Source organism: Ceratotherium simum, chromosome 30 (genome assembly GCF_057802395.1).
Source record: "Ceratotherium simum simum isolate JZ-2026a chromosome 30, ASM5780239v1, whole genome shotgun sequence".
Taxonomy (NCBI): domain Eukaryota; kingdom Metazoa; phylum Chordata; class Mammalia; order Perissodactyla; family Rhinocerotidae; genus Ceratotherium; species Ceratotherium simum.
Window position 1 is genome coordinate 27910775 of NC_141929.1, and position 107631 is coordinate 28018405.

Below are 107631 nucleotides of genomic sequence, written 5' to 3' on the forward strand. Positions count from 1 at the left end.
CCTGGTGGGGAAGCTGTGAAGATGCTGGCAGTACCAACTGCAGGACCCCGGGGGCCCTTGGGAATGGGACCGCAGTCTCTTGACCTCCTCGGGGTTTAACCACAGCCCCTGCAAAGCGAGCTGGGCCGTGAGGGACAGCAGCTCATGGATGGTCAGAAGGCAGGGACTGGGTCTGGTAAGCATGAGAGCTTGCTCAGCCCCAGTGGAAAACGAGGGCCTGCCTGGGGCAGCAGTGGACCCAGCCAGACAGGCCCTGCCCCAGAGGATCACCTGCTCTGCCCCCACTTCCACGCAGCCCATGCACATGCTCCATCTGCCTGCCCACCCCAGCCACCTCCCATCTCAGCCTTCCTACACTTTTTCTTCTGTACCCCCGTCTCTGTCCCCTAGCAGGGCGACTGCAACTCAGGCTGCTTCCATTTCTCAAAGGCAAGGGTGGAGGTGCGGAGAGAGGAGAAGCAACCTCGCCAGTGCTGGGCATTGAGAGCCAGTGGAGGGTGGTCAGCAGGGACACCCTGCCCTGGGGGGGGGGACACCCTGCCCTGGGGGGGGTGAGGGTAAAAAGTCAAGGGGACAAGTTGCTACTCATGCTGCAGGGGGCTCAAAAGGGGGTGTAGAAGCCCTCGTGGAATGGCCTGGGGGACCCCAGATGTGACCTGGACCCCACACTCCTCTCACTCCCTCTGTGTGGCCAGGGGAGGACCCTGTCCTTGAGAAGCCATGTGGTTCCTCTCTGCAGGTGTCAGCAGGAGGGTGCCCGGGGCCCTCTGTGTCTGTGCCAGGCTCGAGTCCCGCTTCCTCTCTGGCCGAGTGACCTTAGGCAAAACTCACCCACCTCGCAGAGACTCCTAGAAAGCACTGGCTGTGTTTGGTGATTTATAGTTTCAGGTTGCCCTTCCTGAATGGACGATGGTCTGTGCGTGCCAGGGGCAGCAGGAGCTGAGCTCACACGGAGCCTGAAATAACTTGTTCTTCCTTTGTCCCCATCTCCACCTCCTCTCACGAAGCAGTGGGGCTCCTTCAGCTCCCACCCGGCCCTCAGCCTCTGGGCTCCAGCCTGGGCCAAAGCCAGGGCAGGGAATGGAGCCCCGGCCCTGGACGTTCAGGTCCAAGTCCTAGCCCTCTGATAACAAGCGACCCCAGGCAGGTCTCTGCGCCTCTCGGAGCCTCAATTCCCCATCCGAAGCCGAGGTCTTTTTTTTTTTTTTTTTTAAAGATTTTATTTATTCATTTTTTTCCCCCCAAAGCCCCAGTAGATAGTTGTATGTCATAGGTTCACATCCTTCTAGTTGCTGTACGTGGGACTCGGCCTCGCGTTGGACGGAGAAGTGGTGCCTTGGGGCGTGCCCGGGATCTGAACCCGGGCCGCCAGCATCAGAGCGCGCACACTTAACCGCTAAGCCACGGAGCCGGCCCCAGAAGCCGAGGTCTTGACCCCTGATCTCTGAAGGTCCTTAGACACCTGACGCTCTATTCTGGGAAGGAACAGGATCAATCTGTGTCTCCTTTTCCCTCCCTGCCTCTCCTGGCTTGCAGCCTGCTCCCCTCCTGTCTCAGTCTGGACTCTCTGGGTTGTAAGTGACAGAAACAGCACAAACTGGCTTAAGCAGCTGCCCACTGCACCTGGCCACACACACAGGTACCTCTGCCACCTGCCTGCCCAGGACCCCCACAGCGTCCTGTGTCCCATATCTGATGCGAGTCTCCCTCTCTTAGAGCATAGCAGTTTCATAGGGAACTTCAGACATTGTGACGAAGGGTACAAACTAGTGCTCTCTTCAGTGGCAGGGGAAAGAGGCACTGCACAGGGCAGGGGGCGGTGGGGAGTGGGGCATTCTCCTGGGTGCTAGGAGTTGTTGCCAGGGGAGGCTGGGCCTAGACTTTTCTAGGGAGCCCATCATCCTGACAGCTTGTCAAACTCCCACTCGGTGGCTAGCTCTGTGCTCAGCCCTGCAGGGGGACAGCGTGAGAGGACCCTGCTCTCCAGGAGTGGAGCCTGTGCTCATGAACCATGGTGGCAGGGGAGTGGTGTCATCGTTTAAGAGCATCACAGTCAGACCTGGCTAGAGTCCTGCCTCTGCCCCTCATCAGCAGCAAATCTTTGCGCAGGTTGGTGGTCTTCTCTGAGCCTCATCCTCCTCATCTGTGAAATGGAGCCAGTAATGCTCTCTTCTGGGCTGAGGGTGAGAGCACAGTGAAATGACCCATGTGGCATGTTTGCCACATCGTGGCCACTCAGGAAAGCAGAGCACTGGGAGGTCAGAGGCAGGAGGGAGCCAGCCTAGCTCTGCCATCTGAATGTCAGGGCTCTCCCACCCCCACCCCTGACATCCCGTATACAAGTTCTTCCCATCCACCGGCTGGTCTGAGCCTCACACCATCTCTATGAGATGCGCAGGGCAGACCTGAGTATCCCCTGTGGGCTGACCCTTGAGAAGTCCAGAGGCTGCCCAAGCCAGACAGTTAGTGATGACAGTGGCCTGGGGGCTGGCCAGGTGTGCCAGGTGGGGGACGGACAGTGGGGCCGGGACAGCCCTGGGCTGAACCTTGCAGGCCTCCAACTCCAGCCACTGAAGCCTGGGGCTCTGGCTCCAACCCACTCTTTGCTGGCCAGGAAGCCGGGAACAATGGCCGGGACTGGTGCTGCCACGGGGTCTGGCCAGGGCAGCAGGACAGCTCTTCACCAGCAGGCAGAGGGGCGGCCAGCCCTCCGGCCTGCTCTCAACTCCTTGAGGGATTGAAGCCGTCGTGCTCCGTCTTCCCGTCTGTGCAGAGGTAGCTCCATCTAGAGCCTAGGCCTCCCCAGGGGCCATTGTGGAGTGCCTTGTCTCTGTCCTACATCCCGACCTCCCCCCCAGGCCCCTACCTCATTCCCTTCTCCAGAGGTGGCCTCAGACAGGACCAGGGGCTGCTCAGGCCTTGGACATTTGCCCAGGTCCTCACAGCCTGGGCCAGGCTAGCCTGTGATAAGCTGCACATCCCATCCTCAAGTGATGGTTTCTTTGTTCCTTGAAGGTCATGCCTCCAGGAAAGGCCTTGGCCGCTATTGATTTTTGCAAGGCCGGAGTTCCCAGTCCTCCTCAGGGCCCTGAGGGAGGTCAAGGGGAGGGGCGGGGGCCTATGGGGTCTCCCTCTTCACTGAGCGTGTGTCCATCGCCACCCAGGTCTGCAGGCCTGCCTTTGTCCATCCACAAGCATGACTGAGCACCTACTGTCTGCCAGACACTGAGCCGGTGCTGCAGGGCGTGAAGCAAGAACTTTAGATGAGAGTTTTGAGGTTTTCATGGATCAAAAGGTAAGGTCAAAAAATGTCAAAGCTGCTGATATTTAGTCCAAAACATTACATGCAAGAGTCCTCCCTGGGCCGCCTCGGGGGCTTGGCAGTTAACTGCGCGTGCTCTGCTGCTGGTGGCCCGGGTTCGGATCCCGGGCGCGCACCAACGCACCACTTCTCCGGCCATGGTGAGGCCGCGTCCCACATACAGCAACTAGAAGGATGTGCAACTATGACGCTATCTGCTGGGGCTTTGGGGAGAAAAGGGAAAAAAAGGAGGAGGATTGGCAATAGATGTTAGCTCAGGGCTGATCTTCCTCACAAAAAAAAAAAAGAAGAGTCCTCTCTGACCCTCACTCCACCCCTCCCTCAGCTAGGAACCTTACCCCATCCCTGATCCTCCCCCATTGCCAGCCCCTGAGTGAGGATGTATGTTTTGTGTGTTTCTTTGTAATAAACACAACTACTATTGTAGTAGTTGTTTCATTTAGTCCAGATCTGTGTGTTGGTTCTGGGAGGCCCCAGGCCCCATTCCTGAGCCCCACGTCCACTTAGAGAGATAAGAGAAGCTGGCAAGTGCAGTATTTCCTGAGAGCCTCCTGTGGGCCAGAGGCTATGGGTTAGTCCCCAGAAACAGCTATAGTCCCTGTCCTATACATAATCTTGGGGAAGAATAGGGGGAAAAGGGAGGCCTTGAGAGAGGGCTGCCTGGAAGAAAGGGTGGGATTTGGGTAGGAAGAGACAGGGAAGCATTTCAGGGGGAATGAAGGCTTTGAACAAAAGTTAGGAGGCAGACAAGAGTCTGGGGGTGCTGGCACAGCAAGCAGGCTGGTGGTGGGGTTTGTGTTAGTGTAATGCGTTGAGGCCCAGGGCCAGGGCAGTGGATTGGGGTTAGGCCAGGAAGGCCTGGAGGTGAGGCCACGGAGACTAGGCTGTCTCCAAGGCAGGCGCCACAGGGAGGATTTCTAATGTGATCTATTTATGATGAACAAAGAGCCCCCCTCCCAGGCTGAGGAGACTTCCAGGCCAGGAGACAGTGGCCCAGGTGGGCAGGGGTGGAGCTTCTTTCCATCTCTTGGCCTCTTGGTGAGATTCGCAACCTGCAGACTCTGCCACCGCCAGCAACTCCAAGAGAGCTTTCTGGTGGAACATCTTCTCCTTCCTCTAAGCCCTAGTCAAATGTCCTCACCCCCCAGGAAGCCCCCCTGATTTCCTCCCCACTCTTGGCTTGCATCTCTCTCATAGCAGGAAGGCAACAAAGTGTGGTAGCCACAGGCTCAGGGGTCAGGCAGCCTGGCTTCATTTCCCAGCTCTGCCAATCCCCAGCTGTGTGACCTTGGGCCAGCCACTGAACCTCCCTGAGTCCATTTCATCATCTGTAAAGTGGGTCTAAAATCACCCATCTTATGGGGCCTGCAAAGTGCTTAATACATTGCCTTGCACTTAAAAATGGAAAGTGTATACTCAGTCAGGCTTGTTAATGCTCATCTACTCTGCATTGCCTTTATTCCTGGGCATGCATTTTTATATCTAGGAAGTCAGGATTCAGTGTACAACTGGTGGGCCAGAACCTAAACAGATTGCTGGTGTGGGTTACCATTCATGGCACCTTGGGCTCGAGGAACATGGCTTCGGTGTGCCCACATTCTCCCCTTCTGCTCTCAGGTTTGAATCAGCTGGGCCTGCCTCTCTCCTACTGTATTGGAAGCGCCTCAAAGGCAGGGATGGCATCTGGTCTGTGTCCCTCCGGCATCCAGCACCCAGCACGGGGCCTGGCGAGGCCTCGAATGTCTGCAGGGCCAAGTTCTCAGAGGGACTTGCCCAGTTATTCAGCGTCAAGGAAGCAGGGCCAGGAAAAAACTCCCGGGCACTTGATTCCCTCTGGCATGCTTCAGTACGTTCTCCCGCTGTCCCCAGTCTCACACAGGCCAGGTCTCCAGTGTCCCTGCTGTGAGCCTTGGGCAAATCCATCTCTTCTCTGAGCTGCTATGTTGGAGGGGGCACTTAGGGCTGCAGTGTGTGGCTTTGACACTCCAGGGGCTCTGCCAATGGCTTCCCACAGTTCAAGCCAGGTGGACTGCCTGCTGGGCTTGGAGGAAAGGGCCTCGTCCTGCATAAGATGGCACAAGGCTGGTACCTCCTCAACAGGCCCTGAGGAGGAAGGGGCTCTGGGCTCTGCTCTCTACTTCCCATCTGCTCCTCCCCACGCTCCTGTGTCCTCCCCTATTGTCAGCAGAGCCCCGTACTTGAGGACAGAGAGACAGATACCATGGTCTCTCACCTCAGAGTAAGGGTAATGATTGTTACGTCCGCCCCTAAAAGAAATTAAAATCAGCCTCAGGACTGTAAGGCAGGCTCTGTCTGCATATCAGACAACACAACTCATCTCCTTGTTTATTACCCAAGGTTGAATGAAAGACCCCCATTCTGGGAAATAATTGATTCTACTAATATTGAGCACAAACTATATGTGAACACTGTGGCAGTGCTGAGACTTGCTTTGAGTCCTGTTTCTGGTTTTGGCTGGAGGCTAATGACTTCCCTGATCTGGGGTTCAGTTTTCCCATCTGTGAAATAGGGTAGCATTGGTTCTGCTCACTTTCCAGGGTGCTTATGGGATGTGAGGCCTGGAGGAGACAATGGGTCATATGACAATGTATTCTGAACAGTGTAACACAGGGTCCAGAGTGAGGGGCTGGTATTATTCTTTAAATTCCTTCTGAGAGACCTGAGACCTGGCTTGCACTCACTGGGTGCTCAGTAAATATTAGTGGAAGGGGATGGAGATGTAAGTTTCCTAACTTTTGTGGGCATTGACTTTCCTGAGAATCTGATGGAAACAAGGAGCCTTTCCATGGAAAATGCACGTGGGTAGACATATGGTTTTGCACATAATTTTGAAAGGTTGATGGATCCCTGAGGCCCCAGATCGAAGCACCAGAAGTCCTTTTCAGACAATTTTTGAGCTTGGTGACTATTATCTTGATCTGGGTCTGTCCTTGCAGACTGACCACGGTGGGTGGGGATGGGGTATCTGGAAGGTCAGGGGGCTAAGCGCCAGCTGATGCTGGCTGCTCTAACCCCCTGACCACGCTGGAGACACTCTTCCTTAGCCCTTTTGAGTGGGGTTATTCTGGGCCTGGCCCAGGAGTGCCCATGGCTGTTCCCAGGACATCATGCCTTCGTCTCTGTACATCAGTGGGCAGAGGAGGGCTAGTCCTGAAGCCACGTGGATAGAGCAGACAACTTTTTGCTTACACGCTATATTCGTTGGCTGTGCCTTGGGGAGCAGGAAACTTTCTTCTCTGAGTGGGCTCAGGCACCTCATCTTACTTCTACACTCTGCTACTTCACAGGGAATAGAGGCCATAGGCCTGGCCAGAGCCTGCCTCCACCTCTTCAGGGGGATCCCGGGCCCAGGGAAGCCCCCAGAGTACACCGGTATGGCGAGGACTGAGAGAGGTGTCTAAAAACCCCTTTTGAACCCCCTCTTTTCTCTTTAGGGCTCAAGTTCAGAGGCTGAGGTGGAGGGGACTTGGTCATGGGGCTGCAAGCAGGGGACGGGGGCACAAGGAAAACCCAATTCCCAGGCCTGCCTCTGCACCTCACCTCCGGCTGGGCCTTGGGGCTTAGACCCTGACTGTCTATCTGGGGTCACCAGACATCTTTCTCCAGCCCCCCACCAGTCCTCCAGGAGTTGTTATCCTGAGGTCCTGACCCTGTCCCAGCCCCTGCAACACACACACACACATACACACACACGCACACGCACTTGCACAAGGGCCTGGTGCCTCCCTGTGGGAGCATTAGGTTTATTTCCAGTCAGGCTGAACTCTAAGGGAGATGGGTGGTGCCACCATACACTCTCTGTCCTGCTGGGGAACCTGAGGTGGCACGGTCCAGCAGCCAGAGGATCGGCCTCCTTTTCACAGATTAATGCCAGGGGATCAGGTAGTTGACACGACTGTGGAGAGAAACAGGGGTGAGCTGGGGGCCTCCAGGGTGTCCTGGGGAAAAATGACGCTGTCCTTCTCTAGGCCTTCCCCCAAAACCCACCTTCCTGCCCTCAAGGCTCTGAAAACACATCCTGTCTCTCTATGGCTGGAGAGTCTTCAATGGCTATTTCCTTTTGTACATTTTTGGCTCCTTTGCTTGACGTTCAAGCCCCTTGTCCCGTTTGCTTCATCTTTTCTCCCACTAATCCCCAACCATGCACTGCTTTACTCCTTTTTCAATCATTTAGTGAACCTACTCCGGCAGGCATTATATAGTAGTAAAAAAGCAGAAAGCATTCCCCTGTGTGTGCACAGGGTGGGTGAGAGAAGGCAAGCTTTCCATCAATGATTATAATGCAACAGTCTGCCTGCTGTGAGATACGGATGCACATGTGGTGACCAGCTGGAGGGGTTTGAGCTGGAGGGGAGAGGCAGAGGGTGAGGGAAGGCTTCAGAGAGGAGGGGACATCTGGGCTGGGCTTTAAAGAGTGAAGAGGAGTTTTCCAGGCAGACAAGGAGGGATCATCTAGGAGCTGAAACAGCACAAGCAAAGGTGTGGAGTGCTGGGTTGTGCTGGTGGTTTGGGTCGCACCCAGGAGTCTGGTACTGCTGAAGTGTAGAGAATGTGAAAATGCTTGAATATTTGCACACTCCTGCTGGGAACACTAGCCCCAGCCCTTACCACCTATCCGCATCCTGGAAGGCAGATCCTTGACTCTTTCCATCATGTTTCTTACATGTCAGTTTACTCTTCCTGCCCTTGCTGGCCTCCCAGGTAATCCCCATTCCCTTTGTCCTCCTCTGGGCCAAATCGGGCTGGACATGGACTCCGCTCCCCCCGCCTCCCAGTGGGCTGCGCTTTTGCCTGGCGCGGATCTCTCAGAGGGAGGCAGCTCGCATCCCCCTGACATCACTCAGGAGGGTACCAATCCCTCGGGGCGCTCCTGGTGAGTAGAGCGGGTTCTGAGAAGCGCCTGAGCCCTGGACGCGGCCGGCGGGGGCGTGGCCAGGTGTGGGGCGGGGGCGGGGTCATCCCCCTACCTGTAGCGTGAGCCGAAGCGTCGGAAAGCGTTCCTGTGAAAGAGCGAGGAGGGTGAGCCCGAGGTGGGGAAGGCGACCCTCTCCGAGAACCCCACTCCCACCTCGGGAGGCGCCGTCCCGCCAGAAGGATTACACTGCACCTTCGCCCCACCTTAACGCTCCACGGCGAAAGGGTGGAGTTGCCAGGGCCTGATGACAGGATGCTCCGTTTGGTAGGAATTAAACATTAATTCATTTTGAAATTGCAAATTTCTTGTGTGTATTGGAGCAAGCAATTCTTCCCAGGTCTCACATTTTCAAGGGCCACTAGGTGTGCGCTGGGGGAAAGCGGCCAAGACCCGACCCCACCCTTCCTCCTCCAGGTATGGGGTCCCGGGGCCTGTGGTGTCACTTACAGGGAGTCGAAAGGCAGGGGCTTCTGTCCGTAGCGGTCCAGGCTGGGGTTCTGGTTGAGACAGTACTGGGGCAAGCCAAAGGGATTAGGAGTCTGTGAGCCGGGAGGTCATAGACCCCTGCTCACGCCCCACACAGCGCTCTCTGCGGGAGATCTTGGCCTGGGGACTGGGAGACCCTGCTCTCGGTCTCCTCTTCCCCTCCCCGCCTCCCGCCCCGGGTTAGCCGCTCCTCGCCCCAGACCCCCTACCCCTGGGGCCCCAGGGAAGGGTCAGCGCGCAGCCCTCCCTACCCGCCAGTTCTGGGTCACCTCCGGCTTCAAGTACCGCACTGCGTAGCCGCTGAAACTCTCGACTGTGGAAAGAGCGCCCATCTCGGGCCCCCAGCCCGGCCCGAACCAGCCCCGCCCCCGCCCCATCGGAGCCCCGCCCCTAGATCAAGCCCCGCCCCGCTCTCACCGGAGCCCCTAACAAGCCCCGTCCCCGCCCCTACCGGAGCCCCGCCCCTAGATCGAGCCCGGAACAAGCCCCGCCCCCTCTCTCACCGGAGCCCCGCCCCTAGATCGAGCCCGGAACAAGCCCCGCCCCACACCTACTCCTAGAACCAGTCCCGCCTCCACCGCCCGGCCAGACCACGCCCCGCCTCCAGACCCTGCTCCGCCGGTCCCAGAACCAGCCCCGCCCTCAGCCTATGACGAGTCCAACTTCTCTGTCCCTCAGCCGGCTCAGTCCCGCCCGCTCTAAGTGCCCAGCTGCTCCCTCCCCGGCTTCCCCGCCCTGTCTTTGCCGGAGCCCACCCCCGACGCCCCCCGCCCGCAGTCAGCGCTCCTGGTCCCGGCTCCAGGGACCAGAGGCTCGGCTGTCTCTCCCGCCCTAGGGCATTCCCCGCGCCCGGTAGACTGACCTTTCTTGCTCAGACAGGGCAGCTTGAACTCGCCGGCTGAGGACACGAAGTGGGACCAGTCCTCGATGGCGCGCGTGAAGCAGGGCCAGTCGACGCGGTTGATGCCGGGCGCGATGGGCGCCAGCTTTCCCTCGCGGCACCTGTCGCGGAGCCTCTGGCCGGTCGCTGTGATGTCCTGCCAGGGAGATGGGAGTCAGGGCCGCGGGGGTAGGTGCAAAAGCCTGCAGGACTGACCCAGAACCTGCCCCCCACCCCCAGGCAGGACCTGACTCTTGGCCCATCTGACCCAGGGGGCGGCTGAAGCCCCTGAAGAAGATGGGAAGGGGGCGGGATTCCAAGGCGGCAGCTGAGGAAGTGCGCAGAGTAGAGCCCAGAGCTCGAGGAGCTCGGGGCTGGATACAGGCAGGTCCTTCCCGCCTCTCGAGACCCTGAGCAAACCCAGGGCCGGGGGCCACGGACGCTCACCAAGCACTGCAGGGGTTTGTTGGGGACGCCGAGGAGCGTGAAGTAGGCGTTGTCAAAGTCGTCTGAAGGAGGAAGAGAAAGGGAGAAAAGGTGTCTCCTCCACCAGCGGTCAGGGGCCCGCACAGGAGAGGTTTGACCCACAGTGCTTTAAAAGTTTTTAAAAATATTTGACAACTTTTAAAAATCTGAGATAAAGTAGATTTTTACTTAACACGCCCCTTACAACAGAATAAACTCAAAATAGATCAAAGATTTCAATGTAAAAAATGAAACCATAGAAGTACTAGAAGAAAACATGGGTAAATTTCTTTATAACCTTAGGGTGGGGAAGGTCTTACCAACTCTGTTTCAAAATCAAGTAGCCTGAAAGATTGATAAATTTGGCTACATAAAAATAAACTTCTGCATGGCAAAAACAACACCAGAAGTCAAAAGACAAATGGGAAAAAATATTTCCGCTTATTTTACAGATGAAGTGCAATTTCCCTAATATTGAAAGAGTTCCTGGAAATCAAGACCAAAAAAAAAAAAAAAAGAAGATGCATAGGTAGTTCACACACAAACACAAGAAATACAAATGGCCCCTAAACACATGAAAAGGCACTCAGCCTCATTCATAAGATGAATCCATAATCAAACTGCATTAAGATACCAATTTTCCCTATCAGAATGGAAATAATCCAAAAGTTAGTGCAGTTATGGGAAACAGAGCCATTGCCATACATTGCCAGAGGGGGTATGAATTGATTTGAGCCTCTGGAAAGCAATTGGCATTATCTATCAGAATTATAAATACGCAGACCTTTTGACCCCACAGTTGTATTTCTGGGAATTTATCCCACTTCACAGCTGCACAACTGGAAATGATGTGAGTAGAAGGTTTACCCACTTCAGCAATGTTTATAATAGAAAATGACTGAAAACAACTCAAGTGTCTGTCTTTAAAGGGCTGGTTAATAACCTACGATACACCCTCACTGTGCAGCTATTCAAAATAAATAGAGGAAGTTCTCCATACAAGACCTCCAAGAGGCAGAAGAGTGTATGCTGCATGCTACCTTTTGCTTTAAAGCCTAAAATTGAGACAGTTGGAGGCAGAGAAGAATACACATTCAGGTCACCACCTTAACCAAGTCATCAAACAGCATCACTGATCATGGGATAATGACCTTCTGTGCCTCCTGAAGCATTACGGCAAAGACAGCATCTGTCACCTGTGGAAGATTCTAGCCAGCAATGTTTTACCTGGGTAATCAAGCCTCTATACCCAGCTTCTAGTTTGCAGAAAATAGATTATCAAGGTAAACAACACCATAAGGAGACAATGGCTCAAGTTCACAATGTAGGACTGTCTACAACACAACTGTTTTGGACTCTTTAAAAAGTCAGTATTACGAGGGAAAAATGGAAAGTAGGTGGACTGTTCTAGACTAAGACTAAAGAGACATAACAACCAATTGCAATGCACAATCCTAGATTGAATCCTGGTTCCAAAAATTTTTTTTAAAGCTATAAAAGACATCTGTGGTGGTAATTGGGGACATTTTAATATGGACTGAATATTAGAAATCAGGGTATTATTGTTCACTTCCCTAGACGTGATAATGGTGTTGTGTCATGTAGGAGGTTGTTCTTTTCATTGGGAGCTGCTTGCCAAAGTGTGTGTGTGTGTGTGTGTGTGTCTGTGCGCGCGCGAGAGAGAGAGAGAGAGAGAGAGAGAGAGAGAGAGAGAGAGAGAGAGAGAGAGAGAGAGAGAGAGATCAAATATGGTAAAACATTCATTGGAGTGGGTGGAAGGTAATGGGTGTTCATAGTGTTATTTCAACTTTTCTCCGTGTTTGCATATGTTCACAATAAAACGTTGGGGAGTAAAAGAATAAATGTTCGTCTGTGCCTTAAACAATGGTAGAATACCTTAGAAACTAAGAATGGTTACCTGTAAGTGGGGGGAGGAGAGTGAGACTTGTTAAAATGTACACTTTTACAGCATTTTGAATTTTGAACTTGTGACTTTCACTTTTATTAAAAGCTTATACTTGCAATAAAAACATATATCTAAATCAAGAGCTTTCCTTAAAAATCTAGATTCCTGTCTTCTCTTGGAAGCTCAGATAGCTGTGCTGACGCTTCCCACATGGCACAGTCTGTGGGGCCCCAGAAGCTGCTCCCCTTTAGAGGACGCCTGTTGGGGCTTCACTTCACTTTCCCTCCTCCCTCCTCACTGCTTCCCCACCCACTTCCTGTATTTGTGTTTCCTGTCTTGGCCCTGCAGGGGTCTGTGTGGGACTTCTGGAGATCTCCATGCAGTCTCCGACAGGCTTGCCCCACCTGTCACCTAAGCTGGAACCTGGGTATGGTCCTAGACTCCCCCTCCAACACCCAGTACCCAGCCCTGTTGCTTTATCTCCTAAATACCTTCTCAAAACCTCCCCCGTGGTCTCACTCCTTCCTGAAGACTGTGGTCCGTCCCAGTGTCCTAAACATCCCCCCATCATCCACCTCTAATCCCTCTGGGCCTCCCGCCCCTACATGCCAGAATGCTCAGACCTCTTTTCTGCTTAAAGTCTTTCAGAGGTTCCTCTTTCCCTCCCGGGAAAGTCCAGACCCCTGAACTTAGCCACAGGACACTTCCTGAGCTGTGCCCTCATCCCCAGCCACAGCTCCTGCTGCCCCCACAAACATTTTCCTCCAGACCAACCAAACCTCTCAAGGTCACCCAACACCTCAGGTAGATTTCCCCTCTAGGCCTCTACGCATGCTATTTCCTCTAGCTGGAACGCCCTTTGTTTCCCTGCAGACCCAGTGCAGTGTCAGGCACGAAGCAGGTGCCTCACAGGTGGGCTGAAAGGAACGTGTACGTCTGCGTGGCACCCCTACCTCCACACACAAGCTTCTCAGTCGACGAAGGGTCATTGCCTGGCCCATGTGGCCCTGTCACCCCAAAGGCTCACATGTCTCCTGTCATTCATGGGAGGGGTCAGCAGGGTCTTTCTCTGCCTTTTCCAGTGGAAAGATGATTGGGCAGAAGTTGTTATTATTGCTATTACTATTATTTCTCCTACTGCAACTGCTGACTTCTGCAAAGGTCTCTATCCATTAATGATAATAACAACAACATTATTGTTGAGCATATATTAAGTGCCAGGCACCACTATAGGTGCTTTTCATGCCTTGCCTCATTTTAATCGCATGATAGCCTTGTGACCCATTTTAGTGACAGGGAAACAGAGGCTCAGACCTTGTGAAGTTTCCTGGACAGGGAGGAACCAAGCTGGGACTCGCCCCTTTAACCCTTTCATCTGCCACTCATGGCTTTCCCCTCCAAGGTCTCTCTCTCGAAACCATCCACTCCTTCCCCAAAAGCCCAGAGGGCCTGGTGCCAGTTCAGCCGGCTGGCCTGACCTTTGCAGCAGTAGGTGGTGGACTGGCAGTGCTCGTCGGGAAGGCAGGCCCTGACGGAGTCCATGTCCATGCGGCGCAGGCTGGGCAGGGCCGGGTGGTACAGCTGCTGCTTCACGCCGGCCAGCTGGTTGCGCCGCCGCTCGATGGGGAGCAGGATGGCCGGGGACGCGTACACGTGGGTGAAGCCGTCCTCCCAGGGCACCAGGTCGATGATGCGGGCCATTGCTGGGGAGCAGAGGGTGCGAAGGGGCTCACCATGGGCTCGGGCCAGCTAGACACCCTTCTGTGTGGGAACAGAACCCTAGCCAGTGCTGATTCCTCTGCTCGTCCAACACCTACTGTGCTCCAGGAGCAGGTGGTTATCTGGGACATTCAGACAGTCACACACACACACACACACACACGCACACACACACGGGATGTGCTGAGGGCTCTGACAGAGGTCAGTACAGAGTGTGGGTGTCTGCGGAGGCTGGGGTTGGGGCATTCAGGGAATGATCTAAAAGAGGTGGCATTTGTGTCTATTCTCAAATAACGAGCAGGAAGCAGCAGTGGCAAGTGGGTTCAGAATTTAGCTCAGAATGCCTCTGGGTAACTCATTATGGACTTTTGGCCTTAGCTAAGTTATCTGGCATTTACTCAAAATCCTACAGGGAGACATAGAAAAGTTTTAAATAAGGGGAGAGACGTGATAGATATGAACTAAAAGGACATTGCTGGCTACCCAGGGCCTCCCTTTAAAAAGCAGATATTCCCAGAGCCTTTCAGTCATTTAAACTGTAGTGAGAATTTGTTGACTCAGCTTGCTTTCTTCCTGATGGCAGTTAGAGGCAAGAGATGGAGGTGGGAGGTAGGTGGGCAGGAGGAGAGAGGACCTTGGACCGTGGAGGAGTGGGGAGAGGACATGGTGACAGGCATGGGGAAGCTGCCTCCCGGGATGGGTCTGCGTGGAAGTGTAGCCACCCACAGTGGCTACCTCATCTGCAGGGCGCAGGCCCCAGGTGCACAGGCTTATAAGGATCTTCTGCTTTTCCGACTGCTCAGCGCGGAGAAGAGGCAGGGAGATGGGCCGGGCCCCAGTGCCTTATGAGACAGTAGGAGAATAAAGGAACATTCTGCAGAGACAATGCCCATTGCAGCCTGATTGTGAGGGCACCCACTCCTCGGCAACCCTGGCAACTGTGGGCTCTGAGGAGAAGAGCCTGCTGCCAGAGGTCCTGTGCACTGGCCCCCGTTTCAGCCTTCCTGAAGGTTGCTGTCTCCTGGGCCTCAGCACAGGCCGGGCGTGTTGGGAAACATCAGACAGGGAGCCGGGGCTCTCTGGGGGTAGCCATGCTACGGCTGGCCAGGGCAGGCTGTGTGACCCCGGACTAGTTACTGTCTCTCTCTGGGCCTCAAAGCTCCTATCTGTGTTAGGTAAGGGCCCTAGGCCCTGCCATGAGGGGTGTCTGTGAGCTGGGAGGGCCCTCCCCTCCCTGTAAAACTCAGGGAAGGGGGCACTGCCCTGCCTGCCAGCCCTTGGGTCTCCAGGGGTGGAGATTAGCTGCCGCCAGTATCCAGGGTCAGCCTAAAGGGATCAGAGAGAGTGGTGGCCTCAGCAGGACAGGGATTAACAGGTGATAGTCCACCCCAGCCCCCTGCAGCCTGCAGCCTCCCTCCCTCCCTCCCTCCTTCCCAGAAAGGTGAGGTCATGAGTGTCTAAGCTCAGCACCCCAAAGTCTGGGGCCTGCCCACCACCCTGGACACAACCATTGGAGATGGACCTCAGAGGTGAGGAAACCCTGGGGAGAGGTTAACTTATTTGCATACATTAGCATGTGCTTTGCATATACCTGCCCAGGTGCTGCGCCTGATGGGTCCTGGGACCCTTATGTGATTCATGTAGGATTTGGCTCTCTGGTTGCTTCTCCTCCAGTGCTCCCTCCAGCCCCCAGAGCAGCATCCACACGTCCCACCTCTCACAGAAAACTTGCCCAGAGTTGACTCGATTCACCACCCCACCCCCAATTCATTTTTAAACTCTTTTAAAGCTATAAAGTATAAAGTGCATAAATATATAATAGTAACTAATAACGTACAAAGTGAGACCCCATGTGACTACTACTCAGATAAGACACGGGGTTCTACTTTGCCAAAGAGTTTAGCAGTTTCTTAAAACGTGAAACATAAATTTACCATACGACCCAGCAATTCCACTCCTGGGAATCTTCCCAAGAGAAATGAAAGTGTATGTCCACATGAAGACTAGCATGCAAATGTTCATGGCAGCATTACTTATAATAGCCTAAAAGTGGAAACAAACCCAGTGTCCATTGACTAGTGGATAAATAAACAGACTGTGGTATATCTATGCCATGGAAGACTCGGGAATTAAAAAGAAATGAAGTACTGATGCATGCTACAATGTGGATGATCCTCAAAAACATTATGCTAAATGAAAGAAATCAGACACAAAAACCCCTCACATAGTATATGATCCATTTTTATAAAATGTCCAGAAAAGGCAAATCTTTAGAGACAGAAAGCAGATTAGTGGTTGCCTGCGGCTGGGGGCGGGAGTGGGGAGGGACTCTAGTGAAGGATCTTGTTGGGGTGATGGAAATGTTCTAAAACTAAGATGCTGCTGGTTACATAGCTCAGTCAATTTACTAAAAATCATTTTACACTTAAAACGGGTGAATTTTACACCATATAAATTATACTTCAATAAAGTTGTTTTAAAAATTTGATGCCAGCTAAATAAAGCAAGAAATAGGCCCCTGCCAGCCCCTAAAAGGCTCCACGTACCCCTTCCCAGTCCCAAATCCCAACCCCCTGCCAGAGGGAACCACCCTCCTACCCCACAGTATAACCACTGCTTTCTTCATAGCTTTCCTACCTATGTTTGCAACCACAGACAAGGCAGGCTAATTTTGCCCTTTTTGAACTTTGTATACTTGGATCATTGGGGTCTTTCTCTCCATATATGTGCACACGAGAGTCATCCAAACTGGTGTGTGGCTGAGGTTTGTTCGTTTTCCTGACCCCAGAGCCCATTACTCTTCACCCCGGCCCATCTGACTTAGCCCACTCCCCAGGGGACCCACTGCCTCCAGGTTGCACAAGCCAGGGGCACAGGTCAAGCCCAGCTCACACAGTGGTCCCACCCACTCCTCCCCTAACACACTCATTCGTCTCTGGGAGCAGCACCCTCTTCTTCACTCTCCTCCTCCCTCCCTAGCGGCTCTCTCAGTCTCCTTCACTAGCTCCTCCTCCTTTTCCCAACCTCGGAATGTGCCAGAGGGTTCCAGGTGCCATCTTTGGTCCTCCTCTCTTTAATTAGGTTAGATTTCCCAGGTGATTTCAATCAGTCTTGTGGCTTTAAGCATCATCTACAAGCTGAGCTGATGCCTCCAAAATGTTTCCAGTCCACCTCTCCCCAGGCTCCAGACACACACACACACACACACACCCTGCACATTTCCACTTGGATGTCTCTCAGGCATCTTAACAAAGTAGAGTCCATGATTTCCCCCACAAAGCTCTTCCTCTCACCCACCCCCAACCCCGGGCTTCCTCTTTTCGGTAAATGGCACCACCTGCCACCCAGTTGCCCAAGCTGAGCACCCTCAACACCTCCCTTTTCCTTTCCCTCCCCTTTCTCTCTCTGTCTACTGCCACCCGCCTAGTGGAAGCCCCGTTGTCTCTGCACTGGCCTCCGTCAAGCCAGAGGCAAGGGGGGAATACCACAGAGGACACAGGCCACCGCTGCGGAAGAGCTCACTGTTCACTGAGCTCTGCCATTGGTGCTGGGCCCTGCTGGCAGTAGGAACATTCTCCCACACCAGTTGCCTTGGGGGATTTGATATCAGAGGTCTGGCACAGGAAGGAGAGCCCAGGGGTCATCAACCACAAATTGGTTTGTCCGTTTGCAGCCTCCTGACCCGTTTCCTGCCTCCACAGCTGCCCACTACACAGCAGCCGCGCAGATCGTGTCTGCCTCCTGTTCAAAGCCATCCCGGGCTTCCACGGTCCGTCAACTAAAACACAAACTCCTTACCACGACCTACAGGCCTACTGATCTGGCTCCTCCCACCTCTGGACCTCATCTCCGCCACTCTCCCCCACACTCACTAAGCCCCTGCTCTGTCAGGTCTCAGGTCCAGCCCCCTCTCTGTTCCTCAGAGGCATCAAACTCCTTCCACCCTCAGGACCTTTACCCTGGCAGCGTCCTCTGCCTAGACTACTGGTCACTCAGATCTTGCTCTTCAAGTCTTAGCTCCAATATTGACCTCTTCATAGAGGCCGGCCTACCCCTTTCTCCCCACCACCGCTCACACGTCTCTGCCCTCTGTTTCTCTCATGGCGCTCAGCGTAGTTTGCAATAGTTCTTTATTCATCATTAATCTTTTTTATTTCTGCCTCCTCCAGTGGCATGTAAGCTCCATGAGGGCAGCTCCTATGCCTGGCTCGCTCAGTGTGCTCAAGCTGGCACACTGCTGGGCACAGAGGAAGAGCTTGGGAAATGTTGTAGACGATTAGGTCAAGTCCCTGCCCCTTTGCTGAACAGTCCACTACCCCACCCCTACCCAAGTCCAGTCACCTCACTGAGCCCCTCTTCACTGGGCCTTTGTCCCTCGTGCCCTCTTCCCTGAGATCTCTGTCTCCCCTCCAGAGTCTGACCTCAGTTCAGGGGCCGGCTCACACACAGTCAGTCATCTGTCAGTCTTTGGATCCTTCCTAAAAGCCCAGCCCTGGGACCACGGCTGTTCTGGCAGAGTTCAAGGCTGCTGAGACCCCGCCCAACCTGCTGAAGACTCTGGGCTAGAGAGAATCTGTTTGAGTCCCAGCATTGGGGCTGGAGAGCTGGGGTGTGCCTCCTGCCACTCTGCCCGAGAGCTGACGAGGCCCTGCCACCTCGAGGAGTCTCCCAGAACCACGTGGGGACTCCAAGCTGTTATTCTCCCAGCAGCCACTCCGCGGGGAGCTGGACCCCTGGTAGCTGGGCAGGTTCCTAAGCGACCCATGGTGCCCCAAACATGGGCCACGTGGAGCTCTTTCCCTGGGGCCCAGATCCCTGCTGGCCCCTGGAGGTTGCTGCTGGCTCCCTGAGCATCAACCTCCTCTCTTCCACCGCCACCTCCCCACCCGTTCTGCACCTGCTAATCCTTTGCACACGTCCCAGCTGCCGCCGATTAATCCTCTGTGTCTGAGAGGCCAGCTGCGAGTGGCAGGGAGAAGGCAATTCCTGGCTGGTGGTCAGCATCCAAGCAGGTAACTCAGGGTGAGGTGGGGGCTTGGTGGGACCCTGATGGGATCCCCATGCTCTCCTTCTAGCAAGGCATTTAGACATGGAGAACTGGGCAAGGCTGGGAAACCTGGGGCTTCCCTCTCCCCCTGTGGGCTCAAATCTTATTGTGCATCAGAATCTTCAGGGCAGCTTGTGAAATGCAGATTCCAGGTCCTTCTAGGGGTTTTGAGGGGCCTAGGAATCTGTATGTTCACCAGTCTCCCAGAAGATTCTGAAAAGGCTGGTGGTCCAAGCTCCATAGTTGCCCTGGGCTGCCCCCCTCAGATCCCCCTTCCCGCCTGAGCCTCCCTCAATGTGGAGTCAGCAGGGACATGGCAAAAAGATGGGAGGGACCTGTAAATGTCTCCATCTAGGAGGAAACGGCTGGATCTAGGAGAAGAAGAAAATTTGGTAGCAGGGAAGGCTTCCCTAGTCATTTCCAGAAAGTTCAGAGACACAAGCCAGAGTGGCTGACGGCTGGGAAAGGGTTTGTAGGACTGGCCTGCAGAAGAAGCCAACCCTGGGCAAACATTAGCACCACGGGGGGTAGATGTGGGACTTGTGGAGTCAGACAGACCCGAGTGCAGACTCGGCTTGGCCACTTGCTGGCTGTGTCACTTTGGGCAAGTCTATTGACCTCTCTGTGCCTCCATTTCCTCAGCTGCAAAGTGGTGATGCAAACTTGTTTTACTGGTGGTGAGAATGAGGACGAGTGCGATCATGGGTGCGGAGCACTTAGCTCAGAGGGGGCTGACGGGGCTGCCTGTGGCTGGCCGGGGTCGGCAGAATCTGCCATCCTAAACGTGTGCCCTTGGGCTCTACCGACCTTGGTAATGGCTGTGTCTACACCCCCCACCCAACAGGGAAATGGAAGACCAGAGGGGTCATCTCTGGCCCAAGTTCACCTTTTTGGAGGCTGAGCCAGGGATCTGACTCCGCACCCAGATCCCTGTCCCCCACACAGCCTGTCATAGGAGGAGTTGGGCTGCTGAGGCCAAGGCGGGGACAGAGTCAGAGCTGTGAGTAGAAGGGCAGGCAGCACGGCCAGGGGCTGCGGGGAGCTGGGCATGGGGGCAGGGATCCTGGGCCCCGGGCCTGCCCTTTTCAGCCTGGGGCCGGGGTCCCTGGCAGAGGAGGGATGGAGAAGCACTCTACCAATGCCTTAGCTGCCTGTGGCTGGGGAGTGGGTGGGGGACACAGTGTGTTGGGCATTGCATCAGACGGGCCCCTTTAGGGCTGGGAGTTTGCGTACACTGACCTGTGTGTGCCTGCTGGGCCAGGCCATCCCACAGGGATTTGATCATACGGTCAGGGGCTCCCCATTCACAGAAGATAAATGATGCCAGAAACTGAACCCATATATGGTAGGGCTGAAATATCACAGTAAACCACGAAAAAGGGGTTTAACTGTCATTTTATCTTAAAAAAAAATTTTTTTTTTGTGAGGAGATCAGCCCTGTGCTAACATCTGCCAATCCTCCTCTTTTTTTGCTGAGGAAGACTGGCCCTGGGCTAACATCCATGCCCATCGTCCTCCACTTTATATGGGACGCCGCCACAGCATGGCTAGCCAAGCAGTGCGTTGGTGTGCTCCCAGGATCCGAACTGGCGAACCCTGGGCCGCTGCAGTGGAGCGTGCACTTACCCACTTGCGCCACCGGGCCGGCCCCTTAAAATTTTTTAATCATAAAAATAGGTTAATTTTATCTTATACTAAACAAAACAGATTTTCCATTCATATGTTACTTATGATGTATTTTTAAAAATGTATAATGGGGTTATGCTGAACATGATATTCCACAACAAGCATTTTTGCTTGACACCAAATAATAGTCACAGCCAACATTTATTAAGCTCTCAGGGTGTGTCAGTCACTGTTCTTATCAGTTTATTTTTTCCTCACCATCACCCCCATGAGGTAGGTACTATTAATATCCCCATTTAACAGAAAAGCAAACTGAGGCATGGAAAGTTTAACTGATTTGCTTGTGACTGGAGTCTAGAGCAAGTACATCTTTCCATGTTAGTTCAAATAGATCTACTTTTTTTTAATGGTTCCATAATATTCCATTATCGGGTGTCTTGTAGTTTATTTAATATGTGCCCCTCTTACAAATGAACATTTAGGTACTTTGCAATAACCAGTCTCCTATTGATGTCTGTTTGGCTGTTTTTCATCTTTTGCTATAACACCATTGTGACCAACCTCTTTATATGCATATGTTCGTGGGCTTGAGTATTTCTAGAAGGCATAACTGGAGGTATAATTGCAAAAATATATATTTTTTAATTTTATTTATTTTTTTCCCCCAAAGCCCCAGTAGATAGTTGTACGTCATAGCTGCACATCCTTCTAGTTGCTGTATGTGGGACGCGGCCTCAGCATGGCCGGAGAAGCGGCGTGTCGGTGCGCGCCCGGATCCGAACCCTGGCCGCCAGCAGCGGAGCGCGCGCACTTAACCGCCAAGCCACGGGGCCGGCCGTGCAAAAATATTTTTAAAGATGATGAGAGAAAAGGGAAATATGTAACCCACAAAAGTGACCCCCAAATGGTGGGAACAACTGTGAGCACTCTGTGGAGGCCTAAGGATTCTGCCCCTTACAGGTGCCAGGATGTTGGGCTGGATCCAGAAGGTGCTGCCTCAGCCCCCAGCGACCCCTCAGAAGACCAAGATGGAGCAGGAGGAGGGGGGAGACCCACAGTCAGAGCTGGAGCTAGAGACGGGGCTAGAACCAGAGCCGGAGCCTGAAACGGCCCCTGAGGAGGCTGAGCTAGGGGATGAGTCTCTGGTAAGAGGCAAGGGTGAAGAAGGGCATCCTAGTCTTGCTGCTCAGGGAAGTCCCAGCTTGGGTCAGCTGCCCCCCATGGACCTTCCACAACGGAGAAATTTGGAGCCAGAAGAAAACGCAGATATCACTTGGTTCTGTAAAAGGCTGGATAGTAAATATTTCAGGCTTTGTGAGTCGTGCCGTCTCTGTTAATTACTCAACTCTGTCACTGTGATATGAAAATAGCCATAGACGATACATAAATGAAAGTTCCAGTAAAACTTTATTTACAAAAAGAAGCAGCAGGCTGGATTTGGCCCACTGGCCATTGATGCCAACTTGTAGAGTCTAGAACAGAGCTACTCAAAGTAGCCAGTCACTGAACTGTTTGTCACCAGCCCAGGATGAGATTAGGAACTTCCCAGAATGTGAATCTACAATGTAACCAAGCATACTGCTTACTTTGGTTGGTATTTGTTTTGTAGTAAGACTTTCTCGATGAAGGAAGCAGTGTGTCGATATACATTCTGGGGCAAACTGCTTATTCATTGTAGGCCTGATGCTGGCTCATGGGCCACACTTTGAGTGGCATTGCTCTGGAACTTTCCTTTGAGCACATCAAAACTTGCCAGCTCTGCATCTTATTCATTCAGGAGCTTGATGACAACTAATTCAAAAGTTCGATTCAACAGATTTGATTTAGCTTTAAGTGATGCCAGGCCTGTGCACAGTGCTGGGAGCATAATGATGAATAAGGCATTGCCCCTGGGGATCAGCAGACGAGTCTCAGGCAGGTCTCCTTCTACCAGGAGACAGAGGTGATGAGGAAATGTGGTGAGCTCCAATGGTGGCCTCAGCTCAACCCCTCTGGGAGGGCCAAATAAGACTGAGAACTGTGGGTGCTCAGAGGAGGGAGAGAATCGTCTTAACTTTGGAGATTGGGAGCTGGTGGGGGAGTGCTTCCTAGGCACAGTGGGCTGGGCTGAGTTGTAACTGGAGGAGATGAAGAGGTGGGGCATTCCTGGCAGAGGAAAGGCTGTTTCTGGGTGGTGCAGAGCGTGTTTAGGAAACAGTGAGCTGCCCAGACATAGCATTTGTGTGCACGTGTGTTTTCGTGTGTGCCTTGTGTCTGTAGTGGTATGTCTATGCACACACGTGTGACAGCAAGTCAAGCGTACACAAACACACGTGGGTGTTGACATGTGTGGGTATGCACGTGTATACGCATATATGTTGTGTGTATGCACATGCATTAGTGTGTCTGTAGTTCTGTGTGCATGTGGGTGTGCTGGTGTGTATAAATGTGTGTATGTGCACATGTTTCTGAGTCTGTGATTGTATTCATGTGTTTGTGCACATATGCCCATGTTTGTATATCTGTGCATGTATGTGTGTATGGACATAGTTGTATGTGCGTGCATGTTTATATATACACATATTTTGTGCATCTGTGCATGGATCTCGTATATGTGTTCAGTTGCAGAACTTTATGTGTTTGTGCATGAATACATGCACATGTATGTGCACATGCACACATTTGTGTGTCTGTGCAGTGTGTTTATCTATGTGTGTGTTTGATTGTGTTGATGCACATATGAAATGATGTGTTCATGAGTACATGCTTGTGTATCAGTGCAAGTGTGCATGCGTACTGTGTATATGCCTGTGTGTATGTGACTGAGCACATATATGTGTGTATATATAATATCCGTGTCTGTGTACGTCTGCAAATGTATGTGCATGCATATGCACATGTTTGTGTATCTGTACACGTGCAGGCATTTGCATGTGTGTGCATCTGCATGCATGCACATGTGTATATGCACATGTTTGCATGTGCCCTATACATACTCGCAAATCTATATGCATATGTGCTTTGTGTCTTGCAAGTACACATGTATCTGTGGGCAGATGCACTTATTTTGTGTCTGCGCATGTATGCAGGTGTGTATACACAAGTGTCTGTGTGTCATTGTGTGTATACATGTGCGCTCATGTATGTATGTGTCTGTACATGTGAGAGCCTACACGTGTTCGTGTGTCTGTATGCATGTGCATGTTTGTACATGCACATATGTGCACGTAGCAGCAGTAGGTGCATCTGCAGAGGTGAGAGGCAGGTGGCGGAGGCTGAATGCTGTCCAGCTGCCAGAGGGGAATGGGAATTTTGGCCCAGCAGGAGAGGGAGAGCTGTGCTGGGCACTGGGTGAGGGGTGGGCTCCTCTCACCTCCCTCTTCCCCTCAGCTTGCTCCAAGGCTTCATAACTCTCTCTAACATTCTATTCTCAGGCCAGTGAGGTGGGGGATGTGATAGGCCTGGGGGCCACCTTTCGGGAGGGGTAGGAGGGCCCAGCCCTGGATGAGGGCCCCTGGGGCTGGGAGGATTTACAGAGACGATTGTGAGAACAGAGTTGTTTGGTCCTGTGGGGGGTGGAGGGGTCCCTTGTGGGTGGGTCAGGGGCTGACCATGCCTGAACCAGGCTGGTCTCACTGAGGGCTTACATGGTCCTGTTTGAACCCTCCAGGCACCTGAGGAGCCATCCAAGGGGCAGGAAGTGGCTGTGGCAGACCCTAGCCCTCAGGGTGAGTGCTGGAAGCCTAGCCGGCAGGGCCAGGAGCTGGGGAGGGGCTGCTTTCTCCCCATAGGCGAGGGGAAAGGCTGGCAGGCCCACTTCATAGGTGAAGAAACTGAGGCTCAGAGAAGCTCAGAGTGGGCTCCTGGGGACTTTTTAGCTGAGCTGAGCTGGAACCCTGGCCTTCTGACCCCCTTGGGGTCCTCCCCTCTCCCCTGCCTCCAACTTAATCTCCGCAGCAGGGTAGAAAGGGGACTCTTTGAGGTTCCAGATCTAAGGTATGAGGGATCTTTTCCAGAAACCCAGGAGGCTGCCCCTGCTCTGCCCACGTCCCTCCAGGGCCAGGTTGCTGTGGTTGCCGAAGTGAACAGGTACCACACCACCCTCCCCTCTCCTCAGGACCAAACTCCTCCCCAAGCTAGGAAGCCACTGCGGGGTGGGGACGGGCACTGCTCCCAGGTCCGTGGGCATTCCCAGACCAAGGCCCAGAGCATCTTGGGAATTGGCTGAAGGGATCCTCGGGCAGAGGATGGGGGTCTCCTGGGCCAAAGGGCCAATGTGACCAAGAGAAACGGAGGGTGGGGGCCAGTGGTTTCTCAGTGATCGGGTGAAATGCAGGTCTAGTGTGGCCAGAGCTTCTAATTTTCCCACAAAGCCAGAAATCCAGACTTTTACATGAAACCTCTCAGTTAGCTCAAACATTTTGGGCCATTGGTGCGTGTCTAAGCGAGCATGTCTGCGGGGTCCGGCGTCAGGCAGTGAGTCTGTGACTCATAGTTAGGCTGACCAGCCTCAGTCACAAGGAGACACCCCACAGGAAACCCTCAACCTTTCTGGAGCACAAGACATGTGCCAAGTGCAGGACAGGAACCCCCTGGAGCCCGGCTAAGGGGGAGGCAGGATGACAGAGAGAACTTGGCTGCTGAACTGAGCATCTGATGGGGGTGGGCTCGGGTTGGCACCGGACGTGCCTGGCCTCACCAAGGGTTGGCGTCCCCCATTTTCCAGAGAGGCTCAGGGGGGATGTCTGAAGTCTCACAGTGGGGAGACAGAGGTTTAAGATTCAAACCTAGTTCTTTAGGAGGTAGTGGACTGCCACTCTGACCAGGGAGGGGCTGGGGAGGTGAGGGCAGCCGGTGTCTCTGTCCCTCGCAGTCCCAGCGGCAGGGTGCTGACCTGGCTCAGGAAGGGCGTGGAGAAGGTGGTCCCGCAGCCAGTCAACAGTGGCGGGCCAGCCCAGAACACTGCTGCTGGCGTGGAGGGCCCGACTCAGGTACTGCTGGGCCAGGAGCTGAGGCGGGTCGGATGAGGAAGGGTCGGGTGGGGGCCAGTGCCCGGGCTCTCTGCCCACGTCTGTCTGTCTGTCCTGGCAGGTGGGAGCACAGATCCTGGGGCACTGCAGCGCTGGGGGCTCAGGTAAGGCCGGGAAGCAGGATGGCTTTACAGCGGTGGGAGCGAGGAGCTGTTGGGATGGGCCCTGCCCTGGGGAGAGTCCCCGGGGCCAGAGCTTCTCATCTGACGGGCCCCGGGTCTGAACCTGGGCTTGAGTCGGGCTGGCCGGAGTGGGGGGTGGGGGGCCTCTGGACTGGCCTCTTGCTGCTCACCACCTTCCTTTCTTCTGCAGATGGACCCAATGAAGCCCCCAGGGCCCAGGACACCGGGTGAGTGCCCGTCCTGAGCACTGGTTTGGGAGCCCCTGAACCTCATCTGTAGTGTGTGTGGTGGGGGAGCAGCATGCCCAGAGCCCAGGGTCTTGGGTTCAGGAGCAGAGTCTACCACCACCTTGGTGTGTGACCTTGAATTTGCCTCTTGTCTCTTCCGGACCTCACTTTTCTCATCCACAAGATGGGGATGATGGGCCCTGTGATGCCCACAGTTTGCTGTGCTAATTATTGGGAGATCCCCAGTTGGGACCACCTTCTGAGGACAGGGAGGAGGCAGGATGAGATCCTCACAGGTGGGCATCATGTGGGTGGGCACCATGTGGAGCCCGGAGCAGCGCCAGGGCCACTGTGGGCGACCTTGGGGCGCCCAGGTTGGCCTCACAGTTGGCATCAGCTTTGGACTTCTCAGAGCTGCCTTGTCATCATGGGTGGCAGGCTGGGGGGACTCTGTGACAAACGGGGGAGCCCCTGTCTTTCTCCAGGGAGGGGCCTTGCTTGGCTCCAAATGCCTCTGCCCTGCAGGAGTGCGGGCCCCTGTGGCCGGATCCTCCAGTTTTTCAAGAGAAGCTAGAAATGTAGGCTTTTATGTAAAACCCTTAATTTTTAGATGTTGCTAACTAATTGAAAAGTTTTCAAAAACATTGTGGGCCCCCAAAAGAATCCTGAAGCCTCCAGTTTGCAATCCCTGCCAGAAATCCAGAGTCTCGCATTCATCTCCATTTGCTCATTCATTCCTTCCTTCCTTCATTCACTCATTAGACTGTCGGGTCCTTGAGCGCAGGGACTTTGTCTTGGTCACTGCTGGACCCCTGGCGCCCAGCACAGTGCCTGCCACAGGGAGGGGACTCAGCGCAGAAGGGAGGAACAAATGGATGAATTGATGAATTTATACAATCACACACTCCATTCATTCATTCATTGCTCCAGCTCGCTCCCCTCGAGGCTGTCCAGGTCATGGGTCCCCAGGGCCACTCTGCTGACTTTGGGACCAGTAAAGTGATTTAGGAAGAAGGCACCCAGAGGACATGCCAGCTTTCTTTGGGGCCATACCCAGGGGGGTAGGTTCCCCGGGGAGCATGGAGCTTCCCTGAAGACAGAAGGGCTGCCTGGAGGCCATGTGGATCTGGGACCCAATGTTTGCCCCCGGACAGCTGCGTAATTGCAGGGCCCAGCGCAAAATGAAGATGCAGGACTCCTTTAAAAAAACTATTAAGAATTTAACACTGTGACAACAGAGCATCAAATTAGAAAAGGGGCCCTTCTAAGTGTGGGGCCCTGCACAGGTCACATACCCATGAAGACAGACCTCTCTGTCCCAGTCACAGCGGAATGCCCCTGCTGCTGCATTCAGGTCCCCAGGTGCCCCCGCTCCTCACCTGCTGCCCAGGAGGCCAAGGCTGGGCCTGTTGTTCCAGGAGCCTGCTCCAGCCCTGGGTCAGAACTTGAGGTTGGTGGAAGTTTCCCCCGCCACCTGGGGCCCTTCGAGAGGACCCAGCACAAGGACCCCACTGTGCAGAAGGGGAGCCGAGGGTGAGCAAGGGCTGGTGGAGGCCCGGGACCCCAGCAGGCAGTCAGGACAGTGTGGCTGGCCCACTCCTTCAGGCCGCTCGGCTGACCACCAGCCCCCCTGCAGGCCCAGGCCCTGGCTGCTCAGGTGGTTCGAGCAGAATCTGGACAGAGTACTGCCTCAGCCCCCGAAAACCTCCGAGGTAAGTTGAGGAAAAGGGGGAGCAGGCAGCTGACCACCTGGGAGGGTTTCTCGGGCCCCAGGAAGAGCCTGCCTACACCAGCACGCTATCCCCACCCCCCGGGACCCACGGAGGGGGTGCTCTCCTCCCCGGAGGGTCCGTGATGGGGGAGGAGTGACTGCAAGAGGGGCAGAGGGGTTCGGGAGAGGGATGGCCCAGGGCCCGGCTGGCCGGGGTAGGGGTGCACAGGCTCACTTTGCTCCCTGACCCCACTCCCTGTTTATGATCCAGGGCTGGAGAGATGAGCCTGCGGATGCCGCCTTGGGCCCAGGTACAAGGACGGGACCTGGGAATGGGCTGCCTGGGATGATCACAGGCTGGGCTGGGGTACAACTGGGGCCTGGGGGATGCTGGAGGAGGACCTTAGCCCTCACCCAGACTAGGGAGGGGTTCAAGGCTTCCCAGCAGTGAGCTGTTGCGGAGGACCCTGGACCTCCCTCCCCAGTCCAGCCTGGAAAGCCAGTGGCCTGGGACAGACTTGTGAGGTCTTGGACAAGTAGTTGGGGTAGTTGGGTGGTCCCAAGGGGCTCCCCACTCAGCTATGTTGGCGCCTCGAATCCTGGTCCCCATGCCCTTGAGGGGTCGCGTGGAGCCCTGCCACGTCATCTTTAGCCTCCTGCTTTCCCTGCTGCTTAGAGCCCCCAGGACCACCCTTGGAAACGGAGCCCAGGCTGCAGGCCCTGGAGAGCCCCTCCCTGCCCGCTCCTGGCCCCCAGCAGCCTGAGGAGGAGCCGACTCCAGAGCCCCAGCCCGGCCTCCAGGCCTCCTCCCTGTCGCCCCCTGGGGACTCTGCCAGGTGAGACCCCAAATGCCCCACCTCCCATGGGGAGCAGGATCAGTCCTTGCCCCAGCCCAACACCCAACCTTCACCAAACCAGTTTTTTTAGTTATAAAACTAACACACACACCTGGGAGAAAATTCCAAGGGGTTTCCAGGGCCCCATCCCAGGGCAACCACATCAGTGCTTCTGGTCCTTCCTCACTGTTTCATGCACGGACGAGCTTGTGAGCATGTTTCTCCTTTAAACACGTACCTGACAACAGCAAACCATACACACTGTTCTGCATCTTGCTTTTCCACCTAATGATGTATCTTAGAGGTGGTTTTATACCCATAGGTCGGCTTCATTTTCAACAGCTGCGTAGCACTCCATTCTATGGATGTACCAGCTTCTATTTAACTATGTGGTGGACATTTAAGCTTGTTTCCACTCTTTTGCCATGATCAATAGCCTTGACAGGCATCATTTCACTCATATGCAAGTAAATCTGTAGGATAAATCTAAGGAAATGGAGTTGCTGGGCCAAAGATACATGCATTTAACATCATAGTGGGTATTGCCAAATGCTCCCGTCCTGGCAGTGTGGGAGGGGCCTGGAATGCACCTCTGGGGCCTGCTGGGGTCCGAGCAGTAGCCAGAGGCTTGCCTAGGGAAGCCAGGGAGGGGGACAATGGTCTTTGAGGCTGGAGACCCAGGTTCTAGTCTGCCTTCTGGCGGGCTTGCTGTCTGCCTCGGGAGGGATCTGACTCTGGTCTCAGTTTCCCCATGAGCCCTCCCACCTGGACACAGCCGCTCTCTCCTGCCTGCAGGTTGGTGCTGTGGCTCCTGCACAGGCTGGAGAAGGCGCTGCCTCAGCCAGTGCTCCACGCGAAGGCTGGGGAGCAGGTCGGTGCTGGGCTCGGGAAGTGGGGCCCTGGCTGGTGGTGGGAGGGGTCTTAGAGCTCAGGCAAGGGTGGGATGGTCGGCCTGTGTCCCTGGGGTGGGGGCACAGAAGGACGAAGGCAGCTTGCATCGGGACCCCAGCCCCCAGCCTGCCTGTCTGCACGGCTCACACTCATTCCACACTCACACTCTTGGGTCACTGAGGCCACAGGGCTGAGAAGCGCTGGCCTGGCCCCGCCCTCCAGGAGCTCACAGTCGGTGGGGAGGTACTTCCATGGGGGGAAGAAGAGAGGATGTGGGGTGCAGAGGAAGAGCCTCCCAGGAGTGTCAAGGAAGGCTTCCCAATGGAGGCGGCCTGCAAGCTGAGACCTGAAGGAGGGGTAGGAAGCGGGTAGGTGAAGGTGAAGGTGGTGGTATAGGAAGGGCCCTTCAGGCAGAGGATCAGCATGTGCAAAGGCCCAGAGACAATAGAGGCCTGAAATGTTCTAGGAAGGAGTCGGGCTCACAGAAAGCCAGCGGGCCCTGTGTGTATTTCCAACAACCTAGGGTTCCAACATGGGTGGGTCAGGGGAGTGGGGACTTTGTCGCCTCTTATTCTCCCTATCCAAGAACCTGGCACCTGGCCCTTCTCTCTTGGGGACAGTTGGACCTCTTCATAGAAGCACCTGGAACCGGGAGGCGGGAGGCCTGGATCCCGGTCCTGGCTGCAGTAGGAGACGGATAGGAAGCTTCAGGGCCCCTTCCCTGCAGGCTGAGCCCTCAGGCTTCGTGTTCATGGGCCTCTGTGGGTGACAGAAGAAGCGCAGCTCTGGCGTTTTCCGAGAAGAGGGAAGGGAGAGGCTGGTGGCAAGAAGATCCTTCAGAGAGGAGGGCCCTTGAGGACACAGGGGTGGGGCGGGGGAAGGTGTGGTGCTGGTGGGGAGAGGCCTTCCTGCAGACGAAGCTCTGAGACAACCCTCCAAGGAAGGGTGGGAGGAGGGTTTTCATGCGCAGAGAAGGAAGAGAGGGCACTCCAGGCAGGGACTCAGCCTGAGCAGAGAAGCCGAGGTGGGACCGAGCAGTGATCCCGGGCGGAGAGCGAGGGGAGCAGAGGGCGGCTTCTGAGGCAGGAGAGGAGCAGGGAAGAGGGGAGCCTGCTGCAGCAGGATCTCTGCAGGCGTCCTGGTAGGAGTGAGGACAACCCTCCTGCTCCTGCGGTGCCGGAAGGGGTGGTTGAAGCAGGGAGGCGGGCAGGAGGCCATGGCAATTCTTCCCCCTTTCTCCCCATGCAGGAGCCTGACTGCCCTGTGACGTGTGACGTGCAGACCAGTAAGTGACATGTTACTGGGTCCCCGTGTGCGTCTCTGGGAGGGTTGCTTGGTCTGAGCGCGCGTGGGCGCTGGAGCTGTCCCTGGCCAGACCTGGACTCACTGTGGGGGCAGAGTCGGGGTCTCCTGACCTGGGGCTGAGAGAGCCCCATGCTCGGCAGGCCTACCCCCCAGTCAGCCTGGCCAGGTAGCCAGAGCCTGGCCCAGAGCCAGAGGGTGGCTGGAGGCCCCTGTTGGGGCTGTGAGGAGATGCAGTGGGGAACCCTGCCTGTGTTCTAGCTTTCATCCAGAGAAAACAGCTCCGAGGCCAAGTCAATGGGCCCCCCTTTCTGCTAGAAACAACCCAGAGAGAGCTCCCCACTGCCCCCCTGGACCAGTGGTTTGGCTGAGCAGAGCCCTGGTTGGGGGGCACAGGGAGAGGGACGAGGTCTCCCTAGGGGAACTGGACCCCATAGACTCCAGCTCCCTTGAGCTGGGAGGGCATCCCCTCATCTGTGGCTGGGCTGGGGAGGTGTGTGGTGCCTTTCATCCCAGCCTTGTGCCAGGACTGGGGACAGACGGAGGCCAAGAGGGGAGGGCTAGGGTCCAAAATCTGCTCCTCCTTCATTTCGTGGCCTCCAGAGAGGCCTGTGGTGGACAGGGCATTCATTCATCAACAAATGATCATGGACAGACTGCTATGTGCCAGGCCTGTGATGAGTTCTAGAGGTGAGCAAAGCAGAGTTTGGGCCCCGGGGGTGGTGGCCCTATTCCACCCCGGACACAGGGCCCCAGGGCCTCCCAGGGCTGCTCCTCGCCGTGTCTGACGGCTGTGTCCAACACCAGCCCCGCTCGGCTGGTGGTGGTCTTCACGAGCACTCTGACGCTGGCAGTCACCGTGGCCTGGGGCAGCACGGACAGGCCACTGACCGTGGAGCTCGGGACTGACAGAGCAGCCGTGGAGGGGATGGGTTTGTACAATTGTGACAACAGCGGGAGGAGGAGGCCTCAGAGCAGGGCTCTCAGTCCTGTGGAGCTCATGGCCACACTGGAGGGTGCAGAGCAGCGCCCCCCACGGCTGTTGGGGCAGACGCAGGGGCAGAGATGTGCCCAAGGTCACTGAGCGAGTTCTCTCGGAGTGGTGACTGGAGTCCCCTTGGCCTGGCAGCATTGCCCACTTAGGCCAAGGTTAGTGGGACAAAAAACCTTCCCTGGAGCACAGACTCCCAGGGGCTGCTGAGAGCTCTGAGGACGGAGCCCCCGGCCCCTCTTACCCTCCTCTCTACTCTTCTGGGTGGAGGCAGGAGTCTCAACCTGTAGACAGGGCCTCCTTGCTGTGCCCCGAGTGTGTGGGCCGTGGGTGGGCTCTGGGACCCACCCCAGAGATTGGAGGGTGCGTTAGTTTCCTGGGGCTTCCTTGACAAAGGCCCCTGAACTGGGGGCCTTCAAAGAACGGAAATGTATCCTCCCACAGTTCAGGAAGCCAGAAGTCTAAAATCAGTGGTGGCAGGGTTGGTTCCTTCTGGGGCTCTGAGGGCAGAACAGTTCCATGCCTCTCCCCTGGCTTCTAGGGGCTGCTGGCAATCCCTGGGGTCCCTTGGCTTCTAGCTGCCCTCCAATCTCTGCCTTTTCCTCTGCGTCTGTCAGATCTCCCTCTCCGTTCTCTCATAAGGACACCAGTGGTTGGATACAGGGCCCACCCTAAATCCAGGATGATCTCATCCTGAGATCCTCGACTTCTTACACCTGCAAAGACCCTATTTCCAAATAAGGTCACATTCACGGGTAACAGGATTAGGATTTGGCTGGGGGATGAGCGTCCCTCCCCTTCTCCCCACTCTGTCCCCAGCCCTCCAGCCGTTCACTCATTGGGTCACTCACTCATTCATTCCCTCCGCCTGTCCGCCGCGCACCCACCCTTCTGTCTTCTCCTTTGTTTCAGGGGTAGCGGCAGCTGGAGGCCTCTGAAACAGGGGAGAAGGGAGCCTGGGAGAGCACGGACGGACAGCCGGACAGATGGATGGAAGGAAAGAAGGGTGCCCTGAAGAGAGGACCTGCAAGGGAGGGGGAGGGGTGGCTGTTGAACCCCACCCTCCTTGAACAGTGACCCCTTGCCCCTCCCCACGCTCCCAGGCAGGGCGAGAGTGAGTCAGAGTCACTTCCATCAGTCCCAGAGCCACCTCTCGGGGACCAAGGCTGACCCCTTTCCACCAGAATAGGGGAAGGGCGGTCTGTGAGACTTAAGCTAGACAGCAGGAGGACTTCCCACTGAAGGCTGTGGGAGAGCCCGTGGAGGACTCTCTCTCAGAGGACACCCACACAGCCCTCGGCGTGGCACCTGGCTCAGTCGGTGCCCCTACAGGCCACAGTTTCTCCCAGAAATGGTCCTGCTTTGGCTTGGCCACATTCTCTCCCTCCGCGGGTCAGGACTCTAGTGGACGCAACAAAGGCTTTCGCTGACATTAAAAAGCATTAATTAGGGCAGGCTCCGTGGCTTAGCGGTTAAGTGTGCGAGCTCTGATGCTGGCGGCCCGGGTTCAGATCCCGGGCACGCCCCAAGGCACCACTTCTCTGTCCAACGCGAGGCCGAGTCCCACGTACAGCAACTAGAAGGATGTGAACCTATGACATACAACTATCTACTGGGGCTTTGGGGGGGGAAAATGAATAAATAAAATCTTTAAAAAAAAAAAAAAAAAGCATTAATTAGCCCATCTAACCTGTGATGGCATGACATTATTGCTTCAGATAAGGCTAAATGAGTGTGTAGGTTTGGAAAGTGGGTGGATTGAATGTGGCTTGTGGTATTGGGGTTGCAGGAAGGGGGAGTTAGCCAGGGGTCCTGGGCTGGTTGCCCTGGGTCCCAGCTGGCCCACGGATGTCTTTGTTTGGGACAAGGAGTTATTTTAAAAATTAGAATTAGTTGTTAACATTTAAAAATCAGATGGCTTTACATAGAAAAAGCTGGCTTCTCTCAAAAACTGGTAAGATCTGGCTGTGACGGGCTCACAGTGTGCTTGTAGGGAGATCTGAGCAGCAGCTGCCACCTGAGGACGGGTGGCACCCTCCACTTGGCCTACATACACCATCTCCCTGGCTGCAGGGCCCTTTGCGTTTGAGACCCCTGACATCTCAAGCTGGTGTGGGGGGGAGGGCAGTCCCGGCAGAGACAATAACATGAGCCAGTGCCTGGAGGTAGGAGAGGGAGGGGGTGCACGGGGAGAGTGGTGGGCACTTCAGCTAATCTGGAGCCCAGGGTCCTTGATGCAGAAGAGAAAACTAGAAAAGTTGGAGCTTGATTTCAGGGGACTAGGCTGTAGGCAATGGGGAGCCATTGAAGGTGGTTGAGCAGGGGAGTGACTTCACAAAGATCACCCTGAGGCTGAGCAAGCATTGGAGGCAGGGAAAGCAATGGGTTCTTGAACTTTGGGCCACATCTGAAGCATCTAGGGGCAGCTGTGAAGAAATGTCCCACCCCCAGACCTCCCGAATTGAAGAGTGTGGGAGCCTGGGAATCTGCATTTTCAAGAAGCACGCAGATGATTCCAATGATGGGGTAGTAGCAGAGGCCACATTCTGAGAAATGCCTGGTTAGTGAGAAGTTAGTGCTTTGGGGACCAGGTGGGAGAAGATGTGGGCCTGGACCAGGGAGAGGCAGAGAGAGGGGGCATCACGACCCAGGTCTCAGGGATGATGGAGGCTTTGCCAGCAACCCAGGTCCAGGTGGGGGCCTTGGCCTAGAATCCATGTCCCTGAGCTCTCTGTCTGCTGGTCCTGGAAACAGGAGCCCCTCCCCAGACGGGGCTGCTGGAGTCAGAGCCCCGCTCACTCGGCGGCCCTGAGGGACGTCTTGGGCTGGCAGAGAGGGTCTGGCCAGGAGGCGGCATGCCCGTGAAGGACCCTAGGGGCAAAGTCTAAGCCCCGGATGGAGCAGCAGTTTCCATGTGAGCTCGAGCACCCCCGTTGCGTCAGAGGCCCCGTCTATGATCTGGGCACCTGGGTGGGGCCCTGGAAAAGCCCCGAGCTGCGAACCCGATGCCTGCGGAGAGGGGCTCAGAGCTCTGGGGGCAGACAGTGGCTCCCTCACCAGGCCGTGCTCGGGGCCTGCCCAGGAGCGGTACCCCATGCCTGCCCTTCCCGGCTGGAGACCTCGGCACCGTCCTCTTCTCAGAGCTGTGGAATCTTTGGCCGATAGTGTAGGGCCTGCCTCACAGGCCTGGCACAAAGACGAAAGGAGGAAGTGCTTACAAGACGCTGTCGGGAGAGAGGGAGAATCTCCCTCTGCCCTTTTCCTTAAGGTTCTTATGGCTGGCCAAATAATTAACAAAACAGGTTAGCAGGAGAAAATAATACCAAGTTTAATAACATGTATATATGGGAGAAAGCAGGGACACTGCATTTCTCAACACAATAGCAGAAATTCTCGTCTTAAATACCATGTTCAGCCAATGACAAAGGAGGATGTTGGGGGTGGGGGGAGCCAGCTACAGGAGATCACCACTAAAGCACAATAAACAAGATTAAGGTTATTATGCAGATTTAAGGCCTCACCTTCCACATTGATAAGTCTCTAGAAATGAGGCCATCCCCCCTCTTCCCAAAACAGAGAGGGAGATACCTTTACAAATGGAGATTTCCCTTATAAATGTAAATGTTTGTCTGGCAACTCCTCGCAGGGCCATCCAGAGAATGTGGCCAGAGAGACAGAACTTCCGATAAGATGGCCTTGTTGGTGCCTTTCCTATTGTAACATCTATTTTACATTATATTACAGCCATCAGATAGAAGATCTGTTCCAGGAAGCAGTTACTATGTCAAATTCTTTAGGCAGTTAGTGGGGGAGGTCAAATGTCCATCAGAGAAAACAATCAAGGTAAAGAGATATATTTCAGGGTGGCCAAATCTTGATCTCCCACAACGCTTACTCACTACATAGTACCTAAAAGGAAAAGGTAAATGGAAAGGAAAGGGAGGACGTAAGCAAGGACGGCATCAACTCTTCAGGACGCCAAACGCTGGGCTCTCCTAGCGCTCATTACAGAGTGGCCCCCGATGCCAGGGAGGCACTCACAGGGCACGTTTGTCACCGGGGACAGCACACCAGGGAAACAGGAGTCAGGAGACCCGGCTCTGCCTCCGACGTCCTGTGTGGCTTTGGGCAAGTCACTCTGGTTTATAAAATGGGGAGAGTACTGTTCTCACCTGGCAGGGTTGCTGTGAAAGCTAACAAGCTCACAGGCCAGAGGATGCTCTGTCCCCTGGATGTCACCTGCTACGTCAGGCAGGAGCTTGCACCCCAAGAGGCTGCTTGGGGTAGAGATGCCACATCATTGCTGGACGGCAACATAGAACGACACGAGCGACATGTCCCGAATTTGGGGCTGCATTTGGAGGAGCCTCCCTGGTCAAACCTAGGGCTGCTTGCGGGGCCGGAGGAGCCAGGACCAGCCGAGGAAAAAGCTGGTTCAGGTTGCAGGTGGGAGGCATCCTCGGAGGGCAGGCAGGTCCCTCCTCTGAGAGGCAGGACAACAGCTGTACTGGAAGCCAGGAGGTGGGCGCTGAGCGAGGCCACTCCTGGAAAGCGTTCAGCTCGTACCCGGCACACGGGAAGCACCCCAAAAAACAAGGAGCTAACCTGTGTCTCAGTTTGCTCATCTGTAAAATGGGCAATAACATGTGAAAAAGGGAAAATAAAATGGGGATAGTAATTATCCCCACTTCAAAAAGCTGATGTGAGGACTAGTTGAGTTAATCCATGTAAATCACTTAGCACAGGGCCTGGCACACAGTAAACACTCAATAAATGTCACTGTTGTTGTTACTATTTTTTTTTTTTTTTTTTTAAAGATTTTATTTATTTTATTTTTTCCCCCCAAAGCTCCAGTGGATAGTTGTTATGTCGTAGCTGCACATCCTTCTAGTTGCTGTATGCGGGACTCGGCCTCAGGATGAACGGAGAAGTGGTGCCTCGATGCGCACCCGGGATCCGAACCCGGGCCACCAGCATCGCAGCGCGCGCACTTAACCACCAAGCCACAGGGCCGGCCCTGTTGTTACTATTATTATTATTATTCTATACTATGAACAATAACTTCCAAAGTCAAAGGATAAGACTTGAGGCCAGCTTCCATTTAAAGTCACCGTTAGTAATTGATGCTAGGCTTGAGGTCCACCAAGACCCCTGGAGCTTCTGGGGAACACCTGGTATCCAGGCAATCTCCACCTTTCTCCCCTTTCTCCTGCCTGGGGGCCGCCTTAAGTTCCTCCTGAGATTCCCCTGCACTCACTTCTGCAAAGCTCACAGCCCCACAATGTTTCATTGTCAGGGACCTGAGTACGTGGAGAAATATTGAAAATTACAGACTCCTATCTGAAGGTGGGACCATCTCCACGAGAAAGTTGATTCCCTTGGAGGGTGGAGTCTCTAGGCCCAGGAGGCAGAGAGAGGATCCCAGAGAGGCTGAAGTTATGGGCGTGGAGTGTGCTGTCACTGGGGCATGGCATCTAGAGAGCAGGCAGTGGGCAAGCTCTCTCTGCATTCCTCGGGACATTCCAGGCCACTGTGCGCCTGCATGTGGCAAGGTGGACCCCGAGCCTGGGTCTTTTGTCATCTCTTGTGACGCTGTGGTTAGAAGCATTTGTGGGAGAAGAGGGAGAATCCCCCTCTGCCCTTTCCCTTAAGGTTCTTATGGCTGGCCAAATAATTAACAAAACAGGTTAGCAGGAGAAAATAATACCAAGTTTAATAACATGTATACATGGGAGAAAGCAGGGACACTGCGTTTCTCAACACAATAGCAGAAATTCTCGTATTAAATACCATGTTCAGCCAATGACAAAGGAGGATGTTGGGGGGGGGTAGTCGGTTACAGGAGATCACCACTAAAGCACAGTAAACAAGAGTAATGTTATTATGCAGATTTAAGGCCTCACCTTCTACATTGATAAGTTTCTAGAAATGGGGCCATCCCCCCTCCTTCCCAAAAAGGAGATACCTTTACAAATGGAGATTTCCCTTATAAATGTAAATGTTTGCCTGACTACTCCTCAAAGGGCCATCCAGAGAATGTGGCCAGAGAGACAGAACTTCCGATAAGATGGGCTTGTTGGTACCTTTCCTATTGTAACATCTATTTTACATTATATTAGAGCCATCAGAGGGAAGATCTGTTCCAGGAAGGAGTTACTATGTCAAATTCTTTAGGCAGTTAGTGGGGGAGGTCAAATGTCTGTCAGAGAGAACAATCAAGGTAAAGAGATATATTTCAGGGTGGCCAAATCTTGATCTCCCACACATTCTTTCTGCTTCTGCACAAACTTCCAAGAAGGATGAGATGCAGATACCCAATGAGATACAGAGACTAACCGTAATTGAAGCGCAGTCTCAAGAGGAAAAAGAGGGAGGAAACTAATGGAAGAGGCCAGAGTGAAGGATGGGGGGCTTCAGCCCATCACTTTAGCACTGATCTAGTTGTTAAAGGTCCTGCTGGTAACAGTGCTGTTTCCGCTGCTTGGCTGAGAGCAGGCGCCTTGCTGGTGATGGCCAAGGCTCCCTGTGTGGTCCCTGGGACTCAGTGTTCCCCGTGTCCCCTGCAGTCAGCATCCTCCCCAGAGAGCGAGAGGAGGCGGATCTCGTCCTAGAAGAGGTTGATCCTCACTGGGAGGAGGACGAGCATCAGGACGGCAGCACCAGCTCGCAGGGCTCAGAGGAAGCTCCAGCTTATGAAGAGGAGAATGAGGCCGTGGAGGAGTTGCCCAGGTGGGTGCCAGAGAAGGCTGTTTGTTTGGGAAGATAACAGGCACACAGTACGGAATCCCAAAGGTATGAAAGGGTATAGAGCAGGAACCAAGCCTGCCCCTCCCTCACCCCAGACACCTATCCCTCTCCCATGGGCATAAGGGTTGCTAGGTGCTTCTGTGCCATTTCAGGGGCCATCTGAGCATACACAAGCCTGGATTCCCCTCTTCTTTTGCACAAAAGATAGCACATCACACGCCCTGCCTGTCTGCACATTGCTATAGTCATTCAACCATGTGACTTGAGGTCTTTCCACCATCAGTGCATACAGATCATCTGCATTTTTTACAGCTGCACGATATTCCATCATATGGATGTGCCAGAATTGATTTAACTATTGATGGACATTTACGTTGATTCCAAAATGCTGTTATTATAAACAATACTGTAACAAACACTCGCACATATGTCCTTGCACGTGCACGTGTGTACATCCACAGGATAAATTTCCAGCAGGGGGGTTGTGAGGTCATTGGTCCTGAGGATGTACAATCGTGGTAGTGATTGCTGAGTCACCCTCAACGGGGATGTAACTGTCTTAGTTCCCGCTAGTGATCTTGGTGACAGCTGCTCATGCTGGGAGGCCTTAGGTCCTCAGGCCATGACTTAGATTGCAAAGATGGGGCCACTGAGGCCAGAGAGGATCAGGGGCTGACCTGGGGTCACCACCAGGATGGTGGGGCTGGGACAGGCCCCTCATGCAGTGAAGGAGCCTTGTTGCTAGAGAGAGAGCCCAGGGCTGCCCAGGTGGGGCTCCCCAGGTCCAGTCTTGGTTGGCTAGTTCAGGTCTGGTCTCAGGGGTCCCCTCCCGGAAATGGGGGTGGGAGGTGGATACGGGGTGCGGCTACAAGTGGGTCACTTCCTGCCTCTGACCTCAACTCAGGGAGCTGCCCTGGATTCAAGAGGAGAAAGAAGATGAGGAGGAGGCTGGAGAGGAGGAGGAGGAGGAAGCAGAAGAGGAGGAGGAGGAGGAGCCTGGGTAAGGCGCTTATGCCCCTGGCTGAGGGTCGGCTGGGCTTCTGTGGGGGGATGCGCTCTCTGCTGCTCTGGAGAGCTCCTTCCTTTGTTCTGCAGGAGGCTGGGGGTCCCCTGCTGTGCTCATAATGACCCAGGACTCACGTTACCCACCACTCAACATCCCTCACACACACCCATACAAACACTAGAACACAGCCTCCACAAGGGAGGGGATTTTGTCTCTTGTGTTCACTGCCATGTCCCCAGAGCCTGGACAGTGCCTGGTACATTAGGCACCAAATACCTGTTTGTTGCATGCACGGATGGATGAATGAATGGACACACGCGGTGGGCTCCCAGCTCTCTGTAACTAACAAAGCCAAGGCATAGGGTGCATCTCCCTCGACACCCCCTACAATGGTCCCACGCTTGCCTTTGATGCCTTCTAAGACTGCCCTGATTCTGCTCCACTGCCCATTAATGGTTGAGTCCCCCCCCCCCGCATCCATAAGATTTCAACCTTAACACACACAGTTCAGTTAAAATAAAGGTTAAAAAATGGAGATCAGGAACCACTAAGAGTTATAATCACCAAACTTGCTAAGAGAGTAGATCTTAATTATTCCAACCACTAAAAAGAAATGATAATCATGTGACAGGATCACTACAATGGCAATGTCAGGAGAGAGGGAGAGTCTCCCTCTGCCCTTTTCCTTAAGGTTCTTATGGCTGGCCAAATAATTAACAAGACAGGTTAGCAGGAGAAAATAATACCAAGTTTAATAACATGTATACATGGGAGAAAGCAGGGACACTGCGTTTCTCAACGCAATAGCAGAAATTCTCGTCTTGAATACCATGTTCAGCCAATGACAAAGGAGGATGTTGGCGGGGGGGGGGGGGGGGGGGAGTCAGTTATAGGAGATTACCACTAAAGCACAGTAAACAAGAGTAAGGTTATTATGCAGATTTAAGACCTCACCTTCCACATTGATAAGTCTCTAGAAATGAGGCCATCCCCCCTCTTCCCAAAACAGAGGGAGATACCTTTACAAATGGAGATTTCCCTTATAAATGTAAATGTTTGTCTGGCTACTCCTCGAAGGGCCATCCAGAGAATGTGGCCAGAGAGACATAAGATGGGCTTGTTGATGCCTTTCCTATTGTAACATCTATTTTACATTATATTATAGCCATCAGATAGAAGATCTGTTCCAGGAAGGAGTTACTATGTCAAATTCTTTAGGCAGGTAGTGGGGGAGGTCAAATGTCCCTCAGAGAAAACAACCAAGGTGAAGAGATATATTTCAGGGTGGCCAAATCTTGATTTCCCACAGCAATCGTATTAAATATATAAATGTATCAAATAAACATGTTGTACACCTTAAATTTACACAACGTTACATGTCAAATATATTTCAGTAATAATAATAATAAAAAAAGAAGCCACTAAGAAGGAGAGGATTTTTAGCAATGTGGGATGGACAGAAGGACGGACGGATAGGTGGAGGTGAAGAGCAGGCAGCTGGAGCCTGGAGACTGGACTTAGGAGAGTGGGAGGTTGGACAGGAGATGTAAAGTCCGGAGTCTGGTCATGTAGATGGAATTGACAGCTGTGCGGCTGGAGGGGATGCTTGGGGGTGAGCGTGGATAGAGGAGAGGCTGAAAGGCCAGAGGAGAGCCAGGGAGATGAGGAGGAACCAGAAAGGACGGAGGAGGAGGCCCAGTGAGAGGAGAGGGAGCCGAGAAGAGTATGGGGCCTGGAGGCCAAGCTGGAAAGTGTTTCAAAGAGGAGGGAGTGATCCGCTGGCTGAAGAGCAGCCCACGTGTCCCGGGAACAGTGACAGTGTAGCTGGTGGACATGGTGGGAGATGATGCTTCAGAGGCGGTGAGGCCAGACGGCAAAGGCCTTGGACTTGATTTGCCAGGGGCAATGGGGAGCCATTGGAGGTTTGTGAGCAGGGGACTGACATGATCCGGCAGCTGCCTTGTGGAGAGATTGAGGCAGGGAGAGCAGTGAGGAGGCTGTTAGCACGGATCAGGCAGACTGACTTAATCTGTCCCGTTGCTCCATCCCCCTTGCATTGTCCCCTGTCCCTGTCGCTCTGCCCTTCGTGGTACACCCTGGCCCACAGCCTTCCTCCCTGACCTGTCCCCTGGCCATGGCCCAAGGCGGGGTGGCACCGTGCTAGGAGCACAGGCTTGACTCCTCTTAGTGGAGTGACCTGGGCAAGCAGCAAACCCGCACAGAGCTTCTGCCCCACGTCTGGAAGCCCCTGCAGAGCGGTCACAGGCCAGCGGTGAGAATGGGGTGGTAGGACCTGGCCTGGAGCGAGTGCCCCATCGAAGGTCACTGATGTTCTCAGCCCTACTGAGGGGCACTTGTTGCCCCAGTCAGGAAAGAGTTAAACCATGAGCCCAACACAGGGCTGGAAGGCTGCTCAGTGTCATCTGCTTTTAGCCACCCTTGCCCAGCTCATAGGTAATCTTTCCATCCGTGGCAGGAGGCCACACAGATACTTGCTTGCCTCCAACGACAGGGAGCTCACAACCTTTCGAAGGCTGTCCATTCCGTCCATATGCACCTCTGACGTACGTAATTATTTCTTCCATCACAACTAAGGCTGCTTCCCTATGGCTTCTGTAACCCAGTCCTAATTCTGCCCTCTGGTCCCCCCCAGAGTCAGGCTGCTCTCACTACCAGCTGACCGCCCTTCCCCCAGGTGAAGACCTTAGGTGCTGCCTACCTTCATCAGCGCATCCTTGCTTGCCCTCTGCTTTCCGCCTGCCTCTGTGTGGAACGCATAGAGGGGGAGTTGTCCTCCCACTAGACCTGTGCGCCCAACACACAGGCCTGAAAACCCCTCCATACGCCACTGCTCTTGAGCTGCATCACTGAAGGCATGTGCTCACACACACGCACGTGCACCGGCTACACACGTGTTCTCAGTGCACAGTACACATGGGTAGACACACACGTCTGCACTACACATGCACACCAGCATGTAGACACAGACACACACGCTGGGTTATGCACACACTTATACATGCAGGCATGCATGCTCTTATACCCACACAAAGCCTGCAAACATACACAGGCATGCACAACACACATGTGTGCACACACATGCACACACGTGCATATCCACACTACACCCTGCACACATGCTCTTGCACACAAGCACACGCATACAGTCACCCACAAATGCTGCAGGCTCACAGACGCTCACACAAACGTTCTCCCAGAGTTTTAAACTCAGGGAACTTTTGGGTCCAGGGAGGGATGAGGGCCCTGTGGTGACAGAGTGAGTGATCGCAGGGCAGGGCCAGAGGGCGTCAGGCTTGGGACAGCTGTGGGCTGTCACCCGCAGGTGAAGGATGCTCTTGGCCAGCTTGGCGCAGGCACAGGGGTGACTGATGACGCGCGGGCCCTGGTAACGGGCAGATGGTCGCCTAGCGACCTGGTCCCTGCCGGCAACAGCCCGGCTTTTCCTAGCAACCGCAGCCTTTTGGTCCCCACCTGGCCTCCCTGGGGGCGTTTCTGCAGAGTTCCCCGCACATCCCTCAATCTGATTAGAAGCAGGAAAAGGATCGTGGCTCACCCGCCACCCGAGCCACACGGGCTCCGGAGCTGGCCTCGCAGGCTCGGGGCTGGGCCGGGGTCTCTAAATCCTCTCCTTGCGTGCACCGACCCGGGGCTTGGGACGGGGGTCATTGCCCCCAGCTGAGCTCCTGCACCATGCGCGTCCTCATCGGCAAACACGGCGCGACCCAAGTAGGTGGCTGCTTCTCCCCAAGGGCTCCCCTCCTTCCTTCTTCCAGGGTTGGGGTGCTGGGTGAAGAGTCTGCTGAGGGCGACTCTTAACTTGGGGACACAGCCCGCTAGGTGACCTGGGGGAGTAGCGGGGGGCTGGCAAACCTTGCAAGCTGGCTGCTCTGCTACTCCCTGCACCTTTAACTTGGAGAGCCGGGGGTCCTCCGGGATGACACCCTCAGCCAGTCTGTGTCATCCTCTGTTTGGAAATCCTTGGGGTTTGGGAACTTTCCGGAAGCTGATGGCCTGCTGCTTCTGTGCTGGGCAAGAGGGGGCCTTGGCAGGCACTGGGTACACTGCCAACCAGGGGCAACATGACTTTGGGTACGTATGTCCCGAAACAGCCCCTGGTGGTGCTGACAGGGCCACCGGAGAGCTTGTTAGGTGTTCGATGGTTGATGATGTTTGTGCAAAATGTTCCCCAATCCACATGAGTGATTCACAGACCTGCAGAATGCCGCCTCCTCTGGGATTAATAATAATGACAAGAACAATCATAATAACAGCTGCTGTTTGATGAGCACTTATTTTCCAAGCCAGACACTATGCTAAGGCACCTATTATTGATCCCATTTCACAGATGGGAGAACCGAGGCTCAGGAACAGTACACTCCATGTCCAGGGGTGGCCTGCTGGCACGTGCAGAGCCAGTATTCTGTCCCTGGTCAGGCTGGCCTCAGAGTGAACACTTGGCACCACAGACAAGGAAAGCTGCTCACCAGTGTTTAGAAGTGGAGAATTGAGAACTACACCTGACATGGAGGTCTTTGTCGACTTTTCCATGAGATTCTCACCAGGCCTTCTGACCTCACTCAGATAAGTCGGGCTGTACAGGCCGGGCACATCCTACCCATTTGACAGAGAAGCAAACAGAGGCAGCCCGAGGGCTTCCCAGTGACTTGCCCAAGGCCATACGGCGATTCCTGGCCTGATTCTGGAGTGAGCAAGACCCCAGGCAGCCTTTGACTGCACTGTGGGAAGTTCATTTCCCCGCCTTCGTGCTCTGAGACCTGAGGGGGGCATTGTTCCCACAACACTTTTGGAGTCCCCAAGAACGTTTTCATTTCTTTTAAAATCAGACCAAAAATGAACTTTTAGTTGGAAGAGAATGTTTTGATATATGATATTAACATAGGACTCTCCATATCAATGCGGTCATAAAATATAATTTTTAATATGTTTTTTCTGGAGGAAGGGGCCCAGGAAGGCTGCAGTGCCCAGGCTCCAGGAAAGTCCTAATGTGCCCTTGCTTTTGTGACTTAGTCTCTTTAAGGAGATCTGTCTCTTCCTGGGGTAGGGAGCGTGACCCTGATAATTCAGCCCCTCATGACGGAAATCCCAATACACTGAAGAGGAATAAAGCCAGTTGGGTGCTTGGGTCGTCCAGACACTCGCCTCGCTCCTCTGTGTCCCATGGGGCCGTGTAGATGCTCAGAGGCGGGCAGTGGAGTGTAAAGTACGTGGTGTTGGAGACAGCCATGTTTTATGCAGTCTCGCCTTGTACAGGCTGTGTGACCATGGGCAGGCCGTCTGACCTCTCTGAGCCGCCGATGTCTAAGCTGGACTGGGCTCGGTCACAGCCTGGGTCTCTCAGGGTTATTTGGGTGAGGATTTGGGGAGCTGCTGTGCGTGCAAAGTGCTTGGTCAGCGCCCGGCACGCAGCCCGTGGGAGCCGCTTTGATAATATGATTGCCAGCCGATTCCTGCTCCCAGGCTGCTGGCTCCAACCTACTAGGGCTCCAATCCGTCCCCACCACCTCATCCACCTTGGGACGGCTGAGACGCGGCGCTTTGGGTGGACGCTGGTGAATCCAGGTTTTCTGGGCGGCAGATACCGCAGAGCTGCCTCCACAAGCCCTCTGGTGACAGGGATCTGGCGGGGGGGGTTGGCCTTAGGAAGCAGGATCTAATTCTAACTACAAAAATCACGTTAGCCCCTGGTCCTGAGTCATCATTTTGCCCCAGAGGTCGCACACGGGCATCTAAGGGCCGAATATAGCCTGGAGACAGGCTCTTTGGATATCCACATATCAATACAGGTATATTAATTTGGATTAATTATCAGCATCTAAAGATCGGGAGATTCCACCTTTAAAACGTGTAGTTTAGGTGCCTCTTGAAAATCAGAAGATCTGTCCCCGGGGCCCCCATTCCGAGCAGAGTGGGTGTGCAGACTCAGATGGGCACAGGTTCCCTGGTTTGCTGTGGTCTCCCCTGCTGCCTATTACCTCCCCCCGGCCCCCGTCACTCATATACACCTGCTGCCTGGGCCGGGGACCCTGAAACCTTCAGCAGCTGCAGTGTGGTTCTGATCTCATGGCGTGGAAAGAACCAGGGCCCACATTTGAGGTTCGTGTGGTTTGGGACAATTTGCTGTGTGATTTTCGCCATGTCGGTTCACCTCTCTGGGCTTTACTTTTCTCGTCCTCCCTGCCCTGCTTGCATCACCAAGGTTGCCTGCAGACTCTCAGAAGGGAAATTTTAGCCATATATTTTGAACGCTATCCAGTGCCCTTTGACATCCCAGAGGACAGTTCCCCAAACCATTCTCCATGCTTTTCTTTGCACATGCTGTTCCTCCTTTCTGGATAACATTCCCAGCTCATGGGCCACCTCCTCTGGGAAGCCCTCCTTCCTAGGCAGAATTGTGGCTGTGCCCTTCACAGCCCCTTGCTCAGCGCATGTCTCAGACTGGAAGATTGTTAGCAGGACATGGATCTGCTGACCCCATGTGCTGGGAGCCTCCTATGGGCGAGGACCTATTCTTGGGCATCTTTGAGCCCCAGCTCCCCGCAGAGCCTGGCACTCAGCAGTGTTCAGGAAATGTTTAACACCGCTAACCCCAGCCCTTTCCTCCTCCCCCTCCAGTCACAGTATCCTGTTGGATAGCTATCTGGCGGCACAGGGTGGCGAGGACCCAAGCAGAGTAGACGGGACCGAGCACCAGAGGGCCTCACCCCAGGTATGGAGCAGCACCAGCCCGGCACCCGGGCCACCCCTGAGGCCTGGGCTGGCGGCGGTGGAAGGGGGTGGGGCCTTGTCCACTGTGTTTGCAGGGGGGTTTCTGGCTGGTGAGATGCCCACCGGACAGAGGGGAGTAGGGGGTAGGTCCTGTGAGGCCCGCTTGTACCTCAGATGGTGTCGGGAAGGGCCTTGGGTGACACAGCAGGTGGACCTGCCCTTCGGTCCTCACAAGGCTGTGTGACCCTGGGCAAGTCACCTCCCCACTCTGGGCCTCAGTGGCCACCTTTGTAAAATAGGGCTAAAAACCCCTCCCCAGGGTGTTGCACACAGTTGTACACTGTGAAGTGCTGTGCCCATGGTGGGGAGTGCTATGGTGTCTGCCCTCAGCGCTGTGTCCACACATGCACAGGGCTGCCTGAGAAGACCCCCTCGTGATATGTGACAGGTCCAGGTGTTGGGGCCTGGGGCTCCCGTGTGCACTGCCCTCTACAGGCTGGAGGCCACCTCCCTGGGTGCCCCAAAAGGTGGGCTGGCAGGGCCTGACTGGCCGGGCAGGGCCAGGAGTAGAGTTGGGCCCATGAGGACTCCTGAGGACGGGTCTCCCGACAGAGGTTGGGCCGGACCAGGGCTGGGGGGGCTGGTGCTCACAGCTTCTGATCGCGCTTCATTTCTTGCAGGACCCGCAGGAGGAGGCTGTGGCCACCCACTCAGGAGGTAGGTGTGTGGTGGGGGTGGTGGGTTTGCACAGAGTGTCCAGGATACTTTCAGGCTGGGGGCAGCCTGGGCCAGGGGCACCCCACCTCCTCCCCGTCCATCTCCACACTCCCTACACCCCTCCATCTGCCCATCCTCTGTGTCCTGGGGCCACATTGTCAGCGCCTGGTGATGGATTTCAAAGGCCCCAGGGCACCTTGGAATTGCACTGAGGCCTCCCCAGGATTCCCAGTGGGCCTGGGGAAACCCTGCTCCCAGCCAACCCCTCCGGCCACCCCCTCACTGGGGACACCGTTCTCTGGGCCACCACCCTGTGAGGGCTTGGCTCAAACGTGACAGAGAAAATTGGGACCAGAGCTTGCTAAGGGCGTGTCCTAGACTCCACCTCTGTTGTCGAGCTCTTTCTCACTGCTAAGATCTCCAGGTTGTACCCAGAACACGCACTTTGCTATTATTTACTGTCCCCCCAAATCCTGAGATCTCCAGAGACAGTGGGGACAGAGCCTAGGGGAGCCGAGGATAGCTGGGTCATGGAGCCCAGGACAGATGGACTTGGAGCCCTGGACTTACAAGCCTCCACGTTCCTCAAGCCACGGGCGCTCCAGCCGCCCCGTGGGGAAGACAGACCATTTCACAGATGAGAAAACTGACTCTCCGTGTGGGCGGCATTTGGCCAAGTGGTCAAGGGCCCAGACCTGTGTTTCACTCCTGGCTCCTCCCTCTTCCTTGCTGTGTGACCTGGAGCCAGTTCTGTGACCTCTCTTAGCTGTGGCTCCGAAATCGAGAAAGATGGGGCAATAATAGTACCTACCTCACAGGGTTGTTGGGCACAGTAGGGGTGACAATGTGTCAAAGGCACCCAGCACTGGGGCTGGCACTGAGGGGGGGGGCCACATGGCACCACGATGCTCGTGTTCCCAGCCAGCCAGCGACTGAGATGGTCTGGACCCACTGTCCTAACCCCATATGTCCCCAGCTGGCTCCCCACCCGGCCTTTGATAAATGTCCTCCGTCAACTTCAACACGTGTCTGTAGGAAACCTCCTGGTCTGCACCCCACACAGGTGAGTAAGACCAGGTCACCCAGGTGCAGACTCAGGATCCATGGGGCTGGCTCCACCCCCTTCCCCAGGTCATCTGGAAGCAGGTGGTCTGGGAACCACACTCTGAGAAACGCTGAGGCACAGCCATTTGTCTGCCGCTGCTAGAAAGGGTGGACCTAGAACCCACAGCTTTGACGTCCCCTGGGAGCTGGTTAGAAATGCAGAATCCCAGGCCCCACCCCAGATCTGCTGAAGCAGAATCTTCATTGTGACAAGATCTCCTGATGATCTGTCTCACATTAGTATTTGGAGACCATGGCCTTGAGCCCTGCTTCTCAAACATGGCGGCACATTGGAATCACTTGGGGAGATTTAAAAATCCCGGTGCCAGGCCTCACCCAGACCGTTAAATCAGAATCTCTGGGGTTGGGCCCGGGCATCAGCATTTCCAAACCTCCCCAGGTGATTCCAATGTGCAGCCCAGTTGGGGAACCAGCGCCCTGGGGAAAGGTACTGCTTCTGGTTGGAAGTGAAACTCATTGAGCTCTAGGGTTCTTTAGGGATGGAAATCCTGATGGGCTGAGAACGTTTGAGTCCCGAGGCTGTGAGCCCAGGAGTCTGAGGAGTTAGGGGTTCTTTGATTCTGTTTTGAGTCTGAGATGGGAAATGCTGCTGGTGGCTGGTTAGAAGGGAGAGAACAAGAAGTAGGGGGACTCGGGCTGCCCCTCAGGGCTGGTGGGTAGACCTGCCACATGACTTGGTGATGCTTTTGGCATTAAACTCTGGGGACCAGTGGTGCTCCAGACTTTGGGCACAGCCACTGCGAGCGCAGGCGGGGGCTGGGCTGGTCTGTGTTGGCGCCAGCGGGTTGGAGCCCTGCCCCCCCGGCCTCCCTGTCCTCTGTGCTCCTCTTTGCAGTCCCCAGGGTCCTGCCTCTGCCGGAGACCCCCTGGCCGCAGCACCATGGCTAACCCAGGCTGGGACATGGAGCTGAGTCGCCTGGTCCAGGACCCGCCGCCTGGCCAGGTGGCCCCCAAGCTTGCCCCCCCAAGCCTGGCGGAGCACCTCCCCAACGTGCCCAGCTACCGCCCCCCAATCACCCGCATCCCCGTCCTCATCAACCGGAGGACGGCCTTGTCCAGCTCCAGTTTCGCCAGGGAGACCAGGAGCTCCATCCGTCGCCTAGGTAGTGTAGGCCCACCCAGCATGCTCATGCCCGCGAAGTGTGCTTCTGCATAGCTTGGGCTGCTTCCTGCATGGCTGCCATGGTCATGGCATGGGACAACTAGCTGGGCTTACAGAAAACCACCCCCTCTTCCTCTGCTGATCAGTGCCTTCCTCTTGCTCTGTGGTGACTTGAGGGGTATTAGTCCCCTTCTCTCTGTGCCTAAAACTCCACAGTTAGCAATTCATTTCTTTGGGTTAAACGTTGCTTTCTGCAGATCATCATTTTTTATACAGGCGGTCACTCACACCCTAATTTAAACAAGTCGCCCAGCTCTCCAGGCCAAGAGGCTTGGGGCAGGGAGCTGGGCTGGGGAAGAGAATAAATGGAGAGTGAAACGAGAGGAATGTAGAGGTTCATTGCAGACAGAATCTACTGACCTTGAGAGTTTGCTGGGAGCTGGACTTTCTGAGGACTGTTGATATCTGCCCAGGAAATTCCATTTCAGGAAAGGAAAGTCCCCCAGGTGTTGACAGACAGCAGGAGGAGCGGCCCCGTGAGGGGCCAGTGCAGAGAGAGGGCCTGTCTGGATCCATTTAATTGTGACAAGGTCCCTGCAGCGGCCTTCAGGCTCCTGCTGCCTGATGACAGAGGGTGCAGGGACATCCTGGTGCCTCTGGGCCAGCCCCCGTCACTTTCTGCCTTAACTCAAGCCAGACCTGCCCACTTTCCCTTTGACTTGTTTATTTTTGGATGACACTGGGCAAGCTTGCCCCTGAGATCAGAAGACGGGCAGAACCAAACATTCCATGAGGAGAGACCCACTGTTGTCCGTCTCTCCCCTTCCTGGCTCGGGGGTGGGCACAGGGTGGGGTGAGGTGGCACACGGCGTGACAAGGGGTGACACCCAGGCTCAGTCTTCTGAGCAAGCCCTAAATCGACTCACTCCAAAGGCTCCCCCAACTTCCATTGCCACACATCACTCCTTGATTTTTGCTATGTTCTGTACCAACTCTACTTTTATTTGCTTGCTATTTTGCTGTCAATGGATTCCTTTTTTTATTTAATTAAGTGTATTTAAACAGGAAACCTTACATTGCTAGTAAAATGAAAACTAGCATTGCTTGCCGCAAACAGAAGGCATACATAGAAAAAACCACAAATGCACTGAAGACGAAGTGGTGTGGATAGTTTCTGGTGAAACACAGTGGCCTGCCGCGGGCTCACAGCCGGGGCCTGCTCTCCCAGCCACAAATGGGTTAGCTGTGTCAGAGAGGTGTGAAGGCCACAATAGCATTAATTTGAGACTTCCTCTCTGCGTATTCAGGATCCAGAGAGAATTGAAATGAGGAGAATGTTCTCATTCCATGTTATCCTTTGCCTCGTCTGTGCCGTCTAAAATCATCTTGTGTCCTCCGTGGTCCCTGGGAGCCACACATTTTGAGAAATATCCCCGCTGATACATTGGGTCAGTGGACTAAACCGGCTGTGGTGTGACACACGGTGACTTTAGATGCTGCGGACAAGGCGATGACAGCGCATATAAGAATGTTATTCCCATGGGAATATTGCTGCTTGGCGCCTCCGAGCTGAGGTTTTGTTTGAACAGAGGCCTCTGTGTATGCTGCTCTCCAACCTCGGGTTGGGATGAGAGTTTGAGCTCTGGGTCCAAATCCTGGCTCTGCAGCAAGTTTCTTAACTTCTCTGACCTTCAGTTTCCTGATCCACAAAATGGTGACAACCATACCAGGACCTCAAAGAGTGGCAGGGAAGGGTGAGAGAACAAATAGATATAAAGCACTTAGAGTTCAGTGAGACAGACAGACGCCTGGCAGGGACCGAGGAAGCGCTTAGCAGTAAATAGTATTATTCTCTAAACCAATTTAATCATACAACCGTATTCTTTATATTTTTAATAGTATTACTCTTACTCTATAAATCAATAAAATATAAACCAATATAATTTCTATTTTGAGTGCCACTCTGCCAGGCTGGCGGGAAATGAGATACTAGACTGAGGGGTTTCCCTCCTCCCTGGGGACAATCGAGGCTGCAGGGTCTTTCCCAAGCCAGGGCAGGGGCGAGGGGAGCATCTGTCCCCACCAGACTCCCTGAGACAGCCTCACGGATGCTGGGGCCAGGGTGCTTTCTGCTGCCCGGGGGCCATGCTAGGGGCACTCTGGGGCACTGAGCAATTTTTTTTTTTTCGGTGAGGAAGATTGCCCCTGAGCTAACATCCATGCCAGTCTCCCTCTATTTTGTATGTGGGACGCCTCCACAGCATGGCTGATGGTTGGAGTATGTCCACGCCTGGGATCTGAACCCGCAAACCCCAGGCCACCGAAGCGGAGCGTGCAGAACTTTAACCACTCGGCCACTCCCCTGAGCATTTTTGAGAGGCTGCCGCAGTCCTGGCTGCCTCCACGCCCAGTCTCGCCTTTCGCACCTCCCAAGGTCTAGGGGAAGTAGGGTCAGGTCCCCTCTGCCTTACGCCCTCTCTTGCTTTCCACAGCCTGGGACATCTCGTGAGTCTGGCAAAACTTCTTCCTTAAATTTTTTAAAACTTCTCGATTCCTGTTCATCCTCTTCCCCTGAGGGCTTAGGGTTTAGTAAAATTAATGCCAAAAGGTCTCGAGGCCTGCTTAGGTTTCCTCCACCAAACTCCACCAAGTGCTGGCTTTTCCCATGATGGCCATTTAAAAAAAAAGTCTTGGGGCTGGCCTGGTGGCGCAAACGGTTAAGTGCTCGTGCTCCGCTGCAGCAGCCCGGGGTTCACCAGTTCGGATCCCGGGCGCGCACCCACACACTGCTTGGCAAGCCATGCTGTGGCAGCATCCCATATAAAGTGGAGGAAGATGGGCACAGATGTTGGCCCAGGGCCTGTCTTCCTTAGCAAAAAAAAAGAGGAGGATTGGCAGATGTTAGCTCAGGGCTGATCTTCCTCACAGAAAAAAAAAAAAAGTCACATATCCAAGTGTTTCAAAATGCTCCCCCTCCCCATTTTGGGGTGTGTGTGGCTGCCTTGCTAGTGCTCAGGCCAGCGCCTGGCTGCAGTGGTCCTACCCAGGCATGGTGGGGGTGGGGGCACCATCCCGGCCCCTCAACATCCTCTGGGCTCCACCCCGGGCAGACCTGTCCCACCGTCCCTGGGGTGGGTAATGAAGCCTGAGGTGGGGCCACACTCAGGCTTCTCAGGGAGGACCTGATTCTCAGGATGTGGGACATGGCACCAGGCCTCTCGGAGGTTGGAAGAGGAGTTGGGTTGATGAATTTTGGGGGCTCCTGGCATGTACAAAAACAAGGAAATACCAAAACAGGAACCCAAACAGGGGTAACATACACTACAAAGACAGGCTGTGACCCTTGATTGGAGGAAACTTCCAGATGTCTCCATTTGAGGCCCTTCAAGAGCGCGAGGCCATGTGCCCTCCTGCCCCACCTCCCCACAGGCCTGGGAAGGCATTAGACTCCCTACCTTGGGATGGGGAAACTGAGGCCCAGAGAGGGAAGCAGCTGAGCCAGGCTGTGCTAGGCCAGAACCTGGGGCTCAGGCTCCCCCAGGCTCCCCACATCCTCGCTGAGTGCTACCATCCCCCTCCCCCAACCCCGAGTCCTTGATGCTTCTCCAGGCCCAGGGAAACCAGGCTGGGCTTTGAACAGCCGGACTTCAGGCTGCGTCCAGGAGCTCCTGTGGCTTCCATGGCTTCTGTGGCATTCTTGCTTCTTTTGTGGCTCGTGTGCTGGTGGCTGGGGTGGCCGTGGCTCTCAGAGGGACGTGGGCTCTGCATTCTTGCACCCCCTGCATGGAGCTCCCCTGTGGGCCCCGTCGGGGGGTGATGCTGGCAGAGGTCCCTCCAAACATGCTTTCTGTGCCTTCCTTCAATAACACAGCAAGGCCCCCAGGACCCGGCTCTTCTCTCTCTCTGACTCTGTCCTCTCCTCTTCCCCAAGTGCCTGCCACAGAAGAGCACCCAGAAGTGCAGGTGGAAGATGCTGATGCTGACAGCCACCCCCTCACCGTGGAGGAGAGTCCACCCTCGCCTGTGCTGCCACCACCTTCTCCTGCCAAGTCTGACACACTCACAGTCCCAGGCTCCGCCGCAGGCAACCACAGGTCAACTTTTCTGCTTCTCTTGGACTTTTCACAGCACTGCACCACCTGTCCACTTGGCAGGAGAGGAGATTGGGGCCAGAGAGGGGAAGCAGCTGGCCCAAGGTCACTCAGCAAGTTGGTGTCAGAAGTGGGACTGTGACCTCGCTTCCTGGTTCTCCTGAGTCCTGGCTTCGGGTTCTATAAAGAGCTCTCCAGGAAGCCCTGTCCCCCAAAACCTCAAATGTATGTTAGAAAGGGGTAATAAATGTGACAGGGCTAATTTCCACCCCCTCATTTTATTATTAAATCATGCAATGGAAATACCAAAGAACGCTAGAAAAATAATCATCCATAACGCACCACACTAGATGGTGTTTTTATATTTCTGCCTTTTCTTTTATACTTTGTTGATGGGCCCATGCTTTTATGTGGTTTTAACTGAAAGAGTGATTTGGATCACATCTGATTTGAGACCACATCTCATTTAGTGAATCCTTTTCCACATTGCCAGGCTGTCTCCTTAACACACATTTATGATGGCTGCATGATATTCCTCCAACTCCATGTGCCAGAATGGGCTTAACAAATTCCCTTTTGTTGGGAACTGTCCATAATGGTGTTATGAACATCTCTTTGGTGTTCTGCTCTCTGTGCCTGGGCTCCTTTCTCACGAGTGGGATTCTTGGTCAAATTTGCACACATTTTTACGCCTCTTGAGATAAATTTGTTGCTGCATGGTTAGAGTTGGTTTTGGGCAATGTGAGCCAGGTAACTGAGAGAGGTCCTGCATACAGCTGTAAGCAAACTGTGAAGTGCTGTGCAGTGCTTTGTGAATGACTACATTTAAGCCAAAGGGGAGCTGTTGGTGCTTCTCCTGCACTGGCTGGATTGAGAGAGGGTTCTTGATTAATTTTTGCTCTCATCCATGAGCCCTTGAGTAATTTTTCAGCTGAGGCCAGGAGCCTGCCAGAATGGAGATGGCTGGATGTGGCAAACAGAGGGGGCTCTCAGATTTTAATGTGGAGAAAAGAGTCATAATGTCACCTAGCCGTGCAACACAGCTCACAGCCCCATCAGTCCTCATGTTTAATTCATTGAATTATGTACAGAGTACAGACAATGGAAGAAATGGCACCACCATGGTTATAGACATCTGGTCTACCTCCCTCACATTATAAGGGTAGGGAAACTGTACAGGCTGGGTTGGGGGCGGATATTTGGGGGCAAGGAGGGGCCTAGGATCACTTGGGACTAGAATCCAAGCCTCCTGCCTTCTGCTTACGGGCTGGGCCTGTGGGGCTCCTCTCACCCATTTCATTTATTCATTTATTAATTCGCAGACATTTACTAAACATCTTTATGAGCCAGGCTCTACTCTAGGTGCTGGGGATGCATCAAGGAAAAGCTGCCAGGGCCTGCCCTCACAGAGCTGCCATTCTAGTGGGGCCGAGAGAGACAATGAACAAGTAATCGAACAAACAGACTATTCCAGAAAGTGCTAAGTAGGATGTGACTGCGAGGAACTGGGGGGCCTCTGCCTGAGCTTAGCCCTGAGAAAGGTGAACTCTGATGCCTGATGCAATAGGCCAGCGGGGCTGCCCGTGGTCAGGGATGGAATGAGCACTGGGGGCAACTGATGGGAGCAGAAAAACCACAGGCCCTGACAGAGGGGCACGTGGGCAAGGCCCTCCCCACAGCTTAAGAGTGCGGTTTGGAGTGAATCCTAGCTCACCACTTAGTGGATGTGAGGCTTCAGGCAAGTCACTGACCCTTCCTGGGCCCCCATCTTCCTGTTATAAGATGAGGATAGAACACCACCTGTCTACGGGGATGTTGTGAGAATTCAAGGAGCTGCTGCGTGTGAGGTTCCCAGCACGGGGCCGGGCGCCAGGCTGCTGGGGGACAGCTGCTGACTCAGCTCACATCTGGGTTCTCTGGGGCAGCACGTGCCCTCCAGGCTCAGGAGAGGGCACCGGGCTGGACACAGGACTGAGTTTAGGTCCCACCTGCGGAACTTGTGGCCTCAGTCTTCTCGCGCGTGGCCGTCCTTTTAATTAGAGTGTCAAAGAGGTGAACCCATGACTTTTGCCATTCTAGGCGAGTTGGCATAGGTGATACGATAGTTTCAGAACCTTCTGGAATAAAGGCAAATGCTGCACATCCCTCCTTCTGTGTCCCTCCAGAAGCCCTAATGGTGGAATCCTGAGTCACGGAGGTTGAGGATCAAAAGAGTGCCAGGTGGATTCACACCTAGACACCATCCGCTGAAATGCTACTTGCTCCAAATGCAGCGCCCCATGGCAGACTTGGACTCAATGGCAGGGGACCCCGGGGATAACTTAGTCTTCATTCTTCAGATAGGGAACCTGGAGCTCCGGGTGGAGATGGGGCTTGGGACTTGCCCCAGGTCACACCATGAGCTGGGAGACCAGTCTCCATGGCTCAAGAGTGTTTTCTTTTCCAGCCGGGGGCACATCTGCAAAGGGAGGGAGGCTGAGCTTCCAGGAGAGTTAACCAGATGGACCGTGAGCCCTCAGGCCTTCTCTAGTAGCTGGAAGGGTTGAATGATAGAGAATGGAGGGGGGATGGCTGGAAGGCAGCTACTTTAGACTGGGAGGGGGAAGAAGGACGTTTAAGCTACAACCCGGCTGAGTGATGTGTCTCATTTAGTTGGGTAGATTTAGTGCCATTCTACAGAGGGGGAAACTGAGGTGGCTCAGAGGGTTTAAGTAGCTTGCCAAGGTCACACGCTGGGAGGAGGCAGGGCTGGGAGGCAAGCTCAGGTTTGTCTGATACCAAGTCAGTGCTGTTACTTTTACGCTAGGCCATTGAACGGATGTGGAGACTGAGGTCCAGAGAGTGGCTATGCCCCTCTCTTTTCACTTTTTGTCTCCCTGCAGGCAAGCGAGGACCCTTTGGCAGCACCATCCCCCACCCAGGATTCGGCTCTGGGTGATCTGCGGGGCTCAAAGTCAGTCCACGTCCCCCTGGGGCCCCTGCCCTCGCTGAAGGCCCTTCCACGTCTGTGTCCTTGCAGGAAGAGGCTGCCCTCCCAAGATGATGAGGCCGAGGAGCTCAAGGTGCTGTTGCCAGCTGAGTCCCCCATGGTTGCCTGGTCGGACCCCCCTACCCCACAGGGCACTGAGTGAGTGGGGGCCACCTCTGGGGTCTCAGAGAGTCAGAAGGTGGGGTGGGGATGGGCGGGCAAGGGGAGGTGAGTGAGGGGGAGCATGGATGTTCCTAGAACCCTCCACCACAAGGGGGGCTTTGCCAGTGGCTTCCAAGTAGTAAGACAGGAGTGGGCTTCTTGCCCAGGTTGCCTCTGGCTGGCCCAGGAGTTCTGCAAAATCTGCAGAATGGGCTCAGACTGTGGGCCCAGCTGTGCACCGAACCTCAGACAGCAGGCCCTGGGGAATCCACCTCCTTACAAGCTCCCAGGCAACTGGGATGCAGCTGGTCTGTGGGACAATGTTTAGAGGCCACTGCGAGGGCGTTGGGACATGTGTCTCTACATCTAACTATCCTAAGGGCTGGGCCAATGGGAGATGTTTTCCTGAAGAGTTTGAGTAGCCTTGTTGATGGTGAATCCTCCAGCCCTGGGCTCTGGGACCCCCATCCTGCTCCCCAGCCACACCTCCTGGAGTGGCCTCAGGAGACACTGGGCTTTTCTTCCAGTCTTTTCTTTCCATCCATAATCTTATGGAGTTTATGTTTAACAGAGTAGTGGAAAGTTCAGAAAAGTTAAAGAAACAGGAAACCAATCCAAACCTCACCCACAGTCCAGTGGTCCAGTCACATCTTATGCAGTAGGGGAGGGATAGGGTTAGGGTTTAATATCAGAAAATAAGGCAGAAATCAGGTATAGTAATAAAAATTACCCCTAAAAACTCTTAAGGCAGTCAACATGGAGACCCATGTATAGGCTAAGCCTCTGTAACAAATAGACCCCAAAGATCCAAGAAGATGTCTCATGTGTCATAGTCATGTCATTAGTTGCATGTTTCAAGTCAGCGGAAGGCTCTGCTCCATGCAGTCATTTAGGGACCCAGCTGACAGCAGCTCTGCCACCTTCATGTGGCTTCCAAGATCCTGCTGGTCACCACTGGAAAGGGAGAACACCAGGCCACTCTTTGACAAGGAGGCTGGAGTTACATGTGTCATGACTGTTCACGGTCCGCTGGTGAGAACTCGCCTGGCCACACCCGGGAAATGTGGTCCCAGCCAGGTGTCCACGTCCCAGTGGCTACTCCCCACAGGAGAGAACAGGTGTGGGTGAGCAGCTCATGTCTCCAGCACACCCGGGAGCCATCTTTCATTGGGACCCCCACACTGGTTGTCTCCAGCTCAGCTCCCTCACCTGAGCACAGGGGGAGAAGCTGGCTTGAGTCTCAGTGCCTCGATGTAAGAAAAAGAAAATGGATCTATCAACGCTAGTACCGCACTCAGCTCAGTGAGATGGTCACAGTGAGGCCACTCAGGGGAGAGCCACTCACGGCCCGTCTCCACTCGCCCAGGGCCCTGGCCCCACGCTGAGTGGAATGTCAGGAGACTCTCATTCATTCTCTCTGTCTGTCTATCTCTCTCTTGCTGCAACTGCATGCAGTTTAAATTCCTATCAGTTAAAGGATATGTAATGTATCTGCATGGTTTTTCCCACCAGCTATTTCCTAAGCCTGGAAAAGCAGCCGTGTCCCCTCTCTGATCTGTCTCACACACGTATCTCACCTGAGCCCCACCTAAATTACAAGTGTTTCCCTCTAAATTACAAATGGCATCAAAGGTTTTCCAGAACCGCCCATCTGAATCAGAGCCTCCATGGTACATTTTCTAAAAGCTGGGCCGGAGCACCCGGCCGTTACTCCCAGACCGAATTTCCTCCTCAGAGATATTAAAGTTGGTTTGATGTTTCTGATATCAGAAGGAGATGGGCAGGACTTGCCTCCTTCAGCCCAGGTGGGATGCAGACCCTGTTCTGCTCTTGCCTGGGGCAAGAGGTCCCTTCCCGGAATGCCCACTCAGCTTTGGGTGGTGTTTCCTCAGTGACCAGGACCGCGCGGCCTCCACCGCCAGCCAGAACAGCGCCATCATCAACGACCGGCTGCAGGAGCTGGTGAAGCTTTTCAAGGAGCGGACAGAGAAGGTGAAGGAAAAACTCATCGACCCCGACATCACCTCTGATGAGGAGAGCCCCAAGCCCTGTGAGTCCAGAGCTGGACATGGCCCACCCGGCCAGGGGTGGGATGGAACCCCAAAAGCCCCCTGTCAACTCACAGTGAGAATGGCCCTAAGGAAATGGGTGGGGTGCATGAGAAAAGCCAAGATCCCCACTCTCTGGATTTCTGGGTCCTGTATGTACAGGAGCCAGGGGAGGGAAGAAGGTCAAAGTTCCAACCAGCTATCCTGTTGTACTTCCCTCCCCCTCCCACACAGCAAGTACCCTCACTGACCCTTCTGCCCCTTTCCCACAGGCAGGCAGGTGGTCTACCCTGGGACGTATCTCATGTCACACACTCAGATGGTGTCCATAGCCTACTCTGAAACTAGACAGTCTTATTTATCAGAGGCCCCAGTTGCAATATTCTTATGGGGCTACCTGAAAGGTTCCTGCTTTCAAGATTCCAGGAGAGGGCCGGCCCCGTGGCTTAGCGGTTAAGTGCGTGCGCTCCGATGCAGGCGGCCCGGGTTCAGATCCCGGGCGCGCACAGACACACTGCTTCTCCGGCCACGCTGAGGCCGCGTCCCACATACAGCAACTAGAAAATGTGCAACTATGACATACAACTATCTACTGGGGCTTTGGGGGAAAATAAATAAATAAATAAAATTATTAAAAAAAAAAAAAAAAAAGATTCCCGGAGAAAATAAGACCCATGCTCGCTTACCAAGGAGGTTTTCTAGGTCTTTCCAAAGGAGGGCTGTGCCTTAGAACTCATGGTGCCAACCATGGATCTAGCAGAGCCTGACTTCACAATCCTAAAGCCAGAAACATAGCCATATTGAACTTACAAGAGCCAACCTCTAGGTCACCAACAATATCACCATAGATGCACAGGAAGGCTGTGATCCCATTCGATGTCTTGTTTTAGAGAGGAAGAAGCTGGGATTTCTGCTCTGCAAAACCTAGAGCAATGTTTTCCTGATTTCTGGCCCAGGGTAGTGGAAGTCCCGGGTATGAAATTCTCCCGGCCCTGCAGAGGGACCCAGAGGGGTCCAAACACAGACACACAGCAGACACTCAGGTTGGAAACATCCAACTGGCCCAGAAACACCTCATTTGGGGCGGCTCCTGAGAAGCAGTTCCAGATTGAGCTGGGAAGAGTTTCTGGGCTGGTGCCCAGGTTGCTCTTAAGGAGGGAGCTGTGGGGTTTGCTCCAGGAGAGCACGTGGCTTCCACACACAGAGCTTACAGTGGGTTGTGGGATGGTGCCAGGGTCCCCTCGGCTCTGGTTGCAGGGTCTGTAGTTGGGAGCCTTCTCTCTGGATCCTCTCCCTGAGCCTCAGGGCTGGGTCAGATGGTCACCAGTGTCATCCCACAGCCCCAGCCAAGAAAGCCCCAGAGCCAGCCCCTGACACGAAGCCGGCTGAGGTGGGGCAGGAGGAGGAGGGGCACTACTGCGACATGCTCTGCTGCAAGTTCAAACGCCGCCCATGGAAGAAGTACCAGTTTCCCCAGAGCATCGACCCGCTGACCAGTGAGTCCGGGGTGGGCAATGGGCATTGCCTCCTTGTAACATGAGAGGGCAGGAGAATGGGAGGGAGTGCAAGAGGTGGGCTGGGAGGCTGCGGACCTCCAAGGTGCATGACCCAAAACAAATAAAAAATCCCTGGCATAGGAACATGAGATCATACCCATCTCACAGACAAGAGAACTAAGGCACAGAGAAGTTAACCACCCTAAAGACACAACTAGTTATGGAGACCCAGGACTCCGACTCCTGGCCCTGTCTTTCTTCTACTCTGCTCTCGCTGGCTCCTTCCTGGAGCTGCTGCTCTGAGCAGAAAAGGGAAGAAATTCTTCCAATGTCAAAGTGAATTCCTCTCGCTTCCCTTTTAGCCCACGATATATTCCTCAGGAATAACAACCCTTCACATGCGCACAGCACTTTACAGTTCACGAAAGATCTCCCTGCCTTTCTTATCTGGCCTCCGCTTGTGACTTCTCTGAGGAGGGCAGGGCTGGTGCCAGAGGGGACATTCCCAAGGTCACACAAGAAGTCATTTGGGGGACAGAACTCCAGCCCTGATGTCCACTGGTTCTCTAAAATGACCAGGTGACCTACGGTATACAACCATCCAACCACCTGTCCATGTATCCATCTGTCCATCTTGTAGGTTTACTGTTGTGTATTTACTAAGGTAGGAAATACATTTTTGGAGAAACTTCAACAAGGTTGAAAGCAGAAGTGTTTTCTAGTTGGCATCTATTGTCTAATAATGCCCCCATATCCCCTCCTCAGAGTACTCTGATTTATTAGAGCCTAGCGGTGATTTATTTTTTAACCAAAGATAGTTTTACACTCCTCCCCGCAAGTTACCGAGGTGCCACATATAGTGTTTGTAGGAAAGTGCAGACGGACATGTGGAAAGAAGAAAGCCTCACCGTGATCCCACCGTGAGGAGCCCTCTCCAGCTGATGTTCTCGCACATTCCTGCCCCCTCCCTTCCCCACAGACCTGATGTACATCCTGTGGCTGTTCTTCGTGGTGCTGGCCTGGAATTGGAACTGCTGGCTGATTCCCGTGCGCTGGGCCTTCCCCTACCAGACCCCGGACAACATCCACCTCTGGCTGCTGATGGATTACCTGTGCGACCTCATCTATCTCCTGGACATCACCGTGTTCCAGCTGCGCCTGCAGTTTGTCAGAGGAGGGGACATCATTGTGAGTCACAGGCAGGAAGAGGGGGTGGCCGGGGGCAGACCCTGCAGCCAGAGCCTTTGAGGGACTGACCCCCGATGCCACGATTGACAGCAAGATAAATGAACAGGGAAATCACAGGAAGTCTGCCCGTGTTTATTCAACAGCACAATACCTTTGATGTATTCAAATTATGCACATCAAATATTGCTTGTGGGCGAAACGGCTCCTGGGCCACCTGATGGAATCAGAGATGGAAAGGGGTCCAGAGAATGGCCTTTAGTGCAAGTGGACCTGTTTCAAATCCCGGCTCAACCATAACTAGCTGTATTACCTCTCTGAGCCTCAGTCTCCTCTTCTGTAATATGGGAGTAGTAATTCTTCCCCCTTCATAGCATTGCTGTGAGGATGGACAGAGGTCATGTCTTCAGGGTGCTCAGCACAGGTAACTGCTGGTAACTGACATATCCTGGGTCCTGCAAAGAGCCCACTGCACTTACTGGGTGGGAACTGAAGTCCTGATTGTGACTTGGCAGAAGCAGGAGGCACAGTTCTCGTCTCCTGGTGCAGGTCACTTTCCAGAATCCCACCCTAGCAGAGCCTGCACCCCTGTGTACAGACAAGGGGAGGTTGTGCCTCTAAAACAATCTAGAGGACAAGGCCTTCCCTGGGCCACCTCTTTCCTGGCCCGATCAGAGCAGTTGCCAGCTCTTCGGTAAATAAGGTTGCAGATGGTCTGGGGAAGAACAACGTGCTGAGAATAAGTTCAGTATCCTGGCTTTCCGTCCAAGAAATCAGACTCTAGCTGGGTAACCACTCCCTCCCCTCTGGGGGCTCGACCTCCCCACCTGTAGCCCCCCGCTCCCAGGCTTTCACCGAAGCTCATCTGGGTTCCGTGTCCATGCGGCTGTTACTCAGAGAGGAAGGTGGAGGTTCTGCGAGATTTTCCACCGCTGCTCCCACTGGGTCAGGGATTAAGCTCTCAGGCCAATTCACAGTCACGATTTTATTTTCTTCCAGACGGACAAAAAGGAGATGCGGGATAACTACCTGAAGTCTCGCCGCTTTAAGGTGTGTGCCGGGGATGCAGGTTTCTGCGGGGTCTCGGAGGGTGGTGTCTTGGGGGCCCTGGGGACTTGGGGCCCGTGGGACGTGGTTCCCACCAGGACGGCACAGGCCGGGCAGCCAAACAGAGGCTTGTTGGTGGGACGCCTTCTGCCCTCAGTTCTAGGCCCTCCTGGGGCATTCTGACCTCAGCTTTCCATCACGGATAGAGACCCCTCCACCCCCTACCTCACACCTTCCCACAGCCATGGGGGTACCAGTTTTACGCACTCTGGTGTCCCCTGGGATTTTAGATGGACGTGCTCTGCCTCCTGCCCCTGGACTTGCTCTACTTGAAATTCGGAGTGAACCCCCTCCTGCGTTTGCCCCGCTGCTTGAAAGTAAGACGAGCGAGCGGGCTTCCCCATCCGAGGCCTTCAGCTCCCCCATGCTCTGCACCAGCACTAGGGGGCGGGAGGCATGGGGGTGGGGGTGGCCTGAGGCGAGATGGGAGGTTCCTTACAACTGCTAGGGCTTCTGTGGTGCCCTGTGTTAGGTATTTTTCCGGAGGCTTTACAGGTGCTTCCTCCTCAATCCCGTGAGGTGAGTGTTGTTAGTACCAGTATTTTACAAATGAGAAGTCTGAGGCACAGAGAGGTTAAGTAACTTGCCCAAGGTCACACAGGTAGGAAGGTGTGGAGTCCAGATTTGAACCCAGGCAGTCTGTCTCCACTGTCTAAGCTTTCAGTAACTATAGAGAGACTTCTGCTTTATGATGGTTTTCATCCAAAAGATGGGGAAACTGAGGCTTGGAAAGCTTGGGTGACTTGCCCCAGGTCACAGGAGCCAGGAAGCACCGGGGACGGATTTGAACGTGCAGCCTGACACCTGTTTCATCATTGGTTGTTGCTCAGTGTCATTACAGTCATTCCTGCTGCCACTGAGGCAGAGCTGGCGTCCCAGCAAGGGTGACATGTGTGGAGTGGAGAGCTGGTAACAATCCTTTAATGTGACCAGGGTAGACAGCCAGTCGGAGCACGCTGGATCCCCCAAATGGATTTTTCTGGCCAACCAATAAATTCGTCTCTCTCCTTCCATGATGCTTGATGCCTCTTCCCCAAAACCGTAATGAAGGAATTTACAAAAGAGGCCAATGCAATAACCTTAATCACCTGGAGAAACGGGGTGGAGAAAAATAGGAAGAATGCAAGTACTCTGAGGAAAAGAAAGCACACCTTGGGCCGGCTCCGTGGCTTGGCGGTTAAGTGCGCGCGCTCTGATGCTGGCGGCCCGGGTTCGGATCCCGGGGGCGCCCCGAGGCACCACTTCTCCGTCCAACGCGAGGCCGAGTCCCATGTACAGCAACTAGAAGGGTGTGAACCTATGACATGCAGCTATCTACTGGGGCTTTGGGAGGAAAAAACTGAATAAATAAAATCTTTAAAAAAAAAAAAGCACACCTTGCTAGAATTGAGCACGGACGCTACCTCTGAGCTTCCTGGCTGCCAAGGGGAAGGGGGAAACGGGAAGTGGCACCAGTCTTATCCGGCACGTGCCAGCCTCCTGGGGGCTTCAGAGGTTGCTTTAGAGCCAAACAGTTGAGTGAGGAAGGTTGGATACACAGGCCAAGTTTTACTCCAGATGCAGAGGTGGGATCCATATCTTGGTTCACATGGTGGTAGTGAGCATGCATATCTTCGGTGCCTAATGTTTAGCACAACTTAGAGGACAAAATGCTTTGAGCCTAAAGCAAGGGCTCCAAGCCCATGGTCCTCCTGCATCTCGTGCAAATTCTGGACGGAAATTAGAATGAACCCCTGGACGAGAGCTAGCATGTCCCTTAGGGAATCTTCACCAATTTATCTTCAAATATCAAACAGCATATGTGCAGAGATTTAAAGGGAGTGTAACATAATGAAAAGAGCTTGCAGCTTTGAGTCCAATCTGGATTCGAATCCTGGCTCTGTCACTTACCAGCCGTGTGCTTTGCGCAAGTTACTGAACTGCTCCGAGTGCCAATTTCCTGTCTGTAGAAGGAGAACGATAACACGTACCTCACATGTAGAAAAGGAATAAGGCACCAAAATAAAGGGCAGGCATCAGAGGTGCTCGGTAAAGAGGAGTTATTATTATAATTTTATTATTATAAATAAGCCTTTGGAGGATATGAGTGGGGGTGTGAGGGATGCTGTTTCTTTATAAAATTGTTTTCTTTATAAGTAAGCATTGAAAACAGGCTCCTTAACCTGGGACCCACCTACCCCTAAAAGTTTCGTGATAGGATTCAGAAGGTCTGTGAGGGCCTTGAAATGATACGCAGACTGTGAGAACGTGATTATAGTACGTAATTTCTGCGGGAAGAGGTGCCATGGTTTTCCAATAAGGTTCGTAAATGGAGTGTCTGATCCCCATCCCTCTGAGGGCTAAGGACCTCTGATTGTGAATGCTCACCCTCCAGCCTCGTCCCCCCAAGGGCTGCAGAAAGAGCCCTCAGCCCTGGCACCGTGGGGAGTGGGCCGGGCAGGTGAGGGCGGCGGGCCACCCTCGGCAGCGGGCTGCTCTGATGCCCTTCTCTTCCTCCCAGTACATGGCCTTCTTCGAGTTTAACAACCGCCTGGAATCCATCCTCAGCAAAGCCTACGTTTACAGGTGAGACCCCCTCGCACACACGCGCACACATGCACACGCACACACGCACACACACGACGCAGGACGTTCGCGGCCAGAACAGAGCAAGCCATTCTCTACCCACATTGCTTCCCCTTTCCAGCTGCCCTGGCCCTGCTGGTCCCCTCGCCACCGGAAGCCTGGCCTCTTCCTGGCCCTTCTCCGAAGGGATGTTTGTTTTTTAGAGAACCAGGAATGTCCCGTTTCCCCCAATTGTGAGGAGGGCACACGCAGGTTGACATGCACGGCTCCCCCGCGTTTCCAGGGAGCCGGGCCTCACTTTGGTCTCAGCTCAGGGAACTGACCCCCTCAAGCGCTCAGACACAGGGGGAACGGTTATACGGACCGTCTCACGGACGTCCAAGGATGGCGCGCAAGACCACCAAGGCCACATGCGGGGACGAGCTCCTCTCCACTTCTCCGCATGCGTCTGTCCCTTCTCTGCCCCTCCCCGCCGATACATTTCCCCCCTGGCTCCTCCACTCCCCAGGACCGCCCGCACAGGGAGCTCTGTGCCGATTCCAGCCCCTAGCCTTGACAACTTTCCATTCAAGCGCCACCATTCCTAATGGTGCAGTCTCAAAGGAGTATCCAGTTGGTCCACTCCAGCCACTGGCTGGTTCCCATCGGCCAGGCGTCCATCCTGCAGGCAGCTGGGCAGGGCTGTGCGGCTCCACCAGGGGCATCTCTGAGGTGGGCATGAGGGGACGTGAAGACTGGCTTGTTCCCTGCAGTCCTGACCCCGGGGGCCGGGGGTCCCAGCCGCCCTTTCTGCTGCTGTGTTCATGCCTTCATTCTTCTGCAGGGTCATCAGGACCACGGCCTACCTGCTCTACAGCTTGCACGTGAACTCGTGTCTGTATTACTGGGCATCAGCCTATCAGGGCATCGGCTCCACTCACTGGGTTTATGATGGCGTGGGAAACAGGTGAGCCACGGTCCTCCCCCGAGGGCCGCAATTCACGGAACAAAGACTCCCAGAAAGGAGTCCCATGCCGCCATGTTGCCGAGGCCACGTTGCCCCCAGGGCACCACTGACCTGGTCAAATTCAAGTGCTGAGTCTCCACGTCCGCACTAAGCTAACACTTCCTGAGCACCTGCACGTGCCAGACAGAGGGGGGCACAGACATGAACAAGACCTGCTGGAAAGATCCTTTCAGCATCCCAAAGTCTAGTAGAGTTGGCAAATTGACCTCACACATGCGTCCGCCCCTCTACCCCATGGGTCTGGCAGAGTGGGAGTGGGACCAGACAATGCTTCTCAACACAGCTCCCCGGGCATCACTAGCCGTGGAGGAGAAGGCACTCAGGGGAAACCTACCTGCCAATCCAGAGAGCCGCCGGTCACTGTGGGATCTGCTCAAACGATGATGATGGGGATGGTGATAATGATAATAGCGGCGAGCATTGGAGGACACTTGTTACGGACCAGCCCTGTTCTAAGCACCTAGTGTAGTAGCTCAATATTCCCCACAGTCACATGAGATAGGTCCTATCATCACCCCCATTTTACAGATGAGGTAACAGATGTGAAGTGACTTCTCAAGGTCACACAAATCACACGTTAGAGAGCTGGGATTTGAACCCAGGCAGCGTGGCTACAGGGTCCTAACGTCGTGCCATCTGCCCAGTGCTGTAGAGGGGTGGGGATGGTGGCGTGGGATGGTCAATGCTGAACAGTTAAGTTTGATCTTGGCCTTGGTGGGTGGAGAGAAGGGGCAGAGAGTCCCTGGGGAAGGGAGCAGCCTGAAGAAAGGTGCGAAGTTGCAAAATAATGGAGAAGCCAGGAGCAGTCCTGCATGGCTGGAGGGGGCCGGTGTGTGGAAGTATCCGGAAAGGCAGGCAGGCCGGGTTGCCAAGCAGACTCCCCATCTGAGAAGCTGGAACCCCACCTTCTAGAGCCGTGCTGTCCAATATCGTGGCCCCCAGCCACACAGGCTACCGAGCACCTGAAATGCGAGCGCCACTGACATGTGTGGGAGGCATAAGATACACACGGGATTCGAAAGACATGAAAACACATGTCAACTATCTTACTATTAATTTTAAAAATATTGGTTACTTGTTGAAATGACATTAATTTTGATATTTGGGTTAACTAAGATACATTATGGAAATTTATTTCACCTGTTCCTTTTTACTTTTCAAAAATGTGGCTACTAGATAACTTGAAATTATGCATGTGGATTGCATCGTATTTTTATTGGATGGCGCTGCTCTCAATAGTGGGGAACCAGCCAAGGTTTCTTTTCTGTCTGATTATAAAAGAAAGATCAGGAACCTATTCCTTCCTACTATACTACTTTGATTCTAAGATGCAGTTAATTATATGACCCAGTATTGAGTCAATACAGCTTTTTGGGAAAAAAAGAAATATTACACTAAATGTATACATGGATTGTAAGATAATCCCAATTTTAGAAATGCGAAAAAATATGTCACCAACGAGGAAATAGAATAACATAAAATTGTGCATATTTTCCCACCATTAAATTTTTAAAAAGCACAATATAGATACCCCACCATACAGATTAACCCCACCATTTGTGTAGCCATTTTCTTATCATTGGCCACTTAAGATGTTTCCACTTTTTCAGTATGACGCACGATGCTGCAGTGAACACCTGTGTATGTGAATCTTGTCCTCTGGCCTGATTATGTCCTCATAAGAAATTCCTAAGGGGGGATGGCAGGGCCAAGGGTATGAACATTTTTACAGTTTTAAAAAATTAACATTATTTTAATTAATAGGCTATTTTTTCAGAGCAGTGTTAGGTTGACAGAAAAGTCAATTGGGAAGTACAGAGAGATCCCGGAAACCACCCCCTCTGTAAGGCTTGGCTGGTTGTCAGAAGCTCCCCCACTGACCCTCTCACCACTTGTCCATCACAGCCTTGTAGGCAGGAGGATGACAGGACCCAGGGGGGGATCTCAAAAGGTGACTCTCATGATGATGGCTGATGGGAGGATGGACTGGGAGGAGGACGGGGGAAGCAGACGAACCAGTTAGGGGGATGCTGGTCTGTCGGTTAGACCTAAAGGTCAAGACAAAGGGTTTCGCGATTAGGAGGAGGGAGGGCAGTGTGGCAAGCAGACGAGGAGCACGTGGGGTCAAGATTGGGGATGAGCCTGGAGATCCAGATCACAGGCTTTAGTGACAGGAGGCCAGGGTGTGACTCCTGGAGCTGCTCACCATGGATGTGTCATTTCTCTTCTCTGGGCCTGTTTCTTCATCTGCAGAAGGGTGCTGACAATGGGACCCACCCACAGCCTGAAGAAGTCAGCTGTGAGGATTAGATTGTCTGAGTCACTGGTCCGGTGCCAGGCCGTAGCGGGTGCTCGGTCAGCCGTGGTGATGAAGAGGCGGGGGGAAGAGTCCAGGGGGTCAGTTAGTCACCTCAGGGGGGCCCTGCCTCGCCCTGGGTGGTGCCCACTAGTGACGCAAAATGTTCTCAGGCTAGCTGTCAACACTTTGACCTCCTCCAAGCACTTTCTTCCAGGTGGCGCTGGAACGGGCAGTCACTCAGTCCAAGGCGGTCTTTTTGTAGCCTGGTTGTTCATCCAGAACGTCCCATTCTCAGTACGATGCCCCAGTCTCGGCCACAGCGGCCACGGCTGTCGCCTTCTGCAGTGGGTCTGTGGCCTGAGGGGGGCCACACCTATATAGAGATGTTCCAGAGCCCAGGGCAGGCCGGGCAGGCAGGAGGGGACCCTGGCACCCGTGTGGGATGGAGCGTGTCGGGGATGGGGTCACGGCCTAACACCCCTGCATCACCACCGGCCCTGTTCCCTGTTCCCCTCGGCTGAACCCATCTGCAGCCCTGCTCCTGAACCCATGATTTCATTCGTTCATCCCCTCGCAAGGGAGCAGAGAGAGGACTCAAAGATCCCTTCTAAGCAAAGGGAAGAACAGAAGCTATTCTTTAAAGCTTGCTGTGTGATCTTGGGTAAGGCCTTTACCCTTTCTGAGACTCAATTTTCTCAGCTGCACAACGGGGGTAGTATTACATTTAGATTTCTTGCGTGAAAAAATAAACACAAGTGTGTAACATGTCCAGCCCGTGCCTGAACAGGCATCGGTGACCCCACTTCCTAGCTGAGGCCATTCTTACGGGGAAGCCGGCATACCAGAAAAGGGGTTCCTGACCTGGGGTCCAGAGATTTAAGGGAATCAGAAACCCCCCTGGAAATTGGAGTTAAATTTTAAGAACATGCTGGCTTTCCTAAGGAGAAGGTTCCTAGCTTTCCTTAGATTCTCAAAGGGTTTGTACCCCAACAAACTAAGAAGCCACATCCCAGGCTGGGCCTGGCACCCCTATCACGGGCGGGCCTGGGACGGAATGGAGAGCTGGGAAGGGAGAGGACGGGGACACGTTGGGGACTTCCTTCCGCAGGGCCCTCGGGAGCTCTTGCTTCTCAGCGGGGGAGAGGGCACACTTTCTTGGCAGCACATTTCTTTTCCAAATGAAATCTACAGAGAACCCCAGTATATGCAAAAAGCACAAGGAGTGAAGGGAGATTCCTCTAGAAGTCCAGTATCACGGATAAAGGTAGCTTTCAAAATAGTGATGGTTTGTTGAGGGCCTGCTATGGTCCAGGGCTTGAAAACTCGAGTTCCTACACATCTGCGTCCTTCATCCTGCTCTGCTTCTGCCCAGCCTGGGCGTGCAGGGGTCCCCCCAGACCCAGCAGCATGGAAAACACAAGGACTTCAGGGAGGCCCCTAAGACGTGCCATGCCAATGGAAGATTCCTCCAACCAGGAAGGCTTTGGGGGAAAGCCAGAGGTTTGTGGACATTACTCAGGTCTTCTTTCTGTTGGTGGCCCTCAGCAGCCCCTCCACCCAGCTCCCAGACAGCACCCAGCTCAGTCCCACTAAAGGCCACTTTGAGCGCCCTCTGGTGGCCAAGGCCAGTATGATGGGGGGCTTGACCCCACAGGCCATGCACCTGCTGGTAACCAGGAGCAGGGCGGCTCAGAGCCCTGCCCAAGGCCTTGCAGTGAGTCAGAGGCAGAGCCCGTCCTACAACCTCTACTTTCCCCTCCCAGCACTCATGGCATGTTTTCTTGCCTGCCCCTGCTAGATGGTGAGCTTCCTGAGGACACAGGCGAGTCTACTGTTCCCCACTGCAGGCACGCGGCAGGCACCGACAATGAAGGCTCTGACAGCTGACATTTACCGAGAGCCCACCGCGTGCCAGGCGCTCTTCTAGCACCTCATCTCGTCCTCATGATCACTCTGTGAAGGATGTTCTACTGCCATGCTCATTTTAGGAGAAGGAGGCTGAGGCTATGAAGCTAAAAAGAGGCAGAGCTGAGTCTGAGCCTGGGCAGACCGGCTCCAGAACCCAGGTTCTAACTACGATGCTGCATAAGTAGCATGTGCCTGGAGCCTAGGGGAGGACCGGGTTAGGGTCATCCTCAGACCGGAGGATCGCCAACTGGATGACATTCTCGATCTCAGAGCTGAGCAGGGTCCCTGGAAGCATGGGTATATCGGGACACTGAGTGGTTCCTGTGTCCACAGGTGGGAGAACAGGAACGTTCACAACCCCCTGGTGGGAGGACAGGAAGGCACAGGAAAGCCGGCTGGGAGTGCCCCATCTTTCGGCCCTGCTGACCTCGCCCTTTGCTGACCCCTGGCAGGGCACAGCCTGATGGTGTGGACAGGCGTAGGAGGGACTCCTGCTGCTTTGTGATAATGAGACTAGCTCGGGGCATTTCCTATGCTTCTTAGTGCGCAGCAGGACCCCATCCCCCCCACCTCCCTTCCGGAAGGTTCATGAGCCTGTGTCGAGGGGTTACTAAGGGCGGTGACAGCTCAGAGAAGCCGACGACACCCTGGGTTCTAGTCTTGGCTCTGGAACTTGCCAGCTGGTGGCCGTGGGTGTTCCCTTTCCCTTCGGGAACCTCAGTTTCTCTATCCGGAAAATGAGTGGGCAAGGGGGAGGGTCAGAAAAGGTGGTCCTTGAGGCACCTTCCAACTTGGATGTTGTTTTTGCTTTCCATGAACCAATGTGATGGGATAGCAAAGGAAAGACCGGAAATTGAAATAATATTGAGGGAAACTGAGGAAACCCAGGCCTCAGGAGTGGGAAAACCCTGGTGTATCCTCCTGCCAACACTTTCTAGCAATCTCCCGGAAGCTCAGTTTCCACATCTGTAGATGGAGATGACAGCAGGTCCCTGCAGGATTGGCGCAGAGCCACAACCAGACTGGAGAGCGTCTCCAAACACGCCCTGCAGACTGCAGAGTGCTCTACGCACGTGAGAGGCTGTTTCTCTGCACTTGTGGGCTGTAAATGGTTTTTTTTGCACAGCGCACATCTATCAGAGCCAGGCCACCCAGGGTCGGCAGGGTGGGGCCTGTGATAACTGGGGTCTTCCTTCTCTTCTCTCCCTAGTTACATTCGCTGCTACTACTGGGCTGTGAAGACTCTCATCACCATTGGCGGGCTGCCCGACCCCCAGACGCTCTTTGAAATTGTCTTCCAGCTGCTGAACTATTTCACGGGCGTCTTCGCTTTCTCCGTGATGATCGGACAGGTAGCTGGGTCACTAGTCTGGCTTCCCACCCACCTGCCTTCAGGGCCCCTCTTCCTCCCACTGCTGCCAGGAATGTCCCCATCTGTGCCCATTCCTTTGGGACTAAGCCCGGGAAAGAGCGCTGGACCGAGAGCCAGCAGCCAGGAGCTCTGGGACCCGCTGGGTGAAGGAGGTGGTGGAGGTCCCTCTCTGAGGTCATGTCCCAATTGAAACGTCAATCCTTCTGGGATATCTGGGAGAGCCGGGTTGAATGGCTTTCTGCAAAGGTTGAGGATTTGGGCTGTTCCCTTGGAGAGAAACCCCTGGGGCTTTCCAATGTGCTAGGGGCACAGCTCATATTCTAGTGAGTGCCCAAGGTGACGATCAGTGGTCCTAGGAGTTACCTTTGAAGGGTCCCACCCTGAGGAGCAGTACACTGGGTTCACATGTCCTCCATCCTGGGCTCAAAGTGGCCTCTGGCACCGCGGGGCCATATTGTACCAGAATCAGCCAGCACAGCCAGGCGTTCCTTCCTGTGTGGCCCCACGGACCTGAGGGCACCCAAAGGGCCAGCAGCCTTGCTCCTTCTGTCCTGTCCACACTGGAGGCAGGATGTCCCCCATCAGCAAAACCTCCGTGTGTGGGCATGGGGTTCCCTCTGTCTGCTGATCTCCCCCACCCACTGCGAGCAGGCACCCCTGGTCTGTGTAAAGTAGATGTGCCCACGACACACGTCCCCAAAGCCCATTAATGGCCCCACTCTGACCCAGTGGCTTCCGTGACCCTTGCCCCCAGATGAGAGACGTGGTGGGGGCTGCCACGGCGGGGCAGACCTACTACCGCAGCTGCATGGACAGCACGGTGAAGTACATGAACTTCTACAAGATCCCCCGGGCCGTGCAGAGCCGCGTCAAGACCTGGTACGAGTACACCTGGCACTCCCAAGGCATGCTGGGTAAGACCCCCCACCCCCACCCCCGCCACCAGCTCCCCCGCCCACTCCTGTCGCCCCGCCCTGTCTGCCTGCCCTCGACCTGTGTCCCCGAGGCCCCGGCACTAGGGCTTCTCCTGGCTGCGGCCCCAACATTTAAGCGAGAGGGGCCTGGAGAGGCTCGTGAGGTGCCCCAAGCTGGGCCGTCAGGAGACCCCTGAAGACTCCAGGGGCTTGTCTTCTGGACGCTCTGCCCCACCCACCTTCGCCAACCTTGCAATGCATCCCCATCGGAGATACACGTACCACTGAAATCAGGAGAGAGGGGAGGCTCTGTCTTTCTGTCTCTCTCTCTTTCCATGTATATACACATATATATATTTGTTTTGGTAAATTTTTTGATGTTATACTTTGCTTCTGAAGTTATTTGGCTGCAACAATGCATTTAATTCACCACTGTTTCCCCTTTCTTCTCAGGAATGGGGTGTGCTCAGTAATTCAAAGTGAGAGAATCTTACCTGTAAATTGTTTCCACATGTAGTGAAGTTTTCAAGGATTCTAGATGGGACCCTTAATGAAATTTGAATATGCTAATTACATGTTCATTAATTTTAAGTTTTTTTCCAGTTTCTTTTTTATCTTGGGGAGCTAGTAATTTTGTTTTCAGAGCTTAGATGTCATTTTCGGGGTCCCCGAAAAACTTGTAGTCTGCTGGCACTGGGCCTAGAGCTCCCCAACTCTCTCAGCCAAATAAAAGGGCCACACTGGGGTTCCCTCTGGTCTCAAGAAAGCCGTACTTCAGCCCCAAGCTCTCCTGGGCTGGGGGTGTTGGCGAGTCTGTGGACAATGAGCAGTAGAATCTTCATTGTTACCTATTGCTAGTGCACAGGGCTCTACAGTTTACAAGGTGTGTTCACATCCACTGCCTCATTCCATTCTGGTGACAGCTTTGTGACATCTGTATCGCTGCCCCCTTTCACAGGGGCGCACATTAAAGACCAGAGAGGGCCCTGACTTGCCCAGGCTCATGCAGAGCTGGAGCCCACAAGTAATTGTGGTGCAGTGGGAGGGGCATCGGGGTCGGGGTCAGATGGTGCATTTCCTGTCTCCAGTCACCCACATTCCCTCCGTGCCAGGCTCTCTGCTGGGCACTGCAGACCCCGTGGTGGGCAAAACAGACTCGGCTCCTGCTCTCCCGAGACGGGCTCTGGAGCCGCAGGGCCTGGCCGGGATCCTGATTCCAACCCCTGGGCTGCGTGGTCGTGGGCACCCTTTCCTTGTTTGTAAAGTGGAGATTATGGTGGTGAGCACCTCTGGGGGTGCTGGGAGGATTTAATAAATTCATCTTTGTAAAGCATTCTGTAAAAACATTTTCAATGTACTTTAGTTCTGGCTAATGTTGGTCTTATAGTGTGAGTAGGGAAGACAGATCACTAACAAACAATTGCAATAAAGGGTGTGATAAGTATGACAGCACAGGAACTGCTAACATAATAGCTGGGTGGGGCGATCTCAATGGAAAGCTTCCTGGAGGAGGTGACATTAGTTCTGGGTTTTGAAGAGTGAGTAGGAGTCAGCCAGGGAGGTGCACGCAGGTGTTCTCGGCAGAGGGAAAGGCGAGAGAGGGCACTGTCCCAATCCAGAGTGGTTCTGGCAGCAGGAATGGTGTGCCCAGGCCAGCAAGTGCAGTGTAGACTCAGCCCCACGTGTGCCGGGGAGGGACCTGGCCATGCCTCTGACCCTTGCCAGGGTCTCGTTTGCAGACGAGTCAGAGCTGATGGTGCAGCTTCCGGACAAGATGCGGCTGGACCTGGCCATCGACGTGAACTACAACATCGTCAGCAAAGTGGCACTCTTCCAGGTACGCCTGCCCAGCGCCCTCGCCCTCAGGCTCTGGGAGGCCCCAAGCCCACACCTGCCTCTCAACGGGGCTCTCTCCCCTCCTCTCGGGGACAGGGCTGTGACCGACAGATGATCTTCGACATGCTGAAGAGGCTTCGCTCCGTCGTCTACCTGCCCAACGACTACGTGTGCAAGAAGGTGAGGGCCGAGGCCGCTGCCACACGGTCTGAGATGTACAGCCCCGCCGGTGCATAGCCCGGCTGCAGGGGCTGTGTCGAAGGCCCAGGGGGATTTGCAGGCCCAGGGAGAGTGGAATGGCTGGGAGGGAGAGGAGCAGCTCTGTGTCTGGTGAGCTGACCCCAGGGCTCCCGGGATACGGGGCACGAGGGGGCTTTGTCCAGCTGCAGGTGCTGAGCTCAGAGCTGCCTCAGGCTTTGCTTCCCCAGCAGCGGAACATGGGGGCCAGGACTTGAGGAAGCCCACTCTACAGGAAAGGACAGTGAGGAGCCTAAAGTGAGGCGGGCCCTGGACTGTGTCGATGGAACTGCTTCCGGGGCCTTGGTCTTCCTGTCAGGAAAATGGGTGGGAGAAGGGGTGGGGTGGGTCAGAGGTTGCAAACTGATGGCCCTTGCATAGGAGCCAGCCCACAGATGTTTTGTAGAGGTTACTTTTTGTTTTGTTTTTGCCTAATCTCAAAAAAAAGAAAAAAGTTAAATTAGTTTCCGACCTTTAAAAATTAGAAGGTTTCACATAAAAATCCAGATTTCTGGGTGAAAACAGAAAATCTGCTGGCACTGAGCCCCACTTTCCCAAACAGCAAGAGTCACCTGGAGTGGAGAAGGGGCTGCGCCTGAAGGGGACGTCATGCTCTCTCCTGATGCCACAGGCCCCACCACTCCCCGCTGCCCCACACCAGGCTCCCTTCACTAGTTTACATCATCCACCTGGTCCCAGAAAACATTTGGGTTGGAATCCCAGGGCTAGACAGTGTCTAGGGCCCTTTCTGCTCTCACTCTTTGGGATTCAAGGTGAGACCAAGGTCCCTTGGTGTGTGAGTAGCCGAGTCAAGGAACAGGAGCCAGATTTCAGTCCTCTTGTTACAGAGCTGTTAATGAGGCTGGGTGTGTGTACAGGGGTGAAAATATTGCCCAAGCAACCCCTGTAAGACTCAGAAACCCCCAGCCCAAGAGGCCCCTGCCTCCAAGTTGTATGCTCCAGTGAAGTTTCTAGAAGCAGCGAGCTGGGGGAGGAAGGGGAAAGTGTGCTGCAGATGGCTGAGAGTTTAAAGCTGCAGCCTTAGAAGCCAAGAGAGTTCGGGAGCAACAGAGTGATTTGTCTGACATTGGAGCCGCTTCCTAGCTGTGCAGCCTTGGGCAAGTGGCTTGCCCTCTCTGAGTCGGGCTCTTCTCATGGCTAAAGTAAGGAGATTGATAGTAATTCCTTCATGGGGTGGTTGTGAGGACTGAATAAGATGAGCATACGACGTTTGGCCCTGTGATGGCACAGAGCAGATGCCGTGGATAATGCTGCCATCCTTGCGGGTGAGGTAGAATTTGCTCAGATGAGGAAGAGTGAATCAGGCTGTTGGGGAGTTTGCAGGTGGAAGTTGAGGTGAGCTCTCAGTGAGCGTGTGTGAGTGGCGCCCTCTGCTGTCCAGTCTTGTTCTGCGACGATTTTGCTGAGACACTCCCAGGCCACCCGACTTGAGCACCCCAAGGCTGGTTGGTGAGGTTGGGTGTGCTCGTTAGACCCGTCACACTTTGGCCCTGTGTCAAACTGGACCCAGAAACAGGGAAACAAAACTTTCTTCCTTCTTGTTAAGAAGGTCATGCAGGTGTGAAATGGCCAGGAGACGTTTGTGAAATGCATCAGAGGCATAATCGACCTAACGTGTCCTTGGTCTCTCTGCCTCTAAACATGCCAGGTGAGACCGACAGGTAGCGGGCCAGGCAGGGGCCTGCGAGGGCGTGAGCAGTGGAGGATGCCTGGCAGACCGGGTAGTTTGATTGCCATCCAAAGCAAGCAGTTCATTCATTCATTCATTCACTTGGGTTAATTTGGTTACAAGACCATTGTGCTAGTTTGCTACCACTGCCGTAACGAAATACCACGAACTGGGCGGCTTAAACAACCTAAATGTATTGTCTCACAGTTCTGGAGGCTGGAAGTCCAAAATCAAGGTGTCAGCAGGACTGGTTCCTTCTGAGGCCTGGGAGGGAAGGATCTGCTCCAGGCTTCCCTCCTTGGTGTGGAGATGGCTGTCTTCTCCCTGTGTCTTGAAGAGGCATTGCCTTCCCTCTATGCCCATCTCTGTGTCCAAATGTCCCTTTTATAAGGACACCAGTCATATTGGATTAGGGGCCCATCAACTCCAGTATGAGCTCGTCTTAATCTAACTCATTGCATCTGCAATGACCCTATTTCCAAATAATGTCACATTCTGAGGACTCAGGGGTTAGGACTTCAACAGATGAATTTGGGGGGACACAACTCAGCCCATAACAACCATGAACTCTGGAACCAGACTGTCTGGCTTCAAATCCCAGTTCTGCCTCGGCCTAGATTTGCGACCTTGGGCAAAGAGTTCCTACCTCAGAGGGTTGCTGAGGATTAAGCAGGCTTAGCCACACAACGCACTTGGAGCAGCGCCTGGCACAGAAAGATGTTATGTAAGCGCTAGACATTACTATTGTTGTTATTCTTATTTTAGTTAGCAAACACCTTCCGAGCTGCTGATATGATACGAGCTAGGTATAGATATCAGTTTATTGTATGAACCACCGTTACATTTTCCGCTCCTCTGGGCCCTCCATCTTGTGGATAGTCGGGAATTTGCAGAATACCATTACACCTGCACCTCCTAGCTTATCTAGCCCCGTCCCTTCCATCGCACCACTAACTCCCCACTGTAATCCTGTCAGTGAGGCAGGCTGGGGGTGGGCACTGTCCCCAATCCGCTGATGGGGAGACAAGCCTGAGAGAGGATATGACTGGCTGCAAACCACACACCAAGTCAGTGGCAGGGCTAGACCCCAGCCCAGGTTCCTCCGAGCTGTGACACCAGCCTCCGGGCCCAGTCTGCTGCTTCTCTGGTCACCCCTTCTCCGTTTCAGGGGGAGATAGGCCGAGAGATGTACATCATCCAGGCAGGGCAGGTGCAGGTCCTGGGTGGTCCCGACGGGAAGTCTGTGCTGGTGACGCTGAGAGCTGGATCTGTGTTTGGCGAAATAAGGTCAGAGGGGAGCTGCAGTGGACCGAGGGGACCTGGGCAGAGGCTGGGGAAAGAGAGGGGATGGCCAATGGCGGGACCATGTCCTCAGGGCCCTTTGGTGGGTCTGAGGAATCCTCTGTAGATGCAGCACGGGCACCTGCTGACATAGGCAGGGTGGTCCCCGGCTCTCGCCTTCGTGAGGCCATCATTGTGCTCCACGCAGGGGCGAAAATTAAGATTTTAGTGTGATTGAAACCGGAGCCTCCGAAGGGTCTCACACGCCTCCCTTCTCTGCCCCAGCTTGCTGGCTGTCGGGGGTGGGAATCGGCGCACGGCCAACGTGGTGGCCCACGGGTTCACCAACCTCTTCATTCTGGATAAGAAGGACCTCAATGAGATCTTGGTGCATTATCCCGAGTCCCAGAAGTTGCTCCGGAAGAAGGCCAGGTACGTGTTTTCAATTAAAAAAATCTGTGTATACTTCAGTGTGCATTTCCTGAGGACTGGGACTTTCTCGTACAGAACTGTAGTACGTTTACCAAATCAGGAAATTCAATATTGAAACAATACTATTACCTCATCCCTATCCAGATTCAACGTTTGCTAATTGTCCCCAAAGTGTCTTTTATAGATCTTCTTTTGCATTCCCGGATCCAGTCTAGGATCACCTATCGCACCATGTTGGCACGTATCTTTCATCTCCTTCGATCTAGGATCAACGTTCCTCAGCCTTTTTCTATCTTTAAGAACGTTGACTTCTTCAAAGAGGAGAGGCCAGTTATTTTGAAGAATTTCCCGCAATTTAGGTTGATCTGATGTTTTCTGGCGATGACATTCAGGGTCTGCATTTTGGGTGGGAATTCTTCAGAAATGGTGTTGCATCCTTCTCGGTGCAGCATATTGAGAGGCACGAGATGCCGCTTTTTCCCAATATTGATGCTTTTTACTTTGATCACTTGGTTAAAGTTTCTGCACTCTGCAGTGACTATTTCTTTCTTTGTAATTAATAGGTCATTTGTGGGGAGTCACTCTGAGACTGTATCGATCTCCTGTTCCTCATCAAACTTTCACTCACTGCTTTTAGCATCCACTGAAGGTTCCCCACAATGATGGCCATGATGGCTGCAAAACAGTAATTTTCTGACTCCCTCAGGCCTTCTACGTTTATTAGCAAGCATCCTACTGTAAGGAAGAGCTTTCTCTTCTCTCATTTATTTGTTTATTCATTTATCTATTTATATCAGCATGGATTTGCTTTATTTCATGTATATCCTTTTACAATCATTATTCTGATGCTCAAATCCTTCCATATTTGGCCAGTGGGAACCTCTTCAGGCTGGCTCTAGTGACCCTTTGTTACATCCCCATCATATTTTAGCACTTCTGATACCGAGCAAGGGCTCAGTCTGCTCACCATAAGATAAAAGGCCAAGAGATAAAACTTTAATAAGCGATAAGCTAGCAAATGGGAAGATGGTGGACTATCGTCCTAGAAAACCCATCTTAAAGGGAATGGATTTGGAAATGACTTATATAAGGCAAACAGGGTTGGGAAGGGGGCTCAGGAGCGTCCAGTGATGGATGAGCACAGAACACTGGGTGCCTCTCCATAGCGGATCTGCTGAATGCAACGTTCCTGAGGAATCTAAGAAAACCTCAGTTCCTTCCTTATCTGGGACAGAAAGAACAGTTTGGGCAGAGGACATAAATTTTCTGCTAACAAGTTGTTCTTTCTACCGGTTACAAATTAGCTTGCCTAGGTGAGGTTCTAAGCGTTTTTCCAAAGCATACTGTGAGAATAAGGTGGGGAAGAGAGCATGTGGCCTTGGGGGCTAAAGTTCTAAGAGTCCTCTGCGCAGTCACGACTGTCTTTCATATTTCTTCAAGAGCCGCCTGTGCAAATTCTGGGGGATTCTATGTGTTGCATGCGGTGGATCTCTAGTCTATGACGTGTGAAGCTTACCATCAGTCATTCGAGCTTCTGAATGCTGCCGCCTGATGCTTAGTCAGGTGGGAGCCTGTCAGCAAGTTCCTCTCTTATCAGCGGTCCTCCTGCTGTTCTGCAAGGCAAGCTCAGACACTTTGGTTACTTTGTTTCCCGTGTTAGCCTGGTGGGTACAGGCACAGTTTCACGCTAATCCAGGGAAACTTGAACTCCTTCACCTTCAGTTTCACTTCCTTGCCTACAGGCACAATAAGATGCTCAAAGCTCATTCCGTACTTTCCCTGGGTGCATCCCTGGAAATGGCCATTTCTCCAAGGAGCCTTGATTCCTTTCAGAGGGGAGTGGTTTTTAGAAACCAGGATCTGAGTCAGTGCACTCATTGCTCCTGGGGTGCTGCTAGGGCTCCAGAGTGGACAGAGCTGGGAAATACACCAACATACACACCTGCATGTATAAATGCAAATATATATACACATACACACACACATATACACACATACATTAGCATCTGTTTTTCTGTCTGTATCTATCTGTATCTATATCTATATCTACTCTGTATCTATATCTATATCTAACAATTTCAATCCAACACCACAGAGTCCATTCTTTTTTTATATATATAGTTTTATTCATTTATTTTTCCCCCAAAGCCCCAGTAGATAGTTGTATGTCATAGCTGCACATCCTTCTAGTTGCTGTATGTGGGACGCAGCCTCAGCATGGCCGGAGAAGCGGTGCGTCGGTGCGCGCCCGGGATCCGAACCCCGGGCCGCCAGCAGTGGAGTGCGTGCACTTAACCGCTGAGCCACGGGGCCGGCCCCGCAGAGTCCATTCTAATCTTCTCCTTTGCCACATTTGTAAATTCCTTCTCCCACACTGAGAAATGTGGCTCCCTTTATCCTCACTGCATTTGTTCATTTGTTCGGCCCTCCACTACAGAGAAAGCAGCATCAGAATTACTGCCCCGTGCTCCTGGAGACAAGATGGCCTTCTAAGCAGAGCACGGTTCTCTCTGCCTTCGGCCTGAGCACACACCGTGTTAGCGCTGGGTTCGGAGTTCCTTGGATGAGCTCTCTTCCTCCTGCCTTTACTGTGGGTGATTTGCTCATTTGCGATACAACTAGGTTCGCATGTTTCAGTTTGCGTTCCATTTTAGGATCCCCCCACCAATCCTTGCTGATTTATTCTTGTTTGGTAGAACATGAACGTGGTACCAAAAGTCAAAACACTACAAAGGAGCGTACACAGAGAAGTGTCCCAGCTCCCCCCGCCACGTCGCCACCTGCCCCCTGTCGGAACCCGAGCTCATTCATTTCTGCTTTTGGGTTCTTGTGTTTCCTTTTGCAAAAATCAGCAGATCCGTGAATATTTTCTTATTTCCCTTTCTGTCTTACCCAAAAGCTAGCATATTGTACGTTTTCTTTTGCACTTTGCTCTTTTCATGTGACAAATCCTGAGAAACAGTCTCCACTAGTCCTAGACAGCTTCCTCCTTCCTTTGGGCAGTTGCAGAGCCGTCCTATGAATGGGCGTTTAGTCTATTTCCAATATTTTGCAATTACAAACAAAACCTTGCGCATCTGTATTTTGTATCGTTGAGGAGTAGGTAATTTTTTAGAAAAGCAGGTTTTTGCTTTCAAACCCTTAAGATCAGGTTTTAAATTGAGTGATGGAGGCAGCATCATGTAGAAAAACCACCATAGGCTTGGGAGGCTGGTAGGGCTCAAATCCCATCTGTGTGCGGTACTGGCTGTGTGACCTTGGAAAGGTTACTTAACTTTTCTGGTCTCAGTTTTCTCCACTGTAAAATAAGGATAATCAGCCCCTACTTTGTTGTTGAGAAGATTAAACAAAATAGCGTATGTGAATGCCTCCAGCAGTGTGCCAGGCATGTGGGAGAACTCGATAAATGCTAATAATAATTGTTCTCTCTATAATTTTTCCATCGGATAAAGCCTTTTGAATCCACCTATCTGGTTTTTCCTCCCTTGCCTTTTGTCACACATGCTTATTTCCACTTCTTCTATGAAATGACACCATAGATAACCTACACAGAGAGTGGTCACGATAAAGGAACAGACGCACCGCCATTCACACAGCACAGTAATTTCTTGAGTATATTGTTCTAGGCCCTGGGGACCTAGACACAGCTTATATTCTAGTTGAGGAGACGTGAGTGATGACATGTTGTGTCAGCTGGGGATAAGGGCCATGAGGAAGCACAGAGCCGCGGGAGGAGTCAGAGGTGATGGAGGGAGCTGTCTGAGATAAGTCGGTCAGGAGAAGCCACTCTGAGGAGGTGGCATTTCAACTGAGACGGGCACAGAGTGAAGGAGTGAGCTGGGGACTTCCCGCAGGGAAAAGCATTCCAGGCAGAGGGAACCACATGTGCAACAGCCCAGAGGAGGCGCAGGCTCAGTGTGTGTGCAGACCAGTAAGAAAATGAGCACAGCTTGAGATGGGCTGGGAGAAGTCGAGGAGATGAGATTGGGTAGGGCCTTGTAGGTGAAGCCTCATGATGGCTTGGGCTTTTACCCTGAGGGAGATGCGAGCTATGCAGGGCTTTACACGGAGGAGTGACTGACGTGACTTAGGTTTTTACAGGATCCGTTTGGCAGTGCCCAGGTGAGTGGATGTAGTGTTGACTTAGAGCCTCATACACACAAGGTGCTGGGGTCCCCTGGGGAAGAAACTGCCCCGTAACTCATGTTACCTGGCTGCTCTCCAAGAAGCCCCGGGGCCCTTCCAAAGGCTGGTCTGCCTGAACTTTTCCCACAAAGTCTGCCCACTTCCCCCTATTCTCCCGAGGGACCAGAAAGTACAGTCAATCCTCATCATCCATGGATTCCATATCTGCAATTCGCCTACTCACTAAAATTTATTCGTAACCCCGAAATCAACACTCGGGGCTGTCACGGTCATTTGCAGACACACTCAGAGAAGCAAAAAATTTGAGTCGCCCAAAGCACACGTCCCAGTGGAAGCTGACGTTCTGCCTTCTTGCTTCAGCTCCTACTGTAAACAAGTGTCTTTTTCCGGTCTATGGTGTGCCACGTTTTTGTGATTCTTGTTGGTGACTGCTATTTAGAACAGCCCCCAGTGTCGTGCTGAAGTGTCGTCCCATGTTCCTAAGGGCGCGAAGGCTGGGATGTGCCTTTGTTCGGGCCTGAGTTACAGTGCTGTCGGCCTTGAGTTCGTTGTTAATGAATCAACAGTGTATATTAAACAAGATGTCTTTAAACAGAAACACACACAAGATAAGGTTGTGTATTGATCAGTTGATGAGACTGTTGTGTAGACAGGCTCACAGAGACCTCACCCTGTGTTTCCTCTAGAAGCAATGGTTCAGTATTCGCTAATTCAGTGTTCACAGGGACTTTATAAAACTGAACTACCTCGAATAATGAGCGCTGACTGTTTATGTCCCAGGACTGGCACCGGGTCCCCTCACCCTCCCTCCCTCCCCCTGCGAGAGGAGCGCTGCCCAGGGAGACCACGCTTTAGCTGCAATCCCTTTCCTCTGGCTGGGTTAGGTGAGGGTTTGGCAGATCAGCTAGGATCCCGCAGAGGCCTCGCTCTTGACCGTGCCTGCAGGGTGCTGGTGTGAGGCAGCCAGAGAAAGGAGGAAACGCTGACAGGCCTTGCAGGACAGGCGCCTAGGACTGGGGGCTGTGGCGTGAACGTGATTCATTCAGAGAGGCTGGTTGTCTGGAAGCGAGCTTGAGGAGACAGGCAGGGGATCATGTATGAGCCCTGCCCATCAAAGGAGAGGAGCAGTCTGAGAACCATGGGGCTGAGGACATCTGAGTTGGTGAGAGCCACGTGTGGGATTCTGTCTAAGCTCCCCACTTTACAGAGGGGAGACCTGAGGCCCCCAAGAAGTGAAGTGCTCAGCTCTTTGGCTTGGCTGCTCCAAGAAATGGAGCATGCCACTTTCTCCGAGGGTGAATGCTTGAGCCTAATTATAGTGAAACACATCACCTGAAAATGAGGATAAATTTCTTTAATCTGGAAATGTCCCAGAAGCCAGCTCAATGTTGCAAAACAGAGACAGCCATTAGCAATCAGCCACGGTCTCAGAGACGCTCCTTGTACATCATTTTAGTACCATGCCGACCCTTCCCACAGACTGTTGTGCCGTGAATTATGGACTCAAATGACACAGGTGACAGTGCCGGGCATGTTAGAGGCCTCTGACGAATTATCGTGTTTGTGTCCTCCTGGGGGAGCCTCATGTAGAAAATGCACGTCTTGGGCAATTAATAGCAATATGCACAATTTAAATCCCTTGCCTCTGATTAGATAAGCAGCCTGTAATGGCCTCATTTTTAAACAAACAACTTTTGCTGGAAGTCTGATGAATGAATTTGCCAATTAGGACCCTAGGCCCGCTAGATTGCAGGCGAAATTCATTTGTTCTTGAGCCAAACCGCTCATCACATATTTGTAGCGTGAAAAATTACTTATAAAAGGCTGGGGCTCTGTCAGATGGAAAATTCTATCCTTATTCAGAGAAGCAGGGCGGTATACTGCATTTAGATCTGGGTTGTAATTCTGCCTCTGCCACTTACGAGCAACCTTGGGCATGTCAGTCCCTCCATTCTGAGCCTCAGTTTCCCCAACTCTTATAGGTACAATAATCCCAGCCCTTCCCATGTCACAGGAGTATTGTCAGCATCCGAGAAGATAGTGACTATGATGTTGCTTTATATTCATTAAGATCTGGGGTGCTGGGGTCAGAGGCATGGGTTTGAATTCCAGCTGTGCCCCTTCCCAGCTGTGTGGCCTTGGGAAAATTACTCACCCCCTCTGGACTTCCATATCCTCCTTTGAAATGAGGCAGAATAATAGGACCTACCTGTGAGGACGACTGTGAAACTTAAACGACAGAGTGTGTATCAGTTATCTGTTGCTGTATAACAATATTCCCCCAAATTTAGGAGCATAAAACCACACACATTTATTATCTCAGAGTGTCTATGGGTCGGAAGTCTGGGGACGGCTTAGGTGGGTCTGCTACAAGGCTATAATCAGAGCTGGGTTGCATTTTAAGTCTTGAGTGGGGAAAGATCTGCTTCCGAGGTCACATGGTTGTTGGCCAAATTCACTTTCTTGTGGTTGTAGGACTGGGGGCCTCAGTTCCTAGCTACTTGTTGGCCGATGTCTGCCCACAGGTGCTTGCCACACGGGTCCCCTCGACCTGGCTGCTTACTTCATCAGAGCCAGCAAGGGAGACAGTCTCCTTGCAAGACAGAGATCACAACCCTATGTGGTATAGTCACCAAAGTGATATTCCTTTGCTGTCTTCTATTGGTTGAAAGCAAGTCACATGTCCCACTCAGCCTCAAGGGGAGGGGACCACACAGAGGCATGAAAACCAGGATAGGGATCACAGAGGTCAGCAGAGAATGCCTGCCTGTAAATGACCAAGCACAGGGCCCGACACATACAGACACTCAGTGAGTGTTGACAGTGGTGATGGTCATGACGGTGAAATTACAACGAAGCTCAAGGAGAAGGAGAAGCAAAAAGCTGTGGTTCCTTTCTCATCTGGGCATCCTGTTTCTGATTCCATGTGTTAAAGTGTCCTTCATTGTTTCCTGTGTGACCTCAGAAAAGTTACTCAACCTCTCTGAGCCTCTGTTTCCTCATCTATAATGTGCAGACCATAAGACCCACATCATATGGTTATTCTGATCATTCAGTGAGATGCTGTGCATGAAGCACTCAGTCTGTGCTTGGCTCAGAAAAGGCACTTAAAAGTTGTTAACCCAAAAAACCACCATCAAACAACTCCAACTTAAAGGGCCGTCCACAAACGAGTCTTTCTTCTGTCCCAGGGTGTTCTTGTGGTGTTAGTAGCCGCTGCTTTCTTTCAGGCGCATGCTGAGAAATAACAACAAGCCCAAGGAGCAGAAGAGCGTGCTCATCCTTCCTCCCCGGGCGGGCACCCCCAAGCTCTTCAATGCCGCCCTGGCTGCAGCGGGAAAGTTGGGCGCCAAGGGGGCAAAAGGCGGCAAGCTGGCCCACCTCCGGGCCCGACTCAAAGAACTGGCTGCGCTGGAGGCGGCTGCGAGGCAGCAGCAGCTGTTGGAACAGGTAACCCGTCCATTTCAACTACCCGCCAAGGAGCAGGCCCAGGGGCCTCAGAGAATGGACCCCATGTTTAATTTTAGGGTATCTTCCCCCTCCTTTTATATCAGTTAGGATTCATTTGGTTGCAAGTGACAGAAATGTAAGCCACAGTGCAGGCTGAAATTAGCTTGAAAATCAGGGAATTTCTTGGGTCAAGGAACTGAAAACTTCAGGCAAGGCTGGATCCAAAAGCTCCGAGGATGCCCACAGGACGAGGTCTGCCACCCTGCCATCTCTGCCTTCCTCAGGGATGGCTCCACTCCCGGGCAGGCCCCCAAGAGCTCCAGGATCACATCCTCCTGCTTAGCAACCCCAACAGAAAGAGGTGCCTCTTTCCCAGTAATTCCAGCAAAACTCCCAGGGCCACTGTCATCGGACAGAAGTGGGTCACATGTCAAGTCTTGAGCCATTCGATGTGGTGCTCTGGAGAGGCCTGGCTCACACACTCTGGACTGGGGGGGGGGGGGCTTCCGAAAAAGGAAGCCCCAGTGCTGTTGCAGAGGTAGGAGCGGTGGGTGCGGGCAGGGAACGTCCCTCCCCAGAGGCCAGTGATGTTCTCATATTTAATATTGTGTCTGTGACAATTTAGAAGATTTGAAAGAAAAATCTGCTGAGAGGCACAGTGCCGACTGCCCCCCCCCCCCCTAAATCTGAAGGGAGTTTAAAAATTAGTTCTGGGACTTTTTTCTGTGACTAATGCCGAGAATGCCAATTAGGATGATTGCACTAATTATGGCTGTTCATGACTGTCCCTTAGGGAGGCCACGGGGTGGGGGCTAGGCAGGAGCTCAGCGGCAGGAAGGGGGCAGCTGTCTATGTGACAGAATTCAAAGGAGCCCGGTGAACTCAGTCTCAATCTAGGCTGGTGTCAGAGTCCAGGGGACCTGTCCCGAGGTCGTTTGACAGCAGGACTCTGGGGAGTGACATCAAAGCCACCTGGAGTTCCAAGATATTCTCTGGATACAGCCTCCCATGGCCCCAGATTGAGGAAAGACGTGCTTGCCTGGCTCACAAACGGCCAGGGGCAGGGTGGAGCTGGCAAGTTGGGGTATTCAGTGGCGGCTGCTGTGATGGGCTGAGCGGACACGAGCTCCAAGAGTGTTTTCATACAGTGAAAGGCTTTATCTGAAATGGGGCACGTTGCTCTACCCAGGCGGCTTGGAGATATGAATTAAATTTGCAGGACTATTCTAATAAAAGGCATTTCCCTGCAATTCAGAACAACCAGGACAGAACGACAGAGTGCAGGGAGCTCTTAAATAGCAGTCCAAAGACCCAGGTCCAGATCCCGGCTCTGTCACTGCCAGCTCTGTGACCTGGGGAGCTCCTCAAGCTTTCTGAGACCCAGATACTCATGGTTGCCACAGAGCATTGTCGAGAGGAAGCAGGCCGCCTTGGATACCTTTTATAAAAGCACTTTGAACACGGAGAAGCACTTGACCAACCTTCCCATGATTCCTCTGGTCCCATCTATAGCAGGATGCTTCAGGAAGTCGCATAATGGGCACCATCTGGGCATCCTGTCCTAGAAGTGTGTGTCAGAGTTTAGGGTGGACAGGGGAGGTGGAACAGGTGCGCCAACACATGCAGAAACACCGAGACAGGGGGAGTGGCTGGTCCCCAGGGCTGCCTTGGGTTCTAGGAGCATCTTGATCACCCCCTCTCCCCCCTTTCCTTCCTTCAACACCCTATGACTTGAGCGAATGCCAGGGGGTCTCTGTTCCACAGAAGCATGCTGACTGTTCTCACTTTAAACTCACTACCACCCCCTCAAGCGGCTCTTAGATAGCTGAGGACCACTCTGACCTCCTCCTCTGGGGGCTGCTTCCTCCCCAGTTTCCTTCCATGCAGAGAGGGGGTCAGACAGGGCAGGAGGGGCCATGGGTAACCACAAAGGCTTGCGTTTTCACCCGATTCCCTACTGATACCCAGACTGTTGCTGAACCTGAAGTGGGTTGACTCACCTGTTCGGCAGCAAGCCAATCCCTGACACAGGGTGTAGTGGAAGAAAGGAGGAATTTTATTGCAAAGTGCTGAGCAAGGAGAATGGGCAGCTAATACTGTAATCCCAAACTCCAGGAAAAGCTACCAGCCAGGGTTTTTATTTGGGGTTTCAGGTAAGGGAGGGGGGAGCATGTGGCCTTGGGGGCTGAATTTCTAAGAGTCCTCTGCACAGGCGCGACTGTCTTTCATATTTCTTCACGGGTCACACGTGCAAATTCCGGGTCTTCTATGTGTTGCACGCAGTGGATTTTTAGTCTGTGACATCTAAAGTTTACAATCAGTCACTTTAGTGTCTCAATGCTCCTGTGCATGCTTAGGCAGGCGGCTGTCAGCAAGCCACTCTCTTATCAGCGGTCCTCCTGCTGTTCTGCAAGGCAAGCTCAGAAACATCGGCTACTTTGTTTCCCACGTTAACCTGGTGGGAACAAGGGACAGTTTCACCCTAAGCCACGGAAATTTTAACTCCTTCCTCCTCGGTTTCAAAACCACGACCAGCGTCCACCGGAACCCTGCAGGCGGGAGGCTGGAGTTACCCACCGAGTCCCCAAACACGGGCTCGGCTCAGCCTAATGCCAGGGGTACCTAGCCCATTCTTCCCCTGGGGTCTCAATCTTTGAGACCTTCCAGAAAGGTGGCCAGGCCACCGCTGCTCCTGCTCTCATCAGCCTTAACGGTGTTTGCTCAGAGTTTTTCTCATTCACCCAGGAGCACCCAGCCCTGGTCACTGGGGCGGGCAGGGCAGGCCAGCTCAGCTTTGCAGGGGCCATGGTGGCACCCCCTGCTGGTCACAGCCTCTCCTCTCTCAATAGCTCAGGCGCGGGGCTCAGCCCTTGAACTGGAAACTGCACTGTCGCTTCCAGCCCTGCAAATCAGCAGAGACCTGAAATATCCCCAAGACCTTCCACTAAATCCGACCGCGACTTTTAATCCTTAAACTTCCCCATCATACATTGTTTCTACCATTTAAATAACCCTGATGCGGCTCGGCCCCGACCCGTTAGATCTCACTCCCTGCGCGCTCCGCCATCCTCCCCTCCTTGCGGGTCGAGAAGGCGGGAACCGGGAGGTACCCAAGACCCCTTGGAGGTTCTCTGCCTCACGAGTCACTCTTTCCGGATTCCAGGCCAAGAGATCGGGAGACGCCGCGGGAGAGGCGGGCTCGGCCGCGCAGGTGCAACCCTCGGCCCCGGCGGAGGCCGCCCCGGAGCAGCCCGCGGCCCCGGAGCGCCCGGCCGCGCGCTCTCCGCCACCTGCCTCCCCTGCGAGACTCGAGGGAGGCGAGGAGGGGGCGGCCGAGCCCGAGGAGCACTCGGTGCGGATCCGCATGAGCCCGGGCCCGGACCCCGGCGAACAGATCTTGTCGGTGGAGATGCCCGAGGAGAAGGAGGAGACGGAGTGAGGCGGCCGCCCCGCGCCCCGCGCCCCGCGCCCCGCGCCCCCGGCGCCGCGCGCTCCTCTCCCCGGGCCGGGACGCTGCTCCGCGGTAGTGGCCTCAGTCGCTCTCCTTAACCTCCGCGCCAACATTCCCGCCCGGACATCAGCTTCTCGCAGGGCTGGTCTTGAAACCAACAAATTTCATAAAGTGTTCGTGTCCCTCAGCTCCCACTGTCACTTGAGAGCCCTGCCTTCCGCCGACTGTTGTTATTTTTAAGAACAAAACTCTTCCCTATTTTGAAAGTTCACAGGCAGCGGACAGAATGGGGCTCCAAGACATGGGAAGAGAAGTAAAGGGTTATGGAATGTTTGGGGTTTTCCCTCAAGGATCTGACTCCCACATTTCAAGGACGGAAAACATTTCGGCAGAGAAGAGGGCAGTCGTGCTGTTCGTTTGACTAAGCGGACGTTATGGCGCGTCTGACCCACGTGCGATGCTATTTTTCTTTGCTGGGCGGTTGCATTAGCAACGTGATGCTCGTTCAGGTAGTTAGCGCTTGTCTTCCCCAGACTATTCACTTGTGAGTGATACCGTTATCTCAGAACAGGTAAAATGGAAGTGGACTTATTGGGCAGGTGCTGGGAGCGTTTCTGAGCATCCGCTCTGCCGGTCACTCATTTCTCCTCAGCAGGGATCAATCTATTACTTGCTTTTGACACCTTTGCTATAGCGATGATGGCAGCGACTTCCATTAATCCTAGAAGATGAAATCTCACAGCCCACGCCACTGAAGTTCCTGAGATTTCTCCAGATCAAGTCGTGTTGCTTTTATAGTTTAAAAAAAAAAAAAAAAGAAAAGAAAAAGAATCATTCAGTCAATGAATATTTATTAAGAGGATTTTATTTGCATACTGAATGGCTCTTGCGGGAGCTGGTGATGAAAAATAAAAACTAGCATTGGGCCATGTGTTTCCACCAGCAACCATGAACACAAAAAGGCTGGACTTCCAAATAGATACTGCCCATTTTATATACAATTACAGGAACCTTGTGAACTGCTGAAGGGGCCTTTGGGGGGCTGCAAATGTGTGTTTTAATCCATCGAAAGAAAAGTAGAACCTTCATTTCCCCTGCGAAAAATTAAACAATGTGGGAGTTCCCAGGCTGGTCTAAGCGTTTCCAAACCCCAGGGTGACAAACGGATTCATCTAGCCAATGACATATCATGTGATGTGAGTGATCATCACATTGGCTATAATGATGAGCGACATTATTTTACCCTTTTAAAAAATTTTTATTAATTAATTTTAATAGGTAATAACACATTTACATGTGTACAAAAGGATACTCAGTAGAAGTTCTCCCCTTACCCCAACCTCCCTGGTCCCCTTCCTGCAAGCAACCACTATTGTCAGTTTCTTGTGTATCCTTTCAGAGATATTTTTAAGCTGACACAAGGAAATAGGTAAATTCATTCTTGTTTTCTTCCTTTTTTTTTTTCTTACATACGACTGGGAATGTACTAGAGCCGCTGTTATTTTTCACTTGATTTATTTTGGGGATTGCTCCTTATGAGCACATTAAGGACATGCTTATTTTTGTGTGACTGCAATTTAGTCCATGGTATGCATATAATATAACATTTAACCGCTCTCACACTGATGGGCATTTGCGTTGTGTTCCAATCTTATGCTGGTAAAAATAATGCTGTAATAAATAGTCTCGTATAGACATAATTTCACTGGTAAACACTGATTTTAAATAGGGAAGGTCTGGGGGTTTGGCTAATTTTTTTCTTTACCATCCCCATTTATCATCCCCGTATTTGCACTACGTATTCTAAGATCCAAGCATAGAAAATACTTCTGTCTTTAGCAAGTATTTCACATATATCAGTAAAGTAAACGGATTGCCCTTCAGTAGATGGCAGAATGGTTTAAGGACAACTTCACTGTGAGATTCTATTTTATAAGGAATCTTTTTTTATATGAATGTACTTATTCTTTTAGATATCAACCCTGGAATGAATACTGCTTATTATATAAGGCGAGAGATTCTTGAGGTTCCCAAGAATTGTCCTGGAAAGAAAATTGCTTTTGAAATGAGATGAGCGGTGTCTTAAATTCACTGAGAAATCTCAGAAAACTTGACACTTTCACAAAATTTGGATATTCAATTAATTGAATTTGAGGCTGGCATGATTCTCCAAATAGACTTGGACTGGTTGATAGCCAAGGCATGGATGGTACCACTCAGGAATACTGTCATTCTGCATCTGAAACAGAATCCTTAATTGATGTGTGTTGAATCTCTACTAATTTATTATGTCTCAACATTTCCTGCATTTTGGTAGAAAATGAATAGCAAGTTATTTTTTTAATTACATAAATATTTTAAAGAAAATGAAAACCAAGAAGCTGTTTAAAACTTCATTATCAAGATGTATTCAGCTACCTGGAATATTTTCATCTGTTTTCTTAGTGAACATGAACACTGCATTTACAGTCTGGCATTCATCCTATTACAATGCATTTTAATTAAAGTATTTAGACAAATGTTCCTGGCTTGTGGATTCATTTTGGAAACTGACCAAGTATGACAGACACTTTTGTGAGAAAAACTAAGTTATTTCCTGGCTCAGGCTCCCTAGCTGGTCTCCTATCGACATCCTTGGGGTGTAATTTATCCTGCATTCCTGTTGTTGGAGAGATATCCCTGTGGCATGCTTTATCAAACCTCCGTGGCCCCTAGGATTCTAAACACCTCAAAAACAGCCCCTTTACCTCTGGTCTCACCAAGCCAACTGCTTCCAATTTCCCCAACCCCATTAGACGTGTTCAAAGATGCAGAGTGCTGATGTACAGGGGCTCTGGAGTCAGACTGCCTAGCTTCCAATCTCAGCTCGACCATGTACCACAGATGTCCACGGGCCTCTCTGAGTCCCGATGACGTCATCTGTAAGATGGAGATAATACATTGCACCACACAGGGCCACTGTGATGGGCAAATAATAGACTGGCATTGTCAAGTCTGAATGGAAATGAGGAATAAAGCCGACCTATCATCCCCTTGACTCTGCTACAGCTGGAGTAGAATGGAAGCCCCCTGAGAACTCTGTCTTCTCTGAATCCTGCCTCTGCCCAGGGTTATATACACAGAAGAGGTGTGATCACCTCTTTCCTGGCTCTTTAGCTGAGAGTTTGTACAAAGACCACATTAGTTATAACAATATAAATCACAGCTTTCCCCACCATCCATATTTAATCCAATTTCATACAAAAACAGACCCTAAAACACCAACCAGGGCTTACTCTCTTGGGACAATAACTACATCTGGGCTGGGCCCAGGGCAGCACATGGATGTGTGACCTGTGCGGTCACCCGTGGCCCTGTGTTTATTGAATGCTCTGCTGTCACCATCTTCAAATTCTTTATAATTTTTAAACAAGGGGGTCTCATATTTTTATTTGCACCGGGCCCCACAATTTGTACAGCCTGTCGTGTCTGGACTGGAATACCACCTGATGTCTGAAAAGGCCCATGGGAAAGGGAAGGGGAGATGTGTCTTTTTGCATTCAGCATCCATCTCCCTTCCTGCAGCCACAGGATCCTGCTCCCTTTTAGAAGATTACCGTTCACTCATGCATCGTGAGTCAAACATGGGGACCCAAGTCAGGCCCATTGGCTCTCCTTCCTGGGAATCTGAATCTTGAGAGCTATTGCCCCTCTTCCTCACTAACAGAACCGTGGTTTAGCTTTGGGCAGCAAGATGCCCAGCTCCAGGGGTGAAGCCCTGGTGTAAGCCAGTCACTGCTCTTCTGAGCCCTTCTGCCAGACAATAACTGTCCCAGCCTTCCCTGTGGCTAAGGGTGGCCATTGACCCTGTTCTAACCAATGAGTTATAAAGGGAAGGATGGTAGGAGGCCTCCTTAATAAAACAGAAACCCCCTATTGCTGCTGTCCCTCTTTCTTCCTACTTGCCACACTGCTGGGAGAATATATTTGGAGCTGCAGCAGCCATTTTGTGACCGAAGAGCCAAAGAATCAGAGATGCAGACTGTGACATGCCTGAGTCGCCAAGCCAACCTCGAAACCGCTCATCTCCAGAGTACTTGTTACGTGAGATGGTGAAATACCTTTCTTATTTAAGCCATCTTAGTCCCCATCTCTGTCACCTGCAGCTGGAAACCTCCTGAGAGACAATCAGTGAGACGGAGAGGGAGGGAACGAAAGTGGGCACAGGTGCACCACAACTTTGGCCCTGACCACACAGACCCCTCGTTCCTGTTGCTCAGATCCTTGTTAGTACCAGGCTTCCCGGCCTTCCTGGTCTGGTCTCCAGCTTTTCCCTAAGTACGCTGGCTACCATGTGTATTTTGAATGTAGTGTGGGAGATCAAAATTTGGCCACCCTGAAATATATCTCTTTACCTTGATTGTTTTCTCTGAAGGACATTTCACCTCCCCCACTAACTGCCTAAAGAATTTGACATGGTGGCTCCTTCCTGGAACAGATCTTCTATCATGATGGCTGTAATGATAATGTAAAATAGATGTTACAATGGGAGGGACACCAAGCCCCTTTTATCAAAAAACTCTGTCTCTCCCTGACCACATTATCTATAGATGACCCCGAAAAGAATTGTCTTCCTGCCCTCTGAAGTCCCAGGCCACTACCCACCCCCAACCCACTCCTCGCCTTTAGCTGCAATACTTAAGCAAGCAGCTTAGACAGAGAGACGAGTTGCTCGTTTCTGAGTTTCTCCCATGTATACATGTTATTAAACTTGGTATTATTTTCTCCTGCTAACCTGTCTTGTTAATTATTTGGCCAGCCATAAGAACCTTAAGGAAGAGGGCGGAGGGAGATTCTCCCTCTTCCCCCGACAGTAGTCACCTTCAGCTTAAGTCCGTCAGAGTTGGTTTTTGTCGCTCACAGTGAAAGAAACCTCACTGATGCAGACAAAAGTGCTTCTGGGAGTTTCCTGGTTATTTAAAATTCAAGATCTGGGCCACCCACTCTGGGTGTCTAGAACAGCACTTATGGGTTCTTAATGCAAACAACAGGAAGAGACGCTCAGAGATAGGAATAGAGGAGAGAGGGGGCTGTTCTAAGATCAAATTCAAGTACTTCTCTGTGGCAGGGAAACCAACAGAGAGAGCGACGTGTCCCCCAGGGAGAACGTGGGCTTTCCCCAGCTCCCTCCCTGTCCTGAAGAGGGACACAGCAGCAGGGACCCCTGGGACAGACCCCTCCTCATTCATGATCCTTTCCACTGAGCCCTCGCTCTCTGCTGTCTTTTACAACGAAGTGCTAAGAATACAGGTGTCTGTGCTTTGTGGGTTTCGGAGAGCTTTCCCGCTCAAGTAGCCTTGTCCACCTCGCTGCTGTGAGGTGATCAGGAAGGGAATTAGTAGACCCAAATTAGAGGTGAGGAAATTGAAACCTCAGGTAAAGGAATTTATCCTCAGGGAATCAGCACCCCGGCTAGAGACAGAAATCGCCAAGAGAAAAGACCCTGAAGGCCACTGTCTTGCCTCTGCCACAGGCCTGTAGTGCAGACTCAGCTGCAGAACTTTCATTCATTCAATAAATATTTTTAAAAATCCTTTCTATGTGCCAAGCACTGTTCTGGTTGCTTCCCAGGCCTCAGGAGTTCCATCTCTAAGCTGAGAGTAAAAACGGTAAACAGTTAGCCATTGACGATTAGGTAGCTAGTAACAACAGTTTTTTGCAATTACTAATTATAGCTTCTAGTGGTCCCCCTCCCATTGTTAACTGGGCTGCTTAGGCAATATACTGTCCAGCTCCCACGAGGTTCTCATCTCCCTGGCGCCTGGGTCACCATGGTAACGGATGTTTGAGCTGTTTTTCAGGAATTAGGACCCCTTGTCCAGTTCAGGTGGGTTGAGACCACGAACTCATCAACTGCACCTGTGCAAATGCTCGACAAGTGACCTTTTTGACGTCAAGGAGCTAAATCTCCACCCTCAGATCATGGTAACGCCGCCATTTTGTGAACATGTGTCCTGTGAAGAGCCATGAAGCTTGACTACACTTGCACAGATCATCAATTACCCCACTTCTCCTCACCTCCAATCACCTATCTCCACACTTCAGACCACCTTGCTCTCTACCCCATAAACATCCCTGAGTCCCCATTTTTGGGGAGACAGATTTAAGACTTGTTCTCCCGCTTCCTCACTTGGCTGCCTTGTGATTAAAACCCTCCCTCTGCCGAAATCTCATTGTCTCGGTGATTGGCTTTCTGGGTGACGGGCAAAACAAGCCTGGTTTGGTAACCAGGAATAAAACAACCCTTCCAGGGCTGTTGTAAGAAGATTCAATGGGTACTTGATAAGCTGACTGTAACCATGTTGTCTTAGTCTCCTAGGGCTGCTGTAACAAAATACCAGACTGGATGGCTTCAACAACAGGAATTTATTTTCTCACAGTTCTGGAGGCTGGAAGTCTAAGATCAAGGCTTGGTTTCTGGTGAGTGCTCTCTTCCTGGCTTGCAGACAGCCGCCTTCTGACTCTGCCCTCATAAGGCCTTTCTTCTGTGTCTGCAGAGAGAGAGAGCACTCTCTGGTGTCTCTTCTTATAAGGTCACTAATCCCATTAGATCAGGCCCCACCCTTATGACCTCATTTAACCTTAATTATTTTCTTAGAGGCCTCATCTCCAAATACAGCCACTCTGGAGGTTAGGGCTTCAACATATGAATTTGAGGGGGACACGTTCCCTCCACAGCACCTAAACTACGGATGTCAACATTTCCTGGATTCAGGATCTGAGCACAAGCTCCTCCAGTATTCCTTCAGAAATGAAAAGAAAGAAGGTCTGAGTGCCCTTTTTACTTTATTCTTTCAGTGGGCATGAGGGGTTGGGATCTCTGAGGGGTCTTCACTGGTCACCACAGTAGAGTGCCAGATTTAGCATGTAAAAATACAGAATGCCCAGTTAAATTTGAATTTCAGATAAACAAGGAAGGAAGGAGGGTTTTTTGGTGTTTTTTTTTTTTTTAGCACAAGTATAGCCCATGCAATTTATGGGAGATGCTTATGCTAAAAAACCATTTGTTATTTTTCTGAAATTCACATCCAACTGGTTGTCCTGAATTTTATCTGGCAACTCCCCTGGGCAAGGACCAACATCGCCAGCACTGGTCAACAGGGCAGTAGCCTCCATTGCTGACTTTGGCCCTGAGGCACTCGGTCCCTCCCAGCCTGGAAAGGCCGGGCTAGGCATTTGACTGGACACCTCACCCCCTCCCTTCTCCAGAGCTGGTCATGACTGGTGGGGGAGGAGGAAAAGGACCCTCCCTAGTCTGGTCACCTTTTGTCAGTGTTTGCTTTTTAACATTCATCGTTATTAATTTTATCCTGAATACACACACAGGTGTTCTGGATCAGAGACAGATTTCTTATTAATTATATTAAAGGAAATACTAAGCACATCGCCCCTGCCTCCTGGTCCCCCAGGCCTTATCCTTGGCCAGGGATCAAATGTCCTATGCAAGTAGCTGGACACTCCACAGGAGGAGAACTAAGAAAAATTATGTTTTTTCCACTTATAAAGAGGAAAGAGGTAACTATTCCCCTCCCTTCCTGAAAAAGTCTTCTTGGAAACTTAACGGGCCTGAAACCTGACTCCAAGCCTTTGGCATGTAAATCTCTCTCCAGTAGCTGGACAGCCCCTGGTGTCCCTGCTTTCACGTCTAGTGTAGTCTCCAAGTTCTGGGACTTCATCCTGTTTGATGTAAATACCTGGGGAGACCGCCCTGGAGTCTTCCAGCACCTTGGGGCTTGACCTATGGACCCGGGGCCCAGCTGGAGCCATTTGGCCCTGTCCCCAAGATGAGGAACTCGATCATCCTTTCAGAGGAGAGCAATTAACTAGACAAATGGCTGCAGATCTAATTATCACCTACGTGAAGAGTCTCGGGAGGCTGGGAGAAATTCAGGGAAGTTTTATTTCCCACAGTCAGTGTCTATATAAATGTGTATATAGACTGTGGTGATCAACCCCACCTTGAGCATTTCCCGATTTCTGAAACCGAAAGCGTTTTGCTCCTTAAAGAAAGGGAAAAAAGAACTGGAAGTCTCTCCAGACAGATCCAAAAGAGTAATTCAGATGATCTGAAAACTTCCATGTGTAAGCCTAAAGTAAGTAAAAGATTTTAAAATCGAATTGACCTCAATTCCACAGATAGTCACATATTTGATGATTTTTGGCAAATTTGTAATGAACAGCACCCACCAGGAAAGAAAGGTGCCAGGAAGGAAAATGAGCCACAAAAGTTTGTACCAAAAAATAATGCTTTGCCTTCTATCAGAATCTGAATTGACTTGAAAGAGTGGAGCCGAGGACATAGGGAGAGCCTCTTTTTAATTACCCCTGAGGAGCGTTACCTGATGACTGTGAGGAAGGTTTTGAAGGCTAGAAAAGGAAATTAGAATCTTTGCATGATTCAGGTTTGAATTATTCATTGCAATCTGGGGTGATTCTTCCAGATATGAGTAACGCCCTCTGAAGACAAGGAACTGAAGCAAAGAATAATGCTTGTTGAATCATAGAGTTTCTCAGATGCGCTTAGAAGGAGATCAAAGGGCTCCCATCCACTTTTACTAGCAGGGCCCTAATGACATCTGCGTGAGATTGCTAACATGAAAAATAAAATAAGAATATTTCTCTTAGTTTGTCAGCAAATGATAGAGTGTTGAATGGTGCAACTAACAAGTAGCACTCAAAGCTGTGTGTGCTTGGGGATTGGGAGCCGTTCTACTAGCAATTTCTTTGTTTTCTTTTTGTGAAGAAGATTAGCCCTGTTGCCAATCCTCCTCTTTTTTGCTGAGGAAGATTGGCCCTGGGCTAACATCCGTGCCCATCTTCCTCTATTTTATATGAGACGCCGCCACAGCATGGCTTGACAAGCCATGCGTCTGTCTGCACCGGGATCCGAACCTGTGAACCCCCAGCCACCAAAGCAGAGCTCATGAACTTAACCACTAAGCCACCAGGTCAGCCCTACTAGCAATTTCTTTTTGATGTCTGACAGAAGAGACAATTACAGTCTTGTGAGTCGCTTAACAACGGGCTCACCTTCTGAGAAATGCGCCGATAGGCGATTTTGTTGTGTGAACATCGGAGTGTACTTACACAAACCTAGGTGGTATAGCCTACTGCACACCTAGGCCAAATGGTACTAATCTTAGGGGACCACCGTCATATATGCGATCCATCAGTGACCGAAAGGTTGTTATGCGACTTGTGACTGTACTCTCGTAGAACAACAGAACAAAGTAAGAAAGTGGTCAGCTATAGAGACTTGACTCATTTCTTCAGTGCTTGGTTTCATCATAAACTTTGGTTTCTGTTGAAAGCTTGCCTAAATCGCTTTATATCCCTGTATTAGTAAGCTGCATATCTGTGGTATCTCCAGTGAGCTTTCTTATATTGTATTCAACTGAGTGCTATATTACTCATACTTAGCAGAGAACTGCAGTCCTCAATGCCATCAGAATGTTTGTGAATGAGATCCCCAATGCCCCTACCTTGTCGTTGGCTCTTTATTGGGTTTTTGACCTTTCGTCTTGATGTTGCTCTGATTTGGTCTTTATGTGACCTAGATGGCCTTGCTTCCTTCATCTGAGCATTCTGGTCCTTGGCGGGCCTGGCTGATCCAGCCTCTGCCAGGCCAGGACTCCCTGCCCTGTGCTTCCCTTCCACTGGGTGCTCCATCTCCTTCTGCCTCTAGGCTTCCATTCCCTTTCTTATTATTTTATGACCTTTTAGATTTTTGTGGTTATGGAAATTGTGTGTGCGTGTGTCAGCACTCTAGCCCTTCTTTCTCTGGAGGCCTATGTTTTATATATATATCCCCCCAGGCACTGAAGAAAGTATTTTTTGCTTTCTTTCCTTTTCAGGCCCAGCATGGCGTTTGGTACTTTCCTTTACTCCCATTGTGGAACACGTTTTTTGAGGCGGTCCGCCGTTTTATAACTTTGGGACCACTCATCTTCATAATCCCCTTGAAATTTATTCTACCCAAATGATTATGTAATTTTCCAAGAATATCATCTATCCAGAAGCTTGGAGTAGCCCCTAGTTCTGCTCATTTATAATCTGCGAGTTCTGATTCTTCCGCTGAGTTGGAATCCGACAACGTGAAAGCACATATGCAAAACTGACCATCACAGCACACAGCCTTAACTCTTAACTGCTTCTATGTCTTGGACTTATTACAGCAAACATGTTCACTTAAGGACTTTATTTTGTCCCCTCTCAAACAACTCTATTCTTGCAAGGCTTTATCTCCAGGCTGAATCTAGAAAAAAGTTAGCGTTGTTTATGTTGATCTGTACATTGATTTAAATGGTTAGGTAGCAGTTCTGCTGACAAGAGTGAAAAATAGAAAGAAAAAAAATCCTTCCGTTACAAGAAGCACATTATTGGAACAAAAGAAATTCTTTCGATTGAATTAAATAATTCAATTATCTACTTTAATGTAACTTCCCTTGTTATTAACAAAACCCAAAAGGAAAAACTAGGTCCACCTGGTAGGTACACAAGGCTCATAGACCAGAAGTGCGTGGACAACCAGGATAAGAAGTGACATTTTTCGGCGGAGCCTTTCCTGTGTGATATCAGCTCATGGAGTTGACAGGTCCATTAATCAAGGGACACTTACATCCAGCGAGCTGAAAAGACAGGCTCGAATTGCTGAGTATTCATTAAAGGAAAAATAAGTCTCATAAAAACCTCTGAGCAAAGCACACTTATCAACAAAAAAGAGGTAATGAATGTGACGTCTGTGGATATACAGAATTTCCAAATGCAGTTTCGGGACCAAAAGAAAAAAAAATGGGGCCGTTTGGAGAATAAGAACACATTTACATTTCAACGGGTGCCAATTCAGAAGGTAATTTTTCACAAGAACCTAATATATTTTAAATCACCGTGAAATTAATTGCTGGTGTTTTCCTTGTTCGGATTTTATTCTGAGGCTGATGAATTTGCACTGGGCTAATGGACCTTCTCCCGAAATGCTTTGGTTACTGATTTAAGCATGAACAGAATTTAACGTTTTTGTTTACTTAAGGTTTGTTTTTCAACTCTGTGTGTTTGAAACTCTTTGAATTTGTCAGATAAAACTGAAACTGAACTGATCCCAATAGAACATGTCATCCTTTACGTAACTGTACGAGGCATAAAAGAGATACATCTGGTGAGCTTACAGCTTGAGGCATATACTTAATGGCAGATGAAATATAAAAATCAGGCACAGACCTGCCTCATAAGTCCATCCCCCGTAACCAGCTACATTCTTTTATGTTGTTAATGCCTGAAACGCCTGTGCCCAGCGACCCATCCCCCTCCTTCAAGGCTGTCTCCAAAACCGACCCATTAGATTCCGACTCCGGTCATAAAAAGGCCGACTTGTGTTTCCTCCTGCAGCTTCTGCCTTTTTCAAACACTCTTAGATTATAAATTTCCCCAAGAAAGAAATAATCTGGAGATAAGATGTATTGGCCGTCCCAGTCTCCCCTTTGTCTATGTGCATGTTGACTGTTGTCGATACAAGTGGCCTTATTTTTGGCTTGGAAAATATGGTCACTGTAGTGGGATGGTCCAGTTTCAACATCATGTGTTTCTGGGGTCATGCAATAATAATCACTGCATACGTAATGTATCAGTCAGTAAATAGTGACAAAGACTCTATCAGACCCCAATAAAGCATGATGTAGAAGGACAGGTTTATAAAGTATTGTGCTCTGCAGACGTAGGTTATTATTATTGCAAATATAATTATGCATATAATGGGATCTCCCTTTAGAGATGGTTTAAATGTAGGACTGATTTGTCCTGTTCCCCACTCAAAGGCCCTTATTTACTTAAGTGCCTATAAAGTACCTGCCCTTTTAAATGTTTGCTTTGCCCAGAAAGTGGTGTCAGGAGCGTGGCCCTGGGGACAGACTATAGCAAAGCCTCAGTGTCATTCTCCTTCCATAAATGTTCAATTTTTAAAAAAAATTTTGTTTATTTATTCAACGGGTTGGTTGATGCATGTTTTTGGCAACTAGAAAGTAATTTAGAAAACAAATACCAGGTTGATAAAATTTTCAGGTCAGTAAGTTTTAATGGAACTTACACATGCATCATTTAGACACTAATGTTTTGTTATCATTTTGCAGCTTCTCTCAGAATCATCCTTAATATTTTCTATAATATTAATCAGCTGTGTTTGGATTTTTTTGTTTGTCTGTTTGTGAGGAAGATCAGCCCTGAGCTAACATCTGATGCCAATCCTCCTCTTTTTGCCAAGGAAGACTGGCCCTGGGCTAACATCCGTGCCCATCCTCCTCTACTTTATTATTATTATTTTTTTTATAATTTTATTTATTTATTTTTCCCCCAAAGCCCCAGTAGATAGTTGTATGTCATAGTTGCACATCCTTCTAGTTGCTGTACGTGGGATGCGGCCTGAGCATGGCTGGACAAGCGGTGCGCCAATGCACACCCGGGATCCGAACTCGGTAGCCAGTAGCAGAGCACGCACACTTAACCGCTAAGCCACAGGGCCGGCCCCATCCTCCTCTACTTTATATGGGACACCGCCACAGCATGGCTTGACCAGTGGTGCATCAATGTGTGCCGGGGCTCTGAACCTGCTACCCCAGGCTGCCAAAGCGGCGCTCGTGCACTTAACAGCCACGCCACTGGGCCTGCCCCGATCTTGGGATTTTTAACATTTCTTGTCACTCTGATGAAGGTAAAGAAAGCCATTTGAAAAATACATTATATACTTTTTTTTTTTTTTTTTTTGCTGATGAAGATTAGCCCTGAGCTAACGTCTGTTTTGTATGTGGGATGCCACCACAGCATGGCTTGACAAGTGGGGTCTAGGTCCCGCCAGGGATCTGAACTTGCAAACCTGGGCCGCTGAAGCAAGCCAGCCAGACTTAACCACTACACCACCGGGCTGGCCCCTATGTTATATACTCTCAATTAAATATTTAATTTGGGGGGCCGGCCCGGTGGCGCAAGCGGTTAAGTGTGTGTGCTCCACTGCGGTGGGTCCGCCGGGTCAGATCCCGGGTGCGCACCGAAGCACCGCTTGTCGAGCCATGCTGCGGCGGCGTCCCATATAAAGTAGAGGAAGATGGGCGTGGATGTTAGCCCAGGGCCAGTCTTCCTCAGCAAAAAAAAAAAAAAAAAAAGAGGAGGATTGGCAGATGTTAGCTCAAGGCCGATCTTCCTCACACACACACAAAATATCTAATTTGTAGTTTTATTGGTTCATTAGAATTCTAAGCCATAGGTTCTTCGAAAGTACATTTCCTCCCAAAGAGAAGATTTAACTAGGAGAACAAGCAGTAAGTTGATCAATGAATGAGAGGACCACAATACACAGGAATTGTTTTGCTGCCTTTTTCATGTTTCGGGCATCCTAATGGGCTGCTTCACACACCTGAGGTTCATTAGTTATTCCATCACCAGGGTAAAGGACGCAGAGTCACTGAGGTTAGGAAGTTCACGTTTGACCTAATTTCTTGCTGCCTTGTAACGTAATTAAGCTTGGGGCTTCCTTCTCGCGTCCACCCTCCCCGCTCGCCGCCTTTCCCCGCTACTGCGCCCGTGTACCACTAGGTGGCGCTGAGACTCGGGTTATAGCTGCCAGAGGCTCAGAAAACACTTGTAACGGAGCCAAGCCGCTGGAGTTTGAGAGCTGGGCGATCCCGTCCAAGCTCCTCCGGCAGCACTTTTGTTTCACAAATGAGGAAACAGAAATTCAGTGAAAATAAGTAATTTGTCAGCGTCCCCTCTCTCCCTTTCTGCTGCTGCATTTTTTTTCTTGTATATTAATAGCTCCCAGCATAACCTCATCAGTGGAGAAGGAGCCCAGGCAGGAACAGAGCTCAGAGAGGGACGTGGTCGGATTTGCTTTGCAGAAAGAGCACTCGCAGCGGCAGGGTACCATTCATTCATTCATTCGTGCAACCAGGCAGCACCTGTTGAGTACTTACTTTTCCTTTGCACAGTGCTAGGCACTGGGAATTAAATAAACAAACAAGACGAGGGTTCTAGGAACTCACATTCCCTTAGGAAATACAGAAATGAAAAAAAAAAATCACACCCTACATCAAAGAGGCTGTAATAGGGGTGATTACGGGATGCTCTGGTCACTTAAGGAATTTGCAGCCAGTTGCATGAGGAATTTAAAGGGAAGATTTCAGTGAGATAACATTAGAGGCTGAAGGATACATAGGGTCCTGAGAAATGGGAGGATGGGCCTTCCAGGCAGAGAAGAGCATGCACGAAGCGGAGGGGCTTGCTGCAGAGCAGCTGGCTGTGGCTGACGCCCTAAGGGCATGGGGCAGAGGGGTGCTGGCAATCCTGGAAGGATGGAGCGGCCTGTGAAGGCCTCGTCCAAGGTGTTAGGCTCAGGAATCTGCCCTAAAGCTGGGGGCACAGCCCAGAGAGGAGCACAGCGCAAAGAACGGTGTGGACAGATTTGCTTCTCAGCAAAAGCTCCCTGGCAGCTGCACGGAGGCCCAGAGGCGAGGAAGCCTTGGGGCTGGAGGCTGGTGTCACAGCCCAGTGCCAAGGTCAGGGAGGGGGCACAGCCAGGATGGGAGGGAAGGCTGCGGGGGAGAGATCTCACGAGTGGAACCCACAGAGTTCTCTTTGAAAAACGGTGGTTAGGATTGTAACCAGTATCCTTAGAGGGTCGTTACAACCCTAGTGCTTGAATTACTTATAAAGCGTGGAAGAAATTGTTGTAATTAAATGCACATATTGCTTCGATAATGTTTTTGAAATTATTTTTAAAATGCGACTTAATGGCATTCCAAGTCGAAGTACAGAAAATCCTGTAGAGAAACCGCCCCCCCACCCGACTTAAAGGATCATGAGCCCACCTCCCCCTCCCCCTCCCCCAGCACTGACTGATGAGAATTAGGAAGAAACAGACCTCTTTGTGCCACGCTGGCCATCCTCCTCCTCTTCTGGATCATGCCCACTGATGTCCTTTTAATTCTGTTTCCACCAAAGCCCTTTCTTCTGGCTGCCACCACTGATGATGGCTGAGGCCGTGATTTCTCTCCTGGACCCACAGTCGCCAAGGCCAGCCCACAGTGGCCTGCTTGGTGGTGAGCTGTGCCTTTCCTTGCAGCTGGAAGGGTGCATCTTTTGGGGCTGTTGAGGGGGCTGCTCTGGGTAGGCCCTACGCTGCCACCTTCCCCTGGAGGGACTTGTCTTTTTAAGAATTTCCCAGTCTGGAACCATCCTGTTTTCCTTTTGTCCCACTCAAGCACTGATATATTTATTAATACTATTAATGTCACTTGACACCCCAAATTAAAAGTTCTGTGAACCGAATCATATTCCAAATGTGTTGGGGGTGGGAGGATGTGAATAGAAAGAGATGCAGTGAAGTCCTGGGTAAGATGAGGACCCTTAAAATGTTTTGAGCACGCAATAATTTCTTTGTTTTGTTTGCACAGATTTCCAAGTTTGGGGTTTTCTTTAAGAGGTAATAAAAGCTCCTATTTATTGGGAGGTTACCAGGTACCAGGCATTTTTAGTATTTTGTCTCTAATCCTCCAGGATCCTCCCCCGCACATCCTCCACGGGGCCAGCACGTGATGGGGGCTCAGGGCAGGTCTGCGAGAGTGCTGGCTCTCCCCTTACAGAGACGACCCACAGCTCAGGCTGTGGGCACCGTTTATTGATCCACGCGTTACAGAAGTGCTCGGTTTAATTAGGGAAGTTCAAGGAGGCCTCTCTGAGAAGATGACCCTCGAGCTGAAGGGTGGGAAAGAGCCACCATATAAGGAACGAAAGGGATCCCAGGCACGGGCAGCTGTAGGTAAGCCCACCCTGCCAGGATTTGCATCCGGAGGCTCATCCTCCCTCTTTGAGGGTCTAAACACATCCCTGACCAGTCCTCCTACTCCTGGAGATTGAGAATATTTTACCCACCTTCTGCCCTCCGGCCCCTCAATACCACAGTGAACACTGTGTCGTGAGCATCTCCTGGGAAAGTGGCAGCTGCTGGGTCCACAGTTCTTCCTGCCACCTGCAGTTTTCCCTTGAGAACTTCCAGGCTGGTCAACTGCCCTGGTCAACTTCATTCGACTTATGAGATTGACAAATAATGATCTAAGGTGTCATGTGATAGAATTAGAGGGGAGGATGTTGAGATAGAAGATCGACCGTGATGATGAGTGAAAATACATAAGTTAATTTCATTCGAATGTCCAATTTGATTCCTAAACTTGACTCTGCCCTTACATAATTTCCTTGGCAGGGATTAAGAGACCTTTGTCTGCCACCGTTGTTTTTATTTTTTTATTTTTGTAGGTAAAATGTTTTGAAATGAAACCAATAGTTTAGAGTTTTTAGTTATCTACACATGCTCTCCCATTGTAATTGTCCTATTACTCAGGGGGTGTGGGAGGAGAACTGTGTGAGGGAAGTTTCTAAGAAGGCCAATGTAGACAACATAATCTTGGAGTCTATGGCAGCTCAGCAGGAGTGAATGAGTCCCCTGGTGGGGTTTCTGAAAGCCTGGCGAAAACAGCTATAATGAATATCTCTTTAAGTAATATCCTTTTTACTCCTAACTAAAGTCCATTTTCACTGCTCTAACCAAACTTTTGGGGAAGGGAGGGCGAGGAACACAGCCTTGGGGCCTATGGCAGTTCAATGGGAATGGATGAGCCCCCTGGTAGAGTTTCAGAATATTGGCAGCCAGGATTACACCCAACCTAGACAGGAGAGGGGACTAGTCACTCCTGGGGAAATTGACCAGGTCAAGAGAAAGGACCTAATAAAACTGTCAGCAGAGGCCTTGCTCTGAAAGGTCCTGGTCCCCAGTCCACCACTCTGAGGGAGTCCTCCAACCACAGGCTCCACCCACACATACAGTTTCCTATTGACTTTGTAGTGCCCCATCCTTAAATATGAACAGAAAGTCAAGAACAATCTAACAGGAAGTCTCTAACCGACAAGTAGAGAGGGAACAAAAACCCTTATAATTCACAGTCCCTGAGAGATGAGATGAACTGCATTCTTGAAATGTTATTTAGTAAATGAATATTCAAAAAACAAGAAAAATCTCCGGGGAATTAAACATGTAGGGCCGGCCCCGTGGTTTAGCGGTTAAGTGCACGCGCTCCGCTGCTGGCGGCCCGGGTTCGGATCCCAGGCGCGCACCGACGCACCGCTTCTCTGGCCATGCTGAGGCCGCGTCCCACATACAGCAACTAGAAGGATGTGCAGCTGTGACATACAACTATCTGCTGGGGCTTTGGGGGAAAAATAAATAAATAAAATTAAACATATAATGTGAGGGGGAAAATCAGTACGTGAGTTGGAAGATAAAGTTGAGGAAATTTCTCAGGAGCTGGAACAAAAAGAGAGAGAGGAAAAATAGAAAGAAAGGTAGAATCAAATCAGGAATTCCAAACCCAGACCCAAAGCTATTCCAAAGAGAACCAAGAAAATAGAGGGAAGGAGAACATCAAAGAAATGACTCAGGAAATTTCCCACAACTGAAGCACATGAATTTCTGGATTGAAAATGTCCTGATGAGGGCCTGGGATGATGGATGACTCACTCTTTAAGGACTCGAATATCTCAGGTATGTCCAGATATTTTCACAGTGTTTTACTCAGAGATTTCCACTACAAAGTGGAATAAAACTTAATAAAGTTTCCCCCTTTAAAAAATTTCCCGTTATAAACAAGAGTGAGCTACTGGAAATCCTTTGAATCTTAACATCATGCGGCGAAGAACATTAAGCCCTTCTACTCAACATCTATTCTAGAAGCAGCGAGCTTATGTCCTTCCCTTCATGAAACAAAGGGCACTAACTCTGTAGTTTAAAAGACTAGACATGGGCTGGCCCCGTGGCTTAGTGGTTAAGTGCACGCGCTCTGCTGCTGGCGGCCCAAGGTTTGGATCCCAGGCGCCCACTGGCGCACCGCTTCTCCGGCCATGCTGAGGCCATGTCCCACATACAGCAACTAGAAGGATGTGCAACAATGACATACAACTATCTACTGAGGCTTTGGGGGGAAAATAAATAAATAAAATTATTAAAAAAAATAAAAATAAAAAAAATAAAAGACTAGACTGACTTCCAGATTCTTGGAGAAGTGCCACCATGCACCCACCTAGTACTTTCATAAGTGCTTTCAAATAATTTCATCAGTAACAGCAAAGTAAATGCCCTCACAGATACTCACACACAGCAGTTTATCTCAATTGATGTGGTGTGTGTAAGTTTGCATTGTCATTATCTACAAGGTAATTTATCTCAATTAAACTATTCTCTGGGGAATAAGTTGATGAGTGGAAACTGGGTTTCATTGTTCTGTTTATTTACAACTTACCCTTTCTCCTGATCACCAATTATCAACGAACTATTCTGGCAGTTGCCTTGAATTGGTTAATGGGGGTTTTAGTCTCCAACAATAGGACCCAATTTCAGGCTAATGGATCTACAGATATAAACCGCTAAAGCTAACCTCTCTGCTAATCCCTTGTACCATCTGCTCACTCCCGTACTCTTGTCTTCTGCTTATTAAAAAGTGCATAAGAAGTGGGTGACTTATCCCGACATCCAAGGGGAGACCATTTTTAGGATTCTAGGACTAATGTTTCATCGAGGGGAGAAAAAGACGAAATTAAATCATCATAGAAATTCTCTCACAAAGCTTAATTTTGTGTGAATATTATCTGCCTTGAAAACAAAACAAAGTTTAAGCTCACTGCCTCCAGTGAATCTAAATTCTTTAGATTTATTCCTCTAACAGAATTTTGCAATCTTGAAAACGTGTGCTAAACCTCCGCAGGTTTTCTTTAAGGCCGTCTGAAGATACACAAGCATGAAGTTCTAAGACATGGTCAATGTTTTTGCTAAAAACACTATGTAGTCATTCTTAGGGCTTCTGTTGAGTGAGAGAGACGCGTCAGTGGTCTGCACCTAGAACCTAAAATGAGACTCGTAAGGCATCTTACTGCTGGCCCTGAATTTCAGCTCTCTGTGTGGTCCTTCACTCAGTTAAATCACTCCTTACTCGCTTCCAGCT

General features: G+C 52.1%; 2 protein-coding genes across 3 annotated transcripts; one reads left to right on the top strand and one right to left on the bottom strand.

Moving 5' to 3' along the window:
* Window positions 1–4461: 4461 nt before the first annotated feature.
* On the bottom strand, window positions 4462–13709 carry SPMIP8 (sperm microtubule inner protein 8). Of its 2 annotated transcripts, XM_087420180.1 has the most exons (9): window positions 13465–13709; window positions 13329–13342; window positions 12943–12961; window positions 10072–10133; window positions 9607–9781; window positions 8996–9057; window positions 8706–8770; window positions 8311–8343; window positions 4462–7238 (listed from the first exon to the last, which is right to left on the bottom strand). In XM_087420180.1, the coding sequence occupies exons 1-9, from the start codon at window positions 13694–13696 to the stop codon at window positions 7208–7210; spliced, it is 693 nt and encodes a 230-aa protein (XP_087276306.1). In that variant the 5' UTR covers window positions 13697–13709; the 3' UTR covers window positions 4462–7207. The 2 variants fall into 2 exon arrangements, with proteins under 2 accessions (XP_087276306.1, XP_004431712.2); XM_004431655.3 differs by lacking the exons at window positions 12943–12961; window positions 13329–13342 and having other exon boundaries at window positions 13474–13698.
* A 7646-nt stretch (window positions 13710–21355) lies between these two features.
* Window positions 21356–91087, top strand: CNGB1 (cyclic nucleotide gated channel subunit beta 1). Its single transcript, XM_087420181.1, has 32 exons — window positions 21356–21532; window positions 24037–24094; window positions 24383–24455; window positions 25240–25357; window positions 25458–25500; window positions 25709–25745; window positions 27382–27457; window positions 27728–27767; window positions 28133–28292; window positions 29088–29163; window positions 30432–30468; window positions 38043–38205; window positions 39128–39223; window positions 45884–45977; window positions 46657–46693; window positions 52852–53014; window positions 56031–56138; window positions 58034–58191; window positions 59530–59685; window positions 60665–60873; window positions 61870–61920; window positions 62208–62294; window positions 64478–64542; window positions 65366–65488; window positions 70966–71107; window positions 71882–72041; window positions 73781–73878; window positions 73974–74057; window positions 76973–77091; window positions 77371–77517; window positions 84894–85113; window positions 88277–91087. Exons 1-32 carry the CDS (start codon window positions 21356–21358, stop codon window positions 88550–88552), a joined length of 3651 nt encoding a protein of 1216 aa, XP_087276307.1. The 3' UTR covers window positions 88553–91087.
* The last annotated feature ends 16544 nt before the right edge of the window (window positions 91088–107631 follow it).

Coding starts and splice junctions, on each gene's coding strand:
- CNGB1 (XM_087420181.1), top strand. CDS start 21,356: ATGTTGGGCTGGATCCAGAAGGTGCTGCCTCAGCCCCCAGCGACCCCT. Junction 45,978..46,656: donor ACCAGAGGGCCTCACCCCAG/GTATGGAGCAGC, acceptor CATTTCTTGCAG/GACCCGCAGGAGGAGGCTGT. Junction 61,921..62,207: donor TGAAGTCTCGCCGCTTTAAG/GTGTGTGCCGGG, acceptor CTGGGATTTTAG/ATGGACGTGCTCTGCCTCCT.
- SPMIP8 (XM_087420180.1), bottom strand. CDS start 13,696: ATGGCCCGCATCATCGACCTGGTGCCCTGGGAGGACGGCTTCACCCAC. Junction 9,782..10,071: donor ACAAACCCCTGCAGTGCTTG/GTGAGCGTCCGT, acceptor TCTCCCTGGCAG/GACATCACAGCGACCGGCCA. Junction 8,344..8,705: donor CCCCTGCCTTTCGACTCCCT/GTAAGTGACACC, acceptor GCTCTTTCACAG/GAACGCTTTCCGACGCTTCG.